Consider the following 144,179-nt stretch of genomic DNA (forward strand, 5'->3'; position numbering starts at 1 on the left):
GCTGACCATACGGTGCTCGGGCTCTGGGTCGCCTAGGATACCCACGCGTGCGTCGAGGAAGATATTGGAACAAGGAGTAAGAGTTGTTTTGTGAAACCGGGCATGGATCTGGTTGATTGACCTTGCTGGTCTTCAATGGATGAGTCCATGGCTCTTTATATGGATCTATTGGTTGATCTTGCTGATCTTCAACGAGAGTCCATCTTGATTTTTATAAGTGATTATATTGCCGAGTATTATGGGCTAGGAACTATTGAAAAGGCCCCTGTGTGGACAGGTGGTGAGCGTTCTAGTCGCCAATGATGCCATAGATACTCTGATGAAGGAATGATGGGAAATTATGAATCAACCGGATAAATTGGAAGATTATGATCAGTGGTACTATGGTTTCATTAAAGGATTGTTTTAAAGTTAGTTGATGCTAAGAAAAAGGCAATTTCATATTGGGTGTATAAGTGGTGTGGCTAGTTTTATGTTGCATGAACTTCCGGCTAGGGAGCCTTGGAACTCTTTTCCTTGGTACCCGGGACAAAACCTAACCAAATTCCAAATTGGATCCCATCACTACAGTGGTTGGGCGGTTGGCTAACCCATGGGATCGGATGGGGTTAGGCTGGACTGATGGATCCGTAAATCGAGACTCAATTTCCGTTATTATGATAGATGAAATAAGTCCCGGATAGTAATTGTTCTATGGATAGGAATCAACGGCTATGCCTCTTGATGGGGCAAAAAGCGTTGATCCCAATGATCCAAGTGCAAGTTTCTTCCTTGATCTGACCAAGTATCTTTATAGGTGCAGTCGGATCAGTTTGATCATCACTATTAATGATTTTGACTACGTTAGAGTAAAAGTTTTCCTGGTGGAATCACCTGTGCTTTCCGGTAAAGGAAGTTTTTCCAGGTTCGGTTTTGGAACAACCGACGGATTAGTCTCTTATCCGGATATCCGTGGGTGAGGCCCCGAATGTGGGACCCCTGTCCCGCGCGAGAAGTGCTACTTCCGCTGCTAGTACCCCGAATTCGTTGCGCGGTGGAGATCGGGATCTCACAGTATAATTCAGACGAGTTCCCCTGAAACAGAAATTCAAAAAGAATTTTCCAATGTGCAATTGGAATTAATTGGAAATAGGTATAAAGAACCTTAGTCTAAGGGTCTAGATTTTCAGAAATCTTTAGACTATGGTCCAATTAAGGTTCCTATGGGCCAATAGCATCAATCCATGTGTAGGGAAGAGATAAATCCAAATTTGTAAAAAGAAGATACCCAAAAATGAGTAAATGCTCACATAAGGTGAAGAGTTGAAAATGTACAAGGTTTATTAGTAAAAAACTATGAGCAATATTAAAATGATTCCATTATGACACATATGTAAGGAAGGGGAATTCTTTAAAGGAGGTGCATATTTCACATAAGATGAAGAGTTGAAAATGTACAAGGTTTATTAGTAAAAAACTATGAGCAATATTAAAATGATTCCATTATGACACATATGTAAGGAAGGGGAATTCTTTAAAGGAGGTGCATATTTCACATAAGATGAAGAGTTAAAAATGTACAAGGTTTATTAGTAAAAAAACTATGAGCAATATTAAAATGATTCCATTATGACACATATGTAAGGAAGGGGAGTTCTTTAAAGGAGGTGCATATTTCACATGCTTGAATGAGTTTTAAACTCATAAAAATTGAGATATTTCATCTCTCCTCTCTCCTCATTCAAGTCTAGTTCCAAAAAGTTAGCTTAACTGACCTAAAAATGGTCAAATATTGACCAAACTGATTTAGAAAATTCTAGAATCAGTTTGTTTGGTTAGGAGCTCAATTTTTCCTATAAATAGAAGCCTCCCCCTTGTTGAAAAATAGATAGTGTTTATGTATCGTTACTCTACTCCACCTAAGCCAAGAACTGTGAATTCATTTAATAATTCACTAGTTTTTAGAGCTTCCCTCTTTCTTCAATCCCCATTAGTGGCTCCATCAACATACTTAACCAATTGATTGGTTGGGGGCCTCTACCGTGAACAAAGAATCAAGCAAGTTGTAAGGTAATTAGTGAATATTGATCTTTCTATAATTTCTCAATGTTTCTCTCTTCTCAACCCCTCTCAAGCTTGAGAAGTTTAATTGGTATGGTTTTTTTTAATGCTATTGAAGTTTGAATAGTAGTGAAGAGTTACATAATGCTATTGAAGTTAATTTTCATTTATGTTTAAATTCTAATGATTTTTATGTAAATTCTCTCTCTCACTCAAGAAATGGACATACTCATGACCCATTCTCAATCCAAATCAAGCTTTTCATAAAGCTTTTCCTTAACCCAAGATTAAGCTATGCTTGAGGCCAAATTAATGGCTTTTTTCTATGCTTTTAGTTTATGTATAATAATCCAATTAGAGATCATTTTAATTATTTTCTTAATGATAAGCATTATCCCTTAGAAAAATTGAGATTTATCAGTCATAGCAGCGGAGCTATGGCAAAATTTTTATAAAAATTATGCATAAAATAATCTCATTCAAAGCATAAAAAGAGGACTTCCTACCATATTCTAGGAATTATCATCCTAGATTAATTGAAAGAATTTCATTACAATCATGGAGAAATTGAATTTTAATATCATGCATAAAGGATAAGTTTTTATATCAAAAGTGTTATTTTTACCATTTTTATTTCATGCATATAAGTATGCATAATGGATAAATTTTTATATCAAAAGTGATATTTTTACCATTTTGATTTCATGCATAGAAGTATGCATAATGGATAAATTTTTATATCAAAAGTGTTATTTTTACCATTTTTATTTCATGCATAGAAGTATGCATAGTGGATAAATTTTTATATCAAAAGTGTTATTTTTACCATTTTTATTTCATGCATAGAAGTATGCATAATGGATAAATTTTTATATCAAAAGTGATATTTTTACCATTTTTATTTCATGCATAGAAGTATGCATAATGGATAAATTTTTATATCAAAAGTGTTATTTTTACCATTTTTATTTCATGCATAGAAGTATGCATAGTGGATAAATTTTTATATCAAAAGTGTTATTTTTATCATTTTTAATTTTCATGCATAGAAGTATGCATAAAGGAAAATTTTTTATATCAAAAGTGTTACTTTTATCATTTTTAATTTTCATGCATAGAAGTATACATAAAGGAAAAAATTTTATATCAAAAGTGTTACTTTTATCATTTTTAATTTTCATGCATAGAAGTATGCATAAAGAAAAAAATTTTATATCAAAAGTGTTACTTTTATCATTTTTAATTTTCATGCATAGAAGTATGCATAAAAGAAAATTTTTATATCAAAAGTGTTACTTTTATCATTTTTAATTTTCATGCATAGAAGTATGCATAAAAGAAAATTTTTTATATCAAAAGTGTTACTTTTATCATTTTTAATTTTCATGCATAGAAGTATGCATAAAAGAAAATTTTTTTATATCAAAAGTGTTACTTTTATCATTTTTAATTTTCATGCATAAAAGTATGCATAAAAGAAAATTTTTATATCAAAAGTGTTACTTTTATCATTTTTAATTTTCATGCATAGAAGTATGCATAAAAGAAAATTTTTTATATCAAAAGTGTTACTTTTATCATTTTTAATTTTCATGCATAGAAGTATGCATAAAAGAAAATTTTTTTATATCAAAAGTGTTACTTTTATCATTTTTAATTTTCATGCATAAAAGTATGCATAAAAGAAAATTTTTATATCAAAAGTGTTACTTTTATCATTTTTAATTTTCATGCATAGAAGTATGCATAAAGGAAAATTTTTTATATCAAAAGTGTTACTTTTATCATTTTTAATTTTCATGCATAGAAGTATGCATAAAGGAAAAAAATTTATATCAAAAGTGTTACTTTTATCATATTAGATTTCATGCATATAGGTATGCATAAAAGATATTCTTTTTATACTAAAAGTGTGATTTTTCTCATAAATGGATTTTATGCTTAACTTAGATGCATAAGAGAAATTCTTTTATTCTAAAAGTGTAATTCCCTACCAAATTGAAATTATGCATAAGAAGATGCATAAAAGATTGATTTTAATTTCGAAAGTGTTAGTCTCCTTAAATGGAATTTATGTATAAAAAAATGTGTAGAGAAATCTTATATCAAATATAAGAATTCTCTTTTTTTTTAAAAAAGATATGAAATGTGATAAGATGTGATAAGAGGTGTATGAGATGTGATAAGAATTGATAAGATGCGTATGGAAAGTGATAGGATGTGATAAGAGGTGTATGAGATGTGATAAGAATTGATAAGATGCGTATGGAAAGTGATAGGATGTGATAAGAGGTGTATGAGATGTGATAAGAATTGATAAGATGCGTATGGAAAGTGATAGGATGTGATAAGAGGTGTATGAGATGTGATAAGAATTGATAAGATGCGTATGGAAAGTGATAGGATGTGATAAGAGGTGTATGAGATGTAAAAAGATGTGATAAGATGTGTATGAGATGTGATAAGATTTGATAAGATGCGTATGGAAAGTGATAGGATGTGATAAGAGGTGTATGAGATGTAAAAAGATGTGATAAGATGTGTATGAGATGTGATAGAATGTGTTAAGATGAGTTAGGATGTGTTAAGATGTATATGGGATGTGTTAGGACGAGAATGGATGTAATATGGTTGTATGAATGTGATGTGGATGTATACATGTAGATGTATATGTATGAATGTGAATGTTGATGTGGATGTGGATGTATGGATGTAGATACGGATGTGTATGTATGTATGTGGATGTGTATGTATGAATGAGGATGTAAAAATGGACGTATGTATATAGATGTGGATGTATGGATGTATGTATGTAGATGTGGATGTATGTATGTAGATGTGGATGTATGGATGTGATTGTGAATGAAGAGGTGGATGTGAATGTATGGATGTAGATACAGATGTGGATGTATGTATGTAGATGTGGATGTATGGATGTGATTGTGAATGAAGAGGTGGATGTGAATGTATGGATGTAGATACGGATGTGGATGTATGTATGTGAATGTGGATGTATGAATGAGGATGTGAAAATGGATGTATGCATGTGAATGTGGATGTATGAATATGAATGTGGATGTGTGGATGTGGAAATGGAGGTATGGATGTATGAATGTAGATGTGGATGTATGCATGTAGATGCGTATGTATGAATGTGAAATTGGATGTATGATGTAGACGTACGAACATGGATATGTATGTAGAATAATGAATATGAAGATGTATGTGAGATAATGTAGTCTATATGAATGAATGGATGAGAACGAGTACACACTGAATGGAATGTGGAATAAGTAATGTGGTCCGAGAGTGGATAATATGGAAAGACAAGAGTTCGTTATAGAAACTGTATTTGTGTGACTATTTGTAAATGACTGTTTTATGTCAAGAATGCTGGAGAAGCATTTTGACCGTCTTGAGGATTAAGGTCATGAAGACTGAACTGATAAAGTTGCAACTGCTGACGGAGAGTCAATGGAGGACGTCTCGCGTAGCAAGGTCGATCGAGGTCTTGACCAGCCTCGGCTCGATTTAAATGGTGAGCTTCCGGTACGGTGGATGAGGGACCAAGGAAGCGGCCTATGAGTGAAGCGCTAGGTCACCTGCGAAGGATCCTAGAGGGTGCTGACCATACGGTGCTCGGGCTCTGGGTCGCCGAAGATACCCACACGTGCGTCGTGGAAGATATTGGAACAAGGAGTAAGAGTTGTTTTCTGAAACCGGGCATGGATCTGGTTGATTGACCTTGCTGGTCCTCAACAGATGAGTCCATGGCTCTTTTATATGGATCTGTGGGTTGATCTTGCTGATCTTCCACGGAGACTCCATTCTATTATATGAATATATTGCCGGTTACTATGAGCTAGGAACCATGGAAAAGGCCCCTGAGAGAACAGGTGGTGAGCGTTTTGGTTGCCAATGATGCCATAAGTATACCGATGAAAGAATGACTGGAAATAAGGATTCAACCAGAGACTTTGAGGATTGTCATCAGTGACATAATGGTTTTATTAAAGGATTGTTTTAAAGCTAGTTGATGCTAAGAAAAAGGCAATTTCATATTGGGTGTGTAAGTGGTATGACTAGTTTTATGTTTGCATGAACTTCCGGCTAGGGGGCCTTGGAACTCTTTTCCTTGGTACCCGGGACAAAACCTAACCAAATTCCAAATTGGATCCCATCACTACAGTGGTTGGGCGGTTGGCTAACCCATGGGATCGGATGGGGTTAGGCTGGACTGATGGATCCGTATATCGAGATTTAATTTCTATTATTACGATAGATGAAGTAAATCCCGGATAGAAATTGTTCTATGGATAGGAATCAACGGCTGTGCCTCTTGATGGGGAAAAAAGCGTTGATCCCAATGATCCAAGTGCAAGTTCTTCCTTGATTTGACCAAGTACCGTTAAAGGTGCAATCAGATCAGTTTGATCAGTAATGATCTTGACTACGTTAGAGTAAAGAGTTATCCTGGTGGAATCGCCCGTGCTTTCCGGGTAAAGGAAGTTTTTCCGGTTTTGGTTTTGGACAAACCGACGGATTAGTCTCTTGTCCGGATATCCGTGGGCGAGGCCCCGAGTGTGGGACCCCTGTCCCGCGCGAGAAGTGCTACTTCCGCTGCTAGTACCCCGAATCCGTTGCTCGGTGGGAACAGGGATCTCACAGTTTAAAACTCATAAAAAGCATGTGAAATATGCACCTCCTTTAAAGAACTCCCCTTCCTTACATATGTGTCATAATGGAATCATTTTAATATTGCTCATAGTTTTTTTACTAATAAACCTTGTACATTTTCAACTCTTCATCTTATGTGAAATATGCACCTCCTTTAAAGAATTCCCCTTCCTTACATATGTGTCATAATGGAATCATTTTAATATTGCTCATAGTTTTTTACTAATAAACCTTGTACATTTTCAACTCTTCATCTTATGTGAAATATGCACCTCCTTTAAAGAATTCCCCTTCCTTACATATGTGTCATAATGGAATCATTTTAATATTGCTCATAGTTTTTTACTAATAAACCTTGTACATTTTCAACTCTTCACCTTATGTGAGCATTTACTCATTTTTGGGTATCTTCTTTTTACAAATTTGGATTTATCTCTTCCCTACACATGGATTGATGCTATTGGCCCATAGGAACCTTAATTGGACCATAGTCTAAAGATTTCTGAAAATCTAGACCCTTAGACTAAGGTTCTTTATACCTATTTCCAATTAATTCCAATTGCACATTGGAAAATTCTTTTTGAATTTCTGTTTCAGGGGAACTCATCTGAATTATAAGAGATATTTTTCTATCCAAAAATATTAAAAATTTAAATATTCTCTCTCTAGAATATTTTCTCTCTCTAGGTTAAAACAGTTATGTGAGATCCCTGTTCCCACCGCGCAACGGATTTGGGGTACTAGCAGCGGAAGTAGCACTTCTTGCGCGAGGCAGGGTCCCACACTCGGGGCCTCGTCCACGGATATCCGGACAAAAGACTAATCCGTCGGTTTTTCCAAAACCAGACCCGGAAAAACTTCCCTTATCCGGAAAACACGGGCGATTCCACCAGGATAATTTTTACTCTAACGTAGTCAAAACCCTTACTGATCAAACAGATCCGACTGTATCTATAAAGATACTTGGTCAGATCAAGGAAGAAACTTGCACTTGGATCATTGGGATCAACGCTTTTTTCCCCACCAAGGAGGCACAGCCGTTGATTCCTATCCATAGAACAATTACTATCCGGGATTTACTTTATCTATCGTAATAACAGAAATTGAGTCTCGATTTACGGATCCATCAGTCCAGCCTAACCCCATTCGATCCCATGGGTTAGCCAACCGCCCAACCACTGTAGTGATGGGATCCAATTTGGAATTTGGTTAGGTTTTGTCCCGGGTACCAAGGAAAAGAGTTCCAAGGCCCCCTAGCCGGAATTTCATGCAAACATAAAACTAGCCACACCACTTACACACCCAATATGAAAATTGCCTTTTTCTTAGCATCAGCTAACTTTAAAACAATCCTTTAATGAAACCATAGTACCACTGATCACAATCTCCCAATTTATCCAGTTGATTCATAATTTCCCATCATTCCTTCATCAGAGTATCTATGGCATCATTGGCAACTAGAACGCTCACCACCTGTCCACACAGGGGCCGTTTCAATAGTTCCTAGCCCATAATACTCAACAATATAATCATTTATCAAGATGGACTCTCGTTGAAGATCAGCAAGATCAACCAACAGATCCATATAAAAGAGCCATGGACTCATCCGTTGAGGACCAGCAAGGTCAGTCAACCAGATCCATGCCCGGTTCAAGAAAACAACTCTTACTCCTTGTTTCAATATCTTCCTCGACGCACGCGTGGGTATCCTAGGCGACCCAGAGCCCGAGCACCGTATGGTCAGCACCCTCTAGGATCCTTCGCAGGTGACCTAGCGCTTCACTCATAGGCCGCTTCCTTGGTCCCTCATCCACCGTACCGGAAGCTCACCATTTTAATCGAACCGAGGCTGGTCAAGACCTCGGTCGACTTTGCTACGCGAGACGTCCTCCATTGACTCTCCGTCAGCAGTTGCAACTTTATCAGTTAGGTCTCCACGACCTTAATCACAAGACGGTCAAAATGCTTCCCCAGCATTCTTGACATAAAACAGCCATTTACAAACAGCATTTACAAACAGTTTACAAATACAGTTTCTATATTAACTCTCATTTTTCCACATTATCCCTCATTAATCCACATTACTTATTCCACATTCTATGTATATGTGTACTCATCCAATCACCTCCTTTTCCATCTCTTCACTTCAGATTCCTTCACATCACATATCATATATTCACATCTATATCCACATCCATACATCCACATCCACATCCACATTCACATCCATACATCCACATCTACATGCTTATCTCCATTTTCACATCCTCATTTATACATCCACATCCCATATCCACATTCATACATACACATCCATATCCACATCCACATCCACATCCACATTCACATCCACGCATCCACATCTACATGCTTACCTCCATTTTCACATCCTCATTTATACATCCACATCCCATATCCACATTCATACATACACATCCATACATCCACATCTACATCCACATACATACATACATCCACATCCACATTCCACATTCACATCTATACATCCACATCTACATTCACATTCACATACATCCACATCCACATTCCCATACATCCACATCTATACATCCACATTCCACATTCACATCTACATTCACATTCACATACATCCACATCTACATTCACATTCACATACATCCACATCCCCATTCCCATTCACATCTATACATCCACATCTACATCCACATACATACATACATCCACATCTACATTCCACATTCTCATCTATACATCCACATCTACATCCACATTCACATACATCCACATCCACATTTCCATTCACATCTATACATCCACATCCATTCACATCTATACATCCACATCTACATCCACATTTACATCTATGCATATACATCTTCATGCATATATCCATTTTCATGTTCATACATCCACACTCCCATCTCCATATCCACACATCCACATACATACATCCATTTTCACATTCCCATTTATATAACCCCATATACCTTCACATCTAATCTTTTACATCACATCCATTCTCGCCCTATCACAACCCATATACATCTTATCCTATCACATACACTTCTTACCTCATCCCCCCATACACATCTTAATTCATCTTATCACATCCTAACTTATTTCATAAGCATCTTATCACCTCTTATCACACCTCTTATCACATCCTATCACTTTCCATACGCATCTTATCAATTCTTATCACATCTCATACACCTCTTATCACATCTTATCACATTTCATATCTTTTTTTTTTATAAAAGAGAATTCTTTTATTTGATATAAGATTTCTCTACACATTTATTTATACATAAATTCCATTTAAGGAGACTAACACTTTCGAAATTAAAATCAATCTTTTATGCATCTTCTTATGCATGATTTCAATTTGGTAGGGAATTATACTTTTAGAATAAAAGAATTTCTCTTATGCATCTAAGTTAAGCATAAAATCCAATTATGAGGAAAATCATACTTTTAGTATAAACAGAATATCTTTTATGCATACCTATATGCATGAAATCCAATATGATAAAAGTAACACTTTTGATATAAAAATTTTTCCTTTATGCATACTTCTATGCATGAAAATTAAAAATGATAAAAGTAACACTTTTGATATAAAAATTTTCCTTTATGCATACTTCTATGCATGAAAATTAAAAATGATAAAAGTAACACTTTTGATATAAAAATTTATCCATTATGCATACTTCTATGCATGAAAATGAAAATGGTAAAAATAACACTTTTGATATAAAAATTTATCCTTTATGCATAATATTAAAATTCAATTTCTCCACGATTATAATGAAATTCTTTCAATTAATCTAGGATGATGATTCCTAGAATATGGTAGGAAGTCCTCTTTTTATGCTTTGAATGAAAATTTTTTATGCATAATTTTTATAAAAATTTTGCCATAACTCCGCTGCTATGACTGATAAATCTCAATTTTTCTAAGGGATAAAGCTTATCATTAAGGAAATAATTAAAATGATTCTCTAATTGGATCCTTAATCCATAATGGATTGAATCATCAATATACATAAACTAAAAGCATAAGAAAAAGCCATTAATTTGGCCTCAAGCATAGCTTAATCTTGGGTTAAGGAAAAGCTTTATGAAAAGCTTGATTTGGATTGAGAATGGTTCATGAGTATGACCATTTCTTGAGTGAGAGAGAGAATTTACATAAGAATCATTAGAATTTAAACATAAATGAAAATTAACTTCAATAGCATTTATTAAATTATGTAACTCTTCACTACTATTCAAACTTCAATAGCATTTAAAAAAAACCATACCAATTAAACTTCTCAAGCTTGAGAGGGATTGAGAAGAGAGAAACATTGAGAAATTATAGAAAGATCAATATTCACTAATTACCTTATAACTTGCTTGATTCTTTGTTCACGGTAGAGGCCCCCAACCAATCAATTGGTTAAGTATGTTGATGGAGCCACTAATGGGGATTGAAGAAAGAGGGAAGCTCCAAAAACTAGTGAATTATTAAATGAATTCACAGTTTCTGGCTTAGGTGGAGTAGAGTAACGATGCATAAACACTATATATTTTTCAACAAGGGGGAGGCTTCTATTTATAGGAAAAATTGAGCTCCTAACCAAACAAACTGATTCTAGAATTTTCTAAATCAGTTTGGTCAATATTTGACCATTTTTAGATCAGTTAAGCTAACTTTTTGGAACTAGACTTGAATGAGGAGAGAGGAGAGATGAAATATCTCAATTTTTATGAGTTTAAAACTCATTCAAGCATGTGAAATATGCACCTCCTTTAAAGAACTCCCCTTCCTTACATATGTGTCATAATGGAATCATTTTAATATTGCTCATAGTTTTTTTTTTACTAATAAACCTTGTACATTTTCAACTCTTCATCTTATGTGAAATATGCACCTCCTTTAAAGAATTCCCCTTCCTTACATATGTCATACTTTTAATATTGCTCATAATTTTTTACTAATAAACCTTGTACATTTTCAACTCTTCATCTTATGTGAAATATGCACCTCCTTTAAAGAACTCCTCTTCCTTACATATGTCATACTTTTAATATTGCTCATAATTTTTTACTAATAAACCTTGTACATTTTCAACTCTTCATCTTATGTGAAATATGCACCTCCTTTAAAGAATTCCCCTTCCTTACATATGTCATATTTTTAATATTGCTCATAGTTTTTTACTAATAAACCTTGTACATTTTCAACTCTTCACCTCATGTGAGCATTTACTCATTTTTGGGTATTTTCTTTTTACAAGTTGGATTTATCTCCTCCCTACACATGGATTGATGCTATTGGTCCATAGGAACCTTAATTGGACCATAATCTAAAAATTTCTGAAAATCTAGACCCTTAGACTAAGGTCCTTTATACACATTTCCAATTAATTCCAATTGCACATTGGAAAGTTCTTTTTGAATTTCTGTTTCAGGGAAACTTATTTTAATAAGATGAGATAATTTTCTATCCAAAAATATTAAAAATCTGAATATTCTCTCTCTAGAATATTTTCTCTCTCTAGGTTAAAACAGTTAGAAACAAGTCTTTTATATTTCTGAAGAGGGATTGATTATAGAAGAAGATACTAGACATCAAAAAGGGGTTTGGGGGAGGAATCTTACATTCTACCCCACTTAAAAAACGCGAGATGTCCTCATCTCGCAACTTGGGATAATTTCGCAAGATGCACGAATTATGAGACTTAGAGAAAAATTTAAATCAGGATTAACCACCAAGAAAAAGTCTCAAAGAGAGCAAGATTCAAGATAAGAACAAGATTTAAACTTTATTCATTCTCGGAACTTATACAGTAAAGATAGAAGAACTCTTTACACTTCCATAAGCCCGTCCATCATATGATCACAAAAGCAGCACTCACAAGCTGCACAAGTATAGGGTAACTCATCTATGGGAATGATTCTGCTGGTTATTGCCGCACCTATCTCAGTGGTATGAGGTGATCTAACAAAAGGACCTCTGAGAGGCAAGCCAAAAACGGGGTAAAGGCATATCTTCTCATGAGGAAGAAAACACGCCAATAAGAAGACCCGCTCAGAAAACCCAAGATGCCTTGATCTCATGACGCAGTAGTATCGGGGACCCAAACCCAAAGCTTCAATAACCATGGCCAAGCGGACATTGTTACGAAAGTGCTGCTGACCCCAGGGTGTTACCCTAGTTATGTCTTGATAGGTCCGCCATTTTGTCTGCGCTACAGAAGTTCCCAAGTGAGGGAAAAGTGAGCGCTCATACTGCTCTATAAAATCTTTCTTCACAGACTCCCTTGCGTCTTGAAGGTGAGAAATCATTAGGGATAAAACTAGTTCTTGTTGCCAAGCCATGAAGGAGATTAAGAAAGAAAGGAGATCGATGGAAGTAAGATTACTGTGAGCGACAAGTAAAAGTTACGACTTATATAAAGGAAGGAGCTAGCGTAACTTAGAAGCCAACGGTAACTTGCCACTGAAGTTCTACCGTCTTTCCATGATTTGGGTTTGACACATTTTTCTATAGAAGGCATTAAGAATTTTGAGATGAAGAGATAAAAGAAGCTTGTAGGCTAAGTCACCTACTTTCATTGAATTCAGATATAAGGCTCACAATATCTGGGGGATAACTTCATATACTCCCCAAGAGATAAAGAACTTCTTTTGGGCCGTACTCGAATGAAGACCAAAACCTTGATATCCAAAACATCGATTCTCACTTCTGAACTCATTGTTCTGAATCCTTAAAATTGGTGGGACTCTTGAGAAGTATTCTAGAAAAAGGGTCTTCCTTTGTTAAACAGAACTTTCTTTTATTTTAGAGAGGGAATAATTATAAGATCAGAAAGGGAGATTCTTACTCCTGTATACCTCGAAGGCTGGGGAGGAATCTTACATTCTACCCCACTTAAAAAGTGCGAGATGTCCTCATCTCGCAAGGTAGAGGACAACTCTTTTTCTTAACATCCAATTTTATTTTGGGGTTCCTTATATTCTGGTCAACCCAACAGAACACTGGGATAAATATCCCTTATATAGAACTCATCATTAATATTCAGATCATATCATTCATATCTTTAACATGATAATGGTCCATTAGACCGAAAAATTTCCTTCTGAACATTCCTCCACGGGAATTTCAGTCAAGCAAGTTCTCAATTTGTCATCCCTTAACTTGATCTACTGATCAAGTGTTAACAGTAACAATTTGACAGCACAACCCACTAATCTCATAGTGATTTGCTGAATTCATTATCATCATTCCAGTTATGAATATCATCACTGGGACTCGTCCCATTCATCCTCATTGTGGTTTTGTTCAGATTTTTATATTTCAACTAATTTCAGAAATCATCATTTTTCAATCAAAATTTTCAATCAGAATCCAATTCAATTCATCAATTCTCAAACAGAATTAAAAATCATATCAACCACATTCGAATTCATCATCTGGATAGCATTAACGCTTATAATTTCAAGTCTTAGATTTACTCGTATATACTGTCAGTAAAGAGCTGCAGTATACTCTCGGTATATACGGGTAGTCGTGGCTCTTGGAATTATAAGGTAAATACCATCATGTCTAGGCCTCAAGCAAGTCAGGGATTCTATATAATTGCGATACTTCTATCTGAAGACCCAATTACCACATTACGAATTTCAATTTGAATATCAAATTGTATGAATTATATCACACAATTACAACCTTTTTGTGTTTCTACATAAATTTTTGACATATTTGTCTTCTCAGTTGATCTTTATTAACCAATTCGCTCTGATACCAACTGTGAGATCCCTGTTCCCACCGCGCAACGGATTTGGGGTACTAGCAGCGGAAGTAGCACTTCTTGCGCGAGGCAGGGTCCCACACTCGGGGCCTCGTCCACGGATATCCGGACAAAAGACTAATCCGTCGGTTTTTCCAAAACCAGACCCGGAAAAACTTCCCTTATCCGGAAAACACGGGCGATTCCACCAGGATAATTTTTACTCTAACGTAGTCAAAACCCTTACTGATCAAACAGATCCGACTGTATCTATAAAGATACTTGGTCAGATCAAGGAAGAAACTTGCACTTGGATCATTGGGATCAACGCTTTTTTCCCCACCAAGGAGGCACAGCCGTTGATTCCTATCCATAGAACAATTACTATCCGGGATTTACTTTATCTATCGTAATAACAGAAATTGAGTCTCGATTTACGGATCCATCAGTCCAGCCTAACCCCATTCGATCCCATGGGTTAGCCAACCGCCCAACCACTGTAGTGATGGGATCCAATTTGGAATTTGGTTAGGTTTTGTCCCGGGTACCAAGGAAAAGAGTTCCAAGGCCCCCTAGCCGGAATTTCATGCAAACATAAAACTAGCCACACCACTTACACACCCAATATGAAAATTGCCTTTTTCTTAGCATCAGCTAACTTTAAAACAATCCTTTAATGAAACCATAGTACCACTGATCACAATCTCCCAATTTATCCAGTTGATTCATAATTTCCCATCATTCCTTCATCAGAGTATCTATGGCATCATTGGCAACTAGAACGCTCACCACCTGTCCACACAGGGGCCGTTTCAATAGTTCCTAGCCCATAATACTCAACAATATAATCATTTATCAAGATGGACTCTCGTTGAAGATCAGCAAGATCAACCAACAGATCCATATAAAAGAGCCATGGACTCATCCGTTGAGGACCAGCAAGGTCAGTCAACCAGATCCATGCCCGGTTCAAGAAAACAACTCTTACTCCTTGTTTCAATATCTTCCTCGACGCACGCGTGGGTATCCTAGGCGACCCAAAGCCCGAGCACCGTATGGTCAGCACCCTCTAGGATCCTTCGCAGGTGACCTAGCGCTTCACTCATAGGCCGCTTCCTTGGTCCCTCATCCACCGTACCGGAAGCTCACCATTTTAATCGAACCGAGGCTGGTCAAGACCTCGGTCGACTTTGCTACGCGAGACGTCCTCCATTGACTCTCCGTCAGCAGTTGCAACTTTATCAGTTAGGTCTCCACGACCTTAATCACAAGACGGTCAAAATGCTTCCCCAGCATTCTTGACATAAAACAGCCATTTACAAACAGCATTTACAAACAGTTTACAAATACAGTTTCTATATTAACTCTCATTTTTCCACATTATCCCTCATTAATCCACATTACTTATTCCACATTCTATGTATATGTGTACTCATCCAATCACCTCCTTTTCCATCTCTTCACTTCAGATTCCTTCACATCACATATCATATATTCACATCTATATCCACATCCATACATCCACATCCACATCCACATTCACATCCATACATCCACATCTACATGCTTATCTCCATTTTCACATCCTCATTTATACATCCACATCCCATATCCACATTCATACATACACATCCATATCCACATCCACATCCACATCCACATTCACATCCACGCATCCACATCTACATGCTTACCTCCATTTTCACATCCTCATTTATACATCCACATCCCATATCCACATTCATACATACACATCCATACATCCACATCTACATCCACATACATACATACATCCACATCCACATTCCACATTCACATCTATACATCCACATCTACATTCACATTCACATACATCCACATCCACATTCCCATACATCCACATCTATACATCCACATTCCACATTCACATCTACATTCACATTCACATACATCCACATCTACATTCACATTCACATACATCCACATCCCCATTCCCATTCACATCTATACATCCACATCTACATCCACATACATACATACATCCACATCTACATTCCACATTCTCATCTATACATCCACATCTACATCCACATTCACATACATCCACATCCACATTTCCATTCACATCTATACATCCACATCCATTCACATCTATACATCCACATCTACATCCACATTTACATCTATGCATATACATCTTCATGCATATATCCATTTTCATGTTCATACATCCACACTCCCATCTCCATATCCACACATCCACATACATACATCCATTTTCACATTCCCATTTATATAACCCCATATACCTTCACATCTAATCTTTTACATCACATCCATTCTCGCCCTATCACAACCCATATACATCTTATCCTATCACATACACTTCTTACCTCATCCCCCCATACACATCTTAATTCATCTTATCACATCCTAACTTATTTCATAAGCATCTTATCACCTCTTATCACACCTCTTATCACATCCTATCACTTTCCATACGCATCTTATCAATTCTTATCACATCTCATACACCTCTTATCACATCTTATCACATTTCATATCTTTTTTTTTTATAAAAGAGAATTCTTTTATTTGATATAAGATTTCTCTACACATTTATTTATACATAAATTCCATTTAAGGAGACTAACACTTTCGAAATTAAAATCAATCTTTTATGCATCTTCTTATGCATGATTTCAATTTGGTAGGGAATTATACTTTTAGAATAAAAGAATTTCTCTTATGCATCTAAGTTAAGCATAAAATCCAATTATGAGGAAAATCATACTTTTAGTATAAACAGAATATCTTTTATGCATACCTATATGCATGAAATCCAATATGATAAAAGTAACACTTTTGATATAAAAATTTTTCCTTTATGCATACTTCTATGCATGAAAATTAAAAATGATAAAAGTAACACTTTTGATATAAAAATTTTCCTTTATGCATACTTCTATGCATGAAAATTAAAAATGATAAAAGTAACACTTTTGATATAAAAATTTATCCATTATGCATACTTCTATGCATGAAAATGAAAATGGTAAAAATAACACTTTTGATATAAAAATTTATCCTTTATGCATAATATTAAAATTCAATTTCTCCACGATTATAATGAAATTCTTTCAATTAATCTAGGATGATGATTCCTAGAATATGGTAGGAAGTCCTCTTTTTATGCTTTGAATGAAAATTTTTTATGCATAATTTTTATAAAAATTTTGCCATAACTCCGCTGCTATGACTGATAAATCTCAATTTTTCTAAGGGATAAAGCTTATCATTAAGGAAATAATTAAAATGATTCTCTAATTGGATCCTTAATCCATAATGGATTGAATCATCAATATACATAAACTAAAAGCATAAGAAAAAGCCATTAATTTGGCCTCAAGCATAGCTTAATCTTGGGTTAAGGAAAAGCTTTATGAAAAGCTTGATTTGGATTGAGAATGGTTCATGAGTATGACCATTTCTTGAGTGAGAGAGAGAATTTACATAAGAATCATTAGAATTTAAACATAAATGAAAATTAACTTCAATAGCATTTATTAAATTATGTAACTCTTCACTACTATTCAAACTTCAATAGCATTTAAAAAAAACCATACCAATTAAACTTCTCAAGCTTGAGAGGGATTGAGAAGAGAGAAACATTGAGAAATTATAGAAAGATCAATATTCACTAATTACCTTATAACTTGCTTGATTCTTTGTTCACGGTAGAGGCCCCCAACCAATCAATTGGTTAAGTATGTTGATGGAGCCACTAATGGGGATTGAAGAAAGAGGGAAGCTCCAAAAACTAGTGAATTATTAAATGAATTCACAGTTTCTGGCTTAGGTGGAGTAGAGTAACGATGCATAAACACTATATATTTTTCAACAAGGGGGAGGCTTCTATTTATAGGAAAAATTGAGCTCCTAACCAAACAAACTGATTCTAGAATTTTCTAAATCAGTTTGGTCAATATTTGACCATTTTTAGATCAGTTAAGCTAACTTTTTGGAACTAGACTTGAATGAGGAGAGAGGAGAGATGAAATATCTCAATTTTTATGAGTTTAAAACTCATTCAAGCATGTGAAATATGCACCTCCTTTAAAGAACTCCCCTTCCTTACATATGTGTCATAATGGAATCATTTTAATATTGCTCATAGTTTTTTTTTTACTAATAAACCTTGTACATTTTCAACTCTTCATCTTATGTGAAATATGCACCTCCTTTAAAGAATTCCCCTTCCTTACATATGTCATACTTTTAATATTGCTCATAATTTTTTACTAATAAACCTTGTACATTTTCAACTCTTCATCTTATGTGAAATATGCACCTCCTTTAAAGAACTCCTCTTCCTTACATATGTCATACTTTTAATATTGCTCATAATTTTTTACTAATAAACCTTGTACATTTTCAACTCTTCATCTTATGTGAAATATGCACCTCCTTTAAAGAATTCCCCTTCCTTACATATGTCATATTTTTAATATTGCTCATAGTTTTTTACTAATAAACCTTGTACATTTTCAACTCTTCACCTCATGTGAGCATTTACTCATTTTTGGGTATTTTCTTTTTACAAGTTGGATTTATCTCCTCCCTACACATGGATTGATGCTATTGGTCCATAGGAACCTTAATTGGACCATAATCTAAAAATTTCTGAAAATCTAGACCCTTAGACTAAGGTCCTTTATACACATTTCCAATTAATTCCAATTGCACATTGGAAAGTTCTTTTTGAATTTCTGTTTCAGGGAAACTTATTTTAATAAGATGAGATAATTTTCTATCCAAAAATATTAAAAATCTGAATATTCTCTCTCTAGAATATTTTCTCTCTCTAGGTTAAAACAGTTAGAAACAAGTCTTTTATATTTCTGAAGAGGGATTGATTATAGAAGAAGATACTAGACATCAAAAAGGGGTTTGGGGGAGGAATCTTACAAGTTAGAAACAAGTCTTTTATATTTATGAAGAGGGATTGATTACAGGGGAAGATGCTGGACATTTTGAGAGGCTGGGGAGGAATCTTACATTCTCTCCCACTTGAAAAACGCGAGATGCCCTCATCTCGCAAACTGGGGGTAATTTCGCAAGATGCACAAGTATGAGACTGAGAGAAATTTTTTTTTAAAATTAAGATTAACCACCAATTTAAAAAAAAGTCTCAAGAGAGCAAGATTCAAGATAAGAACAAGATTTAAACTTTATTCATTCTCGGAACTTATACAGTAATAGAAGAATTCTTTACACTTCCATAAGCCCGTCCATCATATGATCACAAAAGCAGTCCTCACAAGCTGCACAAGTATAAGGTAACTCATCTATGGGAATGATTCTGTGGGTTATTGTTGCTGCGCCTATCTCAGTGGTATGAGGTGTTCTAACAAAAGGACCTCTGAGAGGCAAGCCAAAAACGGGGTAAAGGCATATCTTCTCATGAGGAAGAAAACACGCCAGTAAGAAGACCCGCTCAGAAAACCCAAGATGTCTTGATCTCATGACGCAGTAGTATCGAGGACCCAAACCCAAGGCTTCGATAACCATGGCCAAGCGGACATTGTTACGAAAGTGCTGCTGACCCCAGGGTGTTACCCTAGTTATGTCTTGATAGGTCCGCCATTTGGTCTGCGCTACAGAAGTTCCTAGGTGAGGAAAAAGTGAGCGCTCATACTGTTCTATAAAATCCTTCTTCACAGACTCACTTGCGTCTTGAAGGTGAGGAATCATTATGGATAAAACTAATTCTTGTTGCCAAGCCATGAAGGAGATTAAGAAAGAAAGGAGATCGATGGGAGTAAGATTACTGTGAACGACAAGTAAAAGTTACGACTTATATAAAGGAAGGAGCTAGCGTAACTTAGAAGCCAACGGTAACTTGCCACTGAAGTTTTACCATCTTTCCATGATTTGGGTTTGGCATATTTTTCTATAGAAGGCATTTAGAACTTTGAGATGAGGAGATAAAAGAAGTTCGTAAGCTAAATCACCTACTTTCTTTGGTCCACAATATCTGGGAGATAACTTCTTATACTTCCCAAGAGATAAAGAACTTCTTTTGGGCCGTACTCGAGACCAAAACCTTGATATCCAAAACATCGATTCTCACTTCTGAACTCGTTGTTCTGAATCCTTAAAACAGGTGGGACTCTTGAGAAGTATTCAGGGAAAAGGTTCTTCCTTTTTTAAACAGAATCTTTCTTTTATTTTAGAGAGAGAATAATTATAAGATCAGAAAGGGAGATTCTTACTCCTGTATACCTCGAAGGCTGGGGGAGAATCTTACAGGATTATTTGCAGAGTATAGGGACCTGCAAGCGCTCGTGAAAGCTCACCTCAATCGAAGAACGTGAGTCGGAGGGTGCTGGCGGCGTAACCCTGAGAGCCGATGCCTGCTCTGATACCAATTGTTGGAATTAGGGTTGTAGGAAAGCACACAAAGCTTGAAGAAGAAGAAGCAAGAATGCACACAACACACAATGTATTAGATTGTGTCAATGTACAAAAGATAAGTTAGCCCTAGAAAGATGGGCGTATATACAAGTCGGGGAAAAAAACCTCCTAAAGAGGGAAAAAGTGCCCCGACGGTCCTAAGTGTGTTCACACACATCACTGCCTATGTATATGGCAACAATCTTGAGATATTTTTGGATATAAAAATTCTCCTAATATCTAAAATATACATTCTTTGAAGCAATAGGAACTTTCTTGGATATCAGTATAGCCTATCACCCCGAAACAGCTGGCCAGACTGAAAGAGTGAATCAGGTAATAGAAGATATCCTTCGATCATGATGTGCAGGGAACCCAAGAAGTGGTTGTCATTTTTTGCACCTAGTTGAATTGCTTACAATTGCTTACAGATGCTTGATGACATGGACTAGCAAATGCAATCAATCCGTAAAGATATTAATGCAGCCCAAGATAGGCAAAAGCAGTATGCAGATAAAAAGAGGTCAGAGAGAGTGTTTGAAGAATCAGACATGGTCTTCATTCGAGTACAACCAAAAAGAAGTTCCTTATCTTTAGGGAAGTACAAGAAGCTCTCTCCCAAACACTATGGACCGCATGCTATTATAAAGAAAGTAGGCGATCTAGCTTATAAACTTCTTCTATCTTCCCATATCAAGGTACATGATGTATTCCATGTCAGTTTGCTTAAGAAATATGTACCCAGCCTAAGTCACGTGCTTGATGAAATGAACAATTAATTTCTCCAACTCAAGGCCAGATGGTACTCCAACCTGAAGAAATCCTTGACATTTGGTAGAAGGTTCTCAAGAGCAGAGTCCTCAGAGAGTTTTTAGTCAAGTGGCAGTTCTTCCCTCTAGAAGATCCCACCTAGGAGAAAGAAGAAGAGTTGGTAAAAGATTACCCCTACTTTGCGAGATGAGGACATCTCGCATTTTTCAAGTGGGAGAGAATGTAAGATTCCTCCTCAGACTGAATAATGAATAAGCTTTTACCTCAATCCCCTGTAATCATTCCCTATTTCAGAATGGAAGAAAATATTTTTTTCTTGTTTTTGCCTAGAGAGAAGAAAAATTCTAGAGAGAGGTAATTCAATCTTGAGATATATTTGGATATAAAAATTCTCCTAATATCTAAAATATATTTCCATGAAACATAAGTTCAAAATAAATTCTCCAATGTGCATTAGGAATCAATTAAAAATGTCATAATAAGGAACCTTAGCTTAAGGGTTGAGATTTTTTGGAATTTTTGGATTATGGTCCAATTAAGGTTCCTATGGACCAATAAGATTAATCCAAGTGTTGGGATGAGATAAATCTAAAGAATAAAAGAAAATACCCAAAAATGACTAAATGCTCTTATATGATGAAGAGTTGTTAAAAATTGAGAGATATTAGTTAAAAAATGAGATATTTAGAGGAAATGATGCATTTTTGACACCTCAATAAAAGGAGAGAATTCCACCTCAAGGAGGCACCTTTTTTCTCATGATTACTCTCCTCGAGGATAGTAAGTGATAGAGATCCCAAGTTCACATCAAATTTTTGGATTGCATTCTTTGAAGCAATAGGAACTTTCTTGGATCTCAGTATAGCCTATCACCCCAAAACAGCTAGCCAGACTAAAAGAGTGAATCAGGTAATAGAAGATATCCTTTGGTCATGATGTGCAGGGAACCCAAGAAGTGGTTAAGCCATTTTTTGCACCTAGTTGAATTGCTTACGATGCTTCCCATCATCGAAACATTGGGATGATCCCTTTCAAAGCTCTGTATGGACAAGATTGCCTTACACCATTGACTTGGTCTGACCCATTGATCAGAGTCGAAATATCCAAACAGACGCTTAATGACATGGACCAGCAAATGCAATCAATCCGTAAAGATATTAATGCAGCCCAAGATAGGCAAAAGCAGTATGCAGATAAAAAGAGGTCTGAGACTGTGTCTGAAGAATCAGATATGGTCTTCATTCGAGTACAACCAAAAAGAAGTATCTGATCTTTAGGGAAGTACAAGAAGCTCTCTCCCAAATACTATGGACCGCATGCTATTATAAAGAAAGTAGGCGATCTAGCTTATAAAATTCTTCTATCTTCCCATATCAAGGTACATGATGTATTCCATGTCAGTTTGCTTAAGAAATATGTACCCAGTCTGAGTCACGTGCTTGATGAAATGAACAATTGATTTCTCCAACTCAAGGCCAGATGGTACTCCAACCTGAAGAAATCCTTGACATTTGGTAGAAGGTTCTCAGGAGCAGAGTCCTCAGAGAGTTTTTAGTCAAGTGGCAGTTCTTCCCTCTAGAAGATGCCACCTGGGAGAAAGAAGAAGAGTTGGTAAAAGATTACCCCCACTTTGCGAGATGAGGACATCTCACGTTTTTCAAGTGGGAGAGGATGTAAGATTCCTCCTCAGACTGAATAATGAATAAGCTTTTACCTCAATCCCCTGTAATCATTCCCTATTTCAGAATGGAATAAAATATTATTTTTCTTGTTTTTGCCTAAAGAGAAGAAAAATTCTAGAGAGAGGTAATTCAATCTTGAGATATTTTTGGATATAAAAATTCTCCTAATATCTAAAATATATTTCCATAAAACAAAAGTTCAAAATAAATTCTCCAATGTGCATTAGGAATCAATTAAAAATGTCATAAGAAACCTTAGCCTAAGGGTCGAGATTTTCTGGAATTTTTGGATTATGGTCCAATTAAGGTTCCTATGGGCCAATAGGATTAATCCAAGTGTTGGGATGAGATAAATCTAAAGAATAAAAGAAAATACCCAAAAATGAGTAAATGCTCTTATATGATGAAGAGTTGTTAAAAATTGAGAGATATTAGTAAAAAAATGAGATATTTAGAGGAAATGATGCATTTTTGACACCTCAATAAAAGGAGAGAATCCCACCTCAAGAAGGCACCTTTTTTCTCATGATTACCCTCAAGGATAGTAAGTGATAGAGATCCCAAGTTCACATCAAAATTCTGGATTGCATTCTTTGAAGCAATAGAAACTTTCTTGGATCTCAGTATAGCCTATCACCCCGAAACAGCTGGCCAGACTGAAAGAGTGAATCAGGTAATAGAAGATATCCTTCGGTCATGATGTGTGCAGGGAACCCAAGAAGTGGTTAAGCCATTTTCTGCACCTAGTTGAATTGCTTACAATGCTTCTCATCATCAAAACATTAGGATGAGCCCTTTCAAAGCTCTGTATGCACAAGATTGCCTTACACCATTGACTTGGTCTGACCTATTGATCAGAGTCGAAATGTCCAGACAGATGCTTGATGACATGGACCAGCAAATGCAATCAATCCGTAAAGATATTAATGCAGCCCACGATAGGCAAAAGCAGTATGCAGATAAAAATAGGTCAGAGAAAGTGTTTGAAGAATCAGATATGGTCTTCATTCGAGTTAAGAAGCTCTCTCCCAAATACTATGGACCGCATGCTATTGTAAAGAAAGTCGGCGATCTAGCTTATAAACTTCTTCAATCTTCCCATCTCAAGGTACATGATGTATTCCATGTCAGTTTGCTTAAGAAATATGTACCCAGCCTAAGTCACGTGCTTGATGAAATGAACAATTGATTTCTCCAACTCAAGGCCAGATGGTACTCCAACCTGAAGAAATCCTTGACATTTGGTAGAAGGTTCTCAGGAGCAGAGTCCTCAGAGAGTTTTTAGTCAAGTGGCAGTTCTTCCCTCTAGAAGATGCCACCTGGGAGAAAGAAGAAGAGTCGTAAAAGATTACCCCCACTTTGCAAGATGAGGACATCTCGCGTTTTTCAAGTGAGAGGATGTAAGATTCCTCCTCAGACTGAATAATGAATAAGCTTTTACCTCAATCCCCTGTAATCATCCCTATTTCAGAATGGAAGAAAATATTTTTTTTCTTGTTTTTACCTAGAGAGGAGAAATTCTAGAGAGAGGTAATTCAATCTTGAGATATTTTTGGATATAAAAATTCTCCTAATATCTAAAATATATTTCCATGAAACATAAGTTCAAAATAAATTCTCCAATGTGCATTAGGAATCAATTAAAAATGTCATAAGGAACCTTAGCCTAAGGGTCGAGATTTTCTGGAATTTTTGGATTATGGTCCAATTAAGGTTCCTATGGGCCAATAGGATTAATCCAAGTGTTCGGATGAGATAAATCTAAAGAATAAAAGAAAATACCCAAAAATGAGTAAATTCTCTTATATGATAAAGAGTTGTTCAAAATTGAGAGATATTAGTAAAAAAAATGAGATATTTAGAGGAAATGATGCATTTTTGACACCTCAATAAAAGGAGAGAATTCCACCTCAACGAGGCACCTTTTTTCTCATGATTACCCTCGAGGATAGTAAGTGATAGAGATCCCAAGTTCACATCAAAATTTTGGATTGCATTCTTTGAAGCAATAGGAACTTTCTTGGATCTCAGTATAGCCTATCACCCCGAAATAGCTGGCCAGACTAAAAGAGTGAATCAGGTAATAGAAGATATCCTTCGATCATGATGTGCAGGGAACCCAAGAAGTGGTTAAGCCATTTTTTGCACCTAGTTTAATTGCTTACAATGCTTCTCATCATCGAAACATTGGGATGATCCCTTTCAAAGCTCTGTATGGACAAGATTGCCTTACACCATTGACTTGGTCTGACGCATTGATCAGAGTCGAAATATCCAGATAGATGCTTGATGACATGGACCAGCAAATGCAATCAATCCGTAAAGATATTAATGGAGCCCAAGATAGGCAAAAGCAGTATGCAGATAAAAAGAGGTCTGAGAGAGTGTTTGAAGAATCAGATATGGTCTTCATTCGAGTACAACCAAAAAGAAGTTCCTTATCTTTAGGGAAGTACAAGAAGCTCTCTCCCAAATACTATGGACCGTATGCTATTATAAAGAAAGTAGGCGATCTAGCTTATAAACTTCTTCTATCTTCCCATCTCAAGGTACATGATGTATTCCATGTCAATTTGCTTAAGAAACATGTACCCAGCCTGAGTCACGTGCTTGATGAAATGAATAATTGATTTCTCCAACTCAAGGCCAAATGGTACTCCAACCTGAAGAAATCCTTGACATTTGGTAGAAGGTTCTCAGGAGCAGAGTCCTCAGAGAGTTTTTAGTCAACTGGCAGTTCTTCCCTCTAGAAGATGCCACCTGGGAGAAAGAAGAAGAGTTGGTAAAAGATTACCCCCACTTTGCGAGATGAGGACATCTCGCGTTTTTCAAGTGGGAGAGGATGTAAGATTCCTCCTCAGACTGAATAATGAATAAGCTTTTACCTCAATCCCCTGTAATCATTCCCTATTTCAGAATGGAAGAAAATATTTTTTTCTTGTTTTTGCCTAGAGAGAAGAAAAATTCTAGAGAGAGGTAATTCAATCTTGAGATATTTTTGGATATAAAAATTCTCCTAATATCTAAAAAATATTTCCATGAAACATAAGTTCAAAATAAATTCTCCAATGTGCATTAGGAATCAATTAAAAATGGCATAAGGAACCTTAGCCTAAGGGTCAAGATTTTTAGAAATTTTTGGATTATGGTCCAATTAAGGTTCCTATGGGCCAATAGGATTAATCCAAGTGTTGGGATGAGATAAATCTAAATAATAAAAGAAAATACCCAAAAATGACTAAATGCTTTTATATGATGAAGAGTTGTTAAAAATTGAGAGATATTAGTAAAAAAATGAGATTTAGAGGAAATGATGCATTTTTGACACCTCAATAAAAGGAGATAATTCCACCTCAAGGAGGCACCTTTTTTCTCATGATTACTTGAGTTTTTTAATCCCAAAAAATAGGATGTTTTTCTCTCTTCTCTCCTGGACCAAACTGGATCAAAAAGGGAGCCAAACTGGTCCAAATTGAGTCAAACTGAAGCTTGAAAGCTCTAGAAGTCAGTTGGACTTGGTTAGAGGCCTCCCTCACCTATAAATAGACCCTCATTCCTTTGTATTCTCATCTATGAGCTATACCATGCCAATATTACATTAAAATAATCATATTTTCTATTATCCCTTAATTTTCCTGTACTTTTGGGGAGCTTGGAGCTTCTCTCTCTCTCTTTAACAATTCATAGAGTTCTCTTCTCCTCTTGCTAACCAATTGATTGGTTGGGGGCTTCACTCTACTAGAGAAAGAATCAAGCCAATCCTAGAGATAAGAATGATTTTTTATGGTTTTTTGTTAATTTCCTCAAATGACTTCTCTTCTCAACCCCTCTCAAGCTTGAGAAGTTTTCTAAATGATTGTTTTAATTCAAATCAAGCTTTCCCTAAGAATCTTAATGTTTACTTAACAGAAAATTAATCATTATGCTTATTTAGAATTCTTTCTTATGTATATCTCTCTCTCAAAAATAATAGTCATCTCTATGGCTAATTCTTTAACAAAAGAATGCTTCTCATTAATAATTTCTTATTTCTAAACCAAACTCTAGGCTTGATAAGTTAGAGATTAAGAAAATGATATTTTCATGATTTTGTGTTAACAAAATAATGGTTATTTCTTTTAGATTATTTATAACTAGTTAAAAACTACTTTAATTGATTCTAAATGAGGAATAGATTATCCTATCAAATTGGGAAAAAAGGAATAATGGAATTAGCTTAATCTAGTGGGATAATCATAATTAAGTCTATGATTATGGTTAAAATTATGATTCAAATTCATATTTTAGATTTAAGCTTAAAAGTTGATCTTCAATCATATTTTTATTACAAGGTTTTATTCTTTTAAGAAAATTAAAAAATTATCAATAGCAGCAAAGCTATGGTAAATTTTTTGGTAAATTTTTTTGAAAAAAATACATATCTTATTTTTATGCATAATACTAAAAGAGGAACTCCTACCATATTGTAGGTTTAGAAATTTAAAGCAAAAGAATGATTTTGACCATATTTAGGAAAGAATTCTTTTTGTTGTATTTATGCATAATTATTTAATTAAGAAAAAGAGAAAATTTTTGATAAATTTATTTTATGCATAAGAATTTTTTTAAATGATAAAAGAGGAATTCCGATGACATTTGGAATTCAATCATTTAATTGAAAAAAGAGGAATTTTTGGCATATTCAAAATAAAGGATATTTTTATTTAATTTAAAAAAGAGAAATTTTTTATAAATTTATTTTATGCATAAGAATTTTTTTATGATAAAAGAGGAATTTCCAAGTCATTCAAAATTCAATCAATTAAATAAAAAAGAGGAATTCTTAGCATATTCAAGAAAATGGATATTTGTATTTAATTAAAAGAGGAATTCTTATGGTATTTTAAGTAGAAAAAGGTTTTAATTAATTTTGATGAACAAAAGAGGAATTTTCACCATAATTCCACCTAGAAAATTAGGGTTGATAATTAAAGTGGTGGAAAGAATATTCTTAGATATTTTTATGAGGATAAATCACCAAATTGATATTTACCCAAAATTGGATTAATGGAAGAAGGGTATTTTTATAAAATCCCAATATTCTCATATAGAACTATTTCTTAATCTATTGTGGTTATTATGAAGGAATGAAATTCATAAAGTTGGAATTTTCCTTATGATTAGAAGTTGAGTAGATTTTTATCTCAAGAAAATCCTTAGGAATCAAAGTTAGAAGTAAACCGAATAATTTTGGTTAGACCACGAATGTGAGGGGGGCGGCCAGTAAACTACTTGCCCATCTCTCGAATCTGAATCAAGCAAAAACCTTGAGACCGATTCCAATTCTTGAAGCAAAGAATAGACTATCATTGAATTAGCGTAATTCTCCCTTAATCGAAATCACGAAGAATCTAGTTGGAAATTCAATCAAATAATGGGTACATTACCCTGATGAGAGATCAATGATTCTCATTAAGAAAATATGGATTACAAGAAAAGGGTTTTGTGGAACCAATCTCGAACTGGGAATATGGATTACAAGAAAAGGGTTTTGTGGAACTAATCTCGAACTGGGAATTCTACTTGCATAGAACCTCTATTTTCTTTTAAAGGATTGTTTTACGCGAGAATGTTGGAGGAAGCATTTGGTATGTGATTAACTAAGGAGAGACTTGTTGCAACAACAGCTGGTGGGGAGACAACGAGGGATGTCGCTCGCGCGGCGGCAAAGCCTACCGAGGTCTTGACCAGCCTCGGTATGGTTAAAATGGTGTGCTTTTGGTACGATGGTATGGTTAAAATGGTGCGCTTCCGGTACGATGAGCAAGGACCGACGAAGCCATCCCTGAGTGAAGTGCTAGGATACCTAAGTAGGATCCTAGAGGGTTCTGACCAAGTGATACTCTGGCTCACAGTTGCTAAGACACCCATGCGTACATCAAGGAAGATACGGATAAACTGAAAAGAATTGCTTTGTGAATTGAATTTTCATATTGGATCTCATTGGTTAACCAACTGGTCTTCAACGGAGAGTCCGGATGATATATTTTGTAAAACAATGGACTCAATATTTTGGAGGATTATGATCAATAATATTATGATTTCATTGAAAGATTGTTTTAAAGACAGCCTAATCTGTTAAAATGGCAATTTCATATTGGGTGTGTAAGTGGTATGACTACCTTGAATTTTTCTTGAAGCGCCGGCTAGGGGGCCGAGGAACTCTTTTCCTTGGTACCCGGGCAAAACATAACCAAATTTTTATGAAGGAATCCCAGCAATACAGTGGTTGGGCATTGGCTAACCCATGAATCGGATGGGGTTAGGCTAGATCGAGGGATTCCTGCGATTCAAATACTTACCATTAACTTACGTTAGTTAGATTAAGTCCTAGGGGAAGACCCTTGTTCTGTGGGAGGGAATCAGCAGCTCTGCCTCGCTAAAGGGGAAAAAAAGTAGTGATTCTATGGACCAAGTGCAAGTCTCTTCCTTGATCTGACCATGTGGCTTTCGGGTTCGGTCCGATTAGTTTGGTTAGTTCAGACACTGACTCATTAGATCAATTCTCCCGTTAGATGATTTTCCTAGTGGAGACACTCGTGCCTTCCGGGAGAGGGAAGTTTTTCCAGGTTTCGGTTTCAACCGCTGGGCTAGTCTCGTGTCCAGATATTCGTGGGTGAGGCCTCAAGTGTGAATCCCTGCCCCGCGTGAGAGGCTGACTCATCTTGCTATGCACAATGTTCACTGAGTATACCAACCAATCAGCGCAAACACTCATACATACATGTGCTTTACCTCACCAATGTTGTCCACATATTCCATAATTTTTTATGGTGGTGACTAAATCTAGAACTCAAAACCACTTCTTGCTAAATCTCAAACACACTTGGCACTGCTCACACAAATGCTAAGAAATACACAGTCATTCACTTTGCATAACATTTCACAAGTGCATACCTACAACACTTGTATCAATTTGTGGCGATAAAATCCAATCAATAGGATTACATGAACTTCACAAATCCTGCTTTAAAAATCATTTGCACGTATAACCATTTTTCAATCAAATCTCCCATATAAAGAGAATGTAAGGTAGGGAGAGCTTGAATTCCTTGCAAAAAGCAAACACATACACGAGAGAGAGCAAGACATAACAGAGAGATGGATGAGTGAATTTTCTTATATCTTCTTCTCTTCTCTACAACCATATAACTAACCATTGGCGGCATATTAACCGTAATCTTACCAACCACGCCAATAGCATAAATGTGGAAGCTATTACCCAAGTGGGTCATCAATGTCTACAGCACTGGTTGAGCTTGATATCTCAACACTCCCCCTTGAGCTCTCCTCCACACACTACACTCCAAGTAAGCTCCTGAACCTATGGATATTCTCTATGCACAATGCCTTTGTGAAGATGTCAGCCACACCTGATCCTCTGTAGTACTGACATATACTAGATCTACATCACCTGCTAGAACCTTCTCCTTTGTAAAGTGATAATGCACCTCAATGGGCTTCATTCTAGCATGGTATATTGGGTTACTAGCCAATTGTATACTACTCGTGGGTTGTTGCAAGATCAGGGTGTCCAGTTTTATCCAGTTTATGTAGGACTGGGACAATGCTTGGAGAGCAAATTTTGGGGGGCAAGGTACTTAAAATGAGATCAAGCAAATAATAGACAATACGCTTACCCTTAAATTAACCCAATATAATTTAAATTAATATAAATTAGTCTAATTAATCAAAATTAATAAAAAATATGATGAAATGATAAACAAATGATCGTTCCAGACTTAGAGTGATCCAATTTATTTTTCCATGGATGCACTATTACAAGTACACTAGTCCCTGTAGGTTTTAGATGATTCACATCAAAAATGTAATTTTACTAATTAGATTATTAATATTTACAGGCCTTCTGATAGTCTGGAAGAATTTAAAAAAAGAGATCATTAAAAATCCAACCATTGGATTTGTAATTTTTACTAACCACCACACTCTACTAATGTCTCAGTATCTATCCATTCTTTTGATCTACAAGATTGAGGATTTTAAGCGGTAGCTATTGTGGGTACAAAAAGTGGCATATATTATAACACTTTAAAGACCTTGAAATATTTAAAGAAAATAGATAAATATCTTAAAATTTTCTCAAAAAATCAAGTTAAGCTCCATATTATGTGAAGATTTAAGGTACAAAGTGGGAATCTCATATGAGTTTATATGTAAAAGATATTAGTATTTTATGGAATCAATTCAAATTTGGGACAGGGTGTATACATTGACTTTGTACCTAAGAAAATGAGGACTTTTGACTATCTAATGCTTGATCAAATTATGCAACTATATTTCCAACTTTGAATATGATGTTCCAACAAAAGAACTTGAAACAAAATTCCTTCATTTACTAGGAGAAATTAGCCACTAAAGGTAAACAAATGCCTATTTTTTTACTATTTACAGGGTGCCTGAGTGGACAAAACTGGGCACCCTGATCTTGCAACCACCCTCGTGTTGTCACAAAAAATGGAAACTACCCAATCCATGGGCTCACCCATATCACCAAGTATCTTGTAAAACCAAGATACCCCTATACTCTGCCTCTATACTCAACAAAGCAACTTATGGTTGTTTCTTATTGCTACACCTCACAACATAACTCCCAAATGAAAACAGAAAGCCACTTGTAGATGGCATATCTGTGACACTACTAGCCTAATCAGCATTTGTGTACCCATGTAGATGTATCTCTATACCATCCTCATAGAAAAGTAAATAATCAACTATGGGCTTTATGTCCCTGAGAATCCATCTAGCCACGTCCAAGTGTGGCCTCCTAGGAGCCTTTATAAACTGACTCACAAGTCCAACAACATAGCTCAATTCTGGCCTAGTAATGGTCATGTAGTGCAAGCTATCCACTATGAGCATGTACATAGTGGGATCCTCCAAAACCTCACTTGTATCTATGGAAAGCTTTGTGTTCTGCTCCAATGGCACCGAAATAAGCTTACATCCTATCATATCATACTTTATCGATGTAAGATTCCCGCTCAGTGTGAATAATGAATAAGCCTTTACTTCAATCCCCTATAATCATTCCCTATTTTTGAATACAAGAAAATATTATTTCAAAATAGGGAGATATTTTTAAATTTGTGAATGAGTTTTAAATTCAAAAATGTTAAGATATTTTTATCTCTCCTCTCTCCTGGACCAAATCAAATAAAAAAGGGAGCTAAACTGGTCCAAATCTTGTCCAAATTCAGCCAAACTGAACCTGGAAAATTCTAGAACTTAGTTGGACTCAGTTAGTGGCCTGCCTCACCTATAAATAGACCCTAATTCTTTTGTATTCTCATCTGTGAACTAGACCATGCCAATATTACATTAGAATAAGCATATTTTCTATTATCCCCTAAAAATCCTCTACATTTTGGAGAGATTGGAGCTTCTCTATCTCTTCAACTTTCCTTGGAGCTTTCCTCTAAACATACTAACCAATTTATTGGTTGGGGACTTCTTCTAAGAATAGAGAAGCAAGCAAAAGAGGTAAGAAGTGACTCTATGGTTTTTTCTCTACTATTCTAAATGTTTTTCACTTCTCAATCCCTCTCAAGCTTGAGAAGTATTCAAATGAATTGTTTCTCAATGCAAATAAAGCTCTCTAATGAATTCTAATGATTAATCATAAAAAGTTTACATTTATGCTTAATTTAAAATTTTTTATAAGTATATCTCTCTCTCCCCCAAAGAATGGTCATTCCTATGACCAATTCTCTATTCAAATGATGCTTCTCATGGAGCAATTCTTAATTCTAAAATCAAACTCTATGCTAGTCATGCTAGAGGCTAAAGAAATGGCTTTTTAATGCTTTTATGTTACATACATTATGATAAAATTATGATTTAGATCCATAAATTGGATTTAGATCTATTGATAATCTATCATAAGTGTAGTACTAAGTCTTATGCTTTCAAAATTATTAAAAATTATCACTAATAGCAGCGGAGGTATGGAAAATTTATTGAAAATTAACTCATAAATCATTTTTATACATAATGTGAAAAGAGGACTTCCTACCATATTCTAGGATTAGTCATACTATGTTAAATGAATAATTCTCATCATATCCATGGAAAATTAAATTTTAATATTTATGCATAAATAATTAATTTGAGAAAAAGAGAAATTTTTAGTAATTTCATTTTTATGATAAAAGAGGAATTCCCATGATAATGGATATCCATGCGTTTCAATGGAGAAAGAGAAAAAATTGGAATATTAAAATAATGGATATTTTATTTAAAATTAAAGAGAAGTTTTAGTTAAATTTATTTTTATGTATGAATAAATTTAAATGATGAAAGAGGAATTCCCATCATATTTGGAATTCAATCATTTAAATGGAAAAAGAGGAATTCTTGGTATATTTGGAATATTGAATATTTTTATTTAGTTTAAAAGAGGAATTCCCATGACATTTGGATTGCACTCATTAAATGAGAAAAAGAGGAATTTTCGTCATATTTGGAATTCAATCATTTAAATGGAAAAAGAGAAATTCTTGGTATATTTGGAATATTAAATATTTTTATTTAATTTAAATAAAATTTTTAGATAGATTTATTTATGATAAAAGAGGAATTCCCATGACATTTGGATTGCACTCATTAAATGAGAAAAAGAGAAATTTCAAGCTTATTCAAAAAAATAGATATTGGTATTTAGTTAAAAGAAAATTTTTATGATATTTAAGTAAAGAAAGAATTGAAATTGATTTTTGGTGTCAAAAGATGAAATTTCACCATAATTCTACCTAGGGAATTAAGGTTGAGAAATTAAGTGGTAGAAAGAATATCTTTAGATATTTTATTTGGTTAAATCACTAAATTGATATTTAACCAAAAATAGATGTTTATCTGAAGTAAATCCTTGTTAGGACTAAACCGAATGATTTTGGTTAGACTATAAGAGGGATGGACAGTAAACCTACTTGTCCATCTCTCGATCTGAATCAAGCAAAAACTCCGTGACCGATTCCAATTCCTAAATACAAAGAATAGACTACCGTTGAACTAAACTATTTTTCCTTTGATCGAAATCACCAAGAATCTAGTTGGACAATCTAGGTTTTCTTTGACCGAAATCACCAAGAATCTAGTTGGACAATCAGTCAAATGATGGGTAGATTACCCTGATAAGAGATCAAGGATTCTCATTACAAAATTGGGAATTAAGGAAAAAGGGGTTTTGTGGAACCAATCTCAAACTGGGAATTTTACTTGCATAAAACCTCTATTTTTCATTTAAAGGACTGTTTTACACCAAATTGTTGGAGGAAGCATTTGGCATGTGTTTTACTAAGAGGAGGTTCGTTGCAACAGCTTGGTGGGGAGTCGTCGAGGGGCATCGCTCAACAGCAAAGCCTGTCTCGCCGAGGTCTTGACCAGCCTCAGTAGTTAAAATGGTGCCCTTTCGGTATGATGGGTGAGGACCGACGAAGCGGTCCCTGAGTAAAGTGCTAGGACACCTAAGGAGGATCCTAGAGGGTTCTGACCAAGTGATGCACGGGCTCGCAGTTGCTAGGACACCTAAGGAGGATCCTAGAGGGTTCTGACCAGGTGATGCACGTGCTCGTAATTGCTAGGACACCCATGCGTGCGTCGAGGTTTGGATGAACTAAAGAGAAAGATTTTTGTGAATCAAATTTTGATATTGGATCTCGTTGGTTGGCCAGCTAGTCTTCAACGGAGAGTCCAGATGACTTATTTTGTAACACAATGGACTTAGAATTTTGAGGATGATGATCAGTAATATTATGATTTCTATTGAAGGATTGTTTTAAAGACAACCGAATCTGTTATAAATGGCAATTTCATACTGGGTGTGTATGTGGAATGCCTACCTTAATTTTTTGCATGAAACGCCGGCTAGGGGGCCTGGGAACTCTTTTCCTTGGTACCCGGGCAAAACACAACCAAATCTTTATAAAGGAATCCCACCAATATACAGTGGTCGAGTGGTTGGCTTGGCTAACCCATGGGCTGCTAGTTGGGGTTAGGCTAGATCGGAGGATTCCTGCGATACCATTAAGATAGGATTAGTTGCGTTAGTTAGATTAAGTCCTGAGAAGACCCTTGTTGTGTGGGAGGGAATCAGCGCAGCTGTGCCTCGTTAAAGGAGGAAAAAAGCGATGATTCTATAGACCAAGCGCAAGTCTCTTCTTTGATCTGACCATGTGACTTCAGGTTCGATCGGATCAGTTTGAATAATTAAGACCTACAGTCATTAGATTAATTCCCTCATTAGAAGATTTTCCCATGGTGGAATCGCCCATGCCTTCCGGGTGAGGGAAATTTTTCAGGGCTCGGTTTTGGAGGAACCGTCGGGCTAGTCTCTTGTCTGGACATCCACGAGCGAGGCCGCGAGTGTGGATCCCCGCCCCGCACGAGAGGCTGACGCTGCTATCAACGCCCTCGAAAGGGGAAGGGGCCTCCCGCTGGTATCAAAGCTTTGTTGAAAGCTAATAAGAAGAAATGAATTCTTATCGAAAAATTGTAAAAAAATCTCAGAAAGAGCATTTACATATTGTATTTTCATTCCTTAAGCTTCAATAATGAAGATTTTTAATCAAAGAATTTGATTTTATAGATGGAAGCTCCACACTTATCTGGTGTTCCCGACCTCACCTAGTCACAAGACATGACTATGTTCACCTTCGATAATCTCATCTCTTCCACTACAACTCGAATGAGCCGAGCCAGACTCGTAGGCCATTTTGAGGATCTATATTTTCCTGACCTAGTGAAGACGGCAGCACAAGTGGTTTTGTAGGGTAGTATGTCCATGCCTCTTGCGACTAGCATGCGATGCTGAGGTAGAATCTCTCATTGACCATGGTTCTGAGATGAAGCTGAAAGTGATACATGGTGTTATTTTATATCACTCAAGGCCTCGAAATTTCAGATTTTCCTGCCAAATCTATAGACTCTTTAGTTTAATGTGGTAATGCCTATGGAATTTTTAGTTCCCAGCCTGTAAATTTGAAAGAAAGGCGTGCTGCGATGTTTGAAAATGGTTCAAGAATTTTTGTAGACACAGACATTTGGCATAAAAGAATTGGACATGTGAATGTGCAGAGAATGAAGTCTATGCAGACTAAAGGAATTGTGACAGGGCTGCCAAAGTTTAAAGTTGAAGGTATGCAGAAAATATGTGAAGCATGCCAATTTGGAAAGCAAACAAAGCATGTATTTTCACGTGACAAAAATGTGAGCAGAATTGCACTAGATGTTGTGCATTTAGATGTATGGGGTCCTACGAAGACCATGTCTATGGGAGACTGCAGGTATTATGTGACATTTATTGATGACCACACAAGGAAAGTGTGGGTATACTTCATGAAGGAGAAGGGTGAGGTGTTCACTCATTTTTAGAATTTCAGAGTTATGGTCAAAAAGCAAACAGGGAAACATGTAAAGTGCCTAAGGTCAGATGGAGGGGGAGGTACTTCTCCAATGAGTTCTCTGAATTTTTGAAGAAGAATGGTATTCAGAGATAGTTTACATGCATATACACTCCGCAGCAAAATGGAGTTGCTAAGCAGCAGAAAAACAAGCACATTGCTGAGACTGCATGAGCATTGATGGGAGAGAAGAATATGCCACATAGATATTAGGCTAAGGCTGTTTCTACATAGCAATTTACATCATGAACAGAACTCCAACTGTAGCCATACATGATGTAACTCCAGAGGAGAGGTTTACTCGCAAAAAATCTGATTTGTCTCATCTGAAAGTCTTTGGATGCATTGCATATGTGCATGTGCCAGATGAGCTGAGAACTAAGCTGGATCCAAAAGCTGAAAAATGTGTGTTTATTGGATATTCCCTTGAGCATAAGGGATACAGGTGTTATAACCCTACTACACGTGAGTTGAGGGTAAGTAGGGATGTTGTTTTTTATGAGATGAGCAGCTGGTATGCTACTGAAAAAGAAGCTGTTGGGACTGATGTGAGTGGAAATGTGGTTGCACAGAATACAAGTCAGCAATCACAGTCTTTGAGAGGACCACAAGAGTCCTCATCTAGTGGTTTAGTTGATAGACCATGGAGTGATAGGCTGCGTCATAATACCAGTCCTGCAAATGTGATTAGTACATCACATAAAGGCAAAGAGAAAGTGGTCCTTAGTATGCCTGACATTTCTGCAGGGCATTCTCATGTTGATGGAGAGTCTAGTGGCTCAGAGATGAGCCTTGATGAGGATCTTGGGATACCAGCTATGAGAACACCTGGTGTAAAGAAGGCTATGGAAGCCATGAATGCAAAGCTATGAAGATCTAGGAGAGTGAAGAATCCTATGCCGCAGAGGTTTACCTATGATGGTTATGTGGCACATCACTATGCATACATGGCAAAAGTTGTACAGGTTGTAGAGCCCACATGCATTGATGAGACTGTTGGAAATGTGTGTTGGAAGAAAGCTATGGATGAGGAGATGGATGCACTATATGGAAATGAGACTTGGGATTTAGTGCAATTGCCTAAAGGTAAGAAAGCCATTGGATGCAAGTGGGTATACAAAGTAAAACATAACAGTGATGGAAGCATAAGCAGGTACAAGGCTAGATTGGTAGCCAAAGGATATGCGCAGACATATGGCATTGATTATGAGGAAACTTTCAGCCCAGTTGCCAAGATGGCAACAGTGAGAGTTGTGATAGTAGCAGTGGCTACGTCAAAGCAATGGTTTTTACATCAAATGGGGATAAAGAATGCATTCTTGCATGGGGATTTGCAGGAAGAGGTGTATATGTTGCAGCCACCTGGTTATGAGGATGTGAGTCACCCCGAGCATGTTTGCAAGTTGAAGAAAGCCTTGTATGGCTTAAAACAAGCACCAAGAGCATGGTCTCACTATTGGCTTTCATGTAGCCAATGCAAATTTCTCGCTGTATGTGAGACACAGTGATAGAGGGGTTGTGCTTGTTGTCATCTATGTAGATGACCTGATCATTACGGGGGACCATGATGCAGAGATCCTGCTCTACAAGCTCTTCCTATGCATTTCTTACTGATAGGGTCCTCCCATTGGGTAAAGTACACTCATGTCATCATGTTATTGTGGTGTTTCTCCTACCATGGATTGCAAGATTCCTATCCCATAGTGCCTAAAATAAGTTCTACAATGGGAGCATAAGCAGAATGCTACGGACAACATGCGACGCTCACCATTAAGACATGGTGAAAGGGGATGAAATTATAGGTAGAACAGGTCCACAAAGGTGGCTCCACAACATCGCTCCCCTAATGGTGCATAAAAATAGTGTGCATGGGTTTGGAAAGGAGGAATACCTAGCTGCCATTGAGAGTATCAATCCAGACAATCCGAGTCTAGGATAGGGTCACTTGTATCAATCCACAAAAAGTCCATGCTAACGGCCTATAGTAGCAGCAGAGTTGTCTTCATTCTCTTATTTTTTATGTTCTCTTTCTCATCATCTTTTTTTAAATTTTATGGTTAGTCAAATTTTTAGTATGTGTATAGGTACTAGATTGTTGTACATTGTGCAAGATATATTGTCATGGGTTAGCTTTTTCCAACAGGCTCCCTCCTGATATGGACATGCAATTTATCGGGGAGAAAAATGTGGGGGTAAAAGTAATGATATCAGCATAAGTCTCCCCTTCGTGGTTTCTATCATATCTTAACCTCACGGAAGGTATTGTAGGTTTTTTGTAACCATCCCTTCCAACTATGTTCCATCAGTGCTGTTGCCTAGGAGCACCCTTTGTTACTTGTTGTGGCACATCAATTTCCAGCTTTAAGGGTAGTTAGGGGCTTTCATAAGATCTGATGGAGCTTAATGAGCAATGGAGTTGATATTTATAGAAAGGAAATTTGTAATTGCATAGTGGGTCGCTCTAGGGAAACCAATGGGGTTGGGACTTAGATAGCCAACAATGGTTTTGTAACATTTTGTGATGTAGAAGCTTCACCATCAATCACCATGTCTCGTGTGATAGGGTTTCTCTTTGGGATCCAGACTTATGTGGGTGTTGGTGGTGAAGGTTCTCTTACAATAGTATTCCCTTTGTTGGAATTTGAGCTATTGAATCTTTTGTTCATCAATGAGGAGACTTGGTCGTTTGTAAGCGATGGCAGTGAGGCTAGTGGTATACATTTATGTTTTGGTATCTGTTCCATGGGAACACTCACGGGAACACGGATTATGGAAGGAGGCCGGAAGCAATTAATGCGAGAGAGCGGGATTATAGCAATGGAAACATAAAGATGCACATAATTTTTCCATATTTTTGTGCCGAAGTGTAATGTAAATCGTTTTAGGCCAATGTAGGTTCTAAATGAGAGTTCTAAGTGTATTAAGCAAGGCTCACTTACGGGGTTGTCCGCCCATGTGTGAGAGAGGCCTAGGATTAGGGTTAGTGACAGCTCTATAAAAGAGATGTTAGCTAAAGAAAGAGTACATTTTTGGCCATTCTCATAAGCTATTGAGTGAAGCTCTTGAGCTCTCAAGCTATGGCAACTCTCTAACTCTCTCTATTGTACTCTAATGAGCATTAAGCTCCAATGAGTATAGCTCCACTTCTTTCTCTTAATCTGTTTTAGCATCATTGAAGTAGATTAATCTATGATTAGTTGAATTCTTCTTTCTTTCTCTTGTGTATGCATGCTGAGCATCGCGGGGGTTATAGTGCTCCTCCTTTTCAAACTCATTCTAGGTACTTTTATGCTCCCTTAGGTGAAATTTGTTGTGGGCATCACTTTGTCACTTTATTCTATCAATAGTATCATCCATTTCTCGTATTAGGGGAAGCTTCACACATTTGTTGGTTATGCTGCCCTTACTTTTGACGATATGGCACGGGCTTAATGAAACAAATTGTGGTAATTACACCCCAACGCCATAACCTTCTTGATGTGAGAGTACCAGACCGAGGACCAAATCAACGTAGATTACCTGAGGAGGTTCAAGCACAACAATGGAGGGATACATACATAAATGACTTGCAACCACCTATCTTGCAAGCCCTTCTTCCCCCAGCCTCAACATGTCAATTTTGGATCACTATGAGCACCTATATTAAGCGATTCCAGAATCAGAATTGTCTGCTTAACCTTCCCATAGAACCAATGCCATATTTTAGCGAGAAAGCACTCCTTCCTCTACCACCTTCTCCAGAGGCCGGCTTTTGTACAGGGTTGTCCTTGCATCCTGAAGTGATTAATACAATCTTTCTAGTAGAAGTGGACATGGATCCACCATCAGTGCAAGGATAAGCTCATCAACTCCACAATAAGATCAACAAGCCAGGGCACTTTTCTCCCACTGGGTTTTTCTCCTCGGCTATATTCGATGATTGGCACCAATAACAAATTTTATTCTTTTCTTTTCTTATTTGTTAATAAGACATTTTGCAGAGATCTTAGCTAAACAAGAGTATACAAACAAGCTCCAACAGTCCACCTACCGTGCGCACAAATTAGGAAGGGGGGAGACATGCAATGCCTACAAAGAACAAAAGAAGCAATCTACACATCAACAATGCATCAAGACAAACGCGCCACATCAACAAGCACTACAACAGGTGTATTCAAATCATAATCTTTTGTTCTTTATGTGCTTTTCACTTTTGCATATATTGTTTGCATGCTCACAAACAATTGGCTGGTTTAAGTTTTAAATTAGTTGTTACTATGTGGCGAGTGATTTCTAGATTCTTAGAGGACTTAGTAGAAGGTATTTCTATTTGAAGACGGTGTAAGACATATACCAACGGAGTATGCCAAGTCTTATGCTCTAGAAGTATATTAGTTATCCCTAGTGGTAGAGCTACCTCTTAGGTATGAGCTAGGTGCTGTGATAAATAAAAATTCACGAAACACATGCCCTAAAAAATATATAGAAGTGACTTGAGACATGACGTGTCTACGGCCATGTGGAATGCTTGGTAGGACCTTGGGTTGTTTTAGTACCTTAGGGCCGATGCCTTGGTTTCCATGGGGTGAACACTGACATCTAAAAGATTAAGAAGAAGACCTACAAGGACTCTATCACCTTGATAGATGCTGGTAGGACTCTTGGGTACATTATGGGCCCTCGAGACCGATTCCCTCATATTCATGGGATACTCCTTATGTCAAAAAGAAAGAAAAGGGTCTGTCGCCCTTGAGATACTTAGCGGCCTTTAGATTCTCTTGGTGGAGGTCTCTTGGCCATTGCTTGGGTCTCACTGGGATGGAACCTTCCTCTTTATCAAGCTAAAAATAATAATTCTCTTTAATCTTCTGCTCTTTACACAAAAAAAAAAAGGAAGACATGTCCAATCACCATAACTTATATTTAGGAGTAGGGTTGCCACTTAGGAATAACTTAAACACTTGTAGGACATTGAGACTGTGGTCATAACCTACGGTGTACAAGCATACTTGCCTTTGCATAGCACTATCTACCTTAGTCTCACTTTGACTAGTCTTTACTCGCTTCTTTTAGCACTCTTTAAAACTCTAATCGGCCTTTCACTTTCATGCTCACGTGTGAGATTGTCATTTTTGCTGGGTTTTTTTTTCAATAAAAAGCTTTACTTGTCTTCCATTGTTTTTTGTAGCTTTTGTTTCTACCGCGCCCGAGGACGTGTGCGATTTAGGAAGGGGTGAATGTTCCACGGGAACACTCAGGGGAACACAGATTATGGAAGGAGGCCGGAAGCAATTAATGCGAGAGAGCAGGATTGTAGCCATGGGAACATAAAGACGCACATAATTTTTCCATATTTTTGTGTCGAAGTGCAATGTAAATCGTTTTAGGTCAATGTGGGTTCTAAATGAGAGTTCTAAGTATATTAAGCAAGGCTCACTTATGGGGTTCAAGTGTATTAAGCAAGGCTCACTTATGGGGTTGTCCACCCATGTGTGAAAGAGGCCTAGGGTTAGGGTTAGTGACATCTCTATAAAAGACATGTTAGCTAAAGAAAGAGTACATTTTCGGCCATTCTCATAAGCTATTGAGTGAAGCTCTTGAGCTCTCAAGCTATGGCAACTCTCTAACTCTCTCTATTGTACTCTAATGAGCATCAAGCTTCAATAATGAGTATAGCTCCACTTCTTTCTCTTAATCTGTTTTAGCATCATTGAAGTAGATTAATCTATGATTAGTTGAATGCTTCTTTCTTTCTTTCTCTTGTGTATGCATGCTTGTAGTGTGTGTGTGTGTAGTCTCCATTGATGCAAGCTCTTGCCCACTTCATTGGCAATGAGTTATTCATGGATAGACTCTCTCTATGAGCTTGTGGGTTTGTGAATGTTACATTCTATGCTTGCTTAAGCTTGTGGGTTAGTAGATGCACACTTATGGGTTTGCTGGCATTAGGGAAAGCTAAGATTTAATCAATCTTTGAATGGGATTAAGAGATTGCCATGCATTGCTTGTTCTCTTGATTAGTGTAGTGGGTTTAAGGGATTGAGAGATTGATTGAGGTGTTGAATCGTTGAATCATGTTGAATCATCAAGTGGTTCTTCATGTATGTGAGCTCTCCTGCAAGAGGGATAAGCCTTCATACACTAATCGGGTCGAGTCCTCGGATTGACATTGTGTTTCTCAACACATTTCTTGATCGGTAGTACTCTATGAGCACTATATTGCACGGTAGAGAGAACCGCTCTTCAATATCCAAATACAATAGTTACCCTCGTAGTAGCCTTGAGCTTTCAATAAGCATTTGGATATCCATTTTGGAGTAACTTGTAATTTGGATTTCCTACGTCGAGTATTATGTTGAGGCCTTCTTTATTTGGTCGGTTGATGTGGTATAGATGGAGAAATCTTGGAAACCAATTTCAAGGTAGATTTGGGTTGTCAATTTTTAGCCTGTCGCTCATATCTGCTCGTCCTTCTGACATGGAGGAGTTTTCCATGTGGAGGTAAAAGAATTGAGAGTTGCTTGAACAATGAATGCCAAAGCGGAGGGGTTTCCTTAGATTTTGTGTATGTTGAATCTTCCTCCTTAGCGACTCTCAACAAGAGTGAGAGGTGACAGGGGTTTATGAGTAGAATGTTCAGCCGTGGCTTCACCCACAGAGACATGTCAATCATACATATAGAAGCATTCATCCATGTGCGACCAAGTATTATCGGTTCAGATAATGTTTTGGCAAGCATAAATAGGAAGTGTCCCACTAGGTGCGTGTTGCCATCAAATTATGTCTCTATTTGTAGTAGCCCAAGAACTTTCATATTCCTACCATGGATACCCTTCACCTTTAAAGAGGTATCTACGAGTTGGGGTTTTCCCAACTGGTTCCATGCATTGAAGGAAAATAGATTGTGACTAGTCTCTATATCAAGAAGTGCATTGTAAAGCACTTTACACCATAAGGGCTAGGTAATTGATAGAGGTGCTATGTACTCCTTTGTGTCTCCAGCTTTTCCCACAAAGGCTTGTGCTGATCCCAGAATAGGTTCTCGTCATTACTGCTCTATCAGAATTGCCTTTCTTTAGTCTTTTGTCGAGCTTGAGCTTTCTTTAATTTTGATTTTTTCCTTGGCTACCTTTTTATCATGTACATCCCACAAGGCTTCTTCAATAAGAGGACCATAATACTTTTTAAATTAACTGCCATTAAGGAAACCAACAGTTTCCACCTCGTCACAAGGGTTTCAACATGCATGGTACCTTGAGGAGGTGTTATTTTGTAGACTCGTTCTTTTCTAGTATATTTTAGTTTCGTTTTTTCATTGCGGACTTTGTACACACGTACAAGGTCTCTCTCATTGATTTCCGTATCCTTGAGATTTTATCAAACCACTTTTTTCATCGATCCTTTTCTATTAACATGTTCTACACTGCAATTTGTCTTTCTTTCTCCGGTTGTTCAAGAATGAACAATCGGTTGGCCAACATGTTACCCTCAAGTCTCTCAATCATCACTCACTATCTACCACCCTTGAGCTGGGTATTCTGAGGGCATTACCGCCTTAACCCCATATGCCATCTTAAATGGTGTATAGATAATTGCAACTTTGTAAGAGTTTTAGTAAGTCCTTGGAGCTGCTGTGAGCTTGAATTCTCAATCATTGCGTCGAGCTTCAATAGTTTTTGTTAATATGGAAATGAGGACTTTGTTGGTTCTCTCAGCTTGACCATTTTCTTGCGGCCGGGTAGTATGGAGTAGACTTGCGGTGTGAGATCATAAACATTGTGGTGATATGTTGGATTAAATCATTTATAAAGTATTTCACTTAGTCACTCACCAACTGAAAAGGATAACCAAAGCGGGTAATAATTTTCTTATAGAGAAACTTAGCCATAGCATCCACTTTTCTTAAAGCTCTTGCTTCAGCCCATTTCGTGACATGGTCCATAGCTATTAAAATGTACCTTGCTTGGGTGCCACGTGCAGTTGGATTGATGGGTCCCACAAAATCAATGCTCCATTTCATAAAGGGTTCCAAAACTTTAATAGGGTTCAAGGGCATCATGTCCTTCTTTTGTTTTTTAGCACATCGTTGGTACTCGGCACATTCTCTAACAAATAGTGCACAATCTTTCAAGAGCGTGGACCACTGATACCCCAATTGGAGTATTTTTTTTATAGTAACATCTGTTACCTCTTATTTTTGCTTGCTTCTCTATCTTAGAAAAAGCCCCCAACCAATCAATTGGTTAGTGTGTTGAAAGGAAAGCTCCAAGGATGGTTGAAGAGAGAGAGAGGCTCCACTCTCTCCAAAAGTAGAGGATTTTTAAGGGATAATAAAAAATATCACTATTTTAATGTAATACTGGCATGGTATAGTTCACATATTTTTTTACAAAAGACTAAGGATCTATTTATAGGTGAGGGAGGCCTCTAACCAAGTCCAACTAGGTTCTAGAATTTTCCAGGTTCAGTTTGGCTAAATTTGGACAAGATTTGGACCTCGTTTGGCTCCCTTTTAATTTGGTTTGATCCAGGAGAGAGGAGAGATAAAAATATCACAATTTTTTGAGTTAAAAACTCCACCACATGTGTGAAATAGATGCCTCATTGAAGTCTCCACCCCTCCTTATTACCAAGGTGTCAAAAATGTATCATTATATCAAAATATCTCATTTTTTTAGTAATATCTCATAGTTTTTAACTAATAAAACTTGTACTCAATCAACTCTTATCTTATGTGGGCATTTACTCATTTTTGGGTATTTTCTTCTATTCATTGGATTTATCTGCTCCCCACACTTGGATTGATCCTATTGGCCCATAGGAACCTTAATTGGACCATAATCCAGAAATTTCTGAAAATCTAGACCCTTAGGCTAAGGTCCTTTATACACATTTTCAATTAATTCCAATTGCATATTGGAAAGTTCTTTTTGAATTTCTGTTTCAAGGGAAACCATTTTAGACACTAGGAGGGTTTTTATATCCAAAAATATCTCAATTTTGGATTCCTCTCTGTAGACATTTTCTCTCTCCAGGCCAAAACAGGGTAAAACAAGATCTTTCTTCTATTTCAGAGAGGGGAATAATTACAAGATCAGAAGGGGAGGTTCTTACACCTGTACACCTCAAAAGCTAGAGGGAGGAATCTTACACTTGTGGTAACTGAAGAGTTGATATAGCTTTTGATCTCTATTTCAGACTCCTAATCACTACCATTGCTTCTTGTGTCAGAGTTATCCCATGTGGACTCAAGTTCACTATAACCATTCCCCTCGGCATTAGAAGATAGACCATGAATCATTTGTGATGGTATAAACTTTGGGAGCTCCTCACCATTAGGTGTAACCCATGTAGATCCTCTGGTTTCCCAACTATCTATTGTAGCCATCATATGTAGATCCTCTGGTTTCCCAACTATCTATTGTAGCCATCATATGTATCCAGTTTAGATCATCTTCAAGCTCAATACCTTGTTTGTCAGCATCCTTGTAGGGTTGATCCTTCCCTACATTAGTCTCTTCTCTACAAGTATAGTAGCATTGTAATGGGGGTGAATAAGTGGTGATGTGTGAACGATTTTCAAAAAGTTCTCCACTACCCATAAGGTGTACGCAGCTAGTCAACAAGATCAACCATGATGATGGAATCATCAAATTACAGGTAGACATGGTTCTTAGACTAATTATGTACCATCTTTGCCTCTCCCATGAATGGGCATCCCAAGATCATTTCATATGATTTGTGTTGTTTGGAAAGGTCTATAAAAATGAAGATATATTTAACCCAATGTTTAAGAACTTTGATCTTTAGATCTCGTAACATCTCAGTAGATTTGGTAACAGTTCCATCGACCATCTTGACAATGATATCTGAGACTTATAGATGTGGCTTAGCCATATTCTCCTAGCATTTCCTTGTGATTATGCTCACTCCCGCACCACCATCTAGGACTCCCATTTCTATGATGCCCTTAGTGGTGATGACTGGTAGTAATGCATTAACCTCATCACCTTCAAAGTGTTCTCCCAGTTTATTAAGTGAAATTTTAACCATAGATTTGGTATTTTATTCTTCCAATGGGACTATTTATTTGGGTATAACTTGAGGTGTCTCCATTGTATGGTGGAGACGTGCCTTATGCATGCTAGTAAATGGTGGTAATCCTACATTGAGTTCTCTATTAAGAAGATCTCTCATCGCTTCAAGCAATTCAAGATCTATGCTCAATCATACCATTATCGTTGTACTTGTTTGTGAGGCCATAAAGTCTATTAATTTGGGGATGTTTAGTGATAGATTTATGACCTCCTTTCCATGAATAGGTGTCAGCCGGTGAGACTGGAAAATACATCTCCGAGATGGGCTTAGGGTTTCCATATGGTAGTTGTCCCTTGAACCAATCAAGGATCAAACTATGAGAGGTGGAGGTCTCAGCCTCTTTCATGATGACACTCAGCACATCTACACGTTTGTGAATTTAGTAGTAGATGTTAAGGTACTAGGGTGTATAGTATCTGAAACCCTCACTTGCTTGGGCTTTAGTTCAAGCTCTTGTGTTTTTATAACTAAATCACTAAATTCTTAGACTTGCTCAATCTCCTTTTTAGGGTCAAGATAAGAGCCAAGTGGCCACATGCTCGTATAGGTAAAACAATAAGAGTATTTCAGTTTATAATTAATCAACTCGTAATAACCACTGATTTAATCTCATAAGAAACTATGCTATAGGTGAACTTTTCTAAGAAAAGTGCTTAAAATGTCATAAAGTCATTTTAGTTGCATTCGTTTGTGCAAAGTTTTGGATTAATAAGCCCTTTTTTATTTTTGCCAATTAAACTTATATGATTCTCTTTGTTGGAAAAACCACTTAGTAGCTATTCCATCAAGGTCTTCACCTCCAATTGCTACCCCAACCATGATATGATGTTCACATTCTCAAGATGGTCAAGCCATGAGATAAGACGTGTGGTCATTGGGTGATGGCCTCTATTACACCACCGGCATGCACACAAGAAGAAAATGTATAGGGATTAGAACTAAGGGACACTAGGATCCCAACTCAAAAGGCACCAATCAACTAAGAATCAATCCTCTGACCTCTGCCCGGCTGACACAAAACAGACACCTCTACACCCTTCAATCTAGCTCGGTTGTTACCTCCAATTGTCCTCTCAGGTCAAATCAAACTACCAAGACCTCTGATCTTTAGCCTAAATGCCAGCAGCAGCAGCTGACTTCCTCTACTAACAAGTAGTTGACTTGAATCCCCCCAACTCACATGTAATTGATAAAATTTTGACTGTAGTTTAGGCTGATGCCTACTATGAATCCCAGTGAGAAACATTAAGGAGAAAATGCACTATAAAATGGGACCTTTACTAATCAAAAAATTAGTGCTAATCAAGATATCCACCAATGGGAAGGGGGGGAGTGCACATTCTATCCACTAGCTTTAGCTATAAAATATAGGGTAGTTATTACATTTCTTAGCCTTGTCTCCCTATCTTCCACCTCTCTCTAGAGGTCACACCAAAGTTCAAGGCAAGGGTCAAATCTCCTTTTTGAAATGACATGGGCTAACATTTTAATATATAAAAAGGTGCAACTCGGCCAAAAAAATCCTAAAAATTTGAAATTTTGGTTTTTCCTCTCCTAAAAGGTATTTTTACCTCAAAAAAGGCTACCTAATGATAGATATTCTACAGTGGGAAACCCATTTTTCAAGCTCATTTCAGCTCTCTAAGCTCTTAATCTCTCTCTTGAGAAGGGTTGAGAAGTGAAAAACGTTTAAAATAGTTGATAAAAAACCATAAAGTCACTTCTTACCTCTTTTGCTTGTTTCTCTATTCTTAGAAGAAGCCCCACACCAATCAATTGGTTAGTATGTTGAGAGGAAATCTCCAAGGAAGGTTGAAGAGAGAGAGAAGCTCCAATCTCTCCAAAATGTAGAGGATTTTTAGGGGATAATAGAAAATATGCTTATTCTAATGTAATATTGGCATGGTCTAGTTCACAAATGAGAATACAAAAGAATAAGGGTCTATTTATAGGTGAGGGAGGCCACCATAATTGAGTCCAACTAAGTTCTGGAATTTTCCAGCTTCAGTTTGACAAGATTTGGACCAGTTTAGCTCCCTTTTTTATTTGGTTTGATCCAAAGAGAGAGGAGAGATAAAAATATCTTAAAATTTTTGAATTTAAAACTCATTCACATATGCAAAATAGGCACGTCCTTGAAGTCTCCCCCTTTGCTTACCAAGGTGTCAAAATTGTATGATTACTCCAAAATATCTTATTGTTTTACTAATATCTCATAGTTTTTGTTGAGATTCAAGCTCGATGTCAGTGTGAGCCAGCTATGCTATGTGCTGGCATGTTAGGTAGGAACATGTGTGAGACATAAATGACCGCGTCTAGTTGGTCATAGTGTGTGGACATTAGCTAGGGTTAGATGTGTGTGGACACAACTCATAGTGTGTTGTGTATATTATGGATTATGGCTTTATGCATTGTGTGAGAAGGGAGATGGCTTCCCTCTATGGTTAGGGTTTGTAATATATATTAGGGTTTGCTCCTGTGTGTGTCTCTCTCCTCCCTCTACCTATTTTTAAACATGGTATTAGAGCCTTGTGCTGTCTATTAGGGTTTATGAGTGAGTGAGAGAAGAGGGAGAAGAAGCTGTGAAGCTTGCCATTGATGCTATGAAGCTTGGAGCACACCAATTACTATCAGATCTGAGAGCTTGGCCTATCAGGTAAGGTATTCTAAACATCCTTGAGTGGATTGCAAGTGATTCAGGCAAAAATAAAGCAAATTAGGGTTGCCCAAAGCAAAGGAAAATTCTGGTTTTTGAAAGCTTTCCATTAAAAGCTTGGAAGTGGTGATGTATGGTGAAATACATGCAAATATGGCAAAGAAATATGTATGTGATAAGAAAGAATGTGTTGGCAACTCATGTACAAGCCCTACACTGATTTTGGAGCATTTTACATGCATTTGAATGAGTAAAAATTTTTGGTTTTTGAGCTCTCACAAAACAGAGAAAAGGAAGTCAATTTTTGATGCATTTGGAGCAAGTTTTTGGCAAAAATCAAAGCATTGATTGGTTACACACTTGCCTAGGTGTGTTGGGGACTTAATCCCATCATCAATTAGCATCATAAACACTCCCAAATCCTCCTACAGCAGGCGAGGCAAACTGGACAGCAGAAATAGAGCAATTTTCATACTATTTGACAGGTGGAGGAGCAAAATCAACTTGGGTGCTTGATTAATTCCAAAATTGGTTTAGCACAATTAGTTGCTACACATACTTGAGAAGAAGGCTACATGATTGGATTGAACAATTATTATCAATTGAGCTGGAAATGAGCTAATTAAAAAGGTTGTCTCTACTGGTTGCAGAGAAACAGAGTGAGCTTAATCGATCAATTACTCACTGGTCTTAAACAATTGGACTAATTCCTTTTACATGGAGTTAGTGGACATCATTGCTAAGCTAATGAATGCCTAGTTGCTCAATTTGGACAAAGATTGAAGAAATTAGAGAAAAATTACTACTAGTAGATTGAAGAAATTAGAGAAAAATTACTACTAGTTTTACTGGTTTTTCTGGTTTTTTCTCAGAACAGAGAAAGGGGTTTGACAAAATTGATATGTACACATGTTGGATGGTGTTGATACTCAACATTGAGGCTGTTTAGGTAGTTATGCACACTTGATTGAACCACTACATTGTAATTTGGAGCCTTGGAAAGTGCATCAAAATAGGGTATCTTGGACTGTGTGAGTCAGTTCATTTTGGATGCATACAGGTTGATTTTCTACATCAAAATTGAAGATTATTGACTACATTGGAGTATCTGGAACATCCATTGGAGTGTGGTTGAGCTGAGGAAGGCTCATTTATAGATTTAGAATTGTGCGGAAGGTGTATTTGCATTGAGCAATATGTCGGATAATCCAGTACAGATTGTTGGTGAAAAGTTGGATAGGAAGAACTTCCAGGCATGGAAGTACAGGATCAAAAGTTTTCTGAAGGAAAAAGGTTCTTGGAATCTCATTACAGGTGCTGAGCTAGAGCCGGAACTACCCCGACAACCCACACAATAGTAGATTATAGCTCATAAGCAATGGTCAGAAAGAGCATTCAAAGTGTTGCATTATCTGTCTATATGTATTTCGGATGCTATGCTCATACACATACATGATGCTGAGAATCCCAAGGATGCATGGGATACATTGGTGAAGTTGTTTGATACAGACACGAGTCTCAGTTGCGACAACAGATACATAATGTGAAGCGAAATAAAAGGAGTATTCATGATTATGTGCAAGAAATAAAGAAGTTTGTAGATGCATTGGCAACAATCAATGCCCCCATGCCTGATGATGATTTGGTAGACATTACCTTGCGTGGTCTTGGTAAGGAATATAAATCTTTTGATACATCTATCTCGGTTCGGAGTACAGGTTTACCAGACTTTGATGAGTGGTTTCACTCTTGCTTGATGAGGAAATCAAACTCAGTGATTCATTTTAGGATGCATCTACTAGCCATGATGATAATGGCAGAAATCAGGCTTTCTATTCGCAAAGAGGTTTTAGAGGCAGTGGGAGATTTGCATCACGTGACGGTGGTGGTAATGGTCGTGGATGGCAGGACAAGTCATCACAATAGAATTTTCAGCCTTCATATGGTGCTAGAGGTGGTCGTCGTGGATATACACCTCAAAGAGGCAGAGGTAATCCTTGTGGTAGAGGACGTTGGCACAATGCCAACAAACATCTATGCAAGATGTGGAATGCCATTACTGTGGAAAATTTGGTCATATGGCACGTGATTGTTTCTGCAAACAGAATGATTTGAGAGGGGGTAGAGCACAACGTGGTGGACATTATGCACAACATGGTGGTGGAAATTATGCATCAAGCAGTAATGATGGCACCACAAATCACTTGTTTGCCATGAAACATGTTGTGGGATCTATGATGACAAATGTTGAAAATGATAACACTTGGTATATGGACTCTGGAGCATCAAACCATATGACTTGTCATGGTGAATGGTTTGAGCATATGAAGCCTATGGATGTGAAAGGCTATGTGGAAATAGGAGATGATACTCAGCATGCCATTACACATGTTGGAAGTGTACCATTGGTTATGCACAATGGTCAAACAAAATCTATGTCAGATGTATTGTATGTGCCTTCTATCACAAAAAGTTTGGCCTCAGTTGGTCAAGGGATTACAGGTTCGTTTCAACGAGCATGGTTGCTTCGTTGAGGATTTCAAACATGGATGTAGAGTCATTGCTAAAGGTAAGAAAGAAGGCAGGTTGTTTAAGCTGGATGCTGGAATTCCTGAGTTAAAATCAGCCATGTTCTCTAAAAGCAGAAATGTGGTACAGGACATTGATATGTGGCATAAGAGGATTGGACATGTCAATATACAAAGGTTAAAGAACATGCAGACAAGAGGCATTGTCAGTGGGCTGCCTAGATTCAAGTATGATGGAAATATGCATGTTTGTGAAGCCTGTCAGTTTGGAAAGCAGGTGTCAGGACTATGGTCCTACGGAAGTCGAGCCCTAGCATAAGTTAATAGCTTTCGGAGTCTCGAGAGTATTATTAATGCTAGCGGGGTTCAGGGGTTAATGGGCGTTAGGGTTTGGTCGATGTGTGTACACATCGAAGTTAGCACGGCTCTTAAGTAAGATGGGCGGCCGGGCTAGGAGGTGTGGACACAGGCCAGGGTTTTGGTATAAAACCCAACGAGAAACCCTAACTCGTCAATATATGGTTGGGAGGTGAACTGACAGGACTATGGTCCTACAAAAGTCGAGCCCTAACATAAGTTAATAGCTTTCGGAGTCTCGAGAGTATTATAATTAATGCTAGCGGGGTTCAGGGGTTAATGGGCGTTAGGGTTTGGTCGATGTGTGTACACATCGAAGTTAGCACGCCTCTTAAGTAAGATGGGCGGCCGGGCTAGGAGGTGTGGACACAGGCCGAGCTAGGAGGTGTGGACACAGGCCAGGGTTTTGGTATAAAACCCAACGAGAAACCCTAACTCGTCAATATATGGTTGGGAGGTGAACCGACTTCCACCCTCTCTTCTTCTCCACGCCTAGGCTATGGCGGCTTGAGGAAGACGCAGCCGTAGCGGAGGTGTTACATAGAGCCAGTGGGCGGTGCGCATAACCTGCACGGGAAACAGCTCGATGCAGCAGCAAAAGAAACGAGCGCAGTCGCCTGCGTGAACAGCCCATAGCGAGCGCCGCCGCCGCGTACCCGTCGCCCGTACGGCCACCACAGCGGACGCCCAAGGTGGCAACCAAGGTAGCCTGGCAGTCCTAGAAGGCGATCGGTGATGATGGCAAGCACGCGAGAATTCTCCCTTACTTGAGTGGCACAAGGGGGAGGCTTCACCATCCAAGGAGTGAAGGGTTTTGAACCCACCACCTCAAGCTCCAAGGCAAGTGTGCTAGCCACTTCACCTTTTCACTTGTGTTGTTCTTCTCTTCAAAAGAACTCTACTTATTCTTTCAAGGGAGGACACAAACTACAAGGAAAGTGACCTTTTCACCTTCAACTTTCCTTCTTTCAATTTGTGAGAGGAGTTTTCTATGCTCCAAGTTTGGAAGTTTTTGGTGGACGGATCTTCAACGACATGCTACATGCAACACACTTTTTTGCATGCATGTGTTGATTGATGACTCGAGTGGTGATTTCTTCTCGATTTTTGTGCATGCAAGAGGAATTCTTCTACGACGCTTCAATTGGAGTTCGCTTTTTAAGGTAATCCGTTCTCTATTTGTAAGCACGTGCATACCATGGCCTCAGCGGAACCGTCTCATGTTCACTTCGATTTTGAGAATGATATGCCTGATGTTAGTGAGGCATACCCTTTGGGTGGTGGTGTGGGTGATTCGCGACAGGCCGTTGCGCCTGATCGGGATGCCAACATGACCGATGCCGAAGGGGGTGCGAGTCCACTAGACGATTATGGTTTGGTAGACACGTTAGAGTTTGGGCGTCTCACTTCAAGGGTAGTTGCACTTGAGCGCACTATAACAAATGTCAATACCAATCTCACAAACATGAGTACGCTTTTTACTGAATTTATGGCACGTTTTGCAAGTGGATCGGCGGCAAGTGGAGGGCCTATTCCGATAGTTATGCCTCCTCTTGTTCCAAATCCTACAGTAGAATCTATTGCACCCTCTGCAACGCAGGAAGGGGCTATGTTGAAAAACGTGAAGCCGCCTGTGTTTAAGGGAGAGGAGTGTGATCGTAACAAGGATGCGGTCCATACATTTTTACACAAGTGGACGGACTTGCATCGTTTACGCCGCACTCCCGCTGCTGTTATGGCCACTGAGACGAGTCTCACACTTGAAGGTAAAGCTTACAAGTGGTGGATGAGTCTACCTATTGAAACTCGCCCTAAGACTTGGGAGGAGTTTGAGGCAGCTTTTAAAAAGGAGTTCTTACCATAAAACGAGAAAGATCGAAGTTGGACAGCCTGGGACAAGTGCAAGATGGAAGGTCTTACACTTAATCAGTATGTGTCCAAATACCGTGAAGTCATTCTCAAGCTAGATGGTTTGGACGACTTTCAAAAGGTTCGTGGGTTTGTTAGAGGCCTTGATAAAGAATATCAGGCAAAGGTTAACACCCAGTATCCTAAAACTTTGGAAGCGGCTATCCAAAGTGCCCTTATCTTTGATGACACCATGGATAAGAAGGGCATGGATAGACCGGCCAAATTCAATGGCTCGCAATTTAATGCTAATAAGCGTAAACTTGCCAACAATTCTACTGAAAACACAAAGAAGTCTAAAGGGTCAAGTGGTCCGTTGTCTCCACAAGACTATGAACGGGCCAAGAAGGAGAAACTATGTTATCATTGCTTAGGTAGTGATCATGAGAAGAAAAATTGTCCACAGTTGCCTCACAAGAATAAGGATAAGGTCAAGGAGAAGGCTGTACATATGGTGCAAACGCTTCCCTTGGATGCTGATCCTAAGTATTCTGCGGTAGAGGTTTCACACACTGCCGAGATGCATGAGTGTAATCTCACTGCATCTATGTGGCAAGAGACAGTTGGACCACATGATTTGGTTCGTATGCATGGCTCCATTTATGGTCATCGAGTACGTATTCTCATTGACGATGGTGCCACACACAATTTCTTGAACTCTGCATTAGTTAAGAAATTAAAGTTGCCGGAGACAAAGAGTTCTCATCGTTATGTGGTGTCCACCATTCAGGGGGATGATCACGATGTGTGGGATACTCTAGTACGGCAAGCAGGCTGTGTTTGTGCAAGAACACACTATGGTTCTTGACTTCCAAGTGATGAATATTTCTCGTGCGGATGTCATCTTAGGACGGGAGTGGTTGTATGGGTTAGGGTCATCACTCAAAAGGAGTTATGAACATAATACGTTTATGTTTGAGGCCAATGGTAAGCATGTTTTACTTATTGGGGAACGTGATGTACCCCCAACACCACTCATATGTAATGCCGAACTCTCTTTTTTGGAGCATAGTAATCAAAAATAGAAGAAGTCTATTTTTGTTATTGTGTGTCGCAAACTAGTGGGTTTGATGTGCATGATGTTTCTTCTTCAAATGAATCTTCCTCAGCGATGCCTTCTTTCTCTTTACCTTCTTCTAAAATCTCTTTAAATAATCTTAAGCAACCAGTTAATGCTTTGTCTTTGCAACAACTGTTACAAGAATTTAAAGATATTTTTCCTAATGATTTGCCAGAGGGTTTGCCACCCGAACGAGCTTTGCCTCATCGCATTGATGTCGTTCCGGGCACCAAACCAATTAGTAAGCCGTCGTACAAGCTTGGTGCGACTGAAGCAGCTGAGGTGGAACGTCTTAGTAAGGGCTTCATTCGCCATAGTGCTTCACCATGGGCATTGCCCATTCTTTTGGTGAAGAAAAAGGATGGATCCATGTGCATGTGTGTGGATTATCGCTCCTTGAATGCGGTAACAATTAAGAACAAATATCCGCTACCTAGGATAGATGAGTTGTTTGATCAACTCAAAGGTGCAAAGTATTTTTCTAAAATTGATTTACGTTCAGGATATCATCAAGTGCGTATTAACGCTGATGATATAACCAAGACTGCGTTCCGGACTCACTTTGGACACTATGAGTTTTTGGTTATGCCGTTTGGGCTTACTAATGCCCCGGCAACGTTTATGATGCTTATGGATAGCGTACTAAGGCCGTACTCAGGCAAATTTGTCATTGTCTTTCTTGATGACATTTTGGTCTATAGTTCTCGACTTTAGAAGAGCATTTGGAACACTTACGAAAAGTTTTTCAGTTACTACGCGAGAATGCACTTTACGCGAAAGAAAGTAAGTGTGAATTTCTCAAGGATAGCATACAATACCTAGGTCATGTAATTTCTGCAGCAGACGGAATTGCTATGGATGCTAGTAAGGTTGATGCTATTATGCGATGGCCAACACCTCGAAGTATGGAAGAATTTCAAATCTTCTTGGGAATGGCAGGATTTTATCGCAAATATGTGAATGGTTATGCAAAGATTGCCGCTCCCATGACTGATCAATTGAAAGGTGCGGCAATTACCTTTCAATGGCATGAGGAGCAACAACGTAGCTTTGATAAGCTTAAAGTTGCTTTGGCTATGGCTCCCATCTTGGCAATTGTGGATCCTCAAAAACCATTTATGATTGAAACGGATGCCAGTGCTAAGGTAGTGGGTGCAGTTCTCATTCAAGATGGTCATCTTGTTGCCTATGAGAGCAAGAAGCTCAATCGTGCTCAACAAAACTACTCAGCTTACGAGCGTGAGCTCTTTGCCATCATATATGCCTTACAAAAATGGTGACATTACTTATATGGTGCGCAATTCGAGATTGTTTTTGATCACGAAAGCATAAAGTGGTTTATGAACCAAACAGATTTGCAGGGTCGAAAGGCCAGATGGGCTAAGATCCTTCAAGAGTATGATTGCAAGCTACGCTATCGCAAAGGATGTTACAATATTGTAGCTGATGCTTTGAGTCGTATGCCAGAGATTAATTCACTGTTATTCATTCACAGAGTTGAAAAGCGAATTGTTAGAATCTTTATGAGGCAAATGCAAGCAAGATTCAACATACTCAAATGTGTGGAATCATGTTCAAATGAGGAGTCCCTCTCACTCACACGGTAGTATTCCCAGTTCTTCCACACATGGTTCTTCTTTATCACAAGATGAACTACAGCGATGGAAAAACTTTTCCATCGATGATGGATACCTACTCCACAAGGGGAGAGTTTGTGTTCCATTGGACTTAGACACTAGGCGCCAAATTCTTTTTGAGTGTCATGATAGTCCAAGTGCAGGTCATGCGGGCATTCACAAAACGTATGCTCTCGTAAGAAAGCATTTCTATTGGACTGGACTTCACAAGGATGTTACTGACTATGTTCTGCAGTGTCAAAAGTGTCAAGTGAACAAAGCAGAACGTCTTAAAGCTGGCGGGTTACTGCATCCATTAGAGATTCCCGACGGAAAGTGGGAAAGTATGTCTATGGATTTTATAACAGGCATGCCCACAATGAATCATGGACATGATGCCATTTGGGTAATCGTGGATCGATTAACCAAGCTTTGTAGGTTTGTGCCTACTAAGAAAATAGTTACAACTCCAGAATTGGGACGCCTTTTCGTGGAGAATGTTTACCGACTTTATGGCTTACCGTCCAATATTGTCAGTGATCGCGATCGCAAGTTTAACAGCCATTTTTGGTGAGCAGTATTCAGTAAGCTGGGTACTATGTTAAACCTTAGTACAGCTGATCATCCGCAGACAGATGGTCAGACTGAACGGGTTAATCAAGTGCTGGAAGATATGCTTAGGGCATATGTCATCAAAAAACAATCTGATTGGGAGTCTTATTTGCCTATTCTTGAGTTTGCTTACAATAGTGCAAAGCATGTCTCGACAGGCTTTGCCCTTTCATGTTGATGTATGGTTTTCAGCCATGTTCACCAGTGTCGGTGGGACTGGCGAATGAGAAAATCAGTCAGGTTAAGGATTTTATCCAAGACCATATGGATATGTTGCGCCTTGCACGATTAAATGTTCCTCAAGTGCAAGATCGTTACAAGAAGTTTGCGGACCAGAAACGTAGGCCACTTCACTTTCAAGAAGGTGATTGGGTGTTTCTGAAGGTACCAGAAAACTCCACCAATTTAAAAACGGGTCCCGCACCAAAATTGTCGCCCCGATTTTGTGGACCCTTTAAGATACTCAAGAAGGTGGGCCCAGTAGCCTATAAACTTGAGTTACCAGCACATTCCAAGGTTCATCCCATCTTTCACGTAAGCCGTTTGAGGAAATGCCTTATGGGTCATGAAAGGCCGGTGGATGATTCTTTCTTGGTAGAATATGTGGAACCCCCAATACTGCCTCATGAACCAGAAAGAGTATTGGATTACCACATGTTACGTACTCACCACCAAGTTAGGAAACAAGATCTTATCAAGTGGAAGGACCATCCAGAGGAAGGCTCCACTTGGGAAAACATTAGTGTGATGAGGAAATGTTTCCCCACTTTTGTTTTCGAGGACGAAAACTCTTTTCGAAGGGGGGAGTAATGTCAGGACTATGGTCCTACGGAAGTCGAGCCCTAGCATAAGTTAATAGCTTTCGGAGTCTCAAGAGTATTATTAATGCTAGGGGCGTTAGGGTTTGGTCGATGTGTGTACACATCAAAGTTAGCATGGCTCTTAAGTAAGATGGGCGGCCGGGCTAGGAGGTGTGGACACAGGCCAGGGTTTTGGTATAAAACCCAACGAGAAACCCTAACTCGTCAATATATGGTTGGGAGGTGAACCGACTTCCACCCTCTCTTCTTCTCCATGCCTAGGCTATGGCGGCTTGAGGAAGATGCAGCCGTAAGCGGAGGCGTTACAGCAGGCAAGGTTGCGGTTTCCTAGAGAAGGCAACATGAGTAGCAGGCCACTTGAGATAGTACATAGTGATGTATGGGGTCCTGCACAAAACCCATCTATCAAAGGCAGTTTATATTATGTGACATTCATTGATGATTTCAGCAGTAGGATGACATGGATATACTTTCTCAGAGAGAAAAGTGATGTTGGAAAAGTTTATGGATTTCAAAGCTTTTGCAGAGAAGCAATATGGATCGTGGATTAAATGTTTGAGGACAGATGGAGGTGGTGAATACACCTCAAATGCTTTTGAGCATTTCTTGAGAAAGCATGGTATAAGAAGACAATTAACTTGCAGGTATACACCTCACAAAATGGTGTGACTGAGAGAAAGAATAGAGTCATTTGTGAAGTGGCCAGGGCATGCTCAATGAAAAGAGCATGCCAGATTATTATTGGGCAGAAGCATATACTACTGCAGTGTATATACTCAATAAAACACCTACAGCAGCCATACATGGAAGCATGCCAGAGATGCGGCTTACAGGTTATAGGCCAGACATTGGACACCTCAAAGTTTTTGGATGCATAGCTTATGTACATGTGCCTGATGAGAGAAGGAGGAAGTTGGATCCTAAGGGGCAGAGAAGTGTGTATTTGTTGGATATGCACAGGATCGCAAGGCATACAAATGTTACAATCCACAAACTAGGCAAGTTGTTATCTCACGAGATGTGGTGTTTGATGAGCTTGCTAGTTGGTACAAAGCAAAGGATGAGGGTGTCATTGAGTCACTTGAAGCTGATGTGCATGTGAACTTGCCACAAGCAAGTTCTAGTTCTATTTCTATGTCTGGGCCAACAGAGGCTGAGAGTAGTATTGTACGTCCATGGTCAGGATGCTTGAGGCATGAGAGTGTGAGCACTGGGAGTAGTGTTGTGGATAAAGGAAAGAAGAAGGTTGAAGGAATTGGAATTACAGGTTATGAGTCGTCAAATTCTTCAGAGAGTTTGGATGAGGAGCTTGGCATACCTATTTTACGCACACCTTGTGCAAGGCAGGATCGATATGTGCCACCACATGCTAGAGTGATAGTTGTTCAGAGTGATCCGCATGCATTGCGAAGATCCCAAAGGGTCAGATATCCAGTTGTTGAGACAGGTTGACATATTGAGATTTTGCTATGCATTATGCATATATGACATCTTTGGTAAAGCATGTGGAACCTACATGCTATATAGAAGCTAATGGAAAGCATGTATGGGACAAAGCAATGGATGTTGAGATGGACGCATTGGTTCATAATGACACATGGGATTTGGTTGCATTACCACAACAGGACAAAAGTGTCATTGGTTGTAAATGGGTTTACAAAGTGAAGTGCAAGTCTGATGGTTCCATTGAGCGATATAAAGCAAGATTGGTAGCTAAGGGTTATGCACAAACCCAAGGCTTGGACTATGATGAAACATTTGGTCCAGTGGCAAAGATGGGAATAGTGAGAGCAGTCATTGCTATGGCTGCAGCAAATGGTTGGGAAATGCATCAAATGGATGTGAAAAATGCATTTCTAAATGGTGATCTACAAGAGGAAGTGTATATGGCACAGCTAGAAGGGTATGTACACCCAAAATATCCCACTCATGTATGCAGATTGAAAAAGGCATTATATGGTTTGAAGCAAGCACCTCGTGCTTGGAGTGATAAGATGAGCAGATATCTTATCTCCCTTGGATTTCAGGTTTCTACAGCAGCAAATTCTTCACTCTATGTGAAGAAAATAGATCATGGGATTGTTTTACTCGTCATCTATGTGGATGATTTGATTATCACAGGTGATCATGGTACAGATGTGATGCATGTCAAGAAAGCATTAAGTGGGCAGTTTGACATGAAAGACCTTGGTGAGTTGAGATACTTTCTTGGAATTGAAGTGATCAAAGACCACGCAGGTACATGGTTAGTGCAACGCCAATATGCATTGGATATGTTGGCAAAATATGGCATGACAGGGTGTAAGTCTATGAGTACACCTTTGGAGCAAAATGTGAAGTTGCGGGCTGATTTTGGTGAGGAATTGGATGATCCATCTATGTACAGAAAGATGGTTTGGTAGTCTCATTTACATGACTATCACATGCCTGGATTTGAGTTATGTTGTGGGGCTAGTAAGCCAATTTATGCAGAGCCCCAGAAAACCTCATTTGGATGCAGTGAGATGCATTATGCGGCGATATGTAAAGACCACTGCACATTATGGTCTTCTTTATGAGAATGGTAAAGGCTTGGATATACATGGCTACACAGATGCTGATTGGGCAGGTAGCTCATATGACATGAGGTCTACTAGTGGTTATGCCTTTACACTTGGAATTGCCATGGTGAGTTAGAGTAGCAAGAAGAAACCTACAGTTGCTTTATCTAGTACAAAGGCTGAATACAGGGGTGCAGCCATTGCTACTTGTGAAGCAGTATGGTTAAAGAGTCTCTTGGCAGATTTGGGTGAGCCTATTGATGGCAAAGTTGTCATTCATTGTGACAACATGAGCAGTATACAGTTGGCAAAGAATCCAGTATTTCATGCGAGGACCAAACACATAGAGGTCCATTATCACTTTATCAGAGAGAAAGTGCTGGATGGTACAGTTGATCTACAGTATGTGAAGACTAATGAGCAAGTATGTGAAGACTAATGAGCAAGTGGCAAACATCTTTACAAAGCCACTTAGTAGGGAGAAGTTTGAGTACTTCCGTACTATGTTGGGAGTACATGGGATGAGCTTGAGGGGGAGTGTTGAGAGCCTTGATATCCCAAGCTCATCTACATCTTCATCTATGGCAGTACATCATGAGCTTGAGAGGGGCTGTTGAGATTCAAGCTTGTAGGATCCCTGTTCCCACCAAGCAACAGATTTGGGGTAATAGCAGCGGAAGTAGCACTTCTTGCACGGGACAGGGGTCCCACACTCGGGGCCTCGCCCACGGATATCCGAACAAGAGACTAATCCGTCGGTTTTTCCAAAACCGAACCCGGAAAAACTTCCTTCACCCAGAAAGTACGGGCGATTCCACTAGGATAACTCCTTACTCTAACGTAGTCAAGACCATTACTGATCAAGCTGATCCGTCGACTGTACCTATAAAGATACTCGGTCAGATCAAGAAAGAAACTTGCACTTGGATCATTGGGATCAACGCTTTTTTCTCCATTAAGAGGCACAGCCATTGATTCCTATCCATAGAACAATTACTATCTGGGATTTACTTTATCTATCGTAAACAGAAATTGAGCCTCGATTTATGGATCCATCAGTCCAGCCTAACCCCATCCGATCCCATGGGTTAGCCAACCGCCCAACCACTATAGTGATGGGATCCAATTTGGAATTTGGTTAGGTTTTGTCCCGGGTACCAAGAAAAAGAGTTCCAAGGCTCCCTAGCCAGAAGTTCATGCAAACATAAAACTAGTCACGCCACTTACACACCCAATATGAAATTGCCTTTTTCTAAGCATCAACTAGCTTTAAAACAATCCTTTAATAAAACCATTATGTCACTGATGACAATCCTCAAAGTCTCTGGTTGAATCCTTATTTCCAGTCATTCATTCATCGGTGTACTTATGGCATTATTGGCAACCAGAACGCTCACCACCTATTCACTCAGGGGCCTTTTCCATAGTTCCTAGCTCATAGTAACCGAAAATATATTCATATAATAGAATGGAATCTCCATGGAAGATCAGCAAGATCAACCCATAGATCCATATAAAAGAGCCATGGACTCATCCGTTGAGGACCAACAAGGTCAATCAACCAGATCCATGCCCGGTTTCAGAAAACAACTCTTAATCCTTGTTCCAATATCTTCCACGACGCACGTGTGGATATCTTCGGTGACCCAGAGCCCGAGCACCGTATGGTTAGCACCCTCTAGGATCCTTCGTAGTAGCAGGTGACCTAGCGCTTCACTCATAGGCCGCTTCCTTGGTCCCTCATCCACTGTACCGAAAGCTCACCATTTAAATCGAACCGAGGCTGGTCGAGACCTTGGTCGACCTTGCTACGTGAGACGTCCTCCATTGACTCTCCGTCAGCAGTTGCAACTTTAATAGTTAGGTCTTCATGACCTTAATACACAAGACGGTCAAAATGCTTCCCCAGCATTCTTGACATAAAACAGTCATTTACAAATAGTCACAAAATACAGTTTCTAAATCGAACTCTCATCTTTCCACATTATCCCTCCTTAGTCCACATTACTTATTCCACATTCCATTCAATGTGTACTCATTCTCATCTATTTCCTCATATCGACGACACATTAATTCACATACACATTCACATTCACATCCATACATCCACATCTACATGCATACATCCATTTTTACATTCTCATTTATACATCCACATCCCATATCCACATTCATACATACACATCCATATCCACATCCATACATCCACATCCACATCCACATTCACATCCATACATCCACATTTACATGCTTACCTCCATTTTCACATCCTCATTTATACATCCACATCCCATATCCACATTCATACATACACATCCATATCCACATCCATACATCCACATGCATACATCCACTATCACGTCCTCATTCATGCATCCACATCCACATACATACATACATCCATATCCACATTCGCATTCACATTTACATCCACATACATACATACATACATCCACATCCACATCCCACGTCCACATCTACATCCACATTCACATACATCCACATCCACATTTCCATTCACATCTATACATCCACATCTACATCCACATACATACATACATCCACATCCACATTCCACATTCACATCTATACATCCACATCTACATCCACATCCACATTCTCATTCACATCTATACATCCACATCTACATCCACATTCACATCTATGCATATACATCTTCATGCATACATCTATTTTCACATTCATACATCCACACTCCTATCTCCACATCCACACATCCACATACATACATCCATTTCCACATTCCCATTCATATAACCCCATATGCCTTCACATCTAATCTTTTACATCACATCCATTCTCGCCCTATCACAACCCATATACATCTTATCCTATCACAGACACTTCTTACCTCATCCCATACACATCTTAATTCATCTTATCACCTCCTAACTTATTTCATAAGCATCTTATCACCTCTTATCACATCTTATACACCTCTTATCATATCCTATTACATCTCATATCTATTTATAGAATACAAGAGAATTCTTATATTTGATATAAGATTTCTTTACACATTTATTTATGCATAAATTCTATTTAAGGAGATTAATACTTTCGAAGTAAAAATCAATCTTTTATGCATCTTCCTATGCATAAATTCATTTTAAATGAAAATGACACTTTTGAATTAAATTTCAATCTTTTATGCATTTTCCTATGCATAAATTCAATTTAGATGAGAATGACACTTTTAAATTTAAAATCAATCTTTTATGCATCTTCTTATGCATAAATTCAATTTGGTAGGAATTACACTTTTAGAATAAAAGAATTTCTCTTATGCATCTAAGTTATGCATAAAATCCATTTATGATGAAAATCACACTTTTAGTATAAAAAGAATATCTTTTATGCATATCTCTATGCATGAAATCCAATATGATAAAAGTAACACTTTTACAATAAAATAATCAACTTTTATGCATACCTCTATGCATGAAATTCAAATATGATAAAAGACACGCTTTTATAATAAAATAATTAACTTTTATGCATACCTCTATGCATGAAATTCAATTATGATAAAAGTCACACTTTTATAATAAAATAATCATCTTTTATACATACCTCTATGCATGAAATTCAAATATGATAAAAGTAACACTTTTATATTAAAATAATACTCTTTTATGCATACCTCTATGCATGAATTCTAATTATGATAAAAGTAACACTTTTATGTTAAAATAATAATCTTTTATGCATACCTCTATGCATGAAAATCAATTATGCATAATATAAAAATCAATTTCTCTAGGATTACAATGAATATCTTTCAATTAATCTAGGATGATAATTTCTAGAATATGGTAGGAAGTCCTCTTTTCATGCTTTGAATGAAATTATTTTATGCGTAATTTTTATAAAAATTTTGCCATAGCTCCGCTGCTATGACTGATAAATCTCAATTTTTCTAAGGGATAAAGCTTATCATTAAGGAAATAATTAGAATGATCCCTAATTGGATCATTAATCCATAATGTATTGAATCATCAATATTCATGAAATACATAAACTAAAAGCATAGAAAAAAGCCATTAATTTGGCCTCAAGCATAGATTAATCTTGGATTAAGGAAAAGCTTTATGAAAAGCTTCATTTGGATTGAGAATGGGTCATTGAGTATGACCATTTCTTGAGTGAGAGAGAGAAATTACATAAAAACCATTTGAATTAAGCATAAATGAAAATTTATGTAATTCTTAATTATCATTAATCAATTAACTTCAATATAGCATTCATCAAATTATGTAACTCTTCACTACCATTCATCAATTAACTTCAATAGCATTCAAAAACCATTCCAATTAAGCTTCTCAAGCTTGAGAGGGGTTGAGAAGAGAGAAGCATTGAGAAATTATAGAAAAGATCAAAATTCACCATTTACCTTACAAATTGCTTAATTCTTTCTTCACGGTAGAGGCCCCCAACCAATAAATTGGTTAAGTATGTTGATGGAGCCACCAATGGGGATTGAAGAAAGAGGGAAGCTCCAATTTCTTCAATTTGGAGAGAATTTTAGAGAATAGTAGAAATTAGCATTATTTCAGCATAACTCTAGTATAGTAAAATTCTTCTCTTTTTTTCAAAGGACTCATGTTCTATTTATAGGAGAGGGAAGCTCTAACCAAAGCTAACTAAATTCTAGAATTTTCTAAATTCAGTTTGGTTGAATTTGGACTAGATTTGGACCTAGTTTGGTTACTTTTTTATTCGGTTTGGTTCCATTTTGATTTGGTTTGGTTCAAGAGAGAGGAGAGATAAAAATATCACATTATTTTTTAGTTTAAAACTCATTCAAGCATGTGAAATATGCACCTCCTTTAATGGACTCCCCTTCCTTACATATGTGTCAAAATGGAATCATTATACCCAAAATATCTCATATTTTTAATATTGCTCATAGTTTTTTACTAATAAACCTTGTACATTTTCAATTCTTCATCTTGTGTGAGCATGTACTCATTTTTGGATACCCAAAATATCTCATATTTTTAATATTGCTCATAGTTTTTTACTAATAAACCTTGTACATTTTCAACTCTTCATCTTGTGTGAGCATTTACTCATTTTTGGATACCCAAAATATCTCATATTTTTAATATTGCTCATAGTTTTTTACTAATAAACCTTGTACATTTTCAACTCTTCATCTTGTGTGAGCATTTACTCATTTTTGGATACCCAAAATATCTCATATTTTTGATATTGCTCATAGTTTCTTACTAATAAACCTTGTACATAGTCAACTCTTCATCGTATGTGAGCATTTACTCATTTTTGGGTATCTTCTTTTACAAATTGGATTTATGTCCTCCCTACACATGGATTGATGCTATTGGCCCATAGGAACCTTAATTGGACCATAATCCAAAAATTTCTGAAAATCTAGACCCTTAGGCTAAGGTCCTTCATATCCATTTCCAATTAATTCTAATTGCACATTGGAAAGTTCTTTTTGAATTTCTATTTCAGGGGAACTTATTTTAATAAGATGAGTTATTTTTTTATCCAAAAATATTCATAATCTGAATATTCTCTCTCTAAAATATTTTCTCTCTCTATGTCAAAACAGGCAGAGACGAGATCTCTTATATTTCTGAAGAGGGAATAACACCATATTGGGGAATATGGGAATTTTCCACAAGTTTGGGACATATGGTCAAAAGTTTGGATTAACCATAACTTGAACACCACTAATCCAAAATGAGCGCTTTATAGCTCTTTGGATTCCATTTTTCAAGCGCTTTCCAACGATAGGTCATATGATAGGGTTTTGAGAAACTTACAAACATGTTATCCATGTCCCCTTTTTTAAGTATTCAAAAATGGGAATTGGGAAATTCCCAAATTCACTAATATGGTGTTGAATTGATTACAGGGGAATATACTGGACATTTTGAGAGGCTGGGGAGGAATCTTACATTCTCTCCCACTTGAAAAACGCGAGATGTCCTCATCTCGCAAACTTGGGATAATTTCGCGAGATGCACAAACATGAGACTTAGAGAAAGATTTAATTAAGATTAACCACCACCAAATAAAAAAGTCTCAAAGAGAGTAAGGGTCAAGACAAGAACAAGATTTAAACTTTATTCATTCTTGGAACATATACAGTAAGGATAGAAGAACTCTTTACACTTCCATAAGCCTGTCCATCATATGATCACAAAAGCAGCACTCACAAGCTGCGCACGTATAAGGTAACTCATCTATGGGAATAATTCTGTTGGTTATTGCCGCACCTATCTCAGTGGTATGAGGTGATCTAACAAAAGGACCTCTGAGAGGCAAGCCAAAAACGAGGTAAAGACATATCTTCTGATGAGGAAGAAAACACGCCAGTAAGAAGACCCGCTCAGAAAACCCAAGATGTCTTGATCTCATGACGCAGTAGTATCAGGGACCCAAACCCAAGGCTTCAATAACCATGGCCAAGCGGACATCGTTACGAAAGTGCTGCTGACCCGAGGGTGTTACCCTAGTTATATCTTGATAGGTCCGCCATTTGGTTTGAGCTACAGAAGTTCCCAAGTGAGGAAAAAGTGAGCGCTCATACTATTCTATAAAATCCTTCTTCACAGACTCGCTTGCATCTTGAAGGTGAGAAATCATCATGGATAAAACTAATTCCTGTTGCCAAGCCATGAAGGAGATTAAGAAGAAGAGAGATCGATGGAAGTAAGATTACTGTGAGATCGATGGAAGTAAGATTACTATGAGCAACAAGTAAAAGTTACGACTTATATAAAGGAAGGAGCTAGCGTAACTTAGAAGCCAACGGTATCTTGCCACCCACTGAAGTTTTATCGTCTTTCCATGATTTGGGTTTGGCACATTTTTCTATAGAAGGCATTCAGAACTTTGAGATGAAGAGATAAAAGAAGTTCGTAGGCTAAGTCACCTACTTTCTTTGGTCCATAATATCTGGGGGATAACTACTTATACTCCCCTAGAGATAAAGAAATTCTTTTGGTCTGTATTCAAATGAAGACTATAACTGCTTCTTTGAATTCTCTGATTGTCCTCTTCTTATCTGTATATTGTCTCTGTCGATCCTGGGCAGCGTTTATATCTTTATGAATTGACTGCATCTGTTGCTCTAAGTCGCCAAGCATTTTACTGGTCATCTTGACCCTAATCAATGGGTCGGACCTAGTTAATGGAGTTAAGCAATCTTGTCCAAGACGGACCCTGATTAGATTGGTATGAAGGAATTGGTCTTTGAATTTGGGTTCTAGACTTCCCTGTGCCCTTTTCATGGTAGGAGTCGGGCAGTCTTTTAACTGATGGTCAAAACCTTGGCATCCAAAACACCGGTTCTCACTTCTGAATTCATCGTTCTGAATCTTTAAAACAGGTGGGCTCCTGAGAAGGTATTCTGGGTAAAGTGTCTTCCCTTTTTAAACACAATCTTTCTTTTATTTAGAGAGGGAATAATTATAAGATTCTTACTCCTGTATACCTCGAAGGCTGGGGGAGAAATCTTACATTCTACCCCACTTAAAAAGTGCGAGATGTCCTTATCTCGCAAAGTAGAGGACAACTCTTTTTCTTAAGATCCAATTTATTCTGGGGTTCCTTATATTCTGGTCAATCCAAAATTATCCCTTAAATAGAACTCATCATTACATAACAATTTCATTCAATTCATATCATTCATATCTTTAACACGATAATGGTCCATTAGACCAAAAAAATTTCCTTCTGACCAAGGGAATTTTAGTTAAGCAAGTTCTCAATTTGTCATCCCTTAACTTGATCTACCATCTCAAGTATTAACAATAGCTATTTGACAGTATAATCCACTAATCTCATAGTGATTTGCTGAAATCATTATCATCATTTATCATTACAGGGACTCGTCCCAATCATCCACATTATGGTTTCGCTCAGCTTATTACATTTCAATCAATTTTCAGGGATCATCATTTTTCAATCAGAATCCAAATCAATTCATCAGTTCCCAAACAAAATTAAAAATCATATCAACCACATTTGAATTCATCAACTGGATAGCATTAATGCTTATAATTTCAAGTCTTAGATTTACTCGTATATACTGTCGGTAAAGAGCTACAGTTATACCCTCGGTATATACGAATAGTCATGATACTCGAACTATAAGGTAAATACCATCATGTCTAGGCCTCAAGCAAGTCAGGGTTCCATACAATTACGGTACTTCTAATTGAAGACCCAATTACTAATTTATGAATTTCAATTTTAATAACAATTTGTATGAATTATATCACACAATTACAGCCTTTTTATGCATCTTGATAAACTTTTGACACAATTGGCTCCTGAGTTGATCTTATTGGAGATCTATGACATATGTCTGATAAACAGATTTTTCTTTATCCGATCGTCCATAAACAATCACTTAAATTAAAAAAAACATTTGTATATTTATATACAAGTTGCAATAAGTACATAGAGTGGCTCGGCTCCAAAATTCAAAATCTCCTCGAGAGACGCATAAGACAAGGGTACTGGGCCATAGTCATGCCCTGTTACATAATTTCTCTAATTTGCGAAGGGAGCTATTATTTTCTCCTTAGGGATAAATCGACTAAAGAGTCTATAAACTCGGCAAGCAAGTCTGAAATTTTGAGGCGTTGAATGATATAGAATGACACCACGCGTCATTTTCAGCTTTATCAAAATCATGGCCAATGAGAGGTTCTGCCTCAGCATTGCATGCCGGTTGCAAGAGGCGTGAATATATAGCCCTGCAAACCACTTATGCTGTTGTCTCTCCACTAGGTTAGGAAAATATAATTCCTCGAAATGGCGTGCGAGTCTTGCTCGAGTCTTGCTCGGCTTGTTTGAGTTGAAGCGGGAGAGATGAGATGCTCGAAGGCAAATGCAATCATATCTTGAGACTGGGTGAGGTCGGGAATACCAGATTAATGGGGAACTTCCATCTATAAAAACAATTTCTTTGATTAAATTTTCTTCATTAAAGAAGCTTACGGAATGAAAATACATTATGAAAATGCTATTTCTGAATTCTTATTACCAATTTCAGATAAGAATTTAATTATCCTTATATTAGCTTTCAATTTGGCTCTGATACCAACTGTAGGATCCCTGTTCCCACCGAGCAACGGATTCGGGGTAATAGCAGCGGAAGTAGCACTTCTCGCGCGGGACAGGGGTCCCACACTCGGGGCCTCGCCCACGGATATCCGGACAAGAGCCTCAATAGCATTCATAAAATTATGTAACTCTTCACTACCATTCATCAATTAACTTCAATAGCATTCAAAAACCATTCCAATTAAGCTTCTCAAGCTTTAGAGGGGTTGAGAAGAGAGAAGCATTGAGAAATTATAGAAAAGATCAAAATTCACCATTTACCTTACAAATTGCTTGATTCTTTGTTCACGGTAGAGGCCCCCAACCAATAAATTGGTTAAGTATGTTGATGGAGCCACCAATGGGGATTGAAGAAAGAGGGAAGCTCCAATTTCTTCAATTTGGAGAGAATTTTAGAGAATAGTAGAAATTAGCATTATTTCAGCATAACTCTAGTATAGTAAAATTCTTCTCTTTTTTTCAAAGTACTCATGTTCTATTTATAGGAGAGGGAAGCTCTAACCAAAGCTAACTGAATTCTAGAATTTTCCAAATTCAGTTTGGTTGAATTTGGACTAGATTTGGACCTAGTTTGGTTACTTTTTTATTCAGTTTGGTTTCATTTTGATTTGGTTTGGTTCAAGAGAGAGGAGAGATAAAAATATCACATTATTTTTGAGTTTAAAACTCATTCAAGCATGTGAAATATGCACCTCCTTTAATGGACTCCCCTTCCTTACATATGTGTCAAAATGGAATCATTATACCCAAAATATCTCATATTTTTAATATTGCTCATAGTTTTTTACTAATAAACCTTGTACATTTTCAACTCTTCATCTTGTGTGTGAGCATGTACTCGTTTTTGGATACCCAAAATATCTCATATTTTTAATATTGCTCATAGTTTTTTACTAATAAATCTTGTACATTTTTAACTCTTCATCTTATGTGAGCATTTACTCATTTTTGGATACCCAAAATATCTCATATTTTTGATATTGCTCATAGTTTCTTACTAATAAACCTTGTACATAGTCAACTCTTCGTCTTATGTGAGCATTTACTCATTTTTGGGTATCTTCTTTTACAAATTGGATTTATCTCCTCCCTACACATGGATTGATGCTATTGGCCCATAGGAACCTTAATTGGACCATAATCCAAAAATTTCTAAAAATTTGGACTCTTAGGCTAAGGTCCTCCATATCCATTTCCAATTAATTCTAATTGCACATTGGAAAGTTCTTTTTGAATTTCTGTTTCAAGGAAACTTATTTTAATAAGATGAGTTATTTTTTTATCCAAAAATATTCATAATCTGAATATTCTCTCTCTAGAATATTTTCTCTCTCTATGTCAAAAAAACAGGCAGAGACGAGATCTCTTATATTTCTGAAGAGGGAATTGATTACAGGAGAATATGCTGGACATTTTGAGAGGCTGGGGAGGAATCTTACAAAGCTCAATGTCAGTGTGAGCCAGCTATGCTATGTGCTGGCATGTTAGGTAGGAACATGTGTGAGACATAAATGACCGCGTCCAGCTGGTCATAGTGTGTGGACATTAGCTAGGGTTAGATGTGTGTGGACACAACTCATAGTGTGTTGTGTGTATTATGGATTATGGATTATGGCTTTATGCATTGTGTGAGAAGGGAGATGGCTTCCCTCTATGGTTAGGGTTTGTAATATACATTAGGGTTTATTCCTCTGTGTGTGTCTCTCCTCCCTCTACCTATTTTTAAACAGTTTTTAACTAATAAATCTTGTACTCAGTCAACTTTTCATCTTACGTGGGCATTTACTCATTTAAGGGGTATTTTCTTTTATTCATTATATTTATCTCATCCCAACACTTGGATTAATCTTATTGGACCATAGGAACCTTAATTGGACCATAATAGAAAAATTTCAGAAAACCTTGACCCTTAGGCTAAGGTCTTTTAAATAATTTTTACTTGATTCCTAATGCACCTTGGAAATTTTATTTTGATTTTTTTGTTTCAAGGAAATATATTTTTGATATTTGTAGAATTTATATATCCAAAAATATCTCAATATTAAATTACCACTCTCTAGAATTTTTCTTCTCTCTAGACAAAAACAAGGAAAAATAATATTTTCTTGTATTCAAAAATAGGGAATGATTACAGGGGATTGAAGTAAAGGCTTATCCATTATTCAGGAGGCTGAGGAAGAATCTTACATCCTCTCCCACTTGAAAAACGAGAGATGTCCTCATCTCACAAAGTGGGGGTAATCTTTCGCTGGCTCTTCTTCTTTCTCCCAAGTGGCGTTGTTGGGATGACAAGAAAACAAAACACCTCTATAGCAAGATCTCCCAAAAGTGCTCAAGACACAAGATCAACACTACAAATCACAACACACAATTCTCCATGAACCATGAGGATTCAAGGAAATGATCTCATGGGAGTTTATTAGCACGCGCCTACCCGAAAGATCACTCCATACACCCGGAAAGCATCTGTCTTGACATGGAATTACGACACATGTCTACCAATGCACTTGAAGACAAAAGCTTCCTCTTTAGTAATTCAATACCCCAAATCATTCACTTCAGACATATCCCTCATAATTTGTATACATATGGAGGTAGCGTCCACTACACGGAATTACACCAAAGCTGCCACAAACTGCAGCAAGATTGACGAGGAGGAGATGTTGCCCTGTGTTGACACTTCTCTATCTCTCTTCTGACTTATCTAGATTGACTTCTACCTCAGCATTCTGATGCAGAATTCCACTTTCAAAACCTTTACAGACACAAATCTTTCCCTTTGTGTAGCACACACTCTCCCTAACCCTCAGACTACATCACCATGCAAAGATGCCACACATATCATAGCTAAACATCAAAGAAGGAAACTGACACGACTGACATAAGCCCCTCTCTGTCTTCTTCATATACAAGATTATTGTAGTGTCTCAACCATAAGACATGGAAAAAAAACAATCAGACAAGAAGAGACTCCACAAAAAAGCTCAAAGGACTTCCACAGATAGATCCTAACCATAGCTCTTCAAAGCCCCATCTTCAGTAGCTACTGTCGGAGAAGAAATTGAACCAAACCAAATCATGTATCTAATAGAGGAGCAACTCTGAGAACCCTGGGACATACCATGACCAATTCTCTGGCATTCAACCCTCCCTTTGCTTGTTTCCATGAGCTGCTATTCTCATGCTGCGCTGGCCATCACTGCGCATTCAAAAAAAACTGTGTGTACTCTAACTTACCTGTATGTAGGTGAAATCAAACCTGCAGCAGCTCTTCAGTATAAGCATCCATTCCTTTCCTTTATTGTGGCAGCCCGAACTGCGCTCGCTTTCCCAGCCGATGCCGCCTTCGCCTTTTCTCTAGAATTTTGCTCCACCCTGTCTCCTCGTGATCACTACACACCTTCTATTTTGAACTGCAGACCAGCGTTTTTCTTTTAGTTGCCACGGCCCTTTTTCACCATTCTGGATTAACCATGCATCACCACTCTTTTGCCTTTACATTGTGTTTGTGAGGAATTTATTCTGCCCTTCACATATAACCCTCCTGGATTAAAGGGGAACAATAAAATGTTCCAACACCACTTAGCTGCACTGATCCTACTGCCCGGATGAACAACCTGCAGCCTGCTTTCAAACTGCAACTGTGCCTTTTCCTTCACAACTAGCTGCATCTCTTGGTCAACATCCACAAACTCTTTATTCTCCAACCTGCTCACGGCATTCCAAACCTGATTATCTCCCATGCATTTTTTAGTATTCTCCTAAGCACCAAATAGCTCACCATCATCAATACCTATATACTCTTCAAACAAGTCATGGACACCTTCAAGGTGTCATCCCACAGCAGATCCTCAACACTATCTACATCACAACCATATATTCATGTACATATGGGTTCTAAATCAAGTTTATAAAACCCCAAAAAAAAAAAAACTAACCATCATACTTTCATCGGCTTATGCACACATATATACAATAGGTACAAAAGTTTTCCAAAATGCGCGTGACATAGTTTGCCACACCCCAAGTCTGCTTGATCATTCATGGTCAGCAGTAGAAAAGAGAAGTTGTAAGTCCATTGATGAAGTATTACTTTCCTCCCCATGATCAGAAAACACATCAGAATTTTCTTCATCTTTAACCACGGACATTAATCTTGTAAAGTACTTTTTCAACCTGTATCCATTCACACGCGATTTATGTGGAGTGCCATCTAAATCAGCAAGGAGATATGTACCATTTGGAAATCTGTTCATTACCATGAAAGGACCTTGCCATTTGATTTGAAACTTCTTTTGAAAAGTTTTATCAAGCTTACTATTATAACGAAGAACCATATCACCTTTTTTGATGTCTTTATCCTTCACTTTAGCATTTGCCTTTGCTTGATTAGTCTTCAATACCTGCTCATAGTGTTCAAGGGCAAGCACTCTATCTAATTGCACGCGTTGAAGATACAAAAGCCTTTCTTTGAACTCATCATAACCTTTCTCTTGAAGCTCACACATCAGTCTTAATGCCGGAATCTCTACTTCAATGGGAAGCAAGGCTTCTCTACCAAACACCAAGTGAAAAGGAGAGAAACTAGTACCTGACTTGATTGCAGTTCTATAAGCCCATAGAGCACAAGGTAGTTCTAAATCCCAAGTCTTCACATGATTCTTTGTCATCTTCGTAAGCATTCTAATGAGCTCTCCATTGAACCTTTCATTCATACCATTGCATTGAGGATAGTATGGAGTAGTGTACCTGCGATGTATATGAAGTTTCTCACATAGAAAGTTCACAAGCTCTCCTCTGAAACCTGGACCTTTGTCAGAAAGTAGCTCCAAAGGCATGCCAAATTTACAACAAATATCTTCATAAACAAATTTGGAAACATCTTTACTTGTAACATGCTTCACGCCTTTAGCTTCAGCCCATCTAGAAAGATAGTCAACAGCAGTGAGTATGTAACATTTACCTCTACCTGTCATGGGCAATGGGCCAATTGCATCAATACCCCACTTCTCAAAGACATCATAAGCCAAAATAGTGCCTCTAATTTCTGATTTTAGCACCCTACTTGCCATGCTTTGACATTCCTTGCAAGACTTACACCAATGATGAACATCACGTTGTATACTTGGCCATACATACCCCTCCTGTAAAATCTTATGCAGGGTGATTTTTGAAGCAAAATGGCCGCCACAAGAACCTTCATGATTTTCCTCCAAGATCCTGTAAATTTCCTCTTTCCAAGGTACCCTCCTCATGACAAGATCAGCTCCCCTCATAAACAAAGCATCTCCAAGAAGCACATACCTTTTAGCACGTCGAATAAAGGCGTATTTCTTTGATGACTCCAAATTTGCTGGAAGCATACCTGTTTGAAGAAATTCCTCTTCCTTATCCAAGGTTTCCCTTCCCAAATAAAGAGGAGAATCAGCCCTAATCACATACAATTGCTCTATCATAGTTTGAGCTGCACCATGTGCTTCTTCATTCTGACTTCTATCAATATGCCTCAAACTCCATGCTTCAAAACGCTTAAGCAAACTCTTCACTCAAAAACACAAAACTTTTAGCCTCTGATTTTTACTCTGCCACACCCCAAGTACTTGCTTTACTACCAAAAGTGCATCACCTCTTATCCTTACACGGTGTATCCCAAGATGTAGGCAAAAGTGGAGACCTTTCTCCAAAGTAGCATACTCTGCTTCATTGTTGCTTTGTGCCATAATCTTCAAACCTCTCTTAGTTACCAAAATGCCTTTTGGATCATAAATTACAATCCCCCCGGAAGCTTCACTATGGCTTTTCCTGTAAGAACCATCAAAAAATAATGTAAAAGCATCATCTATGTCTGGGGCTTCTATGTGCCGCTTCTTCACGATATCCTCCTTGATGAGAAGAGGACTTTCTTTGTATGTAAGAAAATCAGCCAAAGTAGCTCTTGTGCTTTCCTCAACAAGAAAAGAAAACTGAAATTCCTGTAGCTCCACAATCCATTTCATAAGCCTCTTTGACAAGTTAGAACTATTCACCAATTGGGGCAATAGAGTGTAGCTTGTGAGAAAAGTGAATGGTTTTGGAAGAAGGTAATGCCTAAACCTTCTACAAGCATAAACCACACTCACCATAATAAGCTCCACTTCTGTATAGCTTCTTTCTGTCTCCATTTTCACCCTACTAGCACAATAAACCGGTCTCATATAGTGAGAATCTTTACCTTGCTGAAGTAGCATAGCTCCGATGGCATCCTCACCCACTGTTGGATTAACATAAAATTCTTTATCCCAATTAGGAGCTTGCATGGCTGAAAGAGAACCAAGAACTTCCTTGACGCTTTGAAACACCTCTTCACATTCACTTGTCCACTCTAGAGGATCCAACTTTGCCACTTGTTGTAGAGGATAAAGAATTTGAGAAGATAAAGGAATAAACCTTGACATATACTTCACCTTTTGTATAAATGTAGACAATTGCTTTGTATCCTTGGGTGATGATAAGAGAACCAAAGCTTTGACTTTATCAGGATCCGCTTCAATTCCATTTTCTGAGATCATATGACCCAAAAACTTCACTCTTGGTTGTGCAATATGACACTTCTTCGGATTCAATTGACCGCCACTTTCATCATATCTTCCAAATGCCAACTCAAGCTTTGAGCAATGATCTTTCCTGGAACTATAGACACAAAAATCATCAATAAGATCCTTCACAAACTTTCCAAGGAAAGGAAAGAATACCTTGTTGACACATCTTTGATACCAAGCACAACCATTCATGAGGCCAAAAGGGAGAACCCGATAGCAAAAACATCCCCATGGAGTGATAAATGTGGTCTTCTTTTGATCCTCAAGAGATAAAGAAAGCTGAAAATATCCTGAGAATCCATCACATACACTATATCTCTCATGCCCTGCAACTGTGTCCAATATGTCATCAATGAAAGGAAGAGGATATGGATCCCTCTTCATTGCTGCATTAAGGGGCTTATAATCTACACAAATCCTCCATTTACCATCCTTTTTTGGTGTAACAACCACAGGACTTACCCAGTCTGTAATACTCACAGGACAGATGAAGCCGGCTTTAAGAAGCTTGTCCACCTCTTCTTTAAGAGCATCAAGTTGTACCTGTCCCATCCTTCTTAACTTTTGACGTATGGGCTGAGCCCCTTCCTTGAGTGGAATGTGAATATCCTCTCCCTTAAAACCTCTAATTTCCTCATAAGAAGTGATAAACAAATCAGGGAACTGCTCTAGCATATGTAAGTACTCACCTTTCTCATGACTAGTCAAATCTGCAGATAGCATGCTTTCGAGAAGCTCCTTCTTCACATGAGGTTGAACTTTGGGTTGCATCAGCCCTTCAATTTGCTCATAAGGACCAGAAGTGCCTTCATCATCCATAAGGTAGATAACTTTATGATTTATTTTCCCTTCTTCTTCAAGAAACAAGGAGGAGACATCCACATCACTTTCATAGCTAGAGTTTGATTCACTTTCTTCATCCCTTGAGTCTTCTTCATCACTTGAGTATTCTTCATCATCACCTTCATCAAATTCAGCACCCAAAGGTTGCTTACTTGCCATGTCAAAGCTCTTTTTATCACCCCTTTTGTTGTAGAGGGTTATGGTTCCACGTCCCCAATCTTGTATGGCTTTAGTTGCTTGCAACCATGGTCTTCCAAGTATAAGAGGAAAAGCACCAATACCTGCGGGCATGACATGGCAATTGACTAGTGTCCTAACATCAAAAACATCCACCTCCAAGTCCTTTATGATGCCCAAACATTTCACCCTTGCTTGGTTGGCTAGCTTGATGCGAAAACCTGATTTCTTCACAACATTGAGACCTAGCTTAGCCACACATGCTTGAGTAATAACACATACCTGAGCACCACCATCAATGTAAGCCTCTCCAATGCTTTGCTTCCTATGCCATGCATCCACAGTAGGGCATATGTCAGGTAATTCACTAAAAGAGAGAACTCTCACTGATCCCCTAGTAGGCTCTTTCTTCATAGGGTTGACAACCTGCTTCCATTGTTTTTTTAATCTTGGGCAAAGTTGCATGAGTTGACCAAAGGTAATATCCACCTTTCTACTCACCAAATCAGCTCTCAAATTATAATTTGATTGCCCCTCTCCCAATGGCAAGTCTCCTGTATCATAGTGCCGCCTAGGTCTCCTCTTCTTCTTTTCTTTGGTTGCACCCGCTTCACCCTGCTTTCCTTTCTTATGGCTGGGACCTGGATCACTAGCCTCTTGCTCTCTTGTATCCCTCTTACCCATGGGCATAACCATTGCTTCCGAATCAGCCCTAGCTTTCTCCAAACCAATCACATTTACCACTTTAGTCTTACCTTTCTCTTCAGCTGTCAAACCACTTGGTCCTGCTTCCCCTTTGATTTCAATACCATAATCATGGGAACGTGAAGGAACCTGTGATGGAAGAGGAAACATATCACCACCCATTCTCTTTGGCTTATCACATTGAGGACTCTTATGACCAATTTCTCCACAATTGTAGCATTGAGGAATCTCACCCCTTCCATATGTGCCTCTTCCTCTACCATTTGTTCCTGCTTCATAACTTCCATAACCCCGACCATAACCATAACCTTGACCTCTCCCACCTCCCATCATATGGACACTAAGATTCTTCATGAGACCAACCACTTCTTGCATATCCCTGTGAAGAACATCAGAAGCTCCCGAAGGGGCACCATATACTCCTTGAGAAACCTGCATACCATTCCAAATCATTGGCTCTTTTATAGGTACTTGTGGTAGATCCATAGCCCTCACTTCAACCTTAGGGTCCACTTTAATTCCAAGCTGATGTAAACGTTGCATCTTCCACTCTTTATTTTTTGCCACTCCAACTGCTTCATCAAATGTCTTTGGTTGCTTTAATTCCACCTTCAAACGTAGACTAGCCTTCAAACTTCTAAGAAACCTGTTTTTCTTCAACATAATAGGAGGGTTTTCAGTACCTAAAGACACACACCATCTCTCCCATAATTCACAAAACTTCTTCACATAAGCATCCACGCTTTGGTCTTCACCTTGAACAAGACTTTGAATGGAATGCCATACCTTATCAGGGTCTTCTACCCTCCGAAAACGTTCCAAGAAAACCTGCCGTGCTCCATCATAAGTAACTACTTGAGGTGGCTGAGATGTTTGTACAAAAGCTTGATATTCCCTCAGCCAAGCTCTAGCTTCATCCTTAAGACAAAAAAAGAAGATTCTCAACACAACTGCAGGGTCCTGCCTATCAGCAAGTAAACATTGGAACTCCATGTCTTCAATAAACTTTTCAGCATTCTCATCTTCATGTCCATGAAACTCAGGAAAATTCGCAGCCATCTTTAACAAAACCAGTAAGCCCAAGGTCACTTGAAAGCGTTCCTCAGTGGGGGCACCAAAACACTGTTGGGATGACAAGAAAACAAAACACCTCTATAGCAAGATCTCCCAAAAGTGTTCAAGACACAAGATCAACACTACAAATCACAACACACAATTCTCCATGAACCATGAGGATTCAAGGAAATGATCTCATGGGAGTTTATTAGCACACGCCTACCCGAAAGATCACTCCATACACCCGGAAAGCATCTGTCTTGACATGGAATTACGACACATGTCTACCAATGCACTTGAAGACAAAAGCTTCCTCTTTAGTAATTCAATACCCCAAATCATTCACTTCAGACATATCCCTCATAATTTGTATACATATGGAGGTAGCGTCCACTACACGGAATTACACCAAAGCTGCCACAAACTGCAGCAAGATTGACGAGGAGAAGATGTTGCCCTATGTTGACACTTCTCTATCTCTCTTCTGACTTATCTAGATTGACTTCTACCTCAGCATTCTGATGCAGAATTCCACTTTCAAAACCTTTACAGACACAAATCTTTCCCTTTGTGTAGCACACACTCTCCCTAACCCTCAGACTACATCACCATGCAAAGATGCCACACATATCATAGCTAAACATCAAAGAAGGAAACTGACACGACTGACATAAGCCCCTCTCTGTCTTCTTCATATACAAGATTATTGTAGTGTCTCAACCATAAGACATGGAAAAAAAACAATCAGACAAGAAGAGACTCCACAAAAAAGCTCAAAGGACTTCCACAAATAGATCCTAACCATAGCTCTTCAAAGCCCCATCTTCAGTAGCTACTGTCGGAGAAGAAATTGAACCAAACCAAATCATGTATCTAATAGAGGAGCAACTTTGAGAACCCTGGGACATACCATGACCAATTCTCTGGCATTCAACCCTCCCTTTGCTTGTTTCCATGAGTTGCTATTCTCATGCTGCGCTGGCCATCACTGCGCATTCAAAAAAAACTATGTGTACTCTAACTTACCTGTATGTAGGTGAAATCAAACCTGCAGCAGCTCTTCAGTATAAGCATCCATTCCTTTCCTTTATTGTGGCAGCCCGAACTGCGCTCGCTTTCCCAGCCGATGCCGCCTTCGCCTTTTCTCTAGAATTTTGCTCCACCCTGTCTCCTCGTGATCACTACACACCTTCTATTTTGAACTGCAGACCAGCGTTTTTCTTTTAGTTGCCACGGCCCTTTTTCACCATTCTGGATTAACCATGCATCACCACTCTTTTGCCTTTACATTGTGTTTGTGAGGAATTTATTCTGCCCTTCACATATAACCCTCCTGGATTAAAGGGGAACAATAAAATGTTCCAACACCACTTAGCTGCACTGATCCTACTGCCCGGATGAACAACCTGCAGCCTGCTTTCAAACTGCAACTGTGCCTTTTCCTTCACAAGTAGCTGCATCTCTTGGTCAACATCCACAAACTCTTTATTCTCCAACCTGCTCACGGCATTCCAAACCTGATTATCTCCCATGCATTTTTCAGTATTCTCCTAAGCACCAAATAGCTCACCATCATCAATACCTATATACTCTTCAAACAAGTCATGGACACCTTCAAGGTGTCATCCCACAGCAGATCCTCAACACTATCTACATCACAACCATATATTCATGTACATATGGGTTCTAAATCAAGTTTATAAAACCCCCAAAAAAAAAAAACTAACCATCATACTTTCATCGGCTTATGCACACATATATACAATAGGTACAAAAGTTTTCCAAAATGCTCGTGACAGCGTCTTCTAGAGGGAAGAACTTCCACTTGACTAAAAATTCTCTCAGGACTCTGCTCCTGAGAATCTTCTCTCAAACGTCAAGAATTTCCTCAGGTTGGAGTAACATCTAGCCTTGAATCATCTCGGAGAGATCAATTGTTCATCATCAAGCAAGTGACTCGGGCTGGGTACATATTTCTTAAGCAAACTGACATGGAATACATTATGTACCTTGAGATGGTGGGGAGGCAGAAGAAGTTTATAGGCTAGATCGCCCACTTTCTTTATAACAGCATATGGCCCACAGTATCAGGGAGAGAGCTTCTTGTACTTCCCTCAGGATAAGGTACTTCTTTTTGGTCGTACTCGAATGAAGACCATATCTGATTCTTCAAACTCTCTTTGATCTCTTTTTATCTGCATACTGCTTTTGCCTATCATGGGCTACCTTTATATCTTTACGGATTGATTGCATTTGCTAGTCCACATCATCAAGCATTTGTCTGGAGATTTTGATGGGTCGGACTAGGTCAACAGTGTAAGGCAATGTTGTCCATACAAAGCTTTGAAAGGAATCATCCCAATGCTTCAATGATAAGAAGCATTGTAAGAAAATTCGACCAGATGCAAATAGCTTAACCACTTCTTGGGTTCCCTGCTGCCGCAGCATGACCAAAGGATATCTTCTATTACCTGGTTCACTCTTTCAATCTGGCCATGTGTTTCGAGGTGATAGGTTGTGCTGAGATCCAAGAAAGTTCCTACTGCTTCGAAGAATGCAATCCAAAATTTCGATGTGAATTTGGGATCTCTGTCACTTACTATCCTACTGGGTAAGCCATGCAATCGGAAGATCTCTTTAAGGAAAACTCTGGCAACATCCACACTACAGTGTATGTTTCTTTCACTAGAATCTGTAAGGTTCCTCCCTTTAAAAATGGGAGAAACACTTAAGATAGTCCGCTAAGTCTTATCTTGGGAAAAATTTCCTATTCATCGACACCTTGACCCTGTAGAGATTCAAGGATACGATTTATAGGTATGACCTAGCTCTATCCCGCAGGGGGAGCGTGATTTCCTAAACGTCAAATCACCCATAGGGCAATTGATCAAAAATTGGGCAACTACTAGACTTGATTTCTAGGGACAACGCTTTTTTCCTCATCTTATGCAAGGCACAGCCGCTGGCCTAGTCTTCTTGAATAGAGTTGCCCAAGAATCTAACTATCTAACGTAGGGCTTTCACTTAATTTGTTGGAAAGCTACCCGACTAATCGGGTCCACCCATCCGTAGGATGGTGCCGTCAGGGCATTCATCCTCCCACTTTCCACCCTACTCACGCATCAATTTGTTTTCTAATTAATACTACCACACTGTTTGACATAAATAAGCATATTCCTTAATTAGGGCCCTTCTTCACAAGGTTCGTTATAACAGCCTTCTTACACAATACAATTATACCAAAGACAAGATGCAATTATATAAAAAGTTTATACATGAATCCATTTCCATACAAGCCAATCCGGCTCTCTTATTCTTATTCTGCGATGATCTAGAATTCGGCCTTCCAGCCTCTACATGCTGGGCAAAACCCTACGGGACCATACACCTCATCGTCGGCCGCTGGCGAGGACTCAAGCCGGCCTGTCGCCCTCTCAGGCTCCATCGCTCGATCCTCCCGCCCCTCAGAGGGATGTCTGCGCACTAGGGTGGGCTTATTTACCGCACTAGCCTGGGCCCTCAGAACTAGGCAGCCTCATAATCTCTCGCCTCAATCAGCGATCCTTATTCTCCCAAAGGTATGAGGGATACCTTGGACCATTACCGGGCTTTGCTAACGACGCCGCCCGGCTACACAAGCACGGAACGGAGTTAGCGTTGAAGCCAAAAAAAAATCTTGAATTCCAAAGATAACAATCTTCAATGCAATTTTCTAAGTATAGCATTCACAATTCATGAAGATAGCAATTTCAACGTAATTTATCGAAAACAACATCACATAATTCATAATTTTTATGTCGTCATTTTAAGAGGAAAAGACACCATTTATTAATACTAAATTAAGAAAAAAAATCTCTTCTTTTGAAAATTAACCAATCTAACCTGGCCACCGTTTCCTTGAGCGGCTTGAAAAGGGACTGGAGCCGCGTTGGGCGCATCTCCCTCCATCTCGTTGTTACGTGCGCCTCTTGAGGTAATATTTTGCCGTCTCCGGGATGAGGCCATCGTAGGTGTCGCCTTGTAGAGCTCGCTGCTGCGATCGAAACGCTTCAGTCGGATCTGAATTCCGAGCTCGTTTGCTCACCGTATGAGCAAAAGAAAATGGCGCACGAACCCTCGCTTGAGTAAAAAATCCCTTACTAAAGTCTACGCAAATGGGGGGGGGGGGAATTGTGAGGGTGTCCTTAAGGCCAAAGGCAAAAACGTGGAGAGGGCTGGGAGGGGTGGCTGCAAGCCTCTCTGTAAGTATATTCACACGGGGGGGGGGGGGGGGGAGAAGAGTTAAGGACACTGGTCCATGGCAAGAGGAGGATGGAGGAAAATTGGCTTATCTGAAAAGAGCCAAATGAGGGGCTGTGAGAGGGGTGGCTGCAAGGGCGGCTGTACTTGCAGCAAGTACGGTACGGCGGTACGGACGGCGGCACAACAGGGCATACGCTACACAGAAGTGCGTGCCGACTGAGGAGCACCCCGGGGGTTTATATAGCTGAGGGGTGAGGGTGCGGGCGCTGCGCAAAGCAGGGATGAAAGGACGGTGTACCTTCAGAGTCTATGGATCAGTGGCCTGCATGGGTCTACGGGAAAGGTACGGTGTCGGTTGTTTGGGAAAGGAGTGGTACGCATGTACCTTATCCGGTCTGGGTGTCCGGGTGTCCGCCCAAGGGTATGCGTGGACCAAACAGTGGGCGAACGTCCTTTGGTTCTTGGGCGGCCATTGTACGGGCGCCCTAGTAAGTGTATACGGACCAAATTTTGGGGCGGGGTACCCAAATTTGGGGCGTCCGCCTCGATTTGCGTGCCGGACCGCCCCGGGGGGCGAAAAATTTTTTTGTCCGGGAGGTTCTCCTGGTCGCAGGGGTTCAGACCGTTCGTCAAACGGACGTGCGGTCGTGCATTTATTAAGGTTTAAAGGTCGCCGTTTTATAACTAAAATGATTGAAATTAGCGTATAGGCTTGATCCGGTGTCCGTTTTGGATGCTGTAAAATCCTATATTAGGGTAAAATCGCGTGCAGATTCCAAATTTGGGCTCAGAATTTGAAGATTCTAAGTGGAAATGACTCAAATAATAAAATTATTGATATTTATACTATAAAAACTCATAATTACATGGACATTTCTTTATTAGTGAAGATGGGTACGTTACATCCTTCCCCCCTTAAAGAAATCGAGATGTCCTCATCTCGTCATGAATTGGGGATAATCCTTTAAGAGTGTAGCTTCATCTTCCCAAGTTGCATCCTCTTCAGGGTAATCTTTCCACTGAACTAGATGTTCTACAAGAGTTCTATTTCGGAGTTGCCTTTCCCTAGAATCTATGATGCTATTGGGCTGTAATTCAAGGACTCCGTGAGTAGGGATTACAACTTGTTCATCATCAAGAATATGATCGAGACTGGGGACATATGGCTTTAACAGACTTACATGAAATACATTATGGACTTTGATATGGGCTGGAAGTTGGAGTTTATAGGCACTTTTACCTAGACACTTGATAACTGTATAAGGACCACAATACCTAGGGCTGAGCTTCTTATATTTCCCAAGTGATAAAGAACTTCGTTTGGGGCGCACTCGTAGAAGAACTTTGTCTCCTTCCTTGAAGATCCTTTCAGACCTCTTGTTGTCAGCATAATGCTTTTGTCGATCTTGGGCAGCTTTAATATCCCTTTGGATAGCTTTGGTTTGTTCCTCCATCTCTTCGAGCATTTTCCTGGATGCCTCAACTCTTATGGTCGGATCAGAGAAATTTAGAGGAGACAAGCATTCTTGCCCATAGAGTGCTTTGAATGGTGACGTTCCTATGCTTTGATGATAAGACGCATTGTAGGCAAATTCTACCAGAGGAAGGTATTGAATCCACCTTCTGGGTTCCCGTCCACAGTATGCTCTGAGAATGTCTTCAATTACTTGATTGACTCTTTCAGTCTGGCCATCGGTCTCTGGATGATAAGCTGTGCTAAAGCAAAGCTGAGTCCCTAGAGCTTGAAATAAAGACTGCCAGAATTTTGAGGTGAAGTCAGAATCCCGATCACTTACTATCCTTTTTGGGAGACCATGAAGTTTGAAGACTTCCTTGATGAATATACGAGCAACATCAGAAGCTTTGAAGGTCTTCTTTGCTCGTATAAGGTGAGCTACTTTGGTAAGTAAGTCCACTACTACTAGAATGGAGTCATATCCTCCTTGAACAGTGGGGAGACTTGTGACAAAATCCATACTAATGCACTCCCACTTCATTTGGGGAATATCTAAGGGTTGAAGCTTTCCAGGCATCTTGAGCCTTTCAGCCTTGATCCTTTGGCATGAGAGACATTGTTTCAAGTACCGAAGCACATCATTTTTCAAGCCTGCCCAATGAAAGCTCCGTCTTACTGCATTTAATGTTTTTGCATAACCTGGGTGTCCTGCAGCAGGGCTATCATGAGCTTCATGGAGGATTAGTTTCTTTAAAGCAGGATCCTTAGGGATACATAGCCTGTGATTGAAGTAGAGGCTTCCTTCATGAGTGGAGTATCCCTTGATTAGATTCTTCTCTTTCTCTGAATGTCCCCCTTCTTCTACTAACTTTATCATCCTTTGATAATCTGGGTCATGAGATGAGACTTCTTCCACCTTGACCAGTATGGGATTATTTGGCATTGAAATTGCATTCAAGAAAGATTTGCGGCTAAGTGCATCAGCTACCACATTATCTTTCCCAGGGCGGAATTTGATGTCGAAATCATATTCTTGTAGAATTTCAATCCATCTCCTTTGCCGCATGTTGAGGTTAGGCTGGGTGAAGATCCACTTTAGGCTTTTGTGGTCAGTTACAAGCTGGAATTTGCCTCCCAAGAGATAATGTCTCCATAATTTGAGGCAATGAACAACTGCTAAGAGTTCCAAATCATGGGTGGCATAGTTTGCTTCATATTGCTTCAGCTTGCGGGAAGTATAAGCGACTGGTCTTCCTTCTTGGCCTAAGACACCACCAAGTGCTAGACTACTAGCATCGGTAACCACTTCAAATTCCTTGGAGAAATCAGGAAGCTTTAAGACTGGGGCAGAAGTAATAATGACTTTCAGCTGATCAAAGCTGTTTTGATGGATTGGCAGCCACACTATTTTGCAATCCTTCTTAAGAAGATCTGTCAAGGGTGCAGCTACCAAGGCATAATCTTTGATAAAAATCCTATACCAACCCGTGATCCCCAAGAATCCACGAACTTCACGAACTGATTTAGGGGGTGGCCATTCTAGAATATCCTTGACTTTGGCAGGGTCTACTGAGATGCCATCTTTGGAGACGATGAATCCAAGATACTCAATTTGATGAGTAAAGAAGGTACATTTGCTCTTCTTGGCATAGAGTTTGTGTCTGCGCAGCAATTGCAGAACTCTACGCACATGCTCCTCATGCTCTTCCATTGATTTGGAGTAGATTAGGATGTCATCAAAGAAAACAAGCACAAACTCATCCAAGTACGGGCGGAATATATCTTGCATTAGGCGGTTGAAGGTTGCAGGAGCATTGGTTAACCCGAATGACATTACAGTAAACTCATAGTGGCCATAACGGGTATTAAAGGCTGTTTTGGGTATATCTGCTTCCTTGACTTTGATCTGATAGTAACCAGACCTCAAATCTATTTTTGAGAAGACTTTGGCCCCATGAAGCCTGTCAAGAAGTTCATCGATGCGAGGGATAGGATACTTATTCTTGACAGTGACTTGATTTAGCCCTCGATAATCTATGCAGAGGCGGAGAGTCCCGTCCTTCTTTTTTTGGAAAAGAACAGGTGCTCCCCACGGAGAGCTACTGGGGCGTACAAATCCTTGTTCAATGAGTTGGGAAAGTTGCTCCTTAAGTTCAATGGCTTCAGGAAGGGACATTTTATAGGGAGTTTTTGAGACGGGTTGAGCTCCAGGGATCACCTCGATTTCATGGTCGACTTCTCGAGGAGGCGGTAACCCTGTAAGCTCGTCAGGGAAGATGTCAGAGAATTCTTGGAGCCAAGAGGGTTCTGTCTCCATACTAGGCTCAATGACTTTGTTGAGTTTGACTAAGAAAACTTGCTGACCCTTACGTGTTCCCTTGAGAAGATGTTTTGCCTTGACTACTCTAGACTTAGGTTTTCCTGTGATCCCCTGAACAGATATTACTTGGCCATGCTCATTTTCAAAAGTGATACTCCCCTGGTTACAATGAATGCTAGCTTTGTTTGCAATTAACCAATCCATCCCAAGGATTCCATCATAAATTCCTAATGGCAAGACTCTAAAGTGACCGTGAGTTTGCTCATTACCCAGCTCAAAATCAAGGTTTCCTATAGAGTGGCGAGATATTACTTCTTTCCCACTGGCTAACTCTACAATCATTTTTCTAGCTGATTTTTGACTCAAGTTTAATTTTTGCAAGCACCTAGGAGAAAGGAATGAATGGGTACTGCCACAATCAATCAAAAGCTGAAATGGCTTATCGTGATGAGTGGCGGGGGTTTGGATTATACCAAATTGTTTATTCGGACCTTGGTGTTCTACCGCCGCATGGACGGTGGCGCGCTCTTCTTCAGCCTCTTCCAAGGTTGGTTCTTCACTTATAACACAGGCAGTTCTAGCAACTGTTCCTCCGCGGCCTCTGCCACGACCACTGCCTCTTGCACCTTGGTGGGTAGGGGTTCCACGGCCTTGATTTCCTCTGTTACCTTGGGGGAATGATGTTGCCAACTTGGGACAGTTGGCTCTAAAGTGTCCCGGCTCATTGCACTCAAAAAACAGAGGGCCTTCTCTAGAAGAAGCAGCATACGAGCGGGGGGCAAAAGAGTTGCCTTGTCGCCCTCTGTTGTAGTAGGGGAAATTCTGTTGAGGTTTCTTGTAGGGTTGATCTCTAAGGTTTGCCTCAGGGTAAGATCTCTTTTGATTCTTCGGTTTGTTAGCCTTCATTTCTTTCACAAGGGGCTTTGCCCGTATTAGAGCATCCTGTAAAGTGGTTGGCCTCATTGCTTCAAGGCGGGAATCTAGGGGTTCATTTAGCCCTTGGCAGAAACGAGCCACTTGCTGGGAAGTAGTCATAGCTGGGGCATACTTCCGAAGGGTAATAAATTTGGAATAATAATCCTCAAGAGTTAAGGTGCACTGTCTAAGACTAAAAAACTCATTCATCTTTATAGACTCATGGGATGGAGGAAGATATCTTTCCTTCACTGCCTGCTTGATGTCTTCCCACGTTTGAGAATGCTCGGTGACTTCCTTGTCACGGCACCACTGTTTCCACCAGAGTTTAGCATCTCCAGTGAGGCGAAACCGTGCGAGCATAGACTGATTTGCTACTCCAGTACCGGCAGCAGAGAAATAATCGTCCATCGCCTCAATCCAGACTTCAGCATCCTTCTCAACCTTTGAACCTTCTCCTTTAAAGGAGGGAGGTTGCATTTGCTTGAGTAGGAGCTTCTTCTCCTGGGTATCGGTGTAAAGCGCATTGGGAAGTGGAGAGTGGTCGTCCTGGCCATCATCGTAAAAACAATTTTTAAGATTACAAGATTCATATTTGCACAATGCTTAATTTTTGGAGAGTAAAACATTGAAATTATTTTATTTCCAAATATTTACAAGGACAAGTTTTATTACAAAGATCTGAGACTAATATAATTAGTCTTATTTGACATCAAGGGAAATTCCTAGGCTTCACTGTGACATAAGGGTAGAGCGGTCCACATATGTGAAATATGGGGGTTCCGCTGTAGTTTCTAAGACTCTAAAAACTGATGGTAAGGGTGGTAAACTCTGGATTGGGGTGGGTCCTAACACTGCTACTCTATCAGCAGGTAAGACCTGCATCACTTTGTCATACACCCAACGATTCTGAGGTATGCGAACCCCATCTATAGTCACCGAGGTGTCATCCCTGGGGGTACCGACGAACCAAAATAAGCGGACCATCTTCAGCTTCTCAATCCAACGAATCCGCTTAAGGTCGGTGGTGAGGTTCCCAGTCTGATCTGCTCGGATGAAGAAGTATCTCGGCCCACGACTCCAGAAATCTCTGCCCCATCCTCTCTGAATACGAGAGAAATGAGGGAGGGATATCTTCTCTAATATCTGCATCATGGTGTCGCGAAACTCGAAATTCGAGGAGTGACTAGCAGTCTCGAAGATGCATTGGAAAACTAGAAATTTGGAGTAGGCATCTTCCTCTTCCTACAAGCATTCAAACATCATTTCAATCTTATTTGTTTTAGTAGGATGTCTTTACTAATTAGCATTATGTTAGGTAAAACATTTATTACAAAACAATCCTTAAACTGCAATTCCTAGGAGTCAAACTTGCTCTGATACCAATTGTAAGGTTCCTCCCTTTAAAAATGGGAGAAACACTTAAGATAGTCCGCTAAGTCTTATCTTGGGAAAAATTTCCTATTCATCGACACCTTGACCCTGTAGAGATTCAAGGATACGATTTATAGGTATGACCTAGCTCTATCCCGCAGGGGGAGCGTGATTTCCTAAACGTCAAATCACCCATAGGGCAATTGATCAAAAATTGGGCAACTACTAGACTTGATTTCTAGGGACAACGCTTTTTTCCTCATCTTATGCAAGGCACAGCCGCTGGCCTAGTCTTCTTGAATAGAGTTGCCCAAGAATCTAACTATCTAACGTAGGGCTTTCACTTAATTTGTTGGAAAGCTACCCGACTAATCGGGTCCACCCATCCGTAGGATGGTGCCGTCAGGGCATTCCATCCTCCCACTTTCCACCCTACTCACGCATCAATTTGTTTTCTAATTAATACTACCACACTGTTTGACATAAATAAGCTTATTCCTTAATTAGGGCCCTTCTTCACAAGGTTCGTTATAACAGCCTTCTTACACAATACAATTATACCAAAGACAAGATGCAATTATATAAAAAGTTTATACATGAATCCATTTCCATACAAGCCAATCCGGCTCTCTTATTCTTATTCTGCCGATGATCTAGAATTCGGCCTTCCAGCCTCTACATGCTGGGCAAAACCCTACGGGACCATACACCTCATCGTCGGCCGCTGGCGAGGACTCAAGCCGGCCTGTCGCCCTCTCAGGCTCCATCGCTCGATCCTCCCGCCCCTCAGAGGGATGTCTGCGCACTAGGGTGGGCTTATTTACCGCACTAGCCTGGGCCCTCAGAACTAGGCAGCCTCATAATCTCTCGCCTCAATCGGCGATCCTTATTCTCCCAAAGGTATGAGGGATACCTTGGACCATTACCGGGCTTTGCTAACGACGCCGCCCGGCTACACAAGCACGGAACGGAGTTAGCGTTGAAGCCAAAAAAAAATCTTGAATTCCAAAGATAACAATCTTCAATGCAATTTTCTAAGTATAGCATTCACAATTCATGAAGATAGCAATTTCAACGTAATTTATCGAAAACAACATCACATAATTCATAATTTCATATAATTTTTATGTCGTCATTTTAAGAGGAAAAGACACCATTTATTAATACTAAATTAAGAAAAAAAATCTCTTCTTTTGAAAATTAACCAATCTAACCTGGCCATCGTTTCCTTGAGCGGCTTGAAAAGGGACTGGAGCCGCGTTGGGCGCATCTCCCTCCATCTCGTTGTTACGTGCGCCTCTTGAGGTAATATTTTGCCGTCTCCGGGATGAGGCCATCGTAGGTGTCGCCTTGTAGAGCTCGCTGCTGCGATCGAAACGCTTCAGTCAGATCTGAACTCCGAGCTCGTTTGCTCACCGTATGAGCAAAAGAAAATGGCGCACGAACCCTCGCTTGAGTAAAAAATCCCTTACTAAAGTCTACGCAAATGGGGGGGGGGGGGGGATTGTGAGGGTGTCCTTAAGGCCAAAGGCAAAAACGTGGAGAGGGCTGGGAGGGGTGGCTGCAAGCCTCTCTGTAAGTCTATTCACACGGGGGGGGGGGGGGGGAGAAGAGTTAAGGACACTGGTCCATGGCAAGAGGAGGATGGAGGAAAATTGGCTTATCTGAAAAGAGCCAAATGAGGGGCTGTGAGAGGGGTGGCTGCAAGGGCGGCTGTACTTGCAGCAAGTACGGTACGGCGGTACGGACGGCGGCACAACAGGGCATACGCTACACAGAAGTGCGTGCCGACTGAGGAGCACCCCGGGGGTTTATATAGCTGAGGGGTGAGGGTGCGGGCGCTGCGCAAAGCAGGGACGAAAGGACGGTGTACCTTCAGAGTCTATGGATCAGTGGCCTGCATGGGTCTACGAGAAAGGTACGGTGTCGGTTGTCTGGGAAAGGAGTGGTACGCATGTACCTTATCCGGTCTGGGTGTCCAAGTGTCCGCCCAAGGGTATGCGTGGACCAAACAGTGGGCGGCCGTCCTTTGGTTCTTGGGCGGCCATTGTACAGGCGCCCTAGTAAGTGTGTACGGACCAAATTTTGGGGCGGGGTACCCAAATTTGGGGCGTCCGCCTCGATTTGCGTGCCGGACCGCCCCGGGGGGCGAAAAATTTTTTTGTCCGGGAGGTTCTCCTGGTCGCAGGGGTTCAGACCGTTCGTCAAACGGACGTGCGGTTGTGCATTTATTAAGGTTTAAAGGTCGCCGTTTTATAACTAAAATGATTGAAATTAGCGTATAGGCTTGATCCGGTGTCCGTTTTGGATGCTGTAAAATCCTATATTAGGGTAAAATCGCACGCAGATTCCAAATTTGGGCTCAGAATTTGAAGATTCTAAGTGGAAATGACTCAAATAATAAAATTATTGATATTTATACTATAAAAACTCATAATTACATGGACATTTCTTTATTAGTGAAGATGGGTACGTTACAGAATCGGATGGGCAACTTTGGTTAGCCTATCAACTACCACAAAAATGGAGTTGTAACCTGATTGCACTACTGAAGGTAATCTAGTGACAAAGTCCATACTGATACATTCCCACTTCATTTGTGGAATGTCTAGAGGCTACAGTTTCCCTCGCATCTTGACTCTCTCTGCCTTGACTCTCTGACACATTAAACATTTCCGCACATGATCAAGTACATCCTTTTTGAGTCCTGGCCAGAAGAAGCTTTTCTTCATAGACATATAGGTTTTTATAAAGCCTGGATGTCCAGCTATCAGGCTATCATGGGCTTCTCTCAGAATTCTTCCCTTTATTTCCTCATAACTGGGGATACATAGCCGATTATTATAATATATGCATCCTTCATCCAATTTGTACCCACCCAAGAACTTGTTGGATAGGTGTCATCTCCAGATGGTGTCACGCTAGTGGCACACTCTTTAGCCTCGGCAAGGAATATAAATCTTTTGATACATCTATCCCGGTTCGGAGTACAGGTTTACCAGACTTTGATGAGTTGGTTTCACTCTTGCTTGTTGAGGAAATCAAACTCAGTGATTCATTTCAGGATGCATCTACTAGCCATGATGATAATGGCAGAAATCAGGCTTTCTATTCGCAAAGAGGTTTTAGAGGCAGGGGGAGATTTGCATCACGTGACGGTAGTGGTAATGGTCGTGGATGGCAGGACAGGTCATCACAACAGAATTTTTAGACTTCATATGGTGCTAGAGGTGGTCGTGGATATACACCTCAAAGAGGCAGAGGTAATCCTCATGGTAGAGGACGTTGGCAAGGCCAACAAACATCTATGTAAGATGTGGAATGCCATTACTGTGGGAAATTTGGTCATATGGCATGTGATTGTTTCCACAAACAGAATGATTTGAGAGGGGGTAGAGCACAACGTGGTGGACATTATGGTGGACATTCTGCACAACATGGTGGTGGAAATTATGCATCAAGCAGTAATGATGGCACCGCAAATCACTTATTTGCCATGAAACATGTTGTGGGATCTATGATGACAAATGTTGAAAATGATGACACTTGGTATATGGACTCTGGAGCATCAAACCATATGACTTGTCATGGTGAATGGTTTGAGCATATGAAGCCGATGGTGGATGTGAAAGGCTATGTGGAAATAGAAAATGATACTCAGCATGCCATTACACATGTTGGAAGTGTGCCATTGGTTATGCACAATGGTTAAACAAAATCTATGTCAGATGTATTATATGTGCCTTCTATCACAAAAAGCTTGGCCTCAGCAGTTGGTCAAATGGTGGAACAGGGATTACAGGTTCGTTTCAACAAGCATGGTTGCTTCGTTGAGGATTTCAAACATGGATGTAGAGTCATTTGCTAAAGGCAAGTTGTTTAAGCTGGATGCTAGAATTCCTTAGTTAAAATCAGCCATGTTCTCTAAAAGCAGAAATGTGGTACAGGACATTGATATGTGGCATAAGAGGATTGGACATGCATACAAGAGGCATTGTCAGTGGGCTGCCTAGATTCAAGTATGATGGAAATATGCATGTTTGTGAAGCCTGTCAGTTTGGAAAGCAGGCAAGGTTGCGGTTTCCTAGAGAAGGCAACATGAGTAGCACGCCACTTGAGATAGTACATAGTGATGTATGGGGTCCTGCACAAAACCCATCTATCAAAGGCAGTTTATATTATGTGACATTCATTGATGAATTCAGCGCAGGATGACATGGATATACTTTCTCAGAGAGAAAAGTGAAGTGTTGGAAAAGTTTATGGATTTCAAAGCTTTTGCAGAGAAGCAATATGGCTCGTGGATTAAATGTTTGAGGACAGATGGAGGTGGTGAATACACCTCAAATACATGACTATCACACGCCTGGATTTGAGTTATGATGTGGGGCCACTGCACATTATGGTCTTCTTTATGAGAATGGTAAAGGCTTGGATATACATGGCTACACATATGCTGATTGGGCAGGTAGCTCATATCACAGGAGGTCTACTAGTGGTTATGCCTTTACACTTGGAAGTGCTGTGGTGAGTTGGAGTAGCAAGAAGCAACCTACAGTTGCTTTATCTAGTACAAAGGCTGAATACAGGGGTGCAGCCATTGCTACTTGTTTGTGAAGCAGTATGGTTAAAGAGTCTCTTGGCAGATTTGGGTGAGCCTATTGATGGCAAAGTTGTCATTCATTGTGACAACATGAGCAGTATACAGTTGGCAAAGAATCCAGTATTTCATGCGAGGACCAAACACGTAGAGGTCCATTATCACTTTGTCAGAGAGAAAGTGCTGGATGGTACATTTGATCTACAGTATGTGAAGACTGATGAGTAGGTGGCAAACATCTTTACAAAGCAACTTAGCAGGGAGAAGTTTGAGTACTTCCGTACTATGTTGGGAGTACATGGGATGAGCTTGAGGGGGAGTGTTGAGAGCCTTGATATCCCAAGCTCATCTACATCTTCATCTATGGCAGTACATCATGAGCTTGAGAGGGGCTGTTGAGATTCAAGCTCGATGTCAGTGTGAGCCAGCTATGCTATGTGCTGGCATGTTAGGTAGGAACATGTGTGAGACATAAATGACCGCGTCCAGCTGGTCATAGTGTGTGGACATTAGCTAGGGTTAGACGTGTGTGGACACAACTCATAGTGTGTTGTGTGTATTATGGATTATGGATTATGGCTTTATGCATTGTGTGAGAAGGGAGATGGCTTCCCTCTATGGTTAGGGTTTGCAATATACATTAGGGTTTATTCCTCTGTGTGTGTCTCTCCTCCCTCTACCTATTTTTAAACAGTTTTTAACTAATAAATCTTGTACTCAGTCAACTTTTCATCTTACGTGGGCATTTACTCATTTAAGGAATATTTTCTTTTATTCATTATATTTATCTCATCCCAACACTTGGATTAATCTTATTGGACCATAGGAACCTTAATTGGACCATAATAGAAAAATTTCAGAAAACCTTGACCCTTAGGCTAAGGTCTTTTAAATAATTTTTACTTGATTCCTAATGCACCTTGGAAATTTTATTTTGATTTTCTATTTCAAGGAAATATATTTTTGATATTTGTAGAATTTTTATATCCAAAAATATCTCAATATTAAATTACCACTCTCTAGAATTTTTCTTCTCTCTAGACAAAAACAAGGAAAAATAATATTTTCTTGTATTCAAAAACAGGGAATGATTACAGGGGATTGAAGTAAAGGCTTATCCATTATTGAGGAGGGTGAGGAAGAATCTTACATCCTCTCCCACTTGAAAACGAGAGATGTCCTCATCTCGCAAAGTGGGGGTAATCTTTCGCCGGCTCTTCTTCTTTCTCCCAGGTGGCGTCTTCTAGAGGGAAGAACTTCCACTTGACGAAAAATTCTCTAAGGACTCTGCTCCTAAGAATCTTCTCTTGAACGTCAAGAATTTCCTTAGGTTGGAGTAACATCTGGCCTTGAATCGTCTCGGAGAGATCAATTGTTCACATCATCAAGCAAGTGACTCGAGCTGGGTACATATTTCTTAAGCAAACTGACATGGAATACATTATGTACCTTGAGATGGGGAGGCAGAAGAAGTTTATAGGCTCGATCGCCCACTTTCTTTATAACAGCATATGGCCCACAGTATCAGGGAGAGAGCTTCTTGTACTTCCCTAAGGATAAGACACTTCTTTTTGGTCGTACTCGAATGAAGACCATATTTGATTCTTCAAACTCTCTTTGATCTCTTTTTATCTGCATAACTGCTTTTGCCTATCTTGGGCTACCTTTATATCTTTACGGATTGATTGCATTTGCTAGTCCAAGTCATCAAGCATTTGTCTGGACATTTCGATGGGTCGGACCAGGTCAACGGTGTAAGGCAATGTTGTCCATACAAAGCTTTGAAAGGACTCATCCCAATGCTTCAATGATAAGAAGCATTGTAAGAAAATTCGACCAGATGCAAATAGCTTAACCACTTCTTGGGTTCCCTACCGCCGCCGCCACAGCATGACCGAAGGATATCTTCTATTACCTGGTTCACTCTTTCAATCTGGCCATGTGTTTCGGGGTGATAGGTTGTGCTGAGATCCAAGAAAGTTCCTACTGCTTCGAAGAATGCAATCCAAAATTTTGATGTGAACTTGGGATCTCTGTCACTTACTATCCTGCTGGGTAAGCCATGCAATCGGAAGATCTCTTTAAGGAAAACTCTGGCAACATCCACTACAGTGTATGTTTCTTTCACTAGAATCGGATGGGCAACTTTTGTTAGCCTATCAACTACCACAAAAATGGAGTTGTAACCTGATTGCACAGAAGGTAATCTAGTGACAAAGTCCATACTAATACATTCCCACTTCATGTGTGGAATGTCTAGAGGCTACAGTTTCCCTGGCATCTTGACTTTCTCTGCCTTGACTCTCTGACACATTAAACATTACCGCACATGATCAAGTACATCCTTTTTGAGTCCTGGCCAGAAGAAGCTTTTCTTCACAGACATATAGGTTTTTATAAAGCCTGGATGTCCAGCTATCAGGCTATCATGGGCTTCTCTCAGAATTCTTCCCTTTATTCCCTCATCATTGGGGATACATAGCCGATTATTATAATATATGCATCCTTCATCCAATTTGTACCCACCCAAGAACTTGTTGGATAGGTGTCATCTCCAGATGGTGTCACACTCTTTAGCCTCTAGGCATTTTTGGGATTTATAGCATTCATTTCCATTTTTCCCTATTGACACACATTTTTGGGTGGAGGAAAGGGTGGAGGAACTTTCCTATATATATGAGGCATTGTAGTTCATTTCTAATCAAGTTGGCTAGTGGTTCATTGATGAGTTCTTGAGTACATTGTCTCTTCGCTCATCTCTTCTTTCTCACATGGTATCAGAGCAAGGTGGTGGCGCATATAGAGCCTCCTTATTCTTCTTCCTCTCTACCTCTAGTCCTCTTCAACAACCTCGCTTTCAATTGCATTTTTTCATTCTTTGATTTTTTGCTAAATGAATGCTTTTTTTGAGGATTGTGCTCACGAGACCTGCTCGAATCATCGTGCTCTACAACTTTGCAGAAGAAAGTTTTCACAAATTCCTCACCGTTTTTGAGTTATTCTTCGCAGACTGCCTGCATGTAGAATTTTTGCTTACGTTTTTTGCAGAAGCCCTTACTCATCATCCTTACACTCATTCAATGATGCAAGAGGCTTCAAACCAGCCCCTTACCATCCTCTACAAGTGTGTTTTTTAAAGCGCTTTAATCCGAGTCCTACAACTCTACTTGCGGTGAAAACATTGCCAACTAGTTTTTCCTACATGCGATAGCGTTTTTTTTGGAGGCTTCTTGTGGAGAGATTTCTTGCCTGCATTTTTATCATCAACTTCAGCCCTCTTCATGGTGTTTTGAGGTACATATTCATCCTCTTTTCTACACCTTTCTACCGGCTGAAAATTCCACTTTGCTACACACTTTGTGTTTGCGTTTTTGTGGAGACAATCAACTCCTCCATACTCCTACCTAAGGCTACATTCTCAGCCCTCTTTTGGTGGTTTCTACGGAGTCTATTGGTTCATATACCGGCTGTGTTTTGTGGCTGCATTTTTCACTATCTTTGTGCATATTTTGGAGATACTTCCTTGGTGGATAGCCCATCTATTGGCTACGTTTTTGGAGGTGTTGAAAAATAGGTAGAGGGAGAGGAGACACACACACAGGAGTAAACCCTAATGTATATTGCAAACCCTAACCATAGAGGGAAGCCATCTCCCTTCTCACACAATGCATAAAGCCATAATCCATAATTCATAATACACACAACACACTATGAGTTGTGTCTACACACATCTAACCCTAGCTAATGTCCACACACTATGACCAGCTGGACGCGGTCATTTATGTCTCACACATGTTCCTACCTAACATGCCAGCACATAGCACGGCTGGCACACACTGACATAGCACAGCTTGAATCTCAACAGCTCCTCTCAAGCTCATGATGTACTGCCATAGATGAAGATGTAGATGAGCTTGGGCTATCAAAGCTCTCAACACTCCCCCTCAAGCTCATCCCATGTACTCCCAACATAGTACGAAAGTACTCAAACTTCTCCCTGCTAAGTGGCTTTGTAAAGATGTCTGCCACCTGCTCATCAATCTTCACATACTGTAGATCCACTGTACCATCCAGCACTTTCTCTCTGACAAAGAATAATGGACCTCTATGTGTTTAGTCCGTGCATGAAATACTGGATTCTTTGCCAACTGTATACTGCTCATGTTGTCACAATGAATGACAACCTTGCCATCAAAATAGGCTCACCCAAATCTACCAAGAGACTCTTTAACCATATTCCTTCACAAGTAGTAATGGCTGCACCTCTATATTCAGCCTCTGTAGTAGATAAAGCAACTGTAGGTTGCTTCTTGCTACTCCAACTCACCACGGCACTTCCAAGTATAAAAGTATAACCACTAGTAGACCTGTTGTCATATGAGCTACCTGCCCAATCAGCATCTCTGTAGCCATGTATATCCAAGCCTTTACCATTCTCATAAAGAAGACCATAATGTGCAGTGGTCTTTACATATCGCATAATGCATCTCACTGCATCCAAATGAGGTTTTCAGGGGCTTTGCATAAATTGGCTTACTAGTCCCATAACATAACTCAAATCTGGGCGTGTGATAGTCATGTAAATGAGACTACCAACCATCTTTCTGTACATAGATGGATCATCCAACTCCTCACCAAAATCAGCCCGCAACTTCACATTCTGCTCCAAAGGTGTACTCATAGGCTTACACCCTATCATTCCATATTTTACCAACATATCCAATGCATATTGACGTTGTACTAACCATGTACCTACATGGTCTTTGATCACTTCAATTCCAAGAAAGTATCTCATCTCACCCAAGTCTTTCATGTCAAACTCCCCACTCAATGCTTTCTTGACATGCATCACATCTGTACCATGATCACCTGTGATAATCAAGTCATCCACATAGATGACAAGTAAAACAATTCCATGATCTGTTTTCTTCACATAGAGTGAAGAATCTGCTATAGAAACTTGAAATCCAAGGGAGATAAGATATCTACTCATCTTATCACTCCAAGCACAAGGTGCTTGCTTCAAACCATATAATGCCTTTTTCAATCTGCATACATGAGTGGGATAATTTGTGGGTGCACATAACCTTCTGGCTGTGCCATATACACTTCCTCTTGTAGATCACCATTTAGAAATGCATTTTTGACATCCATTTGATGCATTTCCCAACCATTAGCTGCAGCCATAGCAATGACTGCTCTCACTGTTCCCATCTTTGCCACTGGACTAAATGTTTCATCATAGTCCAAGCCTTGGGTTTGTGCATAACCCTTAGCTACCAATCTTGCTTTATGTCATTCAATGGAACCATCAGACTTGCACTTCACTTTGTAAACCCATTTACAACCAATGACATTTTTGTCATGTGGTGGTAGTGCAACCAAATCCCATGTATCATTATGAACCAATGCGTCCATCTCAACATCCATTGCTTTCTCCCATACATGCTTTCCAATAGCTTCTGTATAGCATGTAGGTTACACATGCTTCACCAAAGACGTCATATATGCATAATGCATAGCAAAATCACGGTATGTCAACCTGTCAACAACTGGATATCTGACCCTTTGGGATCTCTGCAACGCATGCGGATCACTCTGAACACCTGCCACTCTAGCATGTGGTGGCACATATCTATCCTGCGTTGCACCAGGTGTGGGTGAAATAGGTATACCAAGTTCCTCATCCAAACTCTCTGAACTCGATGACTCATATGTAATTCTGATTCCTTCAACCTTCTTCTTTCCTTTATCCACTCCTAGTGCTCACACTCTCATGCCTCAAACGTCCTGACCATGTACGTACAGTGCTACTCTCACAGCCTCTGCTGACCCAGACATAGAAGTAGAACTAGAACTTGCTTGTGGCAAGTTCACATGCACGTCAGCTTCAAGTGACCCAATGACACCCTCATCCTTTGCTTTGTACCAACTAGCAAGCTCATCAAACACCACATCTCGTGAGATAACCACTTGTCTAGTTTGTGGATTGTAACATTTGTATACCTTACGATCCTGTGCATATCCAATAAATACACACTTTTCTGCCTTAGGATCCAACTTCCTCCTTCTTTTGTCAAGCACATGTACATAAGCTATGCATACAAATACTTTGAGGTGTCCAATGTTTGGCCGAAAACCTATAAGCCGCATCTCTAGCGTGCTTCCATGTATGGCTGCTGTAGGTGTTTTATTCAGTATATACACCGCAGTAGCACAAGTTTCTGCCCAATAATAATCTGGCATGCTCTTTTCATTAAGCATCTCCCTGGCCACTTCACATATGACTCTATTCTTTCTCTCAGCCACACCATTTTGCTGAGGTGTACACCTGCAAGTCAATTGCCTTCTTATTCCATGCTTTCTCAATAAATGCTCAAAAGCATTTGAGGTGTATTCACCACCTCCATCTGTCCTCAAACACTTAATCCAAGAACCATATTACTTCTCTGCAAAAGCTTTGAAATCCATAAACTTTTCCAGCACTTCACCTTTCTCTCTGAGAAAGTATATCCATGTCATTCTGCTGAAATCATCAATGAATGTCACATAATATAAACTGCCTTTAATAGATGGGTTTTGTGCAGGACCCCATACATCGCTATGTACTATCTCAAGTGGCTTGCTACTCATGTTGCCTTCTCTAGGAAACCGCAACCTGCTTTCCAAACTGACAGGCTTCACAAACATGCATATTCCCATCATACTTGAATCTAGGCAGCCCACTAACAATGCCTCTTGCCTGCATGTTCTTCAACCTTTGTATATTGACATGCCCAATCCTCTTATGCCACATATCAATGTTCTGTACCACATTTCTGCTTTTAGAGAACATGGTTGATTTTAACTCAGGAATCCCAGCATCTAGCTTAAACAACCTGCCTTCTTTCTTGCCTTTAGCAATGACTCTACATCCATGTTTAAAATCCTCAACAAAGCAATCATGCTCGTTCAAACGAACCTGTAATCCCTGTTCCACCATTTGACCATAGAAGGCAAATACAATACATCTGACATAGACTTTGTTTGACCATTGTGCATAACCAATGGTACACTTCCAACATGTGTAATGACATGCTGAGTATCATCTCCTGTCTCTACATAGCCTTTCACATCCATAGGCTTCATATGCTCAAACCATTCACCATCACAAGTCATATGGTTTGATGCTGTAGAGTCCATATACCAAGTGTCATCATTTTCAGTATTTGTTATCATAGATCCCACAACATGTTTCATGGCAAACAAGTGATTTGCGCTGCCATCATTACTGCTTGATGTATAATTTCCACCACCATCATTACTGCTTGTTGATGCATAATTTCCACCACCATGTTGTGCATAATTTCCACGATGTTGTGCTCTACCCCCTCTCAAATCATTCTGTTTGCGGAAACAATCATGTGCCATATGACCAAATTTCCCACAGTAATGGCATTCCACATCTTGCATAGATGTTTGTTGGCCTTGCCAACGTCCTCTACCATGAGGATTACCTCTGCCTCTCTGAGGTGCATATCCACCACCACCTCTAGCACCATATGAAGGCTGAAAATTCTATTGTGGTGACCTGTCCTGCCATCCACAACCATTACCACGGCCACGTGATGCAAATCTCCCCCTGCCTCTAAATCCTCTTTGGGAATAGAAAGCCTGATTTCTACCATTATCATCATGGGCTAGTAGATGCATCCTGAAAGGAATCACTGAGTTTGATTTCCTCAACAAGTAAGAGTGAAACCAACTCATCAAAGTCTCGTAAACCTGTACTCCAAACCGAGATAGATGTATCAAAAGATTTATACTCCTTGCCAAGACCACGCAAGGTAATGTCTACCAAATCATCATCAGGCATAGGGGCATTGATTGTTGCCAATGCATCTACAAACTTCTTTATCTCTTGTACATAATCATGGATGCTCCTTCTATTCTGCTTCACATTATGTATTTGTTGTTGTCACTCGCAATTGAGACTTGCGAGCACTTGTGTCCGTATCAAACAACTTCACCAATGTATCCCATGCATCCTTGGGATTCTCAGCATCATGTATGTGTATGAGCATAGCATCCGAAATACATATAGACAGATAATGCAACACTTTGAATGCTCTTTCTGACCATTGTTTATGAGCTATAACCTGCTCATGTGTAGGTTGTTAGGGTAGTTTAGGCTCCGGCTCAGCACCTGTAGTGAGATTCCAAAAACCTTTTCCCTTCAAGAAACTTTTGATCATGTATTTCCATGCCTGGAAGTTCTTCCAATCTCGCTTTTCACCAACAATCTGTACTGGATTATCCGACATATTTCTCAATGCAAATACACCTTTCGTACACTTCCAAATCTGTAAACAAGCCTTCCTCAGCTCAACCACACTCCAATGGATGTTCCAGATACTCCAATGTAGTCAACAAACTTCAATTTTGATGTAGAAAATCAACCTGTATGCATCCAAAAAAATGAACTGGCTCACTCAGTCCAAGATACCCTGTTTTGGTGCACTTTCCAAGGCTCCAAATTACAATGTAGTGGTTCAATCAAGTATGGGTAACTTGCATTGACACCTAAACAACCTCAATGTTGAGTATCAACACCAACCAACATGCATACATATCAAATTTGTCAAACCCCTTTCTTTGTTTTGGGAAAAAAACTAGAAAAAGCAGTAAGACCAGTAGCAAATTTGCTCTAATTTCTTCAATATTTGTCCAAATTGAGAAACCAGGCATTTATTAGCTTAGCAATGATGTCCACTAACTCCATGTAAAAGGAATTAGACCATTTGTTTAAGACCACTGAGTAATTGATCGATTAATCACACTCTGTTTCTCTGCAACCAATAGACAGCCTGTTTAATCAGCTCATTTCTAGCTCCATAGATGATAATTGATCAATCCAATCATGTAGACTCCTTCTCAAGTGTATGTATTAGCCAATTGCTAAACCATTTTTGAAGTTAATCAAGCACAAGAGTTGAATTTGAGCCTCCACTCAATAAAATAGTGAAAAAACTACCTTGTTTCTCTGTCCAGCCTGCACCGCCTACTGTAGGGGGATTTAGGAGTGTTTTAAGTGCTAATTGATGAGGTATGTAAGTACCCAACACACCTAGGCAAGTGTGCAATCCATCAATGCTTTTATTTTTGCCAAAAACATGCTCCAAATGCATCAAAATTTGGCTTCCTTTTCTCTGTTTGTGAGATCTCAAAAACCAGTAAATTTCACTCATTCAAATGCATCAAAATTGCTCCAAAATCAGTTTAGGGCTTGCATATGAGTTGCCAATGTATTCCTCTTTGTCAGATACATGTGTCTTTGCCAGATTTACATCGAAGTTCACCATACATCACCGCTTCCAAGCTTTAATGGAAAGCTTTCAAAAACCAGAATTTTTCTTTGCTTTGGGCAACCCTAATTTATTTTGTTTTTGCCTGAATCACCTGCAATCCGCTCAAGGATGTTTAGAAGACCTTGAAAAGATACAGGGGGGAAGAGAGCTTGAGCTTTTGCAAGCACACACACACACTCACAAAACCCTAATAGAGAACACACAAGGTGAGAGGCTGAAAATTTTCTTCTTCTCTACTCAACACTCAACACACCATATACAAGATAAGAGTACACATAATATGAAAGGTACTCAACCAATACATACACGGGTTCTCTATAGTGTGAACCCGACTAAATGAGCTGGCGCTATAACTATGCCAGTCTCTAGAATGGCTGTCACACAGCCTGTCATCCCACTGGCCTCATATCACCCAAGATCTCACCAACCATGCCAGTGGTGTAAGTGTGGGGCCTATCCCCCAAGCGGGTCATCAGTGTCCACCGCCTCACTAGACGAGCTCGATATCTCAACACTCCCCCTCGAGCTCAACTCCATCTCATGTACACCAAGCGAAGCCCTGAATCTGTGGAGCTTCTCTGTACCCAATGCTTTGGTGAAGATGTTAGCTACCTGATCCTCTGTGCTGACATAAACAAGGTCAAGGTCTCCTGCTAAGACCTTCTCTCTGACGAAGTGGTAGTGGACCTCTATGTGCTTCGTACGTGCATGAAAGACTGGGTTCCTAGCCAACTGTATACTACTAATGTTGTCACAGAAAATGACAACTTGTCTATCCACTGATAGACCCAAATCTGCAAGTAGCTTTCTCAACCAAGCTACCTCACATGCTGCCATAGCAGCTCCTCTGTACTCGGCCTATGTACTGGATAAAGCAACCATAGGCTGCTTCTTGCTGCTCCAAGTCACACCAGCACTCCCAAAAGAAAACATGAATCCACTGGTAGATCTTCTATCTAAGATACTACCAGCCCAATCAGCATCTGTGTACCCATGTACATATATCTCTGTCCCAGTCTCATAGAATAGTCCACAATGCAAAGTAGACTTCACATACCTCAGTATGCATCTCACTGCATCCAAATGCGGTTTTCGTGGACCCTGCATAAACTGACTCACCAACCCAACAGCATAGCTCAAATCTGGTCTGTTGATTGTCATGTATATCAAACTTCCTACTATGCGTCTGTACATAGTAGGATCCTCCAAGATCTCTCCTGAATCTGCACTCAACTTGCCATTCTGATCTAATGGCACAGAAATAGGCTTACAGCCTGTCATACCATACTTGGACAACATGTCTAAGCCATACTGTCTCTGCAGTAATCCAATACCATGTGGTGACCTAATCACCTCAATGCCCAAGAAATATCTGAGCTCCCCCAGATCCTTCATCTCGAACTTCTGTCTAAGCAAGATCTTTACATCAAAGATCTCTGCATCATGGTCCCCCGTAATGATCAAGTCATCTACATAGATGACAACAAGCACAACCCCTCTATCACCATGTCTCACATACAGCGAGAAATCTGCATTGGCTGCATGAAAGCCAATAGTGACAAGATATTCAGAAATCTTGTCAGACCATGCTCTTGGTGCTTGCTTTAAGCCATACAAGGCTTTCTTCAACCTGCAAACATGCTCGGGGTGACCCACATCCTCATAACCAGGTGGTTGCAACATATACACCTCTTCTTGCAAATCCCCATGCAAGAATGCATTCTTTACATCTATCTGATGTAAAGACCATTGCTTTGACGCAGCCACTGCTATTACAACTCTCACCGTTGCCATCTTGGCAACTGGGCTGAAAGTTTCCTCATAATCAATCCCATATGTCTGCGCATATCCTTTGGCTACCAATCTAGCCTTGTACCTGTTTATGCTTCCATCACTGTTATGTTTAACTTTCTACACCCACTTGCATCCAATGGCTTTCTTGCCTTCAGGCAATTGCACTAAATCCCAAGTCTCATTTCCATATAGTGCATCCATCTCCTCATCCATAGCTTTCTCCCAACACACATTTCCAATAGCCTCATCAATGCATGTGGGCTCAACAACCTGCACAACCTTTGCCATATATGCATAGTGATGTGCCACATAACCATCATAGGTAAATCTCTGCACATGATTTTTCACTCTCCCAGATCTTCGTAGCTTTTCATTCATGGCTTCCATAGCCTTCTTTACACCAGGTGTTCTCATAGTATCTGGGATCCCAAGCTCCTCATCAAGGCTCATATCTGAGCCACTAGACTCTCCATCAACATGAGAATGCCCTGCAAAAATGTCAGGCATACCAAGGGGCTCAACCACTTTCTCTTTTCCTTTACGTGATGTACTAATCACATTTGCAGGGCTGGTATTATGACGCAGCCTGCCACTCCATGGTCTATCAACAGACCCACTAGATGAGGACTCTCCTGGTCCACTCAAAGACTGTGATTGCTGACCTGCATTCTGTGCAACCACACTTCCACTCACATCAGCCCCAACAGCTTCTTTTTCAGCAACATACCAGCTGCTCATCTCATCAAACACAACATCCCTGCTTACCCTCAGCTCACGTGTAGTAGGGTTATAACACCTGAAAAGATGCAGGGGGGAAGAGAGCTTGAGCTCTTGCAAGCACACACACACACTCACAAAACCCTAATAGAGAACACACAAGGTGAGAGGCTGAAAATCTTCTTCTTCTCTACTCAACACTCAACACACCATATACAAGAATAAGAGTACACACAATATGAAAGGTACTCAACCAAATACATACACGGGTTCTCTATAGTGTGAACCCGACTAAATGAGCTGGCGCTATAACTATGCCAGTCTCTAGAGTGGCTGTCACACAGCCTGTCATCCCACTGGCCGCATATCACCCAAGATCTCACCAACCATGCCAGTGGTGTAAGTGCGGGGCCTATCCCCCAGGCGGGTCATCAGTGTCCACCGCCTCACTAGAGCTCGATATCTCAACACTCCCCCTCGAGCTCAAATCCATCTCATGTACACCAAGCGAAGCCCTGAATCTGCGGAGCTTCTCTGTACCCAATGCTTTGGTGAAGATGTCAGCTACCTGATCCTCTGTGCTGACATAAACAAGGTCAAGGTCTCCTGCCAAGACCTTCTCTCTGACGAAGTGGTAGTGGACCTTTATGTGCTTCGTACGAGCATGAAAGACTGGGTTCCTGGCCAACTGTATACTGCTAATGTTGTCACAGAAAATGACAACTTGTCTATCCACTGATAGACCCAAATCTGCAAGTAGCTTTCTCAACCAAGCTACCTCACATGCTGCCATAGCAGCTTCTCTGTACTCGGCCTCTGTACTTGATAGAGCAACCGTAGGCTGCTTCTTGCTACTCCAAGTCACAGCAGCACTCCCCAAAGAAAACATGAATCCACTGGTAGATCTTCTGTCTGAGATACTACCAGCCCAATCAGCATCTGTGTACCCATGTACACATATCTCTGTCCCAGTCTCATAGAATAGTCCACAATGTAAAGTAGACTTCACATACCTCAGTATGCGTCTGACAGCATCCAAATGCGGTTTCCGTGGAACCGGCATAAACTGACTCACCAACCCAACAGCATAGCTCAAATCTGGTCTGGTGATCGTCATGTAGATCAAACTTCCTACTATGCTCCTGTACATAGTAGGATCCTCCAAGATCTCTCCTGAATCTGCACTCAACTTGCCATTCTGATCCAATGGCACAGAAATAGGCTTACAGCCTGTCATACCATACTTGGACAACATGTCCAAGCCATACTGTCGCTGCAGTAATCCAATACCATGTGGTGACCTAATCACCTCAATGCCCAAGAAATATCTGAGCTCCCCCAGATCCTTCATCTCAAACTTCTGTCTTAGCAAGATCTTTACATCAAAGATCTCTGCATCATGGTCCCCCGTAATGATCAAGTCATCTACATAGATGACAACAAGCACAACCCCTCTATCACCATGTCTCACATATAGCGAGAAATCTGCATTGGCTACATGAAAGCCAATAGTGACAAGATATTCAAAAATCTTGTCAGACCATGCTCTTGGTGCTTGCTTTAAGCCATACAAGGCTTTCTTCAACCTGCAAACATGCTCGGGGTGACCCACATCCTCAAAACCAGGTGGCTGCAACATATACACCTCTTCTTGCAAATCCCCATGCAAGAATGCATTCTTTACATCCATCTGATGTAAAGACCATTTCTTTGACGCAGCCACTGCTATCACAACTCTCACCGTTGCCATCTTGGCAACTGGGCTGAAAGTTTCCTCATAATCAATCCCATATGTCTGCGCATATCCTTTGGCTACCAATCTAGCCTTGTACCTGTTTATGCTTCCATCACTGTTATGTTTAACTTTCTACACCCACTTGCATCCAATGGCTTTCTTGCCTTCAGGCAACTGCACTAAGTCCCAAGTTTCATTTCCATATAGTGCATCCATCTCCTCATCCATAGCTTTCTCCCAACACACATTTCCAACAGCCTCATCAATGCATGTGGGCTCAACAACCTGCACAACCTTTGCCATATATGCATAGTGATGTGCCACATAACCATCATAAGTAAACCTCTGCACAGGGTTCTTCACTCTCCCTGATCTTCGCAGCTTTTCATTCATGGCTTCCATAGCCTTCTTTACACCAGGTGTTCTCATAGCTGGGATCCCAAGCTCCTCATCAAGGCTCATATCTGAGCCACTAGACTCTCCATCAACATGAGAATGCCCTGCAGAAATGTCAGGCATACCAAGGGGCTCAACCACTTTCTCTTTTCCTTTACGTGATGTACTAATCACATTTGCAGGGCTGGTATTATGATGCAGCCTGCCACTCCATGGTCTATCAACAGACCCACTAGATGAGGACTCTCCTGGTCCACTCAAAGACTGTGATTGCTGACCTGCATTCTGTGCAACCACACTTCCACTCACATCAGCCCCGACAGCTTCTTTTCCAGCAGCATACCAGCTGCTCATCTCATCAAAGACAACATCCCTGCTTACCCTCAACTCACGTGTAGCAGGGTTATAACACCTGTATCCCTTTTGCTCAAGGGAGTATCCAATAAACACACATTTTTCAGCTTTTGGATCCAGCTTAGTTCTCAGCTCATCTGGCACATGCACATATGCAATGCATCCAAAGACTTTCAGATGAGACAAATCTGGTTTTTTGCCAGTAAACCTCTCCTCTAGAGTTACATCATGTATGGCTGCAGTTGGAGTCCTGTTCATGATGTATACTGCTGTAGAAACAGCCTCAGCCCAATAGCAATGCGGCATATTCTTCTCTTCCATCAATGCTCGCGCAATCTCAGCAATGTGCCTGTTTTTCCGCTCAGCAACTCCATTTTGCTGCGGAGTGTATCTGCATGTAAACTGTCTCCGAATACCATTCTTCTTTAAAAATTCAGAGAACTCATTGGAGAAGTACTCTCCCCCTCCATCTGACCTTAGGCACTTGACATATTTCCCTGTTTGCTTTTCAACCAAAACTCTAAAATTCTGAAAGTGAGTGAACACCTCACTCTTCTCCTTCATGAAATATACCCACACTTTTCTTATGTGGTCATCAATGAAAGTGACATAGTACCTGCAGCCTCCCATAGACACGGTCTTCGTAGGACCCCATACATCTGAATGCACAACATCTAGTGCATTTCTGCTCATATATCTGTTACGTGGAAACACATGCTTTGTTTGCTTCCCAAATTGGCATGCTTCACATATTTTCTGCATACCTTCCACTTTAAATTTTGGCAGCCCTGTCACAATTCCTTTTGTCTACATAGACTTCAATCTCTGCACATTCACATGACCAATCCTTTTATGCCATATGTCTGTGTCTGCAACAACTCCTGAACCATTTGCAAACATTGCAGCACTCATTTCAGGCATGTCTACATCCAATGTAAACATTCTGCCCACTCTGTTGCCTTTTGCAACCAACCTGCACTTGTCTTTAAAATCTTCAACATAACATCCATCAGGGTTAAACCGAACCTGCAACCCCTGCTCAATCATCTGGCCAACTGAAACCAGTGTTGCTTGCAAATGAGGATCAATACCAATACCAAGATGCAACAAAAACAATACTTAGGGCTCTTGAAAAGAGTTCCACTTTGTAGATGAATGTGGGAGAGGGTTTGATAATAATCCCACATGGGGACTTATGGGAGTCCTAGAATTTTTGTATAAAAGGTGGCTCATTTGAGAGCTTTAGACACTTTTGGGCTTAGTTCATGCAAGAGCTCCTTTGAGAGACCTACTCTCCCTCTTCTCCATAGAGGTGAAGACTCTTCTCTCACCCCATCTACATCATTGTATGAGGTTAATCTCTTCATTGAATCATTAGCAATGTCATGAGTCTTTCTCATCCTCTTCTCTAATCATTTTACTCTTATGCATGCTTTTAGTATTTCATTTTTGAGTACATGGATTGATTTGAAGCTTTCATGGAAGCTTGATGCTTGAATGTGTGCATGCTTGTAGGAAGATAGGAGTGGAGTGAGGTCTTTCTCTTTGCTTGAGTGCATAGTGATTGTATTCCTCTTGCTTGGATTTGTGAATGAATGGGTGTGTAGGAATGAGGCCAAGTTGAGCTTAAGTATGTATTGAGTCTATGTCATTAGTATGTGGTTAATTCTTCTTCTCCCATTCGGGATAGCCTCTATGCGCTAACCGGGTCGCATTCACGGAATGACAAGTGAGTGGGTTTGAGTGTAGCCTCCGCTATGCTATGATGCCCCAAACAATGGCGCCGCTGCCGGGGAACGCACACCTAAGTTAGTGAAGGGTGTTAACCATTACTTTTTATTATGTGCTCCATTGATTGCAAAATCGTGGATTAGGGTAGATTAGAGTAGAGTTTGCAAGGGCATTGAGTGTGTGATCTCAAGGGCGCCTTGTGTGTTTTTATTTTTTATGAGAAGCAAGAAAAAAATTAAACCCCATTGCGGTAGAGAAATCCCGCCATTATTCAGATTTAAGTACTTTCAGTTTTTTCATCTTTGACGAGGTTTGCAAGAAGTTGGTAGGAAGTAGTGAAACGGTTGTTTTTCCTTTATCGTTTTGTTGTTTTGTAGTTTTGTGGGGAATCGTTTCCATCGGGCGCAGCAAAGAATATATATATATATATATATATATATATATATTTGAAGCGTGGAAGAAGGTGGAGGGGCGTTTTCATCGGGTGCAGTAGCAGCTGCAGAAGGCGGCCGCCAAACTGGGCATAAGCGAGCAAAGAAAACACTATATATATATATATATATATATATATATATATATAGAGTTATACGCTAAGGCTTTGCAGCGAAAGAAGACGGCAACCGGCGGCTGGCAACTCAGACGAGAGGCGGTAGTCTGCAGCACGCGGGGGCAGCAGCAGAGAAGCAGCATTGGCAAAGGCGGGAAGCGCTGGTGAGAGGCCTGGAGTGGCTGGCAAGAGGCCTGGCGTGAGGCAGCACGAAGACGTTGACGGAAGTTGACGGCGGCAGCAAGGAGTAGGCGGCAGCAAGAAGCCGTTGGGAGCAGAGCAGAGTGGCCAAAGGCGGCAGCTGCTGGGCAGCCGGCAGATGCAAAAAAAAAGCGAAGACGTTGACGGCGTGTAGATGACAACGAAGAGAGTTTGGAGATGTAGCTGTTCGCAGCAGTGAAGCGCTGGTGAGGGGCCTGGCGAGAGGCGCTCAGGCGTCGGGTGGCGAGAAGCAGAGGCCAGCGAAGAGAAGGAGAGGCCGGTGCGAAGTTAAAATATTAAAAAAAAAACCACAACTGGAGTTGACTGGCGGCTGTTGTGGCTGGCTGGTTCGGAAGCGGCGAGAAGGTGGCTCTGGCGGGAGTGCTTGGAGCGAAGGAGTGGTGGCCGGGGGCCTCAGCTGCCTGCTAGCGGCGAAGGGAGAGAGGCGCAGCTTGCAGCAGACGACAGCGAAGAAGTCGGAGCAGACGGCTGGAAGAAGCAGCTGGAAGAAGGCGAAGGTGGCCGTGCCAGCAGCAGCAGAAGGCCAGCTGTGAGGCGGCGAAAAAGAAGAAGGAGCACGTGCAGTCGGCGGGAAATCCGGGCGGCGGAGCGGCAAGCTGCGGATAAGGTAGGTGGTATTTTTCATTTTTTTTATTTTTCATTAATTTTTTATATTTTTGTATTTTTAAAATAAAAAAAATATAATATTAAAGATTTAAAAAAAAACAAAAGTAAAAAGAAAAAAAAAAGAAAAAAAAACAATTAAATTAAAAAAAAAGAATAGTAGAAAATCCAAAAAAAAAGAAGTAAAAGATAAAAATTTTAAAAAAAAAATTTAAAAGAAAAAAAAAGAAAAGAGAAAAAATAATAATAATAAATTTTGTGTTTTTTTAGGAATCCATATTCTTTGTATATTTTGTATTTTTCATTTTTTTTAATTTTCTATAAAATTTTGCATAATTTAAGTAGCTTGCATTTTTCATTTTTTATTTTTTAAATGATGCATAATTAGTATAGTCATATTTTTTATCTGGCACGAAATTTATTCATTTTATTTAAAAAAAAAAAAACAAAAACAAAAGAAACAAACAAACAATAAAAACCAACAAAAGGAGAAAAAAAATAAACAAAAGAAAATTTTTGATTTTTTACAGTTCTTCATTTTTTTTTGCATAATTAGTGTAACCTGCATTTTTTAATTTTTGTAACTTTGTGCATAGTTAGTATTCATAATTTTGTGAAAATTAAAAGAAAAAAAAAATAAAAAAAAATAAAAATCATAAAATCATAAGATCATTAAATAAATTTAAAAAAAAATAGGATAGATAGTTACGCCACACATTTTCTTTTTTAGTTGCCTTTAGTGATTAGGTAGGGAAAAAAATATATATATATATATATACATATATATATATATTTTTATCAAAAAAAAAACAAAACACAAAAAAACCAAAACCAAAACAAAACAAAAACACATAACAAAACCAAAAAAAAAAAAAAAAATTGACCTTATGCACTTACGGTCAGGACGGCTGATAGATTCTGCCATAGGGCCTAGGGCACCTTCTAGAGTGCCTACTCAGGAAAGTGGGACCCAATCGATAGGAAACTTGGCAGATATTGCTGAAACCCTTTCTGAATCCCAATCCGATACCCTTTCCTCTAGAACAACTAGTTCATTGTCCATGGACAATCTAGGGCCATCAACTAGTTATCCTCTAGCCCAAAATAGGACACCCTCAAGATCCTTTAATCCATTCGAGGCCGACACCATGGGGTTAATATTCAATGTGCGACTTCAATATGTCTACACAAATGCTCAAGGAGCTGAGATCTTTAGGGACCCACAACAAAGGTACCTTGTTAAGATAGCCGACATATTCTCAGAACTTGATAGAGCACCTCTAGTCAATGACCAGGGTAACATGTACATGGGTGGAGATGGTGTTCGCTATGAAGTCACCTACCATCCAGAAAAGGTAGACAAATTAGGGGAGCTCTCTAAAACAGAGTTTTTAGACATATCACAACTTTCCAGAGCAAGGGAGTCTAGAGATGATTGGCTCATCGAGCCGGACATGCCTGGACCATCCAATGCCCAATCCTCAAAGCCATCCATAGATGATTTGCTTCTGGTAGATCTCAATTTGGACAAGGATAGGAAAGGCAAGTGTAAAATGGATCAGGGGGCTGAAAGCCAATGGGAGTTTGTACGACAAATTCCTGTGACTAAGGTCTTACAGGATGACCCACTTCAAGAGGTCTATAAAGATTCGTTAGAGGGATATTATGCCACAACTAAATCGCCAGAGTTGGATCTTCCTCTAGCTTATGTAGTGGTAGTTGAGAAGTGTGCAGGACACATGAACAGAATAGTTGATAAATGGTCGAATGAATACCGAACGTTAGATTGGAAAGAGATTAGGGAACTCACGTGGAAAGGACAACCATTATTTATGGAAGTGTTCTCAACACGTACAGCCAAACCAGGAGAGACAGCCTTTCTTGGAGAAACTGTTGCTCCTCCCCTACGAGAGTTCACTAGAGAGGGACCTTCAACATCTAGGTGGACCACTGCTAGTAGCCCAACTCTAGCACCACGATATCGTCCTACACCAAATGTGCGACCACAGGTCACACCACCACAACAACATCTTTCCCACTATGACAATCGGATGAGAGGGGAGCCAACTCGGCCTCCTATAAGTGCACCTCCTGAAATGAGGGTGACAAGATCTTTGGAAGGGTTTGGTGAGGCTGGTAATAGGGCACCCACACCAATTTTGGAAACATGTGGACCATCTTTCCAAAGAGAGGAACAATTTCCACTAAGGGTAAGAGGCCGTAGGCCCTACGATGAGTATTCACGACAAGTAAGGCCATCAACTCTTCAGAAATTGGTTAAGAAATATGAAGGGTCGGGAGATCCATACGATCATGTAGCAGCTTTTAGGCAAGCAGTTCGAGCTGAGCAAGTTGCTGACAAGCATACTCAAATAGAAGGGTTTGGACTCACTCTTGAAGGAAAAGCCTTGGCTTGGTTTCAGGCATTAGAGGCTTCTGACAAAACTTCTTTACGAGTTTTGGAAGAGAGATTCATTGCTGCTTTTTCCTTGATGGGAATTCAACATGACACAGTAGCGCATATCTACTCTTTCAAACAAGGTGAGAATGAGAGTGTTAGAGACTGTGTAAATAGAATGAAGCAGTACATTAATCGTTGCCCAGAAGATGAGAAGCCCGCCCAAAGTCGATTAATTTCTCTCTTCTTAAAAGGCCTCAAAAATTCGACACTGCATACACATCTCTATGCTAAGAAACATACAAGTTTCAATGAGTGTTGCCATGATGCTATGGATTTCACCGATAACTTCAAGTTCCAGGATGGTTCTGGCCCTGAGGTGAAACCTAGAAATCAGTGGGGTGATGATCAAAGTTCAGGGTCTAGCGCACTATTAAATCCAGACCAAATAGCCAACCTAGTGCTAAGGAGATTAGGACAAACCTATCGTCCACCCATGCAGCCACAACAACAACAGCAGAGAATGAGGAGTATACTTCCTACGGGTCCTCATCTTTGTGGAGCATGTGGCGGTGACCATAAAACAGAGGACTGTAATACCTTTTCTCCTCTAGTCACAAACCAACCCACAAAAAAGTGGTGCCAAGCCTGTGCTTGGAACTTTACTCATACCACCCAGGATTGTACTCGCATTGCGAGAATGAGACAAGAACGTGAGCAGCCGAGGGGTGGAGTGGCTCCACAAATGTATCAACAATATACAAATTTTGAACGTAAGGCACCGATGACACAAGAACAAGCACGACCCGTTCTTGGTGCTCAACCTCCTGCTCCAGGGACTGCTCCTGTAAGGATTGTGGACTATGACAATTCAAATATGTGTAGAGAATTGGTAAACCCAGGATATGTGGAGGAAGAATATGTATCATATTCATCCAAAGAAAATATCTTTGAAAGTCCCGTATACCCAAACCAAGCACTGGTGGAGAGTCAACCAGGGGAACAAAACTCTTTAATGTTGCTAGGAGGCTACCAACCTAGGACTCCAGGCCCCTCAGGTCAATGGCAGCCAAGGAAAGTAGAGGCCAAACCAATGGGCCCCTGTTATGAGTGCGGAGAACCCCATTGGGCTCGTGATTGTCCACATCGCTCAAGGCAAGCATCTAGGACAAATACAACAGTGCAACAATTTCCACCAATAGAAAGATATTGTCTGGGGTGTTGTGTCGAACACTTCCCGAAGGATTGTCTGTTGAAACCACATGAGGAAGGCAACTCCCAACCAAAGGTTTCACTTAACCTTGTAGGGGCAATTCCATCACCACCTTCATCTGAGAATGAGGATGTCGTGCCACTTAGAGTCATGACTCGATCACAGACACGAAACGCTGAAATACAAACTGATGAGACACCTCGAACTAGGGACGCAAAGACAAATCTAGTGGATAAGACCCTACAGTCCAGTAGAAAAAAAAACACTAGGAGAAAGAAGAACCGAAACAAGCAAACTAAAAGTACATCCACTAGTTCTGAGGAGACCTCTAAACAAAACATACAGGATAAAACTTTTACATCCCAAGACGTGCGTGAGGAACCTAAACCTGAGCCAAGTGCTAAACAAAATGAGGCTAGTACGACTGAGGATAGTTCTGGGGGTTCTGTTTTTGTGGATAAAGTGAATGAGACACTAGAGGCCATCATTGATGCTCATAGAAGTCACATTGCAGCCTTATCAGAGCTACCCAAGAAGCTTCAAGAATACCCAAACCCTCGTGAGGAGAAGATCAATCTAGCTGTACATCAGCAACTCATTAGGGAAGCTCAGTCGATACTGGAGGGACCACCACCACCTATTCCTCGGGGCCCAACCTCTCTTAAGCCAACATTAGAAACTATACCGGAAGTGTCATCAAGTAGGGAAATGAAAAGTGAGTTCATTTCACAAGCTCAAAGCGAAAGATCGACACCAATTGACACTCCATTGAAAGAAGAAAGTCTACCATCACCTAGCCTTGTCTTCCCATGCAATGATGAAATTATTGATGCTAATGAGGACATGGCAAATGACATGTGGGCCGCAGTAAATGAGAAAATTAATGAGAACATGTCTTCTGTTAGTTCGCCTCCATTCTCTGAGGTGGATTTTACCAGAGATTCGAAAAACAACTTTGGACGCCCAAGCATCCAGGAGGAAGGTCAAACAATTGTTTCTCCTAGAAGTAAGCATACAATGAAAACCTTACCATCCTATCTGGGAGAATATGAGAACTGTTCTCAAACCTTGAGGATACCCTCCATGCATAAAAGGTTGACAAAGGAAAAAGATATGAGTATGGTGCAGGCTATTTTGTCAGCACCAGTGGCTTGTACCTTACCTTTGCTTGAATTGATAAAGCTTAAACCTGAGTTGTGGAATGATATTGCCACATGTTTTTCGGAGCAGGTATTGCTACAAAAGGGTCACCATGAGTGTACAATACACCCTGAGACAAAGCATGTAATGCCAGTTCCTATCAACAAAGTTGGAAAATTTTGTGAGGACGATCAGGGAAATGCTACCCTCCCATTGGAAGTGCGAAAAGTATCTTCAACTGCAATACTTGATAGTGGTGCAGGAGTGGGCATTGTGACAAGGTCCATTTGGGAGAAATGGGGCAAACCAGCTATTAGGAGTACAAGGATGCGCTTGCAGCTAGCAGATGGAAGCTTAGAACATCCCCTTGGGCTGCTTGAGAACATATTGGTCACCACATGTGGGATTGAATATGAGCATACCTTTGCAGTGGTGGATTTTGGAAAGCATCCAAACTATGAAGTGATATTGGGTAGACCATTCATGCGACAATTTCAAATGATTCAAGATTGGGGATACAACTACTTGTACCTCAGACATGATTCTGTCATCACAAGGGTCAACCTAAGGAATCACTCGTATCGTGATGTAACAAGGTCTCCAATAGATGAGTTTGATTCTGCTTCATCTGAGGGCTCAAAAATTACATTGTCAGATGGGCGAGAAGATCTATGGATGTGCGGAGCCTCCTGTAGGGATTTCAACACTGAGAGACTTAAGGGTAATCGAAGTGTATCTGATGAGGCATACATTCCACAACCCTTCCCTGAGCATTTAATTGATCCATTAGAATGGAGTCATGTCCTTGCAACATTATCGACATGTGCTTTACCAAAGCCAATTCAATTCTGTGACTCTGATGGATATGATATTATTCCTCTAAGAATGGTACAAACACGTGCCCTTCTAGATGATTTGTACTATAGGGATACATCCACAACAGCACTGCATGTTGAGAAAGTCTCAGTTGAGGATTTGACACACGAATCAGCTAATGATGCTAATAAGAAAAAGACACTAGCTCCAACACAAATGATGTGGATAATTGATGAGTACTCAAGTGAGGGCCATGGCTGGCATGTTCCAACTACTCTAGTTGCTGCTCAAAGAAGGCCAGGCAAGAAGGATTCATCAATGTGGCTACCCAAAGATGCGTACAAACTTGTACCATCTCTTCCAGTTGCTAAGCCTCTTAAGAAGCACATCATTTCCAAGCCTAAATCTCGAATTGTTACTCGATGGGTCCCAAAACGGGTTCTTAAAGCACAAGGTTACTATGAGGGTACAACATCAATTTGGCTTCCAAAATGCCATGCTGAGCAAAGGGTAAAAGAGTGTATCCAAAAGATTCCAAAAGCCACCCTTGATTTTCCATATCAGTGGGTACAAAAGAAATCAACACAGACTCTTCAAGAAAGGAAAGGTGGCTGTGATAGCACCTACAAATCCACTTGTGTTGATATTCCTAATACATGTATTGAAACACCGGTTGACCCGATTTCTCCTTGTTACATAATTCAATCATCAACTGGTGTACCTAAGACTCATCCAACTCCAAAGGAGTCTCATTTGAGCATAGATTCTGGTATTTCAATGCCTAAATCCTCTTATCTTGCTCAAATTCCTCGACATTTGATAAAATTCCCACCCAAGAAGGACACAACTAAAACCAAAGATAAGGCATTAACACTACAAATGAAGCTCTTTGGTCGATCAATGTTTGAATAGTGTAATTCCTTATGCCTTTAAAGAATTATGTTCTTTTTGAGATGATCCCCACTACCAGCGCAAGGGTAAGTTCAACGACTCCACAATAAGATCGACAAGCCAGGGCACTTTTCTCCCATTGGGTTTTTTCCCCTCGGCTATATTTGGTGATTGGCACCACTAACAAATTTTATTCTTTTGTTTTTTTTTCTTTTGTTTGTTAATAAAACTTTGTGCAGAGATCTCAGCTTAAGAAGAGCATCAGATACGCCCCTACAGTCCACCTATCGTGCACACAAATTAGGAAGGGGGGAGATATGCTATGCCTACAGGGATCAAGGAGGAGCAATCTGCACAAAATCAGCAATTATTCAAGGCAAACGAACAACATCAACAGGGCACTACAACAGGTGTATGCAAATCTTATTCTTTATTTCTTTATGTGCTCTTATCTTTCGAATATATGGTTTGCATGTACACAATATTGGCTGGTTTGAGTTTTGATTAGTAGTTAAAATGTGGTGAGTACATTCTAGAGTCTTAGAAAACTTAGTAAGAGATATTTCTATCCAAAGACAGTGTAGGATATATACCAAGGGAGTATGCCAAGTACTTATGTCTTCAAGGTATATTAGTTATCCCTAGTGGTAGTTATCTCTTAGAAATGAGCTGGGTGCTACGAGTAATAAAAAATTATGAAAATATACCCTACAAAAATATATATACAAGGTGAATTGTGACATGAAGTGTCTACCGCCATGTGAAGTGCTTGGTAGGACCTGGGGCTGTCTCAGCACCTTGGGGCCGATGCCTTGGTTTCCATGGGGTAAACACTAATGTCTAGAAGCTTCAATAGAGGACCTTTGAGGAATCTATCGCCTTGATAGATGTTGGTAGGACTCGGGGGTACACTATGGGCCCTCGAAACCGATGCCCTCATCTTCAAGGGGTACTCCTTAGGTCATAAAAGAAAGAAAAAAGGTCTGTCGCCCTTGGGATACTTAGCGGTCTTTAGATTCTCTTGGCGGAGGTCTCTTGGCCATTGCTCGGGTCTCATGGGGATAGAACCTTAATCTTTATCACCTTCTACCACATTAAAATTAAAAAAAAAAAAAAAAAAAAACAACAACAACAAGAGAGAGCTCCAATCACCTTTGCTCATACTTAGGAGTAGGGTTGCCACTTAGGAGTAACTTACATACTGATAGGACATTGAGACTGCGGTCATAACCGGAGGTGTACAACGACACTTGCCTTTGCATAGCATTATCTACTACCTAAGTCTCACTTTGACTAGTTTTTACTCACCTCTTTTAGTATTCATTAAAACTTTAATCAGCCTTGCACTTGTATGCTCACGTGTGTAATTATTATTGCTGATTTTGCTTTTCTTTTCTTTTTATCAATAAAGGACTTGACTTGCATCAATTGTTTTTGTTGCAGCTCTTGCTACTACCGCGCTCGAGGACGTGCGCAAAATAGGAAGGGGGGAGTGTTGCTTGCAAATGAGGATCAATACCAATACCAAGATGCAACAAAAACAATACTTAGGGCTCTTGAAAAGAGTTCCACTTTGTAGATGAATGTGGGAGAGGGTTTGATAATAATCCCACATGGGGACTTATGGGAGTCCTAGAATTTTTGTATAAAAGGTGGCTCATTTGAGAGCTTGACACACTTTTGGGCTTAGTTCATGCAAGAGCTCCTTTGAGAGACCTACTCTCCCTCTTCTCCATAGAGGTGAAGACTCTTCTCTCACCCCATCTACATCATTGTATGAGGTTAATCTCTTCATTGAATCATTAGCAATGTCATGAGTCTTTCTCATCCTCTTCTCTAATCATTTTACTCTTATGCATGCTTTTAGTATTTCATTTTTGAGTACATGGATTGATTTGAAGCTTTCATGGAAGCTTGATGCTTGAATGTGTGCATGCTTGTAGGAAGATAGGAGTGGAGTGAGGTCTTTCTCTTTGCTTGAGTGCATAGTGATTGTATTCCTCTTGCTTGGATTTGTGAATGAATGGGTGTGTAGGAATGAGGCCAAGTTGAGCTTAAGTATGTATTGAGTCTATGTCATTAGTATGTGGTTAATTCTTCTTCTCCCATTCGGGATAGCCTCTATGCGCTAACCGGGTCGCATTCACGGAATGACAAGTGAGTGGGTTTGAGTGTAGCCTCCGCTATGCTATGATGCCCCAAACAACCAGATTCTTTGTTATGTTCGGTACATGAAGTACATCTGCAAGGTACTTCACTTTGCCATCCTGCATAGATAATGGCACATCTCCAACGTGGGCAATTGGATGAGCAGTGTCATCCCCTGTTTCCACAAAACCTAGTCTTTCCGGGTTCTTCATCTCCTTGAACCACTCCCCATGACTCGTCATGTGGTTCGAAGCGCCTGAATCCACATACCATACATTATCTTTTTGTGCTGCATCAACATTTTCAGACATGGCATTCACAACATGCTGCATAACAAACAACCTTTCATTGTCCTCATTATTTCTGCTTGAGGAGGATGCATAGTTGTTTTGCTGCACTTTCCCATTTTGCATGTCAGCCTGCTTCTTGTAGCATTCTGCCTGCACATGTCCAGGCTTACCACAATAATAGCATTCACGTGCATCATTATATTGCCTTTGCCAATTTCCACGGCCTCTTTGACTCCCCCTGCCTCTGAATTTGCCTCTTCCACCTGCGTGTTGTTGTTGTTGTTGTTGATTCTGGGACTGTTGTTGCTGCTGCTGCTGCTGACCATAATTCTGATTACCTGTTCGGCCACCTCCTTGACCGCGTCCACGGCCTCCTCTACCTCGTCCTCTTCCTGAACTCGTGTAGAAGGCCTGTTGCTCTGAACTGTTCTTGCTTTGTGAAGACTGTTGGTCTTCACCCAAGCTCTTCTCTTCGATAATCAGCATAGACACCAAATCTGCAAAGTTGGGAATGTTTTCCCGAGTCTGAATAGACGTCTTAAACGCCTTGTATTGTAGCCCGAGACCACGTAGACAGACTTCCACCTTGTCATCATCATCTACTGAAACACCAATAGATGCAAGGGATTCCACAATACCCTTTATCTTCAGCGCATAGTCATTCACAGACATGCTCTTTTTCTCCACAGTATGAAGTTCATTCTTCAACTGTATCTTACGAGCCTTGGTATTTGTTTCATAAAGCTTTACCAAGGTGTCCCACGCCTCCTTGGGAGACTTGGCATCCTGAATGTGCCCAATCATGGTGTCCTGTATACTAATGGAAAGCCAATACATTACTTTCCTGGCTCCTTGGTTCCAATCTTTAAACTCTTTCACATCTGCAGCAGTCGGATTTATATCCGGTATCTCCGGTGCCTCTTCATGCTCACCTTCTATGTAGTCCCAATAGCCTTTTCCCATCAGGAAATTCGTCAACCTGAACCTCCAAGCATGGAAGTTATTCTTATCCAGCTTCTCAGCCACAATCTGTGTTATGCCATCATTAGACATCTTGCCAAACACACAATTTTACCAGAACCTGCACTCTGGTTTTTCCTGCACAAATGCTGTATTTTCTGCACAGCGGTACTGTAGTACTCTCAAATGTCACAACCAGTGACTTCAATGCACATACATACACCCAATGGCAACTGTAGACCTCTTTGCAGCACCCACAGTGTCTGCACAGTCAATCTGTCTTCCTGCAGTTCTTAAAATAGAGTTCTGCAAAGAATCGATGACTTACCCGCAGTGCTCGAAATCGCCTGCTTTCTGAAAAACGGAGGTCCAGACGCGCTCGAAACGCGTTTTCGGCCCGAAAATTTCAGTCCTATAGCTTTACTCCCGCGAAGAAAGCTCCTCAATCGGAGATCGTTTGCCGGTGCCTCCCGTAGAGCTCCCGACAAGGGTGTAGTCACCAACACAATAGGGAAGAGTAGTTGAAGCTCTTACCCTCGTACCGCTTCCTGTGGTTCTCTTGCTTGCAGCTCAGCCCTTAGCACGAACCAGGCTCTGATACCATGAAAAGATGCAGGGGGAAGAGAGCTTGAGCTCTTGCAAGCACACACACACACTCACAAAACCCTAATAGAGAACACACAAGGTGAGAGGCTGAAAATCTTCTTCTTCTCTACTCAACACTCAACACACCATATACAAGAATAAGAGTACACACAATATGAAAGGTACTCAACCAAATACATACACGGGTTCTCTATAGTGTGAACCCGACTAAATGAGCTGGCGCTATAACTATGCCAGTCTCTAGAGTGGCTGTCACACAGCCTGTCATCCCACTGGCCGCATATCACCCAAGATCTCACCAACCATGCCAGTGGTGTAAGTGCGGGGCCTATCCCCCAGGCGGGTCATCAGTGTCCACCGCCTCACTAGAGCTCGATATCTCAACAACACCTGTATCCCTTTTGCTCAAGGGAATATCCAATAAACACACATTTTTCAGCTTTCGAATCTAGCTTAGTTCTCAACTCATCTGGCACATGCACATATGCAATGCATCCAAAGACTTTCAGATGAGACAAATCTGGTTTTCTGCCAGTAAACCTCTCCTCTGGAGTTACATCATGTATGGCTGCAGTTGGAGTCCTATTCATGATGTATACTGCTGTAGAAATAGCCTCATCCCAATAGCAATGCGGCATATTCTTCTCTTCCATTAATGCTCGCGCAATCTCAGCAATGTGCCTGTTTTTCCGCTCAACAACTCCATTTTGCTACGGAGTGTATCTGCATGTGAACTGTCTCCGAATATCATTCTTCTTCAAAAATTCAGAGAACTCATTGGAGAAATACTCTCCCCCTCCATCTGACCTTAGGCACTTTACATATTTCCCTGTTTGCTTTTCAACCAAAACTCTGAAATTCTGAAAGTGAGTGCACACCTCACTCTTCTCCTTCAAGAAATATACCCACACTTTCCTTGTGTGGTCATCAATGAAAGTCACATAATACCTGCAACCTCCCATAGATATGGTCTTTGTAGGACCCCATACATCTGAATGCACAACATCTAATGCATTTCTGCTCACATATCTGTTACGTAGAAACACATGCTTTGTTTGCTTCCCAAATTGGCATGCTTCACATATTTTCTGCATACCTTCCACTTTAACATTTGGCAGCCCTGTCACAATTCCTTTTGTCTGCATAGACTTCAATCTCTGCACATTTACATGTCCAATCCTTTTATGCCAAATGTCTGTGTCTGCAACAATTCCTGAACCATTTGCAAACATCGCAGCACTCATTTCAGGCATGTCTACATTTAATGTAAACATTCTGCCCACTCTGTTGCCTTTTGCAACCAATCTGCACTTGTCTTTAAAATCTTCAACATAACATCCATCAGGGTTAAATCGAACCTGCAAACCCTGCTCAATCATCTGGCCAATTGAAACCAAATTCTTTGTTATGTTCGGAACATGAAGTACATCTGCAAGGTACTTCACTTTGCCATCCTGCATAGACAATGGCTGTTGCATGACGAGTGAAGATCAATGCAAGGATGCAACAAAAAAGACACTTAGGACTCTTGTAAAGAGTTCCAAGTTGTAGTAGATGAATGTGGGAGTGGGCTTGACAATAATCCCACATGGGAACTTTTGGGAGTTTTAGAGTTTTTGTATAAAAAGTGGCTCATTTGAGAGCTTAGGGACACATTGGGCAACACATTGAGCTCTCTTGAGACTAGCTCTCCCTCTTTTCCCATAGAGGCGCAAGCTCTTCTCTCTCCCCATCTACATTGTTGTAAGTTCTATTCTTTTGTTAATTCAATGCAATGAGTTGATATTTGTCTCTCTTCTCATGTCAATTCTCTAGTGTGCATGTTTCTTATTGATAGCTTCAAGGGTTGTGTGCATGCTAGGAAAATGAGTATTTGAGAATGAAGAATGCTTTGATTTTGTGCATGCAATAGCTAAGCTTTCTTCTTGTTTGGATGCATGGATGAGTGGAATGTGGAGTTGAGTGAGCAATAGCAAGATTGAGCTTGTGTGTATGTCTATGTCAATAGTAGTAGTATTCCTAGCATTCTCTCCATCAAATGGATAAGCTTTTGTGCACCGGTATGGGTTGAATCCCTAGCTCTGAAAGGGATGCAAATCCCATTGGATTGAGCTAAGTGTGGATCATACTACTCTTGCTACAAGTGAGAGAGTTTTCCGTCTCTCCATTGGCGCCGCTGCCGGGGAGAAGACTCAAATCCGGTTGAGAGTGTGAAAACCACCACTATTTCCTCTTTTGGTTGCAAAACCATTGAGTGATTAGGTTAAGTTCGGGTGTGTGATCTCGGTGTGAGTGGATAAGGTTAGGATAAGAAAAAAAACCATTGAGCGGTTGAGGTTTCTCCCGCATTATTTTTTATGTTTTATTGCTTTTCAAGTACCGTCAGTATGCTTTTATTCATTGTTTTTTTTGCCATTTCATGCTTTCATGCTCTTCGTTAACATGTAATTAGTAAAAAAATAAAAAAAAATTAAAAAAAAAAAAGAAAAGAGGTGCGTTGCTAAGCTCTTCCATAGCTTATGCAAGCCCCATAGACTCCCAAGCATGAAGTCTGCTTAGGGATGTGAGGAGAGAGGGAAAAAGAAGGGAGAAAGGAAGAGAGGAGAGGTTGAAATTTTGTTTTTTTTATTTTAATTATATATATATAGATATATTTTTAAAAAAAAGAAAAACACACAAAAGGTAGCTGCATGGAGATGAGAAGGTCGGCGTGGAGGCTGCGTGGAGGCCACGTGAAGAGTGACCGTCTCCTACAGTGAGGAGGGGTGTCCATACGGGGAGAGGTGCTATTTTTTGCATGACGATCAGGCCAAGGCCCGAAAAAGAAACGCCATTAGCCTGGGCCCAGCCGCCAGCAGTCGATGAGCGGAGGAGGAGCAGGCGACAGTGGCGGAGGTGGCAATGGAGGCGGTGGAGAACGCCCATCGAACTGTGAAAGACCAGCATGTGCAACAAATGGGAGATGACTGGTCACTACCCATTTGGGCAGAAGTGCAACTTCGCTCACGGTCTTGCAGCCAACTTTACCTCGCCACCAAACTGTGTCTTCGTTGATGCCTGCATCTACTGTTCGTCCCCTCAAGCTTCCTTTGAATCTACACCTACCCTCAGGCCCTTGGTTCGTTTTGCTGCTCATTGCTCAACGGTCGACCACGTGGGTTCGCCTACATCATCGGTGCACTTCACGCTGTTGTTTAGCAGTCTTCCTTGGCTACTGCCGAAATTCACGCCACACCTGGTTTTTGCCTGGCACCCATTGTGATTTGTTCGTCTAGCTTAGCCTGCTGACATTGCAAATGGGGGCTCGGCTGCTATGATGGGATGGGGGCGAGCGAAGCCAAAAGAAAGAGAGTAGGTGGCTGCAAGCGAAGTACTGGCCGACGAAGACAAAGGCCGTACAGGCCGGTGTAAAGAGACTGTAGGCGGTGGTGAGAAGAAGGCGACAGCTGGCTGTAGCAGAGAGGCGATGGGGAGGCACGTGAGGAGCCGACTGCAGAAATCGCAGAAGTAGGCAGAAAGATAAGGTTAGTTCCTTTTTTTTATTTTTTTTATTTTATTTTTTATTAACTTTCATGTTTTGCATTTTTTTTAAAAAATAATAATAATAATAAGAAAAAAACAGCAAAATAATAAAATATATATATATATATATAAGAGAAAAGAAAGAAAAAAACAATTTTTGTGTTTGTATTTTAAGTCCATAAATTTTACAACTTTTCATTTTTTTTTAGAAAAAATTCTGTAAAATTTTGCATAATTAGTGTAACTTGCATTGTTTTAAATTTTTTTAATTTTATGCTTGTGTGTAATTAGTTTTTATCAAAAAAAACAACAAAACACAAAATTTAAAAAAAATTTAAAAAAACACATAAAAAACCAAAAAAATTTGACCTTATGCACTTGCGGTCGGGACGTCTTATAGATTCTGCCATAGGGCCTAGGGCACCTTCTAGAGTACCTACGCAGGAAAGTGGGACCCAATCAGTAGGAAATTTGGCAGATATTGCTGAAACCTTTTCCAAATCCCAATCCGACACCCGAACAACTAGCTCATTGTCCATGGACAATCTAGGGCCGTCAAATAGTCATCCCTTAGCCCCAAATAGGACACCCACAAGATCTTTTAATCCATTTGAAGCCGACACCATGGGGTTAACACTCAATGTGAGACTCCAATATGTCTACACGAATGCTCAAGGAGCTGAGATCTTTAGGGATCCACAACAACGGTATCTTGTTAAGATTGCCGACTTTTTCTCAGAACTTGATAGAGCACCTCTAGTCAATGACCAGGGTAACATGTACATGGGTGGAGATGGTGTTCGCTCTACGAAGTCACCTACCATCCAGAAAATGTAGACAAATTAGGGGAGCTATCTAAAACCGAGTTCTTAGACTTATCAAAGCTTTCCAGAGCAAGGGAGTCTAGAGATGACTGGCTCATTGAGCCGGACATGCCAGGACCATCCACCAATGCCCAGTCCTCAAAGCCATCCATAGATGATTTACTTCTTGTAGATCTAAATTTGGAAAGGGATAGGAAAGGCAAGAGCAAAATGGATCAGGGGGCTGAGAACCAATGGGAGTTTGTACGACAAATTCCAGTGACAAAGGTCTTACAGGATGACCCACTTCAAGAGGTCTATAAGGACTTGTTAGAGGGATATTATGCCACAACTAGATTGCCAGAGCTAGATCTTCCTCTAGCACTTGTGGTGGTAGTTGAGAAGCTTGCAGGACACATGAACCGAATCGTTGATAAATGGGCCAATGAATACCGAACCTTAGATTGGAAGGAGATTCGGGAGCTCACGTGGAAAGGACAACCATTATTCATGGAAGTGTTCTCAACAAATACAGCCAAACCAGGAGAGACAGCCTTTCTTGGAGAAACTGTTGCTCCTCCCCTACGAGAGTTCACTAGAGAGGGACCCTCAACATCAAAGTGGACAACTGCTAGTGTAAGATCCCTGTTCCCACCGAGCAACGGATTCAGGATACTGGCAGCGGAAGTAGCACATCATGCGCGGGTAGGGGTCTCACACTCGGGGCCTCGCCCACGGATATCCAGACAAGAGACTAATCCGTCGGTTTGTCCAAAACTGAAACCGGAAAAACTTCCTTTACCCGAAAAGCATGGGCGATTCCACCAGGATAACTCTTTACTCTAACGTAGTCAAGATCATTACGGATCAACTGATCTGACTGCACCTTTAACGGTACTTGGTAAATCAAGGAAGAAACTTGCACTTGGATCATTGGGATCAACGCTTTTTTCCCCATCAAGAGGCACAGCCGTTGATTCCTATCCATAGAACAATTTCTATCCGGGATCTACTTCATCTATCGTAATAATAGAAATTAAATCTCGATTTACGGATCCATCAGTCCAGCCTAACCCCATCCGATCCCATGGGTTAGCCAACCGCCCAACCACTGTAGTGATGGGATCCAATTTTGGAATTTGGTTAGGTTTTGTCCCGGGTACCAAGGAAAAGAGTTCCAAGGCCCCCTAGCCGGAAGTTCATGCAAACATAGAACTAGCCACACCACTTACACACCCAGTATGAAATTGCCTTTTTCTTAGCATCAACTAACTTTAAAACAATCCTTTAATGAAACCATAGTACCACTGATCATAATCTTCCAATTTATCCGGTTGATTCATAATTTCCCATCATTCCTTCATCAGAGTATCTATGGCATCATTGGCAACTAGAACGCTCACCACCTGTCCACACAGGGGCCTTTTCAATAGTTCCTAGCCCATAATACTCGGCAATATAATCACTTATAAAAATCAAGATGGACTCTCGTTGAAGATCAGCAAGATCAACCAACAGATCCATATAAAGAGCCATGGACTCATCCATTGAAGACCAGCAAGGTCAATCAACCAGATCCATGCCCGGTTTCACAAAACAACTCTTACTCCTTGTTCCAATATCTTCCTCGACGCACGCGTGGGTATCCTGGGCGACCCAGAGCCCGAGCACCGTATGGTCAGCACCCTCTAGGATCCTTCGCAGGTGACCTAGCGCTTCACTCATAGGCCGCTTCCTTGGTCCCTCATCCACCGTACCGGAAGCTCACCATTTTAATCGAACCGAGGCTGGTCAAGACCTCGGTCGACCTTGCTACGTGAGACGTCCTCCATTGACTCTCCGTCAGCAGTTGCAACTTTATCAGTTAGGTCTTCATGACCTTAATCCACAAGATGGTCAAAATGCTTCCCCAGCATTCTTGACATAAAACAGTCATTTACAAACAGTCACAAAATACAGTTTCTAAATCAAACTCTCGTCTTTCCACATTATCCCTCCTTAGTCCACATTACTTATTCCACATTCCATTCAATGTGTACTCATTCTCATCCATTTCCTCATATCGACGACACATTAATTCACATTCACATTCATACATCCACATTTACATGGATACATCCATTTTCACATCCTCATTTATACATCCACATCCCATATCCACATTCATACATACACATCCATATCCACATCCATACATCCACATTCACATCCACATTCACATTCACATCCATACATCCACATCCACATCCATATTCACATCCATACATCCACATCTACATGCATACCTCCATTTTCACATCCTCATTTATACATCCACATCCCTTATCTACATTCATACATACACATCCATATCCACATCCACATCCACATTCATATTCACATCCATATATCCACATCTACATGCATACATCCATTATCACGTCCTCATTCCTACATCCACATCCACATACATACATACATCCACATCCACATACATACATACATCCACATCCACATTCCCATTCACATCTATACATCCACATCTACATCCACATACATACATACATCCACATCCACATTCCCATTCACATCTATACATCCACATCTACATCCACATTTATATACATCCACATCCACATTCCCATTCACATCTATACATTCACATCTACATCCACATACATACATACATCCACATCCACATTCCCATTCACATCTATACATCCACATACATACATACATCCACATCCACATTCCCATTCACATCTATACATCCACATCTACATCCACATTCATATACATCCACATCCACATTCCCATTCACATCTATACATTCACATCTACATCCACATACATACATACATCCACATCCACATTCCCATTCACATCTATACATCCACATCTACATCCACATTCACATCTATGCATATACATCTTCATGCATACATCCATTTTCACATTCATACATCCACTTTCACATTCATACATCCATACTCCCATCCACACATCCACATACATACATCCATTTCCACATTCCCATTCATGTAACCCCATATGTCTTCACATCTAATCTTTTACATCACATCCATTCTCGCCCTATCACAACCCATATACATCCTATTCTATCACATACACTTCTTACCTCATCCCATACACATCTTATCACATCCTATCACTTTCCATACGCATCTTATCAAATCTTATCACATCTCATACACCTCTTATCACATCTTATCACATTTCATATCTTTTTTTTTTTAAAGAGAATTCTTATATTTGATTTAAGATTTCTCTACACATTTATTTATACATAAATTCCATTTAAGGAGACTAACACTTTCGAAATTAAAATCAATCTTTTATGCATCTTCTTATGCATAAATTCAGTTTGGTAGGAAATTACACTTTTAGAATAAAAGAATTTCTCTTATGCATCTAAGTTAAGCATAAAATCCATTTATGAGAAAAATCACACTTTTAGTATAAAAAGAATATCTTTTATGCATACCTATATGCATGAAATCCAATATGATAAAAGTAACACTCTTACAATAAAATAATCAACTTTTATGCATACCTCTATGCATGAAATTCAATTATGATATAAGTCACACTTTTATAATAAAATAATCAACTCTTATGCATACTTTTATGCATGAAAATTAAAAATGATAAAAGTAACACTTTTGATATAAAAATTTATCATTATGCATACTCTTATGCATGAAAATAGAAATGATAAAAGTAACACTTTTGATATAAAAATTTATCATTATGCATATTCCTATGCATGAAAATAGAAATGATAAAAGTAACACTTTTGATATAAAAATTTATCATTATGCATACTCTTATGCATGAAAATAGAAATGATAAAAGTAACACTTTTGATATAAAAATTTATCATTATGCATATTCCTATGCATGAAAATAAAAATGATAAAAGTAACACTTTTGATATAAAAATTTATCATTATGCATACTCTTATGCATGAAATAAAAATGGTAAAAATAACACTTTTGATATAAAAATTTATCCATTATGCATACTTCTATGCATGAAATAAAAATGGTAAAAATAACACTTTTGATAGAAAAACTTATCCTTTATGCATGATATTAAAATTCAATTTCTCCATGATTGTAATGAAATTCTTTCAATTAATCTAGGATGATAATTCCTAGAATATGGTAGGAAGTCCTCTTTTTATGCTTTGAATGAGATTATTTTATGCATAATTTTTATAAAAATTTTGCCATAGCTCCGCTGCTATGACTGATAAATCTCAATTTTTCTAAGGGATAATGCTTATCATTAAGAAAATAATTAAAATAATCTCTAATTGGATTATTAATCCATAATGGATTGAATCATTAATATACATAAACTAAAAGCATAGAAAAAAGGCATTAATTTGGCCTCAAGCATAGTTCAATCTTGGGTTAAGGAAAAGCTTTATGAAAAGCTTGATTTGGATTGAGAATGGGTCATGAGTATGACCATTTCTTGAGTGAGAGAGAGAATTTACATAAAAATCATTAGAATTTAAACATAAATGAAAATTAACTTCAATAGCATTATGTAACTCTTCACTACTATTCAAACTTCAATAGCATTTAAAAAAAAACCATACCAATTAAACTTCTCAAGCTTGAAAGGGGTTGAGAAGAGAGAAACATTGAGAAATTATAGAAGATCAATATTCACTAATTACCTTACAACTTGCTTGATTCTTTGTTCACGGTAGAGGCCCCCAACCAATCAATTGGTTAAGTATGTTGATGGAGTCACTAATGGGGATTGAAGAAAGAGGGAAGCTCCAAAAACTAGTGAATTATTAAATGAATTCACAGTTCTTGGCTTAGGTGGAGTAGAGTAACGATGCATAAACACTATATATTTTTCAACAAGGGGGAGGCTTCTATTTATAGGAAAAATTGAGCTCCTAACCAAACAAACTGATTCTAGAATTTTCTAAATCAGTTTGGTCAATATTTGACCATTTTTAGGTCAGTTAAGCTAACTTTTTGGAACTAGACTTAAATGAGGAGAGAGGAGAGATGAAATATCTCAATTTTTATGAGTTTAAAACTCATTCAAGCATGTGAAATATGCACCTCCTTTAAAGAACTCTCTTTCCTTACATATGTGTCATAATGGAATCATTTTAATATTGCTCATAGTTTTTTACTAATAAACCTTGTACATTTTCAACTCTTCATCTTATGTGAAATATGCACATCCTTTAAAGAACTCCCCTTCCTTACATATGTGTCATAATGGAATCATTTTAATATTGCTCATAGTTTTTTACTAATAAACCTTGTACATTTTCAACTCTTCATCTTATGTGAGCATTTAAGGGACTCCCCTTCCTTACATATGTGTCATAATAAAATCATTATTCCCAAAATATCTCATATTTTTAATATTGCTCATAGTTTTTTACTAATAAACCTCGTACATTTTCAACTCTTCACCTTATGTGAGCATTTACTCATTTTTGGGTATCTTCTTTTTTACAAATTGGATTTATCTACTCCCTACACATGGATTGATGCTATTGGCCCATAGGAACCTTAATTGGACCATAGTCTAAAGATTTCTGAAAATCTAGACCCTTAGACTAAGGTTCTTTATACCTATTTCCAATTAATTCCAATTGCACATTGGAAATCTTTTTGAATTTCTGTTTCAGGGGAACTCATCTGAATTATAAGAGATATTTTTCTATCCAAAAATATTCAAAATCTGAATATTCTCTCTCTAGATTATTTTCTCTCTCTAGGCTAAAATAGTTAGAAACAAGGTCTTTATATTTCTGAAGAGGGGTTGATTACAGGGGAAGATACTAGACATCAAAAAGGGGTTGGGAGAGGAATCTTACATTCTACCCCACTTAAAAAACGCGAGATGTCCTCATCTCGCAGGTGGAGTATGATTTCTTTCATCACATCTTCTTCTTCTTCAATCACATTCAACTTTTCCCTGGTATTCTGCTGGAGTATGGATGACTTGAGAACTGTCGGTTAAGTCCTTGGTTTTTCAATTGCAGTAAAGATCTGCCCTTCTTTCCTCTTCTACTTCTTCTGAAATTGTGACTGCTCTGGCTGCTGCAGTCTGAGGTGGAATTCTTTCTCTTTGGTTGCCCCTGTTCTGGAAAGGAGTTCTAAGGTTATTCTGGGTAGAGGTAGATGGTTGATTTGGAGTTCTTCTGGGGTTACCCTGGCTTGGGTGAGACGGACCCTTATTAGACTGGTATGAAGGAATTGGTCTTTGAATTCGGGGTCCTAGACTTCCCTGTCCCCTTGACATGGCAGGAGTTGGGCAGTCTTTTAACTGATGACCAAAACCTTGGCATCCAAAACACCGGTTCTCACTTCTGGGTTCATTGTTCTGCATCCTTAAAATAGATGGTCCTCCTGAGAAAGTATTTTGGGGGAAGGATCTTCCTTCACTTTGGAATCTTCCTGCATCTTGATTCTGAAACGGTCCTTGCTGCCTCTTTGGAGGTGGAAAGTTTGAAGTACCTTCCTGGGCTTGGAATCTTTTAAAGTTAGAGGGTGCAGGTTTTGGCGGGACCTTTACTACAAAGGCTTTGGCAAAATCCTTTGCCATTTTTACTGCTTCAGCCATGGACACTGGTTTGGCATTTTTGACCAGTGTGTCCAAAGGTTCGTTCATTGCCCGAATGAACCTGGCCATGAGCTGTTCTTCATCTAGAGGTGGTGAGTATTTGAGTAGATGAGCAAAGGCCTGGTGATATTCTTCAATGGTTTTGTTCTCCTGCTTTAGTTCTAAAAATTCGTTCATTTTGGTTTCCAAAAATCCAGGGGGACAGAATCTCTTTCTCAAATAGGTTTTTAGGTCATTCCAAGATTGGGTATTTCTATTTAGACGGTTGGTGTCACAGTGGTTCCTCCATGCTACCCTGGCTGTTTCCACTATTTTCAACCGGCCAAGAGCTATTTTGCTCAGCTCATTATAACCTGTGACGTCAAAATACTCTTCCATGGCTTCCACCCATTTCTCCACAGTCTCACCTAGGTTCTCCCCTTCTCCTTTGAAGGGTCCTGGTTGAGTCCTATGAAGAGCCTTGCGAACATCAGGATCAAGTTCGTTATCTTCAGTGACAGGGTCTGGCTGCTGACGGCTACGATTTCCTCGTCTCATGATTCTGTCAAAAATTTATATATTAGAGAGAGAATAGTTATAAGATTAGAGAGGAGATTCTTATTTTTGAATACCTCAAAAACTGGGGAGAATTCTTACATTCTACCCCACTTAAAAAAAAGCGCAAGATGTTCTCATCTCGTAGGAAGAGAACAACTCTTTTTCTTAAGATCCAATTTTATTCTGGGGTTCCTTATATTCTGGTCAACCCAACAGAATACTAGGATAAATATGCCTTAGAACTTATCAACAATTCATTCAGATCATATCATTCATATCTTTAACATGATAATGGTCCATTAGACCGAAAAATTTCCTTCTGAACATTCCTCCACGGGAATTTTAGTCAAGTAAGTTCTCAATTTGTCATCCCTTAACTTGATCTAACGGTCAAGTATTAATATTAGCAATCTGACAGCACAATCCACTAATCTCATAGTGATTTGCTGAAATCATTATCATCATTCCAGTTATGAATATCATCACAGGGACTCGTCCCATTCATCCTCATTGAGGTTTCGCTCAGCTTATTACATTTCAACCAAATTTCAAGGATCATCATTTTTCAATCAGAATCCAATTCAATTCATCAATTCTCAAATAGAATTAAAAATCATATCAACCACATTCGAAATCATCCTCTGGATAGCATTAACGCTTATAATTTCAAGTCTTAGATTTACTCGTATATACTGTCAGTAAAGAGCTGCAGTATACTCTCGGTATATACGGGTAGTCACGGCCCTTGGAATTATAAGGTAAATACCATCATGTCTAGGCCTCAAGCAAGTCAGGGATTCTATATAATTGTGGTACTTGCATCTGAAGACCCAATTACCAAATTACAAATTTTAGTTTGAATATCAATTTGTATGACTTATATCACACAATTACAACCTTTTTTTGTTTCTTGATAAATTTTTGACATATTTGTCTTCTCAGTTGATCTTTATTAACCAAATGCTCTGATACCAACTGTAAGATCCCTGTTCCCACCGAGCAACGGATTCAGGATACTGGTAGCGGAAGTAGCACATCATGCGCGGGTAGGGGTCTCACACTCAGGGCCTCGCCCACGGATATCCAGACAAGAGACTAATCCGTCGGTTTGTCCAAAACTGAAACCGGAAAAACTTCCTTTACCCGAAAAGCATGGGCGATTCCACCAGGATAACTCTTTACTCTAACGTAGTCAAGATCATTACGGATCAACTGATCTGACTGCACCTTTAACGGTACTTGGTCAAATCAAGGAAGAAACTTGCACTTGGATCATTGGGATCAACGCTTTTTTCCCCATCAAGAGGCACAGCCGTTGATTCCTATCCATAGAACAATTTCTATCCGGGATCTACTTCATCTATCGTAATAATAGAAATTAAATCTCGATTTACGGATCCATCAGTCCAGCCTAACCCCATCCGATCCCATGGGTTAGCCAACCGCCCAACCACTGTAGTGATGGGATCCAATTTTGGAATTTGGTTAGGTTTTGTCCCGGGTACCAAGGAAAAGAGTTCCAAGGCCCCCTAGCCGGAAGTTCATGCAAACATAGAACTAGCCACACCACTTACACACCCAGTATGAAATTGCCTTTTTCTTAGCATCAACTAACTTTAAAACAATCCTTTAATGAAACCATAGTACCACTGATCATAATCTTCCAATTTATCCGGTTGATTCATAATTTCCCATCATTCCTTCATCAGAGTATCTATGGCATCATTGGCAACTAGAACGCTCACCACCTGTCCACACAGGGGCCTTTTCAATAGTTCCTAGCCCATAATACTCGGCAATATAATCACTTATAAAAATCAAGATGGACTCTCGTTGAAGATCAGCAAGATCAACCAACAGATCCATATAAAGAGCCATGGACTCATCCATTGAAGACCAGCAAGGTCAATCAACCAGATCCATGCCCGGTTTCACAAAACAACTCTTACTCCTTGTTCCAATATCTTCCTCGACGCACGCGTGGGTATCCTGGGCGACCTAGAGCCCGAGCACCGTATGGTCAGCACCCTCTAGGATCCTTCGCAGGTGACCTAGCGCTTCACTCATAGGCCGCTTCCTTGGTCCCTCATCCACCGTACCGGAAGCTCACCATTTTAATCGAACCGAGGCTGGTCAAGACCTCGGTCGACCTTGCTACGCGAGACGTCCTCCATTGACTCTCCGTCAGCAGTTGCAACTTTATCAGTTAGGTCTTCATGACCTTAATCCACAAGATGGTCAAAATGCTTCCCCAGCATTCTTGACATAAAACAGTCATTTACAAACAGTCACAAAATACAGTTTCTAAATCAAACTCTCGTCTTTCCACATTATCCCTCCTTAGTCCACATTACTTATTCCACATTCCATTCAATGTGTACTCATTCTCATCCATTTCCTCATATCGACGACACATTAATTCACATTCACATTCATACATCCACATTTACATGGATACATCCATTTTCACATCCTCATTTATACATCCACATCCCATATCCACATTCATACATACACATCCATATCCACATCCATACATCCACATTCACATCCACATTCACATCCACATCCATACATCCACATCCACATCCATATTCACATCCATACATCCACATCTACATGCATACCTCCATTTTCACATCCTCATTTATACATCCACATCCCTTATCTACATTCATACATACACATCCATATCCACATCCACATCCACATTCATATTCACATCCATATATCCACATCTACATGCATACATCCATTATCACGTCCTCATTCCTACATCCACATCCACATACATACATACATCCACATCCACATACATACATACATCCACATCCACATACATACATACATCCACATCCACATTCCCATTCACATCTATACATCCACATCTACATCCACATACATACATACATCCACATCCACATTCCCATTCACATCTATACATCCACATCTACATCCACATTTATATACATCCACATCCACATTCCCATTCACATCTATACATTCACATCTACATCCACATACATACATACATCCACATCCACATTCCCATTCACATCTATACATCCACATACATACATACATCCACATCCACATTCCCATTCACATCTATACATCCACATCTACATCCACATTCATATACATCCACATCCACATTCCCATTCACATCTATACATTCACATCTACATCCACATACATACATACATCCACATCCACATTCCCATTCACATCTATACATCCACATCTACATCCACATTCACATCTATGCATATACATCTTCATGCATACATCCATTTTCACATTCATACATCCACTTTCACATTCATACATCCATACTCCCATCCACACATCCACATACATACATCCATTTCCACATTCCCATTCATGTAACCCCATATGTCTTCACATCTAATCTTTTACATCACATCCATTCTCGCCCTATCACAACCCATATACATCCTATTCTATCACATACACTTCTTACCTCATCCCATACACATCTTATCACATCCTATCACTTTCCATACGCATCTTATCAAATCTTATCACATCTCATACACCTCTTATCACATCTTATCACATTTCATATCTTTTTTTTTTTAAAGAGAATTCTTATATTTGATTTAAGATTTCTCTACACATTTATTTATACATAAATTCCATTTAAGGAGACTAACACTTTCGAAATTAAAATCAATCTTTTATGCATCTTCTTATGCATAAATTCAGTTTGGTAGGAAATTACACTTTTAGAATAAAAGAATTTCTCTTATGCATCTAAGTTAAGCATAAAATCCATTTATGAGAAAAATCACACTTTTAGTATAAAAAGAATATCTTTTATGCATACCTATATGCATGAAATCCAATATGATAAAAGTAACACTCTTACAATAAAATAATCAACTTTTATGCATACCTCTATGCATGAAATTCAATTATGATATAAGTCACACTTTTATAATAAAATAATCAACTCTTATGCATACTTTTATGCATGAAAATTAAAAATGATAAAAGTAACACTTTTGATATAAAAATTTATCATTATGCATACTCTTATGCATGAAAATAGAAATGATAAAAGTAACACTTTTGATATAAAAATTTATCATTATGCATATTCCTATGCATGAAAATAGAAATGATAAAAGTAACACTTTTGATATAAAAATTTATCATTATGCATACTCTTATGCATGAAAATAGAAATGATAAAAGTAACACTTTTGATATAAAAATTTATCATTATGCATATTCCTATGCATGAAAATAAAAATGATAAAAGTAACACTTTTGATATAAAAATTTATCATTATGCATACTCTTATGCATGAAATAAAAATGGTAAAAATAACACTTTTGATATAAAAATTTATCCATTATGCATACTTCTATGCATGAAATAAAAATGGTAAAAATAACACTTTTGATAGAAAAACTTATCCTTTATGCATGATATTAAAATTCAATTTCTCCATGATTGTAATGAAATTCTTTCAATTAATCTAGGATGATAATTCCTAGAATATGGTAGGAAGTCCTCTTTTTATGCTTTGAATGAGATTATTTTATGCATAATTTTTATAAAAATTTTGCCATAGCTCCGCTGCTATGACTGATAAATCTCAATTTTTCTAAGGGATAATGCTTATCATTAAGAAAATAATTAAAATAATCTCTAATTGGATTATTAATCCATAATGGATTGAATCATTAATATACATAAACTAAAAGCATAGAAAAAAGGCATTAATTTGGCCTCAAGCATAGTTCAATCTTGGGTTAAGGAAAAGCTTTATGAAAAGCTTGATTTGGATTGAGAATGGGTCATGAGTATGACCATTTCTTGAGTGAGAGAGAGAATTTACATAAAAATCATTAGAATTTAAACATAAATGAAAATTAACTTCAATAGCATTATGTAACTCTTCACTACTATTCAAACTTCAATAGCATTTAAAAAAAAACCATACCAATTAAACTTCTCAAGCTTGAGAGGGGTTGAGAAGAGAGAAACATTGAGAAATTATAGAAGATCAATATTCACTAATTACCTTACAACTTGCTTGATTCTTTGTTCACGGTAGAGGCCCCCAACCAATCAATTGGTTAAGTATGTTGATGGAGTCACTAATGGGGATTGAAGAAAGAGGGAAGCTCCAAAAACTAGTGAATTATTAAATGAATTCACAGTTCTTGGCTTAGGTGGAGTAGAGTAACGATGCATAAACACTATATATTTTTCAACAAGGGGGAGGCTTCTATTTATAGGAAAAATTGAGCTCCTAACCAAACAAACTGATTCTAGAATTTTCTAAATCAGTTTGGTCAATATTTGACCATTTTTAGGTCAGTTAAGCTAACTTTTTGGAACTAGACTTAAATGAGGAGAGAGGAGAGATGAAATATCTCAATTTTTATGAGTTTAAAACTCATTCAAGCATGTGAAATATGCACCTCCTTTAAAGAACTCTCTTTCCTTACATATGTGTCATAATGGAATCATTTTAATATTGCTCATAGTTTTTTACTAATAAACCTTGTACATTTTCAACTCTTCATCTTATGTGAAATATGCACATCCTTTAAAGAACTCCCCTTCCTTACATATGTGTCATAATGGAATCATTTTAATATTGCTCATAGTTTTTTACTAATAAACCTTGTACATTTTCAACTCTTCATCTTATGTGAGCATTTAAGGGACTCCCCTTCCTTACATATGTGTCATAATAAAATCATTATTCCCAAAATATCTCATATTTTTAATATTGCTCATAGTTTTTTACTAATAAACCTCGTACATTTTCAACTCTTCACCTTATGTGAGCATTTACTCATTTTTGGGTATCTTCTTTTTTACAAATTGGATTTATCTACTCCTTACACATGGATTGATGCTATTGGCCCATAGGAACCTTAATTGGACCATAGTCTAAAGATTTCTGAAAATCTAGACCCTTAGACTAAGGTTCTTTATACCTATTTCCAATTAATTCCAATTGCACATTGGAAAATTCTTTTTGAATTTCTGTTTCAGGGGAACTCATCTGAATTATAAGAGATATTTTTCTATCCAAAAATATTCAAAATCTGAATATTCTCTCTCTAGATTATTTTCTCTCTCTAGGCTAAAATAGTTAGAAACAAGGTCTTTATATTTCTGAAGAGGGGTTGATTACAGGGGAAGATACTAGACATCAAAAAGGGGTTGGGAGAGGAATCTTACAGCTAGTAGCCCAACTCTAGCACCAAGATATTGTCCTACACCAAAAGTGCGACCACAGGTCACACCACAACAACATTTTTCTCACTATAACAATCGGAGGGTAGGGGAGCCAACTCGGCCTCCCATAAATGCACCTCCTGAAATGCGGGTGACAAGATCTTTGGAGGGGTTTGGTGAGGTTGGTAATAGGGAGCCCACACCAATTTGGGATGCATGTGGACCATCTTACCAAAGAGAGGAACAATTCCCACTTAGAGTGAGAGGCCGTAGGCCCTATGATGAGTATTCAAGACAAGTAAGGCCATCAACTCTTCAGAAACTGGTAAAGAAGTACGAAGGGTCGGGAGATCCATACGACCATGTAGCAGCATTTAGGCAAGCAGTTCGAGCTGAGCAAGTGGCTGACAAGCATACTCAAATTGAAGGATTTGGGCTCACTCTTGAGGGAAAGGCCCTTGCTTGGTTTCAGGCACTAGAGGCTTTAGACAAATCTTCTTTACAAGTTTTGGAAGAGAGATTCATTGCTGCTTTTTCCTTGATGGGGATTCAGCATGACACGGTAGCAAACATCTACTCTTTCAAGCAAGGTGAGAATGAGAGTGTTAGAGACTGTGTAAATAGAATGAAGCAGTACATTAATCGTTGCCCAGAAGATGAGAAGCCCGCCCAGAGTCGATTAATTTCTCTCTTCTTAAAAGGACTCAAAAATTCAACACTGCATACACATCTCTATGCAAAGAAGCATACAAATTTCAATGAGTGTTGCCATGATGCTATGGATTTCACAGATAACTTCAAATTCCAAGATGGTTCTGGCCCTGAGGTGAAACCTAGAGATCAGTGGGGTGATGACCAAAGTTCAGGGTCTAGCGCGCTAGTAAATCCAGACCAGATATCTAACCTAGTATTAAGGAGATTGGGACAAACCTATCGCCCCCCCATGCAGCCACAACAGCAGCAGCAGCGAATGAGGAGTGTACTACCTATAGGTCCTCATCTTTGTGGAGCATGTGGCGGTAACCATAAAACTGAAGAATGTAATACCTTTTCTCCTCTAGTCACAAACCAACCCACAAAGAAGTGGTGCCAGGCTTGTGCTTGGAACTTTACCCACACCACACAGGAATGTACTCGCATTGCAAGAATGAGACAGGAACGTGAGTAGCCAAGGGGTGGAGTGGCTCCACAAATGTATCAACAGTATACTAATTTTGAACGTAAGCCACCGATGGCACAAGAGCAAGCACGACCTGTTCTTGGTGCTCAACCTCCTGCTCCTGGGACTGCTCCTGTGAGGGTGGTTGACTACGATAATTCAAATATGTGTAGAGACTTGGTAAACCTATGTGGAGGAGGAATATGCATCATATTCATCCAAGGAAAATCTTTTTGAAAGTCCCGCATACCCAAGCCAAGCACTGGCAGGGGAACAAAATTCTTTGATGTTGCTAGGCGGCTACCAACCTAGGACTCCAGGCCCCTCAGGTCAATGGCAGCAAAGGAAAGTAGAAGCCAAACCAATGGGCCCCTGTTATGAGTGCGGAGAACCCCATTGGGCTCGTGATTGTCCACATCGCTCAAGGCAAACAGCTCGATCCAATACAACAGTACCACAGTTTCCACCAATTGAAAGATATTGTCTAGGTTGTTGTGTAGAACACTTCCCAAAGGATTGTTTGCTGAAACCACATGAGGAAGGCACCTCTCAACCAAAGGTCTCACTCAACCTTGTAGGGGCAGTTCCATCGCCACCTTCATCTGAGAATGAGGATGTCGTGCTACTTAGAGTCATGACCAGATCACAGACACGAAATGCCGAAATGCAAACTGATGAGTCACCTCGAACTAGGGATGCAAAGGCAAATCTAGTGAACAAGACCCTACAGTCCAATAGAAAAAAAAACCACTAGGAGGAAAAGGAACCGCAACAAGCAAACTAAAAGTGCATCCACTAGTTCTCAAGAAATCTCTAAACAAAACATAAGGGATAAAACTTTTACATCCCAAGAAGTGCATGAGGAGCATCAACCTCAACCTGGGCCTAGTGCTAAACAAGATGAGGCTAGTACGACTGAGGATAGTTCTGGGGGTTCTGTTTTTGTGGATAAAGTGAATGAGACTTTAGATGCCATCATTGATGTTCATAGAAGTTGCATTGCAGCTTTATCTGAGCTACCCAAGAAGCTTCAAGAATACCCAAACCCTCGTGAGGAGAAGATCAATCTAGCTGTACATCAGCAACTCATTAGGGAAGCTTAGTCAACACTTGAGGGACCCCCACCACCTATTCCTCGGGGCCCAACCTCTCTTAAGCCAACATTAGAAACCATACCAGAAGTGTCATCAGGTCGGGAAATGAGAAGTGAGCTCATCTCACAATCTCATAGCGAGAGGTCTGCACCAACTGACACCCAATTGAAAGGAGGTATTCTGCCACAACCTAGCCTTGCCTTCCCATGCAATGATGAAGTTATTGATGCTAACGAGGACATGGCAAATGAGATGTGGGCAACAGTTCATGAGAAAGTTAATGAGAATATGTCCTCTATTAGTTCACCTCCATTCTCTGAGGTGGATTTTACTAGGGGCACAGAAAACAACTTTAGACGCCCAAGCATCCAGGAGGAAGTTCAAACAATTGTTTCTCCTAGAAGTAAGCATACAATGAAAACCTTACCATCATATTTGGGAGAATATGAGAACTGTTCGCAAACCTTGAGGATACCCTCCATGCAAAAAAGGTTGACAAAGGAGATGGATATGGGTATCGTGCAAGCTATTTTGTCAGCACCAGTGGCTTGTACCTTACCTTTGCTTGATTTGATAAAGCTTCAACCTGAGTTGTGGAATGATATTGCCACATGTTTGTCAGAGCAGGTATTGCTACAAAAGGGTCCCATGAGTGTACTATACACCCTGAGACAAAGCATGTTTTGCCAGTTCCTATCAACAAAGTAGAAAAATTTTGTGAGGACGATCAGGGAAATGCTACCCTCCCATTAGAAGTGCGAAAAGTAGCTTCAACTGCAATACTTGATAGTGGTGCAGGAGTGGGCATTGTGACAAGGTCCATTTGGGAAAAGTGGGGCAAACTAGCTATTAGGAGTACTAGGATGCACTTGCAGCTAGCAGATGGAAGCTTAGAACATCCCCTTGGGCTGCTTGAGAACATATTGGTCACCACATGTGGGATTGAATATGAGCACACCTTTGCAGTAGTGGATTTTGGAAAACATCCAAACTATGAAGTGATATTGGGTAGACCATTCATGCGACAATTTCAAATGATTCAAGATTGGGGATACAATTATTTGTACCTCCGACATGATTCTGTCATCACAAGGGTCAACCTAAGGAATCACTCATATCGTGATGTAACAAGGTCTCCAATAGATGAGTTTGATTCTGCTTCATCTAAGGGCTCAAGAGTGACATTGTCAGACGGGCGAGAAGATATGTGGATGTGTGGAGCCTCATGTAGGGATTTCAACACTGAGAGACTTACGGGTAATCGAAGTGTATCAGATGAGGCATACACTCCACAACCCTTCCCTGAGCATTTAATTGATCCACTAGAATGGAGTCATGTCCTTGCAACATTATCGACATGTGCTTTACCTAAGCGAATTCAATTTTGTGACTCAGATGGATATGACATTATTCCTATACGAATGGTACAACCACGTGACCTTCTAGATGATTTGTACTATAGGAATGCATCCACAATAGCTCTGCATGTCGAGGAAGTCTCAGTGGAGGATTTAACACTCGAATCTGCTAATGATGCTGATAAGGAAGATGGATGGGACTCTGATTTTGATAATAATGTGATAATCCCTGAGGAAGAGTTAGGAAAGGCACGCCTACTCTTGAGAGGAAGGGAGGTTCAAGTAGAGATCCCTCGAAGCCGACCCAAACGTAAATGCTGTAAGAGCCATAAGAGAATCAGTAAACAAGATGAGAGGGAACAACGTGAGAGACTACAAAAAGAAAAGGAGGAGTCTAAGAGTGAACACTCTCGACCACCACCTCACTTCTCAGGAAAGAACGGATATCTATACTATGTCCAAGCACAAGATAGTATCTATACTATGTCCAAGCACAAAAAGAAAAGGAGGAGTCTAAGAGTGAACACTCTCGACCACCACCTCACTTCTCAGGAAAGAACG

The sequence above is a fragment of the Cibotium barometz genome, chromosome 1, assembly GCF_041138505.1.
Source record: "Cibotium barometz isolate CiBa-2024 chromosome 1, ASM4113850v1, whole genome shotgun sequence".
Taxonomy (NCBI): Eukaryota; Viridiplantae; Streptophyta; class Polypodiopsida; order Cyatheales; family Cibotiaceae; genus Cibotium; species Cibotium barometz.